Genomic DNA, 144,179 nt, shown 5'->3' on the forward strand with positions numbered 1-144,179 from the left:
CACCCGTCAACCTGTTACTGAGGCTGTTATTCACCACCACCGCTCCCCGGCGGGTACCACACTTCCTCTCCAGCAGCCTTATCCACCTTGTGTCCAAACTCCTGGACCTTGCTGGAACCTCACTCTCAGAGGAAGAAGAGCCGGACTCAGAGCTCATGCCCGACATCCCATTGGCATGCTCACCGACTGGCTCGTGGCCACCACCGTTCACTCCTGGTGATGTTCCTGCCGTGGCCGTAGAGGCGGCTTCCGCATAAGAAGCGCACCTGGACCCACGGCCCGATGACGTATGTCTGGTCCAACCTGCAGAGGAGGAACCAGAAAGAGAGCTCCCTGGACCAGGAACTGAGGCCCCTGCATGCAATGACTGTTCTGATTTATGCTCTAATAATCTGGGCTCAAGAGCCATAACCGCACCAGCTTGCTGGGTGGGATTAACTACCTTTTTAAGGTGACCGTGCAGGGGGGGGGTGCCTTGAGAACCCGTCAGGGAGGACGTGTGACTCTGCCCTGAACCGGGTCCTCTGGCCACTATCTGCACGTTCCAAGAACCTAATGCCCATGAAGGGGCTAATGCGGATGTATGCGTGCCATCCAACCCTGAGAGAAGGGAAGCAACGGAAACTGTGGGAGCAAAGGCACTTATGGTTAAACTGTAAGTATTGGGACAGGTAGGAAAGGAAAAATTAAGAGCATAGGCAGAGGGGGGGAATAGCAAGAAAGAGGGATGAGTAAAAGATGGGCCGGACGTAGCTGGGTGCCCAGTAAGCAGAACAGGGGGGAAGGTGTAGGGAGCCACGTGGGGTGCTTGGGGGATTAGCAGCCACGGGGGGATTGGGGTGGTAGGGGACGATAAGGAGGAGGGAAGGGGGATGGGGTAGTGGGGGGGGGAGGTGGGAAGGGGAGGTAAAAACAGCTACTGACGGGCGTGGAGGGTTGGGGGCGAACTGCCGCTGCAGTGAAGGGTGGGGGGGAAGTACCCCCATGCTGCCTATGAATGGGGGCTGTCCTGTTTGAGGGGACCCTGGATGATGGGGGGGTAAGTATCCATGCCCTGCCCTGTGTCCCCCAGGCTATGGGTAGGGTCTGGGACACAAGGGGTAAACGTATGTTAGGCAGGGAGGAGGGGGTTTACACTGAGCCCCCGCTGGTGCTGTTTCCCCCCCCCTGCTATGCTGGGAAACTGATGTATGGGGGGGGTTGCATGAAAGGTTGCCAGCGGTTGTGGGTGGGAATGTAACAGCAGACTCTGCAGCTTCCCCCCTCCCCCCCAGCCCCAGCGATAGATTGACTCTGGGAAGAGGGGAGATATTTGTAGATCTAAAAACATTGGTGGCAGTGGAGTGGAGGACGGGCGCTCCTGGCACGCCAGGTTCTAAGATGGCCACCGCTATGCTAGCCAGCGACCGCGCATGCGCGGCCGGGCGTGCCCGCGCAGACGCTTTTTCGGCCGCCGGAGATGCGGCCCGATTGCCCGCTACTCGGAACTCTGTGCAGTTATATGTTATGCTGCAACCGGGGACGCCGGTGAGGAAGGCATTCTAGGTGAGGAGTGGGAGCGCTTGCTGGGGCCAAAAGGATAAGGCAGGGGACACTAGATAGCGGAGGGGGAACCGGAATATAGTTGTGGGGGAATGAGGTAATTAACAATGGAGAAGGGAGATATAGCGCGAGCAATGGGACAATAAAAAACACAGGGAACAGGAGACTGAAGGAATGGAACAACAAACGACACAGAGGACATGGGTCTAAATAGGGGACAAAAGAAGCGGAAAGGTAGTACCAATTAAAAGGTAGAAAATCAGGGAATAGCAGAGGGAAAAGATGCAGGAATAGAGGGGCAATGCAGCAAAAGGAGAAGAAAATGCAGATAGTAATGGGCAGAAAGCAGGGGGACACAGGAGAAGAACACAAATGCAATTAAATACAATATACTACAAAACAACAGCATTACAAAATTCAACAAGTTTGCACAGTAATACTCACCAGGACTGCAGAGCAGGGTAGACGCAGACTCACTCCAAAACAATCCAGACAATGAAAGGGGGAAGCTGACTGCTGGTCCTGGACCTTATCCTGCTTCCCCCACTACATTCCTGTAATCCTGCCCCCTACATCCCTACTGATTGGCTGACCCCTGCCCTCCAGTGGAGTTAACTCTTGCTATACTGGTACTTTCTTTTTACCTGCCCCCTCAGCGTTTATGTTACCTCGGGCTAATCCCCGCCCTCTGTTATCTTTCCGGCTTTTCCACAAGCCTTTAATCTTGCAGCAGCTCGTAGCTACTACAAACAAATTCTCCTGGGGTTTTAAAAGCAGTATGTTACAAATCTAGGCCAAACATACCTGTTACAATACACTTCACCCTTGATTCTGTCACAGGTGATAGGCCTTTTTGTTGCACTTTAATAAATACACTCCTTAAATCTTACAAGTATTGTTTGCATGAAAGACTTAACAAACAAAATATATATAAACAGTATCAATAATAAACAGTCTGAGGGCACAAACTTTACATAGTGATTCTCGAATATAAGCAGAATGAGCAATGATTCCCCAATTGCATATAGTTTTAATGTGTTAACAAGATACAATTGCTCCTCTGTGAAATAAGAATAATACAGAGCACAAGAAAAAAATGTAAACCAAAATCAGGAAACTTTTAGCAGAAGTTAAACTGAAATGAAGCACTGAAACTTTTTCTGATGAAGCATTTAGTTGTAAAAACCATTATAAGAGAATATGGTGCTCAAAGTAAAGGGTTACTCAGTATCTAAAAAGTGGAGGGATGGCAGAGTTTTTCGCAGGGTGCTACATCTAGACCTGTAAATTTACAATATTAGTTTCTTGCAGAAAGTAATACAGTTTGGCAGCTGTCTCTTCCTGCTTGGTAGTTACCGTTATAAAAAATTCCCCTTATGAAGTCTGCTGATTGTTCATATGGGCTTATGACATCCTGTAAACACCCACACCCTGATGTTCTATGCACTCATCATGCACTGCTGAGCAAGGTGGAGCAATCCAGGAAACTGTCAGCCTTACTTTGTAAATAAAAGAATGGCCTAGAGGTAAATGTCCTGCTACCTAACTCACCAGTCCTATAGACATTTCACAGTGTCTTTAAACAAGTGCATATTAGATATACAAGGACTCAAGAAATACATCACCAAAACAATCTGTTTCTGTCTTTTTACGACAAGTTTCTTTTTTTTCCCTTTGTTTCAAACTCTAACATTTGGAAGAAAAACCTAGCAATCTTGTGTTTGCCCCTTGGCAGCAGTGGAGCCTGGACAGCATTCTGTATCAGAAATCAGTGCACCTGTCAGCAAGTGTGAGGGGCTTTCCAGGCAAGTATGTGTGGTGCTGGAAAGTGGGTATTGAGGGCAGGGCCGGATTAAGGGAATGGAGGCCCCTGGGCTAAGGGGGCCTCCATTCCCCCGTGAGGCCCCCCCGCCCCTCCCCCGGCACTTACCTCCTTCTCCGGCGCACTGTACACTCTTTACTGAGGAGATCTCGTGAGAGTGAGACTCACGAGATCTCCTCGGTAAGGAGACTACAGCGCGGCGGGGAAGTACTGCAGTGAAAGTGCTCAGCAGCACTGATCGGGCTGGGGGCGCCCCCGCCCTCGACCGATCAATACTGCTGCTGAGCACTTTCAAGGGCCCCCTGGATGCCCGAGGCCCCTGGGCTGTAGCCCAGTTAGCCCTATGGTTAATCCGGCCCTGATTGAGGGGAGGAGGCACTGTAGGCTGAAGCATTGCCTAGGGCACCAAGAAACCTTGCACCAGTCCTGGAAGTGATCACTTTCTCATGAAAATTGCTGCATGATAATGTGACTCTGACAATGATAACAAGTACTAACCAGGTAGTAGAAACTTGGCTGACTGTTTTCCAGTTCTATAACTATTACCAGAATGTGCTGTAGGGTGAAAACGTGTGGGACACACACTAGCAGTTATTTGCTAAAAGTTGTAAAACTGAAAATATGCAGTAATTAAACACAACCAAGTTTCAATTTTCTTTACTTGCCCTAGTGCAAATTAAGGCCAACACATGAACTAGCCCTGCTGCAATAATCACATTCTGAATTAGCATTATACCCCATAGATACTCCCATAAGAGGTTGGTCCTCTCTTCTCCCTTCCACAGATTCCTTCAAAATTATCTACATGTGCCTTCCACTTACCTTGTTTTGCCTTCCCTCCCACCAAAAATATGTACTGCGTGTTTCAAAAAATGCATTAAAAATAATACTCACAATAAATGGCCACAAAGGGAAAATGCTTCAAGCATTTGCAAGAAAACACTTATTTTGTAACAATTGTGTATGAGTCCTAAATGTGCCCAGTGATTGGTGGTGGTTTGATTTAATAACAGTGTAGGGAGGGTTGGCAGACAATGGCATAAGTGAAGAGGAGAGCTATTCCCAGGGTTTGCTGGTGATAAAGTGAGAGCAAAGGAGGAAGGATTAATGATATTGTCAGTGCAATGGGGGCTGGCCATATGTTCTACAAAGTGATCTGAGAATGTGACCAATGCAAGGTAGAAGGCAGGCAATGGAATCAATGCAAGAACCACTAAAGTATTGCTAGAGCTGGAAAAGGCCAGGGGCACTTAAGGCAGGGGGGTTATCATTTTTGACAAATACACAGGCAAAACTGTGTGCACTACTGTTAGGTGCACGCAGCTCTGCCTTCACGAGTAGTAGAGTGTGAAGTGGGACATACCTCCCAACTGTCCTTTCAGTCAGACCAAATCCTGACTAAGCAAGACAGCCACCCAAATTCGGGACTGCCCCACCAGATTCAGGACAGTTGGCAGACTGTCCTGCTCTCTCCTACTTGTTCTTGTCACTTTCACTACCTGCGGCCACTGGTGTCTTTAGTTCAGTTGATACTTGTCTGGATCCTGGAATGCTGGAGGCCCTATTTGGAAAAAGAAAATGGATACATGAAATTAAGAAAACTCCAGCCATTCCCGGCATTTAATCAATAGCACCCACAATTAATAATTAAGCCTCCCTCCAGCCCTAACAATTCATAGTAACAATTTAATAAATAAATTTATTTCCCTTAAAGTAATAGTATTCCCATTTAATAAATAAGCCTATTTCCCTCCCTCCAAACAGCCCCAGCAATAAAATAATAGCATTTACGTTTAATATATTTCCACAAACATCCCCGGCATTAAATAATTAATATTTACATTTAATAAATAGCTCTCTTCCCCAAACTCAACCCCACATTCAATTAATAGCCCCAAACCACCCCAGCATTAAATTAAAGGTCCCTTCACCCCATATTAATTTAATAGGCCCCAGTATCAAATTAAATTGTCCCACCAATAAATTGAATTGCCCCACCATCACCCCACACATAATAGAACCCATTAAATAATTAGCCCCAACCTAAACTCCACCATTAAATTAATAGCCTACCCCCCACCCATGTACTATTAAGACAGCTCCCCTCCCTTCCCTCATAACACACAATATATTAAGACCCTCCCATTCCAAATATTAGAAGCCCCCCTCCTATCCTACACACACTTTAGCAGCCCCCCTTCTATCCTACACACACTTTAGTAGCCCCTCCTTACACACACACTTTAGCAGCCCCCTCTCACACACACATGCACACACTTTACCAGTCCCCCTCACACACACACACTTTAGCAGCCCCCCTCACACACACTTTAGCAGCCCCCCTCACACACACACTTTAGTAGCCCCCCTCACACACACACACACACACACACACACACACACACTTTAGTAGCCCCCCTCACACACACACACACACACACACACACACAATTTAGCAGCCAAGCACCCACCTTGTTTTCTGCTGCAGACTCCCCTCACTGCACACATGGGATGCACCTATCATGTGACATGTCCCTTGAGACCTTTGTGCGGAGACTGCAGCCACAGAGATAGGAGAAGGAGGGAGGGACAGATCAGCAAACAGATCTGCGGTCACATTAAGGTAGGAGGCTGGTCCAGGCCAGCCACCTAGTACCACACTGCCCCCCCTTCCCGGATGGTACCCGGTCCAGGGGTGGGGGGCGCTACACATTAAAAAAAATAAATAAACTTCGCCCCTGCCTCCCACCATTTCCTAATCTCTCCATCACCTCTATTCCCTCACCCCTGGCATGCCATAGGGCTATTTTCTTCCTCCCAGCACTGTTAACTCACTTCTGGTACTCCTGCCACTGTCTGTCCCACACCATCCCACCTTATCCCATCCAATGTCCTCTTTTCTTCCCCCGTACTTCACTATGGCCTTCACCATTCCCTTTGACACTTTCTGACATTCACCCTTCCAATCACTGCCTCCATATCTCTGGGCCTCCCCCCTTCAACACTCCTCCAACCCATCTAATCATATCCTCATCCTTCCTCTTAGGTTTGTACCATTTATCTGTGTACTCTGGAGTGCCAGATCTATCTAGTTTGCTCCCATTCATGACCTTTTATTCTCTCACTCCTTCAACGTTCTTGCCCTCACTGAAACCTGGATCCCATCTTTTGACACAGTCTCTCCTGCTGCCCTTTCCTTTGGCGGTCTTTCCTTTATATACACTCCTCACCCTGATGGTTACCAACATGGTGGCATAGACATCCTTTTATCTACTAATTGCACCTTCAGCATTGTTTCATCTGAACCTTCACTCTGCTTCCCTTCCTCACACCATACGTCTCTTCTCCCCTTTCTACCTCTGTGTTGCAGTCATCTATACTAACCCCATGGCCCCACCTCCCACTTCCTTGACAACTTTACCAGCTGGATCGCCCACATCCATTTATCCAACTACCCACCCTTGTCTTTGGGGACTTCAACATCCTGTTGATAACCACAATGGTACTTCTGCCTCAAATTGCTCTCCATCACCTCTGCCCATGATATCACCCAGTGGACCTGTTCTCCGATACACCATGATGGGTGTACCATTGACCTTGTGTTCTATCACCTCTATTTCATATCTGATATTTCTAACTCATTCTTCCCAATTTCTGACCACAACCTCCGTTCCTTAAACCGCTCTACCTCCCTCTCTCCTTCCTGCAAACAAAATATTGTATGTCATCAAGACCATTATCCACACTCCCACATTACTTATTGCAATTTTCTCCCCTCTGACGGGACTGTCTCACGTTTGTCCCCCCCCCGCAATCTGTCCAGAATGCAGCATCATGATTAATCTTCCTCTGCTGGCATTTCTCTTCTGTCGTGCCTCTCTCTAAATCCCTCCGTTGGCCCTCCATTCCCTCAGGATACAATTCAAGCTGCTTACCCTCACGTATAAAGCCCTCTTTAATGTATTCCCCTCCTACATCTCCTACATTATCAAGAAATACTCTCTGCACCTTTGGAATTCCCTGCCCCACTCACTGCCCTCCACCACTATCATCTCTGTTTGCTTCTCTGCCCCATGCTTTAGAGAATACTAACTCTCTCTAGAGCATGGCCCTCCTTATCTCTTTGTCCTCTTTGAAAGTGTTTTGTTTTAGTTGTGTCTTCTAATGTAGTTGCTTTATCTATTGTCTCTTCATGTATTGAGTTTTACTGATTCTATGTTTCTCTTGCCTCTTATTTATTTGTATTTGTTCAGTTTACATTTTGTTGATTGTATGGCACTATATATATAAATGATGATAATTATACACTCATCATGCTGGAGTTTAAATGACTCACAGATATTTTGAATGTAATAAGATTATCATATTAATTAGCTTGTTTTTATTTTTCTTTATGGTTTGTATTTCAACAGTTGCCTGTTATCACAACACATTACTTACTTTTCTCATATTTCTGCTATATCTAAACTAAGATTACGCCCATTTGTAAGATGCTTTTGTTATGCCATTTCATTTCTATTTTGGTTCTGGTGTTTTTGCTAACTCTCACATCAAGTTTCCTTATGAATATAGACCTTTCTAGTCATAAGAATCCTCTTTTATATCAATAACTTGTTATTAATGCAACCTCATGATGTGTTTGTTCCTTAATTTGTTATGGTTGAGTAATGAGGTGTGAAAGGCTAATTTAAGTTAACTTTCTGATCTGAAGCTTCTTAATATTACTATCAAGTAGAAAAGCTTAAAATGACTTCATAGCTAGTAGCTGTCACTGACCGGACTCTACAAACTATACTTTAACTCTAAACCAGACCCATGCTTCCACACCATGGGCCTGCAGTGGGTACAAATGATACTGCTGAAAACAAGCAAACTCAGGAGATACCCAGAACTTGAGTCGGACGCATCTGCGTTGGAACGGCCTTACAATACATAGTGTAAGAGACTTACCTGGTCTCTCATTCCTGTTCCCGATCTCAGCCGCCGCTATGAATTCCCTTCTCCTATATCAAGAACGCTCTGATACACTGACTGTGTCAGAGAAACAAGTTACCACTTGGCATCTGGCTTCACCTGTGTATCCTTGTTCTGCTTTCTGCTCTGGACTTCTACTTTGCTGCCTGTGCTCCTGTGTATCTGACCCGGCTATTTATACTGACTACTCTGCTGACTGTGCTCCTGTGTATCCGATCCGGCTATCCATACTGACCACTCCACTGTCTCAGCTACAGTGTATCCAACCTGACAACTCTTCTGTGTGCAGTGTTGCTTCAGTGTATCCGACCTGGTGTTCCACTGATTACAACCTAGGATTCTTCCTTGTGTGCTGTACCACTTCAGCTATTAAATACTGCTTTTCTGTGCTGTACTACGACCTCTACAGAGTCTGCTCTCCCTGGTTCCGCTTGTTCTCTTACCTACCATCTATCGCCTATCACATCAGTGGGCTAACCCAAGGGCTGCGTCCTCCGGCAGCAAAATCCATCCTGCCTTGCGGCGGTTCTTGGTGAACACCGGGGGGCTCTTTAGACTCCGCGACTTGGGCAGGCCTGAGCTGACACTGACTGATCGAAACCCCTGGTGAGATGGAACACATAGTCTACGTTAGTCCAACCCTCCCCATCCCCATTCTGCCTCTCAAGTCATAGGTAATATTAAGCGTCATTTGCATTTAGACATCAATTGCATGGAAATGTGCTCATTGGCATAATTTTAGTTTATGAGCATGCGCAGAGCTATTTCATGCAAGATACTCTATGCAAATGCACGTACATCCGATCATGAATCAAGCCCCATATGTTCCACTGTAAGTGAGGTTACCTTCTGCTACAAATAGCTTAGGATTTTTGCAGTGCTCTACAAACTACAGTGCAGAAAGGCATGATTTGCTCTGTTTTGATGTCATGTGCCTCACCTAACTAAACATCAGAATAAATGCCATAGTTTTCTCCCGGAAAACTCAAATACTGATTACCATAGTGTGTTACATATTCTTTAACGCTAACATTTCTCTTCTGTTATGGGGCAGCCTTGGACATTAAAGGTGAGTTCGACTTTGTTTACTAGAACTGTAAAACTTTAGATCTAGTGGGAATAGGTGAGATACTATAATTTCATTTTGTGCTTTTGTAAGCATAATCTCTCACACCACTCCTCGGCATCCCCCGATTTTTCATCATACTTTGCCTCTCTCCCCCCCTTTTTCATCATACTGTGCCTCTCTCCCCTCCTTTTCATCATACTGTGTCTCTCTCCCATCCTTTTCATCATACTGTGCCTCTCTCCCCTCCTTTTCATCATACTGTGTCTCTCTCCCATCCTTTTCATCATACTGTGCCTCTCTCCCCCCCTTTTTCATCATACTGTGCCTCTCTCCCCTCCTTTTCATCATACTGTGTCTCTCTCCCATCCTTTTCATCATACTGTGCCTCTCTCCCCTCTTTTTCATCATACCCCCGCAAAAAAAAAAAAAAGTGGAAAAGAAATGTGAGTTTAAAAAATACAAAAAAAGCCCTCAAAAAAACGTTGGAAATGAGGGCCCGTGCTGGGCCCCCTGGCATGCCCGGGCCCGTGTTATTAGTACCCGCCCCACCCTCTCGGCGGCCCTGATGGGAGGTATCTACATTTACGCTCCTTAATGAATCAGGCCCAAAGTAAGCACAGTGCACATCTTAGCCTTGCAATGCAAAGAATTGCATGTATCTACTCCCCTGATTGAGTTGATTCACTTCAGCCAATCAGATGCCCTTATTTTTAATTATATTCTATTACTTATTACAGTTTATGTAATTACATCTGCTTTTATTTTTGTATTTATTTACACAATCTGTATTTTTATAATTGAGATGTGTTCACATCTAATGCTCCATTCTATCGCCGTGGTAAGCATGCGCTTATTTTTGTCAGCAGCGCAATTTTATTCATATAGTATTCCTGCACTGATTTTCTGTTATAATATTTCTACACTGATGCTCTGTTATAGTAGATGTTCCAACATTGTTTTGCTTTTCTTTGAAGCACACAAATATTGTTTCAAATATATTCAAAGATTATTATCCTTAAAGTGATTTTTTTGTGGTTTCCTGTACAATCATAAGTTTAGGGAAGGCCTGTGAAATCGACCTGCCTTAGTGAACAGGTGTCAACCATAAGCTCATCACCAAAGTCAAAATATTTTCGGTCTCAAAAACAGAAGTTGCTAGTACATTGTTTTTACTTCCTTTGTAAGGCTTTGCACCAGTGGTAGAAATACTTGACAGAGAAGGACCATAATTATTGCTACAAAGCTTCTGAGCGCCTAGTACAGATTTTCCATACATTATGCAACGTTATCTGGTCTGGTGTGCAATTCTGCTGTTCCTTATGACAATGGTCCTTGGCAGTGAAGATATGGCGGTGAGTGCTTTTTTACGGAGAATGTTGATTAATTGTTGAGAATGTACAGAAAATAGAGAGCTGTATATTTATTTTATCCCATGTCTCTCTTATCTGATCTAGAATACGTTCTTCCCCATTTACTAAAAAAAATATTATTTGCTGATATAGAGAAAATGAAAGAACATATCAAAATATATATAATATACTTTACTCCATCCATTAAATTTGCAACACTGTTATGCTTGTTTATTTATTCTGATTATCAAAGTTTTAATGAAACAATCTCCACAGGAAAAATTGGATCAAACCTTGTTTTTTCTTTTCTTAGAGCAGAAACTGAATAGTGTTAGCTGATATCTCAATTAATGAAAGCGTAAAGTACTCTTTTCATCCTAATTAGATATATATACAGTGGTTGAAGTAGAAATTCAGAAATGGCGGTATGGAAAATATGAGTGAATGGAATTTATTAGTTTAACAACTAAAGCAGCAAGAGAAGCATTGGTACGGCACACCAATGCCACCAGCCTACTTTGACCATAAATATATATATATATATATATATATATATATATATATATATATATATATATATATGTATATACGTGCATATATATATATATATATATATACAAGGTTAAGGTGGAAAATTAGAAGTGGCAGCATGGTAATTGTACCTATGTACCTTAATGGAATGTGATACTTATATATATATATATATATATATATATATATATGTATTTTTATATATATATATATATATATATATATGTATATATATATATATATATAAATATATGTATGTTTAAATATAATTATATAATGCAGCTGCTATAACATAAACTTAGACCACCGACTAAATGTACCTATCAATAAGCAGTGTGTATTACAATGAATAGGGTGGGGCACCATGCCACAGAATATTTTTTTGTGACTGTGACTTCAATATCCAAAACTGTTCACAACTAAACCTTTCAAAGGACTCTTCTGAAAAATAATTCTCCACTTAACTGTTGTTTACGGTACAGCTCTCACTGCAATAAACTCTCCTCCATCTGTACGATAATTGATTCATCTACCCTAACTAGATACTCAAAGTCCTAATCTGTGACCTATAAAGGCATGTCATGATTGACATAAGGAGCTTATCATAAATTTCCTTAACATACTACTGCATCTCTGGTTAAGATAGATTTTATTGATTTGAGTGGGAAGACGGTGTCACAAATTATAACATACTCTTTAGAATTTTAGGGTATGTCCAGATGTTTGGATATTTTTTTTGCATATCTACAGTGCTTTGATGCTTCATACATGCTCTTCATACACCTGTACATTCACGTGGAATGGAAATCTCTAAAAACAAAAGTCTATATGCATGTTTTTAGGGTATGCCAGGAAAATCACAACTGCCTAAAACAACTTTTTTTTTCAAATGAGAAGTGCATTCCTATGGGAAAATTCTTAAGGAGTAGAGATTGTATTCTAATGCCCCCCTCATCTTCCCTTGACAATCAAGACAAACAAATATTACTTTTTATAAGCAGTTAAACAAAAAGAAGTATGTTGAAGAATTTAGCCATAGTATGATTTGAGCTTTCCTTAATGTACTTCACAAAACAGCACATTAAAAATGATCTCTCGTTGTGCCTGTTCAGAATAGCATAATGTTTGTGTTTATATTAGTAATATAGTTGTTGAGGTTGAAAAAAGACCATCAAGTTTAACCTATTTTAGATCTCCTCCTCACAGTGGCGCACGCAGGGGGGGTTTCTGAGTCTCCAGAACCCCCCCCCCTGCGCTAACTAAGTGCCCACCATAGCGGCACTGTCCTATACAGCAGCCGCGGCGCTGTCAAAGAAGCGTCCACGGCGGTGCTGTATTGTATACAGCACCGCCGCGGACGCTTCTTTGACAGTGCTGGGGCTGCTGTATAGGACAGCGCTGCCGAAACGGAGCTGCTGCGCATGCGTGGACGCATGTGCAGCAGCTCTCTCTCGTGTTTTGTTTTTTACTTTTTTTTGGGGTCAGGGGGGGAAACCCCCCCCTGACAAACCTGCGTGCACCCCTGCCTCACTTATATTTGAAATTGATCCAGATGAAGCAACCGCCAATCTGTTTCAGTCTGTAAAAATCTCTCCTGACCCAATATTTCAGTCCTATTTCTCCCTGGATTCACTACTGTCCTTCATTTAAATTAACAGTCGTATCCCTGGATATACTTTTCTGCTAAAATTTTATCTAACCCTTTCTTCAACATATCAATTGAATCTGCCATCACAATCTTCCCTGGCAGTGAATTTCATATAATGACTGCCCTTACTATAAAGAAACCCTTCCTTTGCTGGTTGTGAAACTTCCTCTCCTCTAACCTTAGGGTGTGACCGCGTGTCCTGTGTATGGTCCTTGGGGTAAAAAGTTCCCATGAAAGTTCTCTGTATTGACCCTTAATGTATTTGTACATAGTAATCATATCCCCTCATAAATTTCTCTTTCTAAAGTAAACATGGCTAAACTGGCTAACCTTTCCTCATAACTTAATGACTCCATACCCTTTATCAATTTTGTCACCCTTCTCTGAACCATTCCTAGTTTCAAAATGTCTTTTTTATAGAGTGGTGCCCAGAGCTGTACTTCGCATTCAAGATAAGGTCTTACCAACGATTTATATAGGGGGAAAATTACACTGTCTTCCCTTGCATTTATGCCCCTTTTTATGCACGACAATACTTTATTGACCTTTGCAGCTGCTGCTTGACATTGAGCACAATTGCGAAGTTTACTGTCTACGAGCACTCCCAAATCCTTTTCCATTTTAAATTCCCCTAAATTTATCCCATTAAATTTAGAGATTGCGTGCTAGTTTTTGATCCCTAAATGCATAACCTTACATTTATCTATCTTAGACTTCATCTTCAATTTAGCCGCCCAAGCATCCAGTTTATTCAAGTCCCTCTGCAGAAACTATGTCTTACTCTGATTTTATTATCATCTCTGATTTATTTTGTCATCTGCAAAAATGGAAACTTTGCTCTCTAAACCAACACCACGGCCATTAATAAATATATTAAAACGTAGTGGCCCCAGCACACAACCTTGACGTACACCATTTAAAACTTTTAACCAATTAGAAAATGTTCCATTTATCACAACTCTCTCTGGCAGTGCATGTCGGGCATGACGTCATCACGCCCGCCCGACATCCATTGCGGAGCGCGTCGGAGGAGGAGACCAGGGAGGGAGCCGGATCGCCAGCTGACAGCACGGTAAGTATTTTCTTCTTTTTTTTCAGGGTTTTCTTTTTTTTTTCTGCCTCCGGAGGGCCCCCCTGGGCTGCAGGGCCCATATATATAATCATTATTTTTTTATTTTTGTATATATAGGGGCCCTGGTGCACTGCTGTGCCCGGGGGCCCAAGAGGTTCTTAAGAGGGCCTTGCTTATATTTGCAGCATACATTTCCCCACCAGTGTGATACAATCAGGCTTCGTTACATAGGGAGCAACTGTGTGTTCAATTGTAAAGCACTACGGAATTTGCTGGCGCTATATAAATAAATGTTGATGATGATGATGTGTGTTCCAGCAGGTCTGCTCTCCTGTTTCATATAGCAGCAGTAAACATAAAATACTGGTACTTTGTATAAGGTCTAAATGCATAACTATGAATTAACTCCAGCTGCAGTAGAACAGTGATCCACTCTAGAATAAGCATGTGGTTTAGTCCCCATTTCCCTCCCTACATATACTTAGAAAAACTGTTGAACTATATTGTAATAGGAAAGTTTACAACAGAAAAGGCATTTAAAAGTATAAAAAATGCTCATCTGGTGGTTCAGGTGAGTCTAGACGGGCCCAGTGGTTTCATACTGCTATTGTCGGTAAACTTCAGAGTAGAAACACAGTATAGTCCTTCCCAACAGCTTCAGAAGGTATCCAATGAAACTGGAAGGAGTGTGGCTGCTGGGAGTCAACCTCAATGAGGTCTTTGTGACAGTCACTCCAGGCTGTACCCCTGGGATCTGGCTCAACAACTCCTGGAGCCAAATTTGTCTCAGACCACAGAGACAAAGCTCTGGGAATAAGTTGTAGTGGGAGATATAGATACTAGACTTCCAAGCAAGGACTATTAGTCAGAGAGCAGGCTAAGTCCACCTGTCAATTGAATTTAAATGTATCAAGCACAGTTATGGAACCTAACCTAGTATATTGTAAGTTATTCCAGATAACAGTGAAGGTGCCTGCAGGAGTAGAAGTAGCCAGTGGCAACTAGTTGCTGACAGGAAGCAAAACCCATAAAGCTCAATGCACAGTAGGCTTATCCCATCATAACACTGTTGTCTGAAGTGTATATGTAGGATCCTTTCATGTCATATACAATAACCTTTACTTAAAAATAACTTATAATTCTTTCATTATTATTATTATTACTTTGTGACAGACCCGGGCCTTATATTGAGAATATCGTGCCAACCCGGTCTGTCCTCAGTGGGCCAACTGAACAACCATGGCCCACTCTGTTATTAAATGCTGCCCGGTGGCCAGATCTGTTATTGCTGTGGTGTCCGGAGAGGGAGGGGAGAGGCAGCTCACAGGAAGTGTGAATCAGCTGTGGATCCTGTGACATTAAAAAGTAGTGGAACGGGTTAAAAAGAGGAGGGTCAGGACCTTATCTAAAATCAGGAGGGGGTCTCTCCCTGTTTGCTAACTATTGTTTTCGCAAGTCTGCAACACAGTCCGAATGGCACCATCACCGCAGGGGGGAGACCACTGATGTCATGCACTATTTCCACCCCTGTTACCACCCAAACTCTTCATACCACCAATCACAAGAGGACAATGAGTGGGGGTTGTGGAAGGGACAAAAGGGAGCTGTCTGGGGGAGGGGGGTTGTTGTTGGAGAATCTTGAGACAGCGAGGACTTGGACTGTTGGAGAGTAACCGTATTCTCGCATGGCCTTAAAGAAATGCTTGAGGCAGGAGCTTCTTGACAGAGACCACTTCATCGGGAGACACTCGCAGATTCTGGGGAATTGGTGAGCCTACATCGGTAGGGAGACTATACCCAGGGTCCCACCAAGCTGGTGGAGAGTTGGCCGAGCGGCTGGGATCAGCAAGATACACAGACCCACCTTAAGGATCAGAAACCGTGGCCCACTTGGATTGTCAGCTGTGGATTTTATTACCAGGAGTTTGGGCCTGCTAGGACTCTGTGCTTGGAGGTAACCTGCTGGGGACTTTGTTGGGGAGCTTTTACTTGCACTGGTGATTTTCTGACACTTGATATATTTGGTGGGGGAACAAGTTTCTCCTTGGGGAGCACTGTTGTATTTTACTAAGTGTGTACACTTTGTTTAATAAAAGGGATTATTATTTCTTTCCTGTCTCCTTACCTGTGTGACCTGTGTACCTAGAGGACAGGGTATCTAGTGAGCTTTGGTTCTAACCCCGGTGTCCTCACATACTTTGATAGGCATCCCTAGCCTAACTTGATGGATTGAAAATGAAGCAAACTACTGTAAATACAGGAAAAGTGGTAGTAAATGCACTATATTCTCTATCAAGTGTTCTAAAAATATATATATTTTTTAAATTATAATTAAATTCTAATTGAAAAATAATCAGACCATGAAGTAAATTTACTTTATTTACAATGCCAGTTTTGACATTTATAGTTAATTGATCAGTTTACTTATATGGGCATTTTCTTTAACCCATAATACAGGGATTCTTACAGATTTGTCTGAAAATATGATAGTTCAAATATTGTTGATTTTCTGTCTCCTTTACAACACTGCTTTCATGAAACCATTTTGGTGCAGACCCATAGTAGAAAAGTTAATTTATTTGTGTTGCCTGCTTTGAGGTTTTTCTTGTATTTTTTTTTACTTGGATGCTATGGGTTTTTTTTTCTTTCACCAGTACAATTAGTTGTTTTGGTTTTTTTCTCCCACTAAAAGAGAATTTCACTGACCAATAAATCCCAGGGGATATATTTACAATACTGCGAGTTTGAAAATGTGGAGATGTTGCCTATAGCAACCAATCAGGTGTTAGTTATCATTTGTTTAGTACATTCTACAAAACTACAGCTAGAATCTGATTGGTTGCTATAGGCAACATCTCCACATTCTGAAACCCGCAGTTTAGTAAATATACCCCCAGGACTTATTTTTAGGATTTATTTTCCTTTAGTTCTTAATCTCAAACTTTGACAGTTTTTTATTTGACAATATGCTTTTTCAGTGTTGTTAGTTTGTTAATACACTTTCGAGTATGTCTAATGCAATGATTCTAGATGTTCTCTAACTACAAATTTGTGGAACAATAAATACTTTATTTGTTAAGCTTAATGTACCCACACAGATTTTTTTTTCTCACCATATTTGTGATCTTAGAATTGTAACCAATGCTTTTACTTGAAAACATCTTTGAAGTTATGTTCAGCCAGCTTTGACTGTCGAATCTTCAAAACAATTATTATTAATATTTACTTTGCATCATTATACAACTGAGAACAAATATTAACACATAAAAATGTTAAGGAAACCTGGCTGGCAAGCTTTCGATATACAGGAAAATATCAATTTGGTACGTGAGGTAAAGTACCACAGATTGCATATTGGTCCAGTCATATTGCATTGGAAAAAGTAGGTTAAATGATCCTGTCAAACAGCAATGTTGTTTTGGGGCCAGTAGGTTGAGTATAAAAACAGAATAAATATAACGTTTGTGTGAACTGTGTTGATGGCTGATAATAAGGTAGAATATTTTCAGCACGTTATGAGGTATGGGAATTTTATAATCTTGCTGAAGAGGTGAGTTTTTAGGGAAATATTATAGGTATTTTATATTATATATATGGTAAAGAAGAGGCAACCTATTTAGTGACTGACAGAGCAGTAGAAGAATGTTTTGTGAGGACAACCTGTCTAGCCCATGCATTCAAAATAAACTGTAGGGGGCAAAAGTCTGGTTAGAGGAAGATATGTAACGACGGAATTGCAACAGTCAATACAGGTGATTATGAGTCCGTGAATTAAGGTTTTTGCAGTATTTTGTTTGTGATTTATGCATATTTTAAAGATGTTCTTCAGATTTATGTAACATGATATGGATACAAACTGGATGTTGAGAATGATACCTAGGCAGTGAGCTTTGTAGGATTTATTGTGTTTTCAACAGAAATAGAGATGTCAGTTTCTGTTGGGAATATTATGAGCTCCACTTTTAATAGCTAGAGATTGAGGTGAGAAGAGGACAAAGAATGTATGAAATGGCAAAACAAACAAAGAAAACATTTGGTAATGTGAGCCAACACACATGGTGAAAAATACAAAAGGTATAGATAAATTTGGTTGTCATCTGCATAGAGGTGATACTAAAATCCAAATGAGTTTTTTTTGTTTTCCATGAGGAGTTGTATAATTAGAGAAGAGCAGAGGGCTTACAACTGAGCCTTGTGGTCTCCAACTGACAGAGGAATTGGAGAAGAGGTAGATCCATAGAAATAAACAGGTGTATTGATATGTGTATCGGCAGATTTAGTAATTGTCAGTAATCTTTTGTGTGCATGCTTACTATATAAAGGTTATCTGTTGTTTCAAACCATTCAATGTCATGATCCTTTAAATAAAAATATCTTTTGATAGAAATAATGGAATGTCAGCCTTGCATTATAGTAAATGCATTGTAACTTGGCTGTACACGTAAGTGTCATTTAATGCCAACTATGATTTTGAAAGCATCTACTTATAGAGAACTTTGAAGACTGGGAAAGAGTTCAGCTCCATTGTTGGTGGCATCTAATTTGCCTCAACAGCACTGAACTCTCTCCCTACCTTCAAAGCTCTCTCGACTAATTGCTGTCAAAACTAAAGGGCAGCTTTTAAAATGTGTACAACCCATGTAAAGCAATTGTTTACTAACCTGTATTTAGTACCGATAACAATCTGTTTTAAGGCTTTGTAAAACAGCTTCTGCTAAAAAATAAAGCACTGCTCACAATGACAATTTGGCTTTAGTGTTGCATACATGTATTAATCTGGGCGTCTATTTCTTTTACAACAGACAAATAAGACTTCAAAGGAAACTGAAGGTATAAAGTCTTCGAGTGAAGTTCCAGAGGCTTCAGCCATGATGTTTGCCATGTTAACATTTTCAATCGTTCAATATATCCTGAACAACTAGCTTTTGCTTTCCATGAAAAATGAGGAATGATGTCCAGACCAGTCAAGAAGATGCAAGAATGCTTAGATGATCATCACAAATGTGCCCTGGAAACATAAAGGCTATACAAGTGATGACAATGTACGCGCTTTCAATAAAACTCTCCATTGCCTCTTGCAGTTAAACTGTTTTTCCTTAATAAATTGTATTCCACCATGCAGTGTATGTTGTAGTTACAAACTAGTTTGGCCAACAATTATATCTCCCTTTACTTTACTAAAAGGTGAAAAACAGATTATTATTAAGTATTATTAATATTAAGTGTACTGGCCTGACATTAAGGTTGCATTATCAATAAGTGATCCAGTAAGCACTAAAAAAGAAACACCACAGAGTCAGCTGCGTGTTCAGTCATTTTAATAAGGCCCAAAAATAATATAGTATATACAAAATCACCACGAACTTGTGAATTAGAAAAGATGAAGATAGGTAAATGCTGTATAAAAATATATTTACATACAATATAAATATTCTAATATCTGAAACATGAAACACAAAGATGCTTGTTAATACTATATAAAGAAAATCTATTTTGCCTCTGTCATGTTGGTCTGGGGTTTCACATTTCAAAGATTTTGGGGAAAGGTTAATAGGTTGGTATGTACAAAGATACAAATATGCAGCAGACAAGACTGGCAATAATGGGAAAGAACAGAAAATTGTCTTTAATGAAATCCCCGATTATCATGGCAGAGTATCCTAAGTGAGAGGTGCACAAGGTCCAGAAGGCACCTCAATTTAGGCAATATTACAACAAACCTTAGAGGGGCGTTGGGATTATTTAATACATTTTGGGCTCCTAAGCATAGACCTGATGAGAGTGACTGTTAACACCTGAAGTATGAGATCAATTTGTAGACAGTTATTATGTGCATTGTATTAGTGTTAATAATAGCACTGTGAATATTCAAATATATATATATGAGAACAGTAGCTTTATAGGCAGCATGTGAAGAACACAGATTATCCTGGAGCTGGAAACGTAATATGTAGTAATAAGGTTGAACTCAAAACACCTGCAGGTCCCAGAGTTGAGTCAGTCTGTCCTCTGCATTCTCCCATACTACAACATGGTCTGAGTCATAGCTATGCCCACCTGTGACACCAGATGAAAGGAGTTAGTGGCAGCATTAGTTGATTTCAGTAGGGCTGGGTAGGTATGTTGGAAAACAGTATGACTTTTTTTTTTTTTTTTTAAAAAAACAAACCTCCAGAAACAATCGAACTGCAAACTTTCAGTTATGAATATAGTGAAACTTGAAGACAGAACAGTATTTCAAATTATGACACTTACTTTCTTGAGAGGCACTTGAACTTAATGATGTATGAATGCTTACCAAATTGGAAATGGCATTCAACAAAAGCAAATTAGATTTTATCTGTTCATAAATAAATGCCTAAAAAAAGCTGAGTGAAATAGTCCTTTGGACATTTTTGTAAACTAGTGCTGATGTGCTACTTCCATCTGGAAAATTGCTGCTGAAAAATAGGAGTTTTTTGTTGTTGTTAAAATGACAACAAAACTGGCTGCAAAATAAATTATTTTATGTTTTATATTGTCACTCTAAGAAAATACATGTATGTTTAGTAGGGCTAATCTGGCATTAAAAAGCAGCCCTGGTATAAGGGGCACACCATACTACATCCAACATGTGCTCAAAGCCAAACGAGTACAGCAGTCTGTGTCAAGCGTTTTCTTTTATTTGTTGGAAAAGACTGACTTAGGTTAAATAACTAATTTTGTCAAAAGTTTTGGAGCCCAGTTCAAGGCACTAATAAGCTCAGGAACTATCCCCTCTGGCAAATGACTGCCAGACTGGGCCTGGTCTCCAGTATTGCCCTTAAAGTTGTAAACCTAAACTCCACCTCTCTAATGAATAGCTTTTATTATATTTACTTTGTTCATCAGCAAAATGTCCTATATGTTTCCTTACTGTAAAAAAGATCTAGGGGTAAATGTATGAACATGCGGGTTCTTCAACAACCGCGTGTTCAGCGTGTTCGGCGATTAAATTTCAAGCGGCGCTGCCTTGTAAAGGGAAGTTTCCCTTTATAAGGCAGCGCCGCTTGAAATTTAATCGCTGAACATGCTGAACACGCGGGTGTTGAAGAACCCGCATGTTCATACATTTACCCCCTAATGTTAGTTTTCTTTTTGAAGGTGATTCTGATGTTATAAGTAACAAAGATAACAGTAAAAAAATGAAAGGTAACTTAATATTATAGTAGTCATTTCTCACCTTTTATGTCAAGACACAAGCCCTTAAATAAGCAACTCAGTATAAGCCCAGAATCCTCCAGGGTCCACGTTTGGATAGGCTTGCGCCCCTCAGACCACATGACCACTTTTGTCCCTGGGCTAGACTTGCCAACTATCTGCAGACTCATTTGAGGAGCCAGCTGTCAGGAAACACAAAATGGGTATGGTTAGATACAGTAACCAGTTTTACACATAAACACACTTGGATATGTTAAATTTACCTAAGGACTGTAAGGACCAATGCACAGAGTTAAAGCTGTTTGTAATAATTATGTAATTTAAGTAATTCCCTTTAATTAGAAACATTTAACGAGTAGCTACAAAGGGCCTGATTCACTATTCAAGAAAATATTGAGATTTCTTATTCAAGTTTTTCTGGACAAAACCATGTTGCAATGCAAGGGGTGCAAATGAGTTATTATTTTGCACATAAGGAAAATACTGGCTGTTTTTACATGTAACACACAAATACTTGATATCTTATTTGTACACTGAAATGTAAAGTTTATCTAGGACATGCCCTTCCCAAACTATAAATCTGCCATCACATTTTAAATTTACCTCCCCCTCCAATGCAACATGGTTTTGTCTTACTTTTGCTTAACTTTCCTTAATAAATCAGGCCCAAAATGTTTATGTAATTTTCTTTTATATAGAAGATTCCATACAGTGGACAAGTGATAAGCATTTTTATTTTTTAAATCAGAAAAGACCTTGAATATGTAGGTCTACCCTTTTGACAACACTTAAAATTTGCCTTGATCTAATAGTGTAGACTGGTAGAGGAATCCTGATTCAGGATCTCTTTGCTTTTCTGTAGCCTGACTGAGCCAGGAACTAAATTAAACTAAGTTCCTAAACTACATTCCTGCCAACATTCCTGATTGGATAAACAGAACAATTTAGGCTTATGTCCTTGATATGTCCAAGCCAGAACCATTTCATATTAGACCACATTCTTTCTACAGTAGGCCTTGCCCCTTTTTCTCAATTCGTTTTTCTAAAAATCAGGACTATTTAGCAAGTAGGTCATTAGGCCTCTTGGCTTTGTCTTCTCAGTGGTATCTCTAGAACATTGTTTCTTAACTCCAGTCCTCACGCACCCCCAACAGCTCATGTTTTGAGGATTTCTGTCTGTGGAAGTAGGTGGGATAATTACTGACCCTAGCCAAGTAGACTAAGTCACCTGTACATGATTAAAGAAATCCTGAAAATATGAGCTGTTGGGGGTGTGTGAGGACTGGAGTTAGGAAACTCTGCTCTATAGTGATCATTTATAAATGATCAAAATGACAAAAGGGGCTAAACATTACTAGCAATACCATTTATGAGAGAACAGCTCTTGTGAGTCCATTACAATTACATACATATATGTGCAGTTTTCCCCTTAAAGAAACGGAAATTCACTCAATAATGTTGAGCCAGTAAGGGATGGCTTGCAGAACATTAAAAAGGATCCTTCACAAGAACATGTTTTCTACTGACCTGATTCTTGATGCGTCCTTCCTCATAGTACCAAAGATCACAGCTTCCCTCCTTTAGCTCAGTGACTTGGACACGTCCAGCTTTCATATCCTCAGTTGGCTCTGGAACACATAAGAACAGACCCAGGGCACGATTCCGAAGGCGGAAATACACCCTCCTCTGAAACAGGGAAAAAATATAATTAATACAGAATGATAATTATATACCTTTTATTACAGCTCATTGTACTTGCTGTGATCTCACCTGTCTAATAGGACAGAGTGATCCAATTCTCTGAAGGCCACTGTATAGCAACCAGTTAGGGATCTGTGTGTGTTCTAGTAACCACTGCCTGCCGCGAAAATCATTGTGCTCATACAACACCCATCTGTATAAAGGAAGAAAACACAGACAAAGAAAACCATGTAGGATACAAATACTAAAAGGGAACTGCAGATATTATATAAGGCTGTTTACCCAAGGGTGCTGACTTAAATGCCAGTGGTACTGAATGTCAAAAGCAAATGAATTTGACATGCAGTGGTAATGAGAATTTAGACTTGTGGGTTAGGTAAATGAAGCATGCAACATACATAAAATGGCATGGCAATTCCAATGCTCCCAACCACAAGTGCAAATAGTTGTGTGTCAAAAAATTACAACTAAAAGCATGTTTTTGGCCACCTGTGTGTAAAGGCCCTAACATGTTTAGATCAAACATCAAAAATTAATCATGGAGAAACATGGTGGAAATAATGAGATGTGGAATATGAATAAGGACATTTCCCCCCACTATCCCATCACTTACATTCCACTTGCCACTCTTACAGACAGCACATGGTTATTGTATCCTTCACCCTGTAGACTCCGAACTTCCCCTGTGAATTCCAGCTCCTTCCCCTCAAAGCTCTCCAGGCCATGAAGTGATATAGAGGGAATAGAGAAATACTGCAAAGGAGAAAGCGGGACTCTGTACCATTGTTTATCAAACTGTGCACTATTCATTTGTTTTTTTTAAACAAATCTCAAAGAAGAACTTGGCCTTTGGCAACCTAATATTTAGTGGAGTAAGTATACAATAATATACATTTTTGCAAATGCATCTCTAGCTAAGCATTCCCCAGATGCAGACACCACATGTGGCCTGGCTTTAACAAGACTTCCCTTAATTGTAAAAGAAAACCATTAGTTTGAATATGTAAAAAAGAAATAGGCGCTAAGGACCAAAAAACAATAGTGTTATTCTGGACCGCAGCTCGCCAAATATTTGGGATCTGTACCCAATATCAATAGCATAAAAGAAAAAAAGTAGTAGAGCGCTGGAACCAGATAATAACATTTAATACAAATTTAGTGCTATTAGCATACATAATACCACAAATCATCAATATGAAATATGCTAAAAATGTATTAAAATCTGTAAATTCAGTTGCATAGTCTCATATTGGAATATAAATACACTGGGATCTAGACATATGTCAGTGGAGCATATGTTCCATGATGTCTAGAACAGTAGAATCATGCAACATAATATGTATAAAAATAATTAGAAAATTGTAAACAACACTGTGTATAACAATATAAAACACTGATCATAAATTCAGTACTCCCCCAATAGATGTGTCCATATTAGAGATGGGCGGGTCCGGTTCCCCGAGAACCGAACCCACCCAAACTTTGGGTATCCGAGTACCGAGCTGAGCAGCCCGTCCGTTCCGAATCCAAATCGAGGCCGAGCGTCATCGTGACGTCGTCGGATCTCGGGGCTCGGTTCTCGCGATACTTCAACATTATAAATACACGCCTCCACAGCAATCCATCGCCATTTGACAGAGGGAGAGAGCAGGGTGTAGTCACAGGCTGATTAGAGCAGGGACAGAGAATCCAATATTCTTCTTGCAATTGCTCTAACAAAAATCGCTAGAGAAGAGAGGAGGATAGAGGTTTATTATTATTTGTTAATATTTGGCACACCCCAGTGCTTTTGGGGTGTCCCCCATAATTGTGCATAAATATTTCTGGCTGTCAAAAGTCATATCTGTCAGCAGTATCTACCAACTAATTGTTAGCACTCCTCAGTGCTTTTGGGGTGTCCCCCATAATTGTGCATAAATATTTCTGGCTGTCAAAAGTCATATCTGTCAGCAGTATCTACCAAATAATTTTTAGCACTCCCCAGTGCTTTGCGCTCAGAATGGATTCAAAGCAGTCCACATATGATCAGAATGAGCAACCAGGTTCTGTCACCAGTCCTGATGTTAGTGTTCCCAGTACGTCATCTGGCCAAGGCGATGTCAAACAACAGAGTGTTTCCAAATTAGTGCAAAAAACAAAAACCAAAAATTTACTGTATTGAAGCGAAAAAGAAGTGTAACTGAGCAAAAGTTAAGTGACGATAAAAAAAAAATTGCAAGCATGCCATTCTACACATGCAGTGGCAAAGAGAGAATGAGGCCTTCACCTTTGGCTATTAGTGGCAGATCCCAAAAAGTTACCCAGCCTACAATTGGTGCACAACTACTGTTACGCGTCAAAGCCGAGCTGCACGATAACAGTAAGGCATTAGAGGAGAATGTTAAGATCTTGAACTCGGATCAGAACGTTTTGGCCACTGTGCTTGATCCAAGGTTTAAAACCTACATTGAGTCTTTACTTGTAAATGAGCGAGATGTGAACTTTTGCAAGGAGCTATTGCTCAGCAAGTTGGCCGCTAAACTGGGCCTCGGCTTGACGACGTGTCCTCCTTCACTTTCTCAAGCTGCTGCTGCTCGTAAATAATAAAATTTCCCAAAAAGAAGCAGGGAAGACGCAGGGGGCAGACCAGAACAATTTAACATCTGGGCTGGTTTGAAGGATTTTTCAAAAAAATGTGTCACTTTGCCCATAACTCCATCCAATACGAGTATAAACATGCAAAGGATGGTGGAGGATTACTTTCAAGAGGTAGTTGATATGGAAATGTCAGACAGTCCCTTTCCTTACTGGGAAGAAAAGCAGGCCATTTGGAAACCCATGTACAAACTTGCTTTGCAATACCTAAGCTGCCCACCCTCCAGTGTGTACTCTGAACGAGTGTTCAGCACAGCAGGGAACTTAGTCAGTGATCACCGTAGAAGGTTACTTCCCAAAAATGTGGAGAAAATGATGTTTATAAAAATGAACTACATGTTCCACGAGGAAGGCCTTCACCATCCAAGACATCCAAGCACTGACTGTTCTCTAATGGCGGATTCAAGCGGCGATTAATTGATAGTCTGTGATGATGACGTACACACTGATGAGGGTGAGGATGAAGCTGAAGATGATGACGATAACATCTTTTTAAAACTTTCTATGTAAGTGTAGGGTGCAATCTACCCCCAAAGAGGAAAGGGACTTGTGGCATTTCCATATCACGTACCATCTTGAAAGGCTGCTGTTAGGGCAATTTATCCTTAAGGGTAGGGTGTCATAGACAGAGTGACCCCAAACTGGCTTTGTCCATTTCTCATAATATTGTACAGTCTATAACGGCTGAATTTTTTTGTATTTTATACAAGTGGATGGGGGCCTATAGAGACAGAAACCAAACTGGCTTTCTCCATGTCAATTAATATTGTACAGTCTATAACGGCTGAATTTTTTGTTTTTTTAAATAAGTGGAGGGGGCCTAGAGAGACAGAAAGCAAACTGCCTTTTTCCATTTCTTTACATATTTAACTATAAGTGTAGGGTGTAATATACATCCAAAGACGATGGCTGCATTGCCAATATGCATAGATGGAGAGGAAGACAATCTGTTTTGTGTGTAGAATAAATGAAGGCCTACAAACGAAGAATTAAACAGTTTTTTTGATGATTTATTACCTCAACAATTAGATTACTTATCTCTAAAACAGTTGGAGCACTAAATTGGGTTATTTTAGGCCCAAAAACATTGATTTTCCAACAAAATAGCAAAACAAAACCAAACAAAACCAAAACCAAAACCAAAACACGCAATGGCGGTTTTGCAAAACCAAAACCAAAACCAAAACACGACGGTAATCCAGATCCAAAACCGAATCCAAAACCAAAACACGGGGGTCAGTGGCCATCTCTAGTCCATATATTCATTGAAGTTGTAGAATAAATGAATCCTTATTTGTAACAAAGTTATTATTTCAACCGGATGCTATAATAAGCTGTTAAAAAACAGAACTCTCAACAATGGGGGAACAATCCACAGCACCAGATATGGCAAATACTGTCAATCAGCTTGTGATACTTATCCAATGGAGTTTTGTTGTCCTTCTCAATGGGAAACTGGAGTGCACAGTGAATAATGAGTATATCGATTTTCAGGTACAAAGAATAGTCTCTAAATCCTGGGGTTATAAATTGCAAGGAACGGTCTCAGTAATTTCAGCAAGATGCAACTGTTACTGGTGCATTTCTCAGCTGTTAATGCTGTTTCATCAGATGCATAGAAAGACTTTGTTTACTACCAAGAAGGAGTCATTTATTCTACAACAACTATCTAATTAGTTTTCTACATATCATCTTGCATGATTCTACTTTTCTAGACATCATGGACCATATGCTCCTCTGACATATGTTTAGATTCCAGATTATTTATATTCCAATATGAGCCTATGTAACTGAATTTACCAATTTGAATTAATTTTTAGCATATTTTATATTGATGAATTGTGGTATTATGTATGCTTATAGCATTAAATTGTATCAAATTGTATTATCTGGTTCCAGCGCTCTCCTAGATTTTTTTTTTTCTTTTTTGCCTTATTTTGAATCAAGCAGACAAGAGACTCCTTCCCACCTACTTACATACTATAAGAGAATGAAGAGAGAGGTAATTATACTTACACAAAAATGACAGACCACTCTGACAATGGTATTGTATTTGCATGCATAAATTAAAAACCCTTTTAAGGATATTTGTCAAAGCAAACATCAGAACAATATATGCCATAGGTAACAAAGAAAAAATAGAAAAATAGAAACTGTTTTTAATGTAAGAAAATAAGGATCATTTAGACCCATAATTGACCGAGACTCACACTGGTGTATTTATGCCACTGCCACGTAGGAAAGAAGCAGTAATGCAGTTTAGGAGGCACAAATTACGCTAATTGAGTACACATGGGACAAAATTCCTGGCTAAAGTACATCCTGTTTAGGGATTGCTGCAAACTGACTGCTAAGTATGAAATGCTCTGCAAAATATCAGTATTTGTCTTTGTGGTGGAATATGGAACAGCGTAATATTTTGTAGATAAGTAAATTAACAATCTCCTAAAAATGTATATAGTGTACACTAAAATGGGACTTTCTGCAGTAAAGGGTCTCTGGGAATCTGAATGTTACAAATGTACACTTTGATACATTGATAATATCTATTTGCTGTATATCTGTGAGGTACATACAGAAAGTGAAAGTTGATGAGTGTGAATTAGGATACCTGAAGAAGTCTTATATTTCTTAAAAATATGCAAACATTTTTACAGAATTTATTTCCAGGTGGGTAGCTGAAACAAGACAATAGTCTGAAAATATCTAAAGAGGTTTACTGATCTACAATATGTAAACGCAGTATTGCTGTTCTGCATGGTAAAAAATAAATGGATTGTTTGCCGTAGGCATTTAGCAGCCTTTTACAATACTTCTTAGAGAAAACGCAAAGATCAACACACTGTTAGAATACTTGCATATTCACAGCCAAACACATGCAGCACCTGCAGGAGATATCCTCCAGCACCCAAGAAACATGTATAAGGCAGGCAGAGGCACTAAAGTGCATTCAAGACTCAAAGCAACAGATTCATTCAAAAACAAATAATCAATTAGCTATCTTCATCTGAGTAAGTTAGTGAAATGGATCAATTATTTGGAGTATTTCTGCTTATCATTTCTGCTAACAAAAAGGGTTCAAGCATTTTGCTAAAAATTTTATATGAAACAAATGCATGGCACTTGGGATTTAGAAACAGCGCAGGAGAGAAGTTTTCTAAAACTGTACAAAGAATTAATTGTAAACAGTATCTACCTGGGCTCATTGCCAGGACTGAGCCACATTCTGCTGCGATGTGCTCCAAACAGAACACAAACAAACATCAAGTCAATAACATTCTGGCATTGAATAGAAGAAGGCTCACGGTCCCTGTCTGTTAGCATTGGTCTTGAATTTTGGCTGATTACAGAGAGCGTACTTATTTATTTCAGATATACTTCTCGGTGTATACAAATAATAAACCATTCTTTCAGAATGAGCCACTTCTGAAAAATTTACATGGCAACCCTTTAAATTCATATCATGAAACTTGTCTGTATTGAGATTGAATGCTACCTACAAAACACTTTTTGAAGGGCTCATTATTTTAGGGTATGGGCTTCTGCTCAGTTTGTGATGTGCTATCAAGTAAGTTTATATTAAACAATTAACGGGGCTAACAAACACCTTAACAATTTCATTGTTTCAGTGATGCTGTATCCATTAAACAGTGTTGTAGCCAACACCTAGAACCTGAAATATATATGCTCTTTGAAGGAAGTTTTTATCCTGGTAAATTACTATAATGATCAATATTGATTTAAAATAATGTTTTTGCATAATTGATTTTTACAATAACAGAGGTAATCATCATAATTTATTTGTTAGTCACCTAGTCATCACAAATCTCTGCAGTGCTGGACAGTCAGAGTTTCAAATCATCATTATCATCACCACCATTTATTTAAGTAGCGCCACTAATTCTGCAGTGCTGTACAGAGAACTCGAACACATCAGTTCCTGCCCCATAAGAGAGAGAGAGAGAGTGAGAGAGAGAGAGAGAGAGAGAGAGAGAGACTAGGGTCAATTTGATAGCAGTCAATTAACCTACCAGTATGTTTTTGGAGTGTGGGTGAAAATTGGAGTACCCAAAGGAAAAACACGCAAACACCAGGAGAACATACAAACTCCACACAGATAAGGCCATGGTCGGGAATTGAACTCAGGACCCCAGTGCTATGAGGCAGAAATGCTAACCACTCATACAAAATACAATCACACATAAAGAGAACAGACAAGGTTAATGATGAGGTACAGATGTGAGACTAAGGGTAGAGAGGACCCTCCTGGTAAGAGCTTACAATCTACAGAGGGAGGACATTGCTTAGACAATAGGAGCTAGTGGTAAGGTGTGGCCATGGTGTTGAAGCCGATAGAACGTGCAAAGGGAATAGTAGCAGGTGTGGGTAGAATAGGTTATAGTGAAGAGGTGGGATTTGGGAGGGCACTTGAAAGATTGAACATTGGGAGAAAGTCTAGTCAGGCAGGGTGGGGAGCAGCAAAGGACAAATCTTAGAGGCGGAAGTGAAAGGTGGTTACTAGAGAGGAGGAGAGGCATAGTTCAGTAGCAGAGTGTCTCTTGTGATGAGGTCAGAGATGTATGAATGGGATCAGTTGGAGAGGGCTTTGAAGGTGAGGGTGAGAAGCTTGAATTGGGAGGTTATAGGGAGCCAGTTCAAGTATTTGCAGTGTGGCGCAACAGATGTGGAACAGAGGAAGATCAGTCTCACTGCAACATTTAGGATAGATTATAGAGGCAAATATGTGTGAGAAGAAGGCCAGGTAATAGGAGGTTGCAATAGTCAAGGTGGAATATAATGAGAGAATGTAGAACAGTTTTTGTAATGTCTGAGTAAGAAATGGGTATATTCTGGCAATGTTTTGAAGGAAGAGATGACAAGACAGCAAAAGGGGACTGGATGTGTGGCGAGAAGCGGAGGACAGAGTCAATAATTACACCAAGGCAGTGGATTTGGGAAGGGGAGATAGTGATTCAATGAGGGAGAATGGGTTGTAACACTAGGGGGGGGGGGGGGGTGGATTATGAGCACATGGGATAAGTGAGAAGGACAGAGGTCAAATGAGGAGAGATAGATTTTTGCATCATCAGTATAGAGGTGGTGGTGAAGGCCGAAGAGATCTATAAATTCACAAAGAGAAGAGGTATAAAGAGAGAAAAGCAGAGGGCCAAGAACAGACTGGGGAAGGGGATAGGTCAGTAGTAGAGACACTGAAGAAATATTCAAAAATGTAGGAGGTGAACCAGGAGAGACCAGTGTGAAGGCCAAGGAATTGAAGTTTGTCAACAACAAGAAGGTGGTCAACTGTATCTAAAACAGCAGAAGGGTCAAGGAATCTGAGTAGGGAGAAGTGACCCTTCAACTTAGCCATTAGTAGAACATTGGCTACTTTAGTGAGTGGAGAGAAAGTGAGTCAGGCTGTTATATACAAGCCACTCAAGTAGTTTAGAGGAAAGTGGAGGAGAGAAACGGAGGGGTTGCTGTAAAGAGAGGTGTGGTCAAGAGATGGTTTTTTGACGATTGAAGAGATAAGCACATTTATGAAGATGGAAAGGAAGGTGCAAGTAAAGTGGGACAGATTAAAGTGATAAAGTGATATAGGTGCTAACAGGCATTGGGGATGAAGGCATGGAGGAGCTGGGATAGAGTGGAATTGATGGAAACTGAGAGGAAAAGGAGAGTGTTAAAACCTTGTCTTCAGTAACAGTGGAGAAAAAACAGGGTGGATATTTGAGTGGAGAAGAATGTGGGGTGATAGATCTGGTGAGATTACTTGATGGATGGTGTCGATTTTGCCTTTAAAGTAGGTACCAAAGTCATGAGCAGTGAAGGTAGGGAGGGGTAGGGGTGGACACTAATACAAATGAGTGAATATTAGATATCTAAAATAGGCTTGCTTGGCAATAGAGAGGGTGGTATAGTAAGAAGGCATAATAGATTTGTAATGGAGGAAGTCTGAATTGGAGGTCATTCATAGGTTGACTGGATTGGTGGAATAATAATTTTAGGGTAAATAAAGTTAAGTACTAGGTAAAAACGTAAGTAAAAAATATAATTACACTTTAAAAGAATTAGTATAGGGTAAGTATGTGAGTATAAAACATAATACATATACATTTAATATATATGTAAATGTCAGATTCAAGTTGCTCCCAAACTGTTATTTGATTTACCTAGAAAAGCCTTATAATACTATTCTACGAACTAGAGGTTGTAGTGGGAGCAGAAAGTATTACCAGCCAATGCTTTCCCACATTCTACATAAACCCAGTAGGACCTGCCAAAAAACTGACTAAAGTATCAACTTAAGGAGGGAATGAGCATTAGTGTCCCAGTAAAAGTTAAAGTTGAATTTATAGCAGAACTGTGTAACTTTTCATTCACATACGTACAAGGGGAACCTTCTTGAGAGAGCGTATCATGCTGATTTCCTGGCAAGCCATTGCAGTACGTGTGGGAAAATCTCCCTCAGCCAGTATATACTGCTCCCCACAGTAATCTGCACCTTCATACAAAATCCAACTGTGGAGAGAATGAACAGTAAAGGAATTGCAAGTTCATTACTTATGTAATCCTCAAAAACTTCTGCAGGGCGTTAAAAATACGCTTTTATGATTTATTTATTTTTACATGTTTTATACTTTTAAAAATAGTTATTAGTGTTAGTAGACTTTTGTTTTGCATGTCCACTGGGTTTCTGTCCTACATGTCACTTTATGATGTCTCTTGCTGCTTTCAATGAGGTAGCCCAGATCACAGTAACTAGGATGTAGACAATGATACTATTAAACCTAAGATATAAACTGCCTTATATAAAAGAGCTAATAGTAATTTTTACAAATAAAAAAAGTAAAGGTTCCTGTACCTTGACAGAACTTGAGATATTTCATTGTCTTTACAATTGTGGTGGAGTTTAGTACAGTGTGACCTCTGTTATCCATTGTCAGAAAAGGTGACTAAAAGAGGCTGACCGCATTGTCTTTCAACAGACTAGTTTACAGGAAGTCTGCTATATGTGGGAAGTATCTCCCTTTACAATTACAAAATTGATGTCAAATTATCTTCTGATCTGATCTGAACTTTTAAATATGCATTTGCAAATGTTATTTGTAGCTCTTTTAACCCAACTTGCATTTTAGGATTATTTGTCCTTTAAAAGATCAGCATTGTTCAAAGTTAGCCTGGCATTTTACTACAACTCTGTTAAAAAGTATAACAATGTTTTACACCTACACTCCACAAATAGATGGAGCCTCACATCACATCCTTATGTGCATACCTCAATAAGACTTGATGCAGGTGAAAAATCTGAGACTATAGTCAGTAGAGCTGCTGTAACATCAATTACCCTCTCATTGTATATTAACACACATTGATTTCTGTGGGACAACTCTACAAAGCTGTCAACCACTCTCTGTCTGCTCCAGTAGAGAAACACCTCCTGCCTAGCATTGCAACCTGTCTGCATCATAGCAAGCAATGACAGGCCAGTGAAACTGAGGGAAAGGAGCAACAGTAAAAAAAAATTGCAGATGATATAAAAACAGTTAGATTTTGCAAAATGCTATGCACAGAAAAAGCTATGTATTACTGCAGTGACAGGCAACTTGAAACACTTGAGGGACGACATGGGCGGCACTACAAAAGTGACACACATTACCCTTAATCTCAGTAATGGTTTAAAAAAATATATTCACTCAAAGAAAGAGATACATCCATCTGTAATAATTTTTATCTGCAGGCATTTTAAAAGTGTTACAAGCTAAACAAATCTGAGAATAAAGCAGGAAGGAGTTGAGGGCCACATGCAAAGGTTCGAGGGGGTGCATGCATCCCTAGGGTCATCTGTTCTCTATCACTGTATTATAGGATATAAAGGTTACATTTAAATTGTACAGTATAATTTCGTTGTTAGTGGTCTATGTACTAGTGGTGAAGCAATGCATATGCATTTCTGGACACTCTGAGCCTGAGGCAAAGTTAAACGCAACTTGGGCATAATTTACAGCACAAAAAATGTGCAGGCCAAAATAGCGTATTTCTGCCAACATGCTGAGTCGGACGATTCTCATCATCAGTGTGTATTGGCACTAGCCCCTAGGTTGATGTAAATAATACAGCTGTAAAAGGTCTAGGTTCACATAGACTCACAATTCTACAAACACACCCTTACAGTACCGGGCGTAAATGTGGATGCATGCAACTCTTCAATACGGGGGAGCTTAGTCACGCAAATTTTGTTACGTAAACGGGTGTATGTTCAATTCTGCATCAGGCCTATGTGCGCCCAAACCTTATATCAATATGAACATGATGTAGTAAGAACTTTGTGCATCAATGTTGAACACAGCAGTGTACAGGTGTAGAACAGTTTGCAGATTCATTAAAGTGTTCCATATACCAAGCCAACAACAGTTCCAACAGTTACAGCAAGTTCCCACATAGATATTAATGTGAGTAGAGAAAAAGTTTTCACAATGAGGTTACATGACAAAATACATTGCTTCCAAGACTTAATCATTTGTGAAACAAACTCTGCCATAGCAATCTTAAAATATGCAAAGCATGCACAATCCTACACACATACACTGAAATGCACACATATTGTGTCTGTAATAATTTGATAAATCATAAAATTGGTAGTTAACATTAACACCAAACATATAGACTAATTCATGTTAACAGAGACAGCCTCACCTGCCTCCTTCTACCCGACAGGACTGTGGTGGGAAGTTCTCTGGGATCAATACTTGGTCTTTTACATAGATCATACAGTCACCGTGGAAGTTAGGTTCAGAAAATAGTTGGATCTGAGAAAACAGTCTAAATGTTAGGACAAACTAGCCACTAAAACAAAAATTATGCATGTATAAAATTAATCATAATTGTAGCATGGTTAATTATGGAGGTTTCATGTATATGATGATAAACAGAAAATATGCTGAGAAATTCTTGCGATATTGTACACTTATATCTGTCAAAGTAAATAAATGAGATGAATCATGAGTGGATCTAGCCATTCACAAAACTGCATCTACTATCCAAATTATATTCTGTTTATATAAAATGTACAGTGCTAACTAAGTGTCAGGAACTCCTCCAGCCAGTACAACAACACCCGGAATCTGCTCTGACAGTCTGGTGTTCACTGGAGCCCCTAGTGGTGGGGACAGACTTGACTGCAGACTACAGAGGGTCGTGTGATGTGTACCAGCTGTGGAGAACCCAGGAGCAGAGGGTTATGGCAGACAGCGAATCCAGAGAACAGGCTGAGGTCAGGGGTCACTTGCTAGATAGAGTCGTCAGAAAACACGCCAGGGGTCGGGGTCACAAGCAAATCAGCAGAAACTAAGGTACAAGCCAAAAGGTCACGGGCACAGGCAAAGAGACAAATCCAGAGTACAGGCAGGGGTCATACACGGCAAACAGAGGTCCAAAGGTTAACACCAATAGTACAGCAGCAGGCAGCAACACAGGGGTCTGGAAGCTGTAACCTGCAGGGAGGCTAAGCCCTCCCTACCTTAAATACTGAAATAGACCAATGAGAGCTCAGCTCTCTAATTGCACACAGGCTGTCCCATAATTGTATTAATTAGCCCGCAGGCTTGCCACACTGTTGCGCACGTGCCCGGCTGCTCCGTAATGCCGGCACGCCCTAACTGTACATTAACTACGGCCAAACGCCACTTCCCTGCCCCGAAATCATAGGCTTTAGTAAGTATCCATTGCGCTGGAAGATGAATCAAACATTGTTGCGCTCACTGGTATATGGGCCACTTCTGGGCATGCGGAGAGTAATTTTGCAGATAATATGTACAAAACCGGAAGATATGTTCCTTGATGAATCAGGCTCATTGTTTAAAAAGTGCTCTGCTAGACAAGTAATTTTCTTTGCTTTGCTCCTGTAGGGCTCATTGACACATAAAAACCCATCTCTTTTTTTTAAAGCTTACCTTATCCCCGTTAACACTATTCACACTAATACATTCTCACAGCTGTCCCAATCTCCACTCCATAGTCGCTCCTCTTGTTTCAGCTCTTCCACTTAGAATGTAAGCTCTCTAATGAGCAGGGTCCTCCATACCCTTTGTTTTCATGTCTGCATTTATTTTGTCTGACTTTTATATCTTTGTTTTATGTATGTCCAGTTTTCCCCACTGTACTGCACTGTGGAACTTTAGAATGAGACAAGGGAGTAAATATATCAAGCTGCGAGTTTGTGGCGGGTTTGAAAAGGAGAGATGTTGCCTATAGCAACCAATCAGATTCTAGTTATCACTTATTTAATACAATATACAAAATGATAGCTAGAATCTGATTGGTTACTATAGGCAACATCTCCACTTTTCAAACCCACCAGAAACTTGTATCTTGATATATTTATGGAATTCAGAATTCTAATGATTTATCTCCTCCATGGAGTTTAATGGCATAAGAAACTAAAATCAGACAATGATCCCAAGCTTTTGAGCAATAAAATTCAGTGTACTGTTACACCACTTTTTACATTTCTTTACAAAGCATGTTGTAACTGTAAGCTGACAGTTGTGCTCTAATTTACAAGCAGAGTGGTCAATACCATCTACTCTATAAAAGATCTTGAAACTTGACCACTCTACAATTGATATGTATATGATACACCTCACAGGTACATACAATCTGTCACTCACCTTAGGAAAATAATGAAGGTTCTGACCCCCAACCTGGAAAAAGAAAGAATAAATGATTACACTAATACAGGAAAGAAAGCAATAAAACCTAAACAAACGAAGATAACATATGGATCCTATTACAGCGGATATAAACAGTCTACACACCTTTATTGAAATTGCAGGTGTTTGTGTGGTAAAGCATGAAAATCAAGATAAAGCATGTCAGATCTTTTTCCATCTGTAATGTGATCTTGCAAGCAACAAAATTCAAGTGAAAAACAAATAGACAATTTTTAGGAAAAAGAAGTGGTTACATAAGTGTGCACAATCCATAAGCTAATATAGTAGAAACTCATTTTGCTTTTATTATAGCAAAGATTATAATAAGTCTCTATTGACTTTGCACACCTGCAATTCTATCCATTTGTCCCTGCGAAGATTTTTTAGAGTTCATCAAATTGTTAGGGGATCTGCTGTGCATAACCCTTGTTAATTTATTTCACAGGTTTTCAATGGGATTGAGGTCTGTGCTCTGTCTGGGTAATTCCAAGATTTTCTGGAGCCATTCCTTGTTTGACTTAGATGTGCTTTGGATCATTATCATATTGGATGATAAAATTACTCTTCATCTTCAGTTTTCTGACATCTTGATATTTGGAGCTATTTATTATGCCAGATATCCTGAGTAGAGCCCCAATCCCAGATGAAGATAAGGAGTCCCAAAGCATGGTACTGCCACCACCATTCTTCACAGTAGGCATGGTGTTCTTTGGATGATGACCTGTGTTGTCATTGTGCTAAACTTATTTTTTAAAATTAAAGTAAATAAGTTCAACATTAAGACCATAAGACAAGAAATGGCTTCTATCTTGCCACCTGTAGTATATGTGGACTACTACTATTATGTGTCATCTTTTACATAATGTGCATGAGCTCAGAAGTAGATGGACTCAACAGCTGCTGTTCTTAATCTATTCAAGAGGTCAGTGTGTTTATTGAAAGCTGTATATACACCACACCACCCTACCCCACAGCCTAGACGTGTGCAGAATATGGGTGATTGTTGTCACATGCAGGGAGTGACTAGTTCCTGCCAGAACTTCTGATCTTTGCAATATCCCTGTAGTGCCACAGTTTCTCCACAGTGTTCCATGGTACATGTAATGCCTTTGAAATTCTTTTATACTTGTCTCCTGATTGGTACCTTTCAAAAAAGGTCCTGTAGGTTTTGACAGCTCATTGGCTATCTCAGTAGGATGTAACCAATAAAAATGCAAGGAAATGCAACAGGAACAGCTGATCTTTATTTGGGGTTAATCACAATCACTTTCATGGCAGGGTATGCTAATTACTATAGCATATTATTTTGATTGTGATTGTTTCATTCTGAACACAGCTACAGCACCAGAATGAAGGTGTGTGTACACTTATGCAGCCATGGTGTTTTAAGGAAGAAAAGGAAAATAAAAAAGCTACAGTCTATTTGCTTTTCATTTGAATTGTGTTAGTTGAATGAACACATTCTAGGTGGAAAGAGGTCTGACATGATTTATCTTGATTTCAGGTTTTACATTACAAACAACTGCAATTTCAAAATGGGCGTGTGCACTTTTTGTATATTCACTGTGTCTTTAAATCAAATTTCTCAGTTAAGCACAAAGCTCTAATCTGCATATGAAATGGTTGTTGTGACATAGCTTCCAATAATTATGTAAAGGATTACACATCACTAGCTTACTTTAAATTATATTCATCTCCCATAACTACATAACAAGCTGAGGATTTCTCCAAGCAAATAAGCAATAAAAAAATTGTAGATAGAAAATACACTACAAGAGGCCTGATTCATTAAGTAAAGTACTAATTTTTTTTACTTAAGTTTCCTCCTGGACAAACCATGTTACAATGCAAGGGGTGCACATTAGTTTTTTATTTTGCACATAGGTTAAATGCTGGCTTTTTTCCCCTAGATTAACTTTAAATTTCAGTGTACAAATAAGCTATAAACTATTTGTGTGCTACATGAAAAAACAGCCAGTATTTAACTTTTGTGCTAAATAAAAAACTAATTTGCATCCCTTGCATTGCAACATGGTTTTGTCCTGAAAACTTAAGAAAAAAACTTACTCAATTTCTTGCTTAACTTTCCTTAATGAACCAGGCCCCCTGTGTTTTTTCTTTGATTGTGTGTACGGTTGTATGCCATACCGCCACCTCTCCTACTTCCTTCATTGTAAAACTATCAAATTCCATTCACCTACATTCTTATTACATTTTCCATACCACCACTTCAATACTGGCACTACATTTTTGTCTACATTAGAAAACAGACAGCATATTTAACTTATGTGCAAAATAGAAAACTAATTTGCACCCCTTGCATTGTAACATGGTTATGTCCAGGAGACAACTTACTCAATTTTTTACTTAACTTTCCTACTTTCCTTAATGAATCAGGTCCAAGGTGCTCATCCAGGAAAACAAGTTGTGCAATCCATAATAAATATGTCAACAAAGTACTATTATTTGTGACGTAACTCCCTTTACAGAATGGTCTGCACTACTGTAGTAGATTTAAAAGTTTATGAGCTGTAATATCTGCTATACACATTATATACAGCCGTAAGCTATGTACTCTAGTACTCCAGTTATATCATAATTTATTGGTTTAGGGCACATGGAGTTTTAGATATGTTTTAATATGCAAATTTTAACTTTACTACTATAAAAGTTTGGTAAGCCTTTGCATTGACTAAGCTACATATGTTAATACCATACTTGCCTATTCTCTCGGGAATGTCCAGGAGACTCTTGAATTCTGGGTAGGCATGCAATTCTCCCACATCCTGCTCAATGATGAGATTCACCACAAATCATGTCATTTTGGCCCCGATTGTGTTGCAGGATCAGGACCGAAATGACGCGATTCGCCCTCCCCTGCCCCGTCACCAGGGCCGGTGCTAGGGTCCATGGCGCCCCAGGCACTTTCTCAAAATCGGCGCTGGCCCCCCACCCAGGGGGGTATGCCAGACCCAGCTTAGACAGGGTCTCTGTGATGAGAGATTGTAAACAATCCAGTTGGGTGATATATGTAATATTGTTAATATTTATGATATGATACTTTGGGAGAGCTAGTGTACTGTCTTGGGCCAGACTAATAGTAATTATCTTCATAATCTTTTTGGTGAAAATAAACAAACAATCAAATAACATATTTGTTCTTAATCACACATGTTTGAAGCATTTCAGGCTAGGGGTGTGGCTCATACTTTAAATGGAAGGCTGCACAGGATATATGATTTGGTTTGAGAATATTGAATGAAGACGCCACTCATTGATATAAAAAAAAAAATACACACACACAATATGTATATATATATATATATATATTGTGGCAACTGGGACACTTTGCCACTTTCTCATAGAGGAAAGAATGGTGATTTCCCTGGGAAACCACAGCCTAAATGTGCAGAGAGGGTTAAATCTGCACACACAGGGCAGGAGACCAGGTGGAGCACCTGGTCTAAACAATTAAGGAGTCAGCCACAGCAAGGCCTGACAGGAAGCTTAAAAAGCTGGGGTTGATCTGTGTGTGTGAGACTGGTGCCAAGAAGTGGCTAGTGACCAGTTAGGGACCTAACTGGTATAGCCAGAGTTGAGAGCTATTGGATTATGTTTATTGCTGTGAAATTTTCATTTTGTTTGCTGAAGACACTGCCAAGACTGATTATCCATCCTGACAAGTAAAATAAACGTCAAAGTTCTTCAGAAAACCTGTGTGAGGAGCCATCTGTTTGCACACTTTTCACAACATATAAATATATATGTATATATATATATGTATATATATATATATATATATATGTGTACTCTGCCTTGTCGCTGTCCCCTCCACCACATATCACACCGTCCCCCCGAACATCCAATCCTGCCAACCTTATTATCATCCTTCATCTTACTCTACCATCCCATCCTGTGCACTCTGAAATGCAAGGTCTGTCTGCAAAAAACTCACTCCCATTCATGACCTCTTTCTCTCCCATTTTCCTTGGTCTCTTCTCCCTTACAGGAACATGGATCTCCCCCTCTGATACTGCTTCCCCTGCTGCACTCTCCCATGGGGGTTTCTCCTTTTCCAACACTCTCTGTCCTGGGGACAACCAAGGCATTGGTGTAGGTGTCCTATGGTCTCCTGGCTAGACCTTCAATGTTTTCCCCCTGAACCCTCCCTCTCCTTCTCATCCTTTGAAGTTCACTCCTTCAGCCTCTTCTCCCAACTCCACCTTCATGTTTCTGTCGTTTATCATTATCATCCCCCTAGCCCTGAATTACTTAATAACTTTTCCTCTCTTCTGATCTTCCAACTATTATCAATGGGGATTTTAACATCCCTACTGATTCTCCTATTACTAATGCTGCCTCTAAATTCCTCACTCTCACTTCCTCCCATGGCTTCTCCCAAAGGACAACTTTCGCCACCAACCATGATGGTCACTCCCTGGACCTAGTGTTCTCCCATTTCTGTGACATCTCCAACTTCTATAATTCTGTCTTTCCCCTCTCTGACCTCAATCTCCTTTCCTTTACCCTCTCTTTTCCCCTTACCCCACCTCTTCCACCCAAAGTTGCTCTGAATCCAGTCAACAGCATTGACCCCATCATCTTTGCGTCCTCTCTCGAACCCCAACCGTGGCACTCCCCCTTACTCGTCTCCTCCAAATGTGCACCTGCTCCACTGAACGACAATGGAGGAAATCTCAGTCCACTGTTGAATTCTTCCACTTTAAATTCATGATTTCTTCCCACTTGTTCTGCCCTCTCTCTTGCCAAACCTATCTCACATCCCTCATCTCCTCCCTGTTTAATAAACCTTGGTGCCTCTTTCCTTCAATTTATTCCTACTTTATCCTCCCCTACCTCCTTCCCCCCTCAACCATCAGTGCTCTTGACTTTGCCACCTACTTCAACAATAAAATTGACCATATCCACAAAGATATCTGTTCTCGTCAGATCTGCCTCCCCCCACCTGTCCTCTCTATCATTCACCCTGTAACTGTCCCCAAGATACTCTCTTTTCTCTCCTCCTTGTCTTCTACAACCTGTCCTCTCGATTCTGTCCCCTCTAAGTTCCTATGCTCCCTCTTTTCCAATGCCTGTTGTCACCTTGCTCACCTCTTTAGCCTCTCTCTCTCCACTGTTATCTTCCCCTCAGCCTTCAAGCATGCTCTTATCTCTCCTATTCTCAAGAAACCTTCCCTTGACCCTTCCTCTGTCTCCAACTATTGCCCCATATCTCTGCTTCCCTTTGTTTTGAAAATTCTCAAATGACTTGTCTTCAATTGTCTGGCCTACTTTCTCTCTTCCCACTCTCTTTTTGACCCTCTCCAGTCTGGCTTCCGGCCACTTAACTCAACTGAAACTGCCCTCACAAAAATAACAAACTACTTACCCTCAGCTAAGTCCAATGGTTACTTCTCCCTTCTTGTAATCCACGACCTCTCTGCTGCTTTTGATACAGTTGATCATTACCTTCTCCTCACCACCCTTTATTCCCTAGGTCTTCATGAAACAGCTCTCTCCTGGTTTGCCTCCTATCTTTCTGGCCGCTTTTTTAGCGTGTCTGCTTCTGACTCCCTTCCCCCTCTTCCCTTTCTATTGGAGTCCCACAATTTTCTGTCCTTGGCCCTCTGCTTTTCTCTCTCTCTACACCACGTCTCTCAGTGATCTCATTCAATCATTTGGCCTCCAATACCACCTCTATGCTCATGACACGCAAATCTTTCTTTTCTTCCCTGACCTCTCTCCCGCCATCCTAACACAGGTAGCACTTCCTGAAACTCGACATCTCCAAACCCAAGCTAATTATCTTTTCTCCTGCCAATGTTGTTATGCCTCCCAATATCTCTGTGTTGGTTGACAACATCACTTTCTCCTGTCATCCAAGCCTGCTGCCTTGGAGTCACCCTTGGCTCAGCCCTCAGCTTTACCCCTCATATCCAGTCCCTCACCAAATCCTGTCACTTCCTCCTCCATAACATTTCGAAAATCTATCCCTTTCTCTGAAAGGAAGCAACCAAAATCCTGGTTCATTCTCTCATCATTTCTTGTCTCGACAATTGAAACCTCCTGCTCACTGGCCTTCCTTGCTCTCACGTTTCTGACCTTCAATCCATACAGAATGCTGCAGCCAGGCTCATCTTTCTCTCACACCGCACCTCTTCCGCTTCTCCTCTGTGTAAATCCCTTCATTGTCTTCCTATCTGTTTCAGATTTCAGTTCAAGCTACTTACCCTCACTTACAAAGCCCTTACCAACACTTCTCCGCTTTACATTTCTAACATTGTCTCGAGCTACATACTTACCTGGCCACTCTGCTCCGCCTCTGACCTCCACCTCAATTCACCTCTCATTACCTCCTCCCATGCTCACCTTCAAAACTTGCCAGGCTGCCCCATATCTTTGAAACTCCCTACCCAGTCTCACTAGACTCTCCCCCAACCTTCAGTCCTTCAAATGCTCACTCAAAACTCATCTTTTCAAGCTGGTCTATCATACCACATCCTATCCATTCTATCCTTTACCTCTTCCTTGCCTGCCATCTTCTTTTTCTCCCAGATGGTCCTACTGTCTCTCACCACCCCTCCCTTTAGAATGTAAGCCCTCGCTGGCAGGGTCCTCTCTACCTATTTTCCCACGTCAGTCTACTGTCTCTCGTACATTCTGTCACGTCTTTTACTGCACTCTGTGTTAGTCCCCATAGCATTACTCACACTCATCTGTGCTATTTACATGTATTACCTCATCTATTTGTTACTTGCTTCTGTATCCAGCGCTACGGAAGCTGTGGCGCCTTATAAATAAATAAATAAATAAATAATAATATATACTAATCAACCACAACATTAAAACCATTGACAAGTGAAGTGAATAACATTGATTATCCTGTTACAATGACACCTGTCAAGGGGTGGGTTTTATTTGGCAGCAAGTGAACAGTTCTTGAAGTTGATGTGTCTGATTGATTTTGACAAGGGCGAAATTGTGATGAGTAGACCACTGGGTCAGAGCATCTCCAAAACAGCAGGTCTTGTGGGGTGTTCCCGGTGTGCAGTGGTTAGTACCTACCAAAAGTGGTCTAAGGAACGAGAGCTGGTGAATTGGCGACAGGATCATGGGTGCCTGTCACGAGCCGCGGCGGTACTCACAGCCGCCGCGGCTCGCTTCTGGCTCCCCCTGGCGTCCTGGCCGTCACCTTGATGACCGGGACCTCATTTTCACTTCCTGGAACGCCTCCTGTGTAGCGCTGCATCCCGGCAGTGCTGCCACCCGGGCGCATGCGCGCAAATGACAGCCTGTGGGCTAATTAACTAAGGGGGCTTGGCCCTTTGATTGGTGCCTCCTGTGGGCATTTGTAGAGCTAGGCTCTGATTGGTGGCTACCAGTATTTAAGGCAGTGAGGTCTGCAGCCTCACTGCCGGTTATAGCTTCTGTTACCAGTCTGCTGACCTGCTCTGCTCCTAGCTCCTGTCCTTTGGATATTCTGTTGGATTGCCCGTGTATGACCCCTTGCCTGGATTTGGACCCTGCCTGTGTTTCTTGTGACCCCGACCTCTGGCGTGTTTACCGACCTTCCTGTTTGCTCGTTACCCTTGGCTTTGGCCTGTTTATTGGATTTGCTGTCTGCTGCCGGCCCTTGACCCTTGCCTGGACTTCACTTCACTTACCTGGGTTCTCCCCAGCCGGTACACACTTCACGACCCTCTATCAGTCTGCGGCCAAGTCTGTCCCCACCACTAGGGGCTCCAGTGAACACCTGACTGGCGGAGCAGACTCCGGGTTGGGCTGTACTGGCTGGAGGGGTTCCTAACAGTGCCCAAGGTTCATTAATGCGAGAGAGGAGTGATGGCTAGCCCGCCTGGTCCAATCACACAGAAGAGCTACTGTAGCATAAATTGATGAAAAAGTGAATGCTGGCTATGATAGAAAGGTGCATTGCAGCTTACTGCATATGGGGCTGCATAGCTGCAGAACAGTCAGAGTGCTCCTGCTGACCCCTATCCACCGCCGAAAACACCTACAATGGGCATGTGAGCACCAGAACTGGACCATGGAGCAATGGAAGAAGGTGGTCTGGTCTGATGAATCATGTTTTCTTTTACATTATGTCGATGGCTGTGTGCGTGCGTACGCATCATTTACCTGGAAAAGAGATGGCACTAGGATGCACTATGAGAAGAAGGAGGCAGTGTGATGCTTTGGGCAATATTCTCTGGGAAACCTTGGGTTCTTGTCATGTGGATATTACTTTTACACGTATCACCTTTTTCCGAGATCTCAATCCGATCAAGTATCTGTGGGATGTGCTGGAAAAACAAGTCAGAGCAATGGAGGACCGATATCGCAACTTACAGGACTTAAAGGATCTACTGCTAATATCTTGGTGCCAGATACCACAGGATACCTTCAGAGGTCTTGTCAAGTCCTTGCTTCAAATGGTCAGAGCTGTTTTGGCGGGACGAGGGGGACCTACACAATATTAGGCAGGTGGTTTTAATGTTGTGGCTCATCGGTGTATGTATCCTTGGCACCTTTTCTTTGATTAATGTGTGTGCTGTGCTATACATTATCTTTATATCCCTAAAGTACTACCTTTCTACATTTGAAGTGATCATTTTATGTTATGGAAATTGTTTTCTTATCATCTCACCTGTACTCCAAATAAGAAACAGGGGATTCAACACTGACTCTTGTACAAATAATAGATAGTTCACTATAGTACAAATAACATACAAGGCTAATCTATAGAAAATTAACTTCAATATAGATTAAACAAAACATAATCAATCTCATTGTGTGGCTTTAGCATACGCAACTAATATACAGGGCCGGATTAACCCGAGGTCTAACTGGGCTATAGCCCAGGGGCCTCGGGCATCCAGGGTGCCCTTCAAAGTCCTCAGCAGCATTATTGATCGGTCCGGGGGCGGGGGCGCCCCCAGCCCGATCAATGCTGCTGAGCACTGTCACTGTAGTCCTCCGTCCCCGGCGCTCAGTAATCTGCTTACTGAGGAGATGAACTCTCGCGAGATCTCCTCAGTAAGGAGCTTACAGCGCGCCGGGGACGGAGGACTACAGTGACAGGTAAGCACTTGGGGTGGGGCCTCACGGGGTACGGGGGGGGGGGGGGGTGGTGGGTGGCTCACATTGGGGGCCTCACGGGGGAATGGAGGCGCCCTTAGCCCAGGGGCCTCCATTCCCTTAATCCGACCCTGCTAATATATGAAAAGTTGTTCTGCGAATGGTAACACAGTTATTTAGTAAAGGTAAATAATAGTGATATAAAACATGCTAGAGGTTAGTATACTGGTATATTTACCAAAATCTAAAAAAAAAAACATTAGGTATGCTCACTCTTTAATTGTTATCTATTGCTTTGTTTATGCTTGTAAAATAATTTTTTACATAAACCTACTCCCACTAACTCTGCCAGCCTGGGATCACAATGAGTCGGCAGTAGGAAAATAAACATTCTGAAAGAAATAGATGCAGTGCCAAAAACTGAGACTGTTTAGGGAAAATCAGGATACATGGGTACTCTATGTCCAGGATGTACATAGCTCTCACACATCGCTAACAGTGAGACCTCACCTGTAGTACTGGCTGCACAGAACACACTCGACTGTCCTTGGCTCCCCAGTCATGGTAGGTGTGATAGATCCCTTTCTCCAGAATATACTGCTCTCCTGAGAAATCAACATTCTCATAAGCCACCCACCTATGGTAAAAAAAAGATATTCACACATTTAAATCTCAGCAACCAAATATGAGGTAAAAAGAAAAATCATTACAATGTAATAATGCTCAGCACCCTCCCTCATGGAGACACTCACACTCCATTCAAGACATGGATCGACCCAGTGCTAGTCCCATATTTAGCCACTTCAATATCTGCTAGCGCTTCATTCAGCCGCAAACATGGGCCCTCCAAGCATCCAGGATTCTCGTACAGCACTATCTCAGGCTCCCAGAAATCCTTAGGAGGAAAGAGATACAGAATCGGTTTACTGACAAGATAAAAAGAGCTAATTCTCTTTCATAAAACATAGTGAACCACATGAATGATTGCAAAGGCACCCAACACTCCTCCTTCTCACCGTATTGATATGTCGAAGTGATCCCAATTCTTCAGTGCATCCACCCCATTGAGAGGATTCCTTATATTCCCCTTCCTCCAAGAGGTACTGGTGACCATGGAAACCTTCCTTCTCATACCCTACCCAACTGCAGCCATGGAAAGTAAAAGAAGTGGTAAAGTGAAGAAAATAGGATAATGAAAAATACACACATTGCTGTTTGATCTTTAGTAAAGTGTCATTATTTGCATGACTATGGATCTACATTGAATACTTACCACCCTCCCAACACTTTCAAAGATCCCACAGTAATGAGACGTTCTCCCTGGATATTTGGCTCTCCTTGTAGGGAGTGAAGGTCTTTGTCCACTTCCCAGCTATGACCTTCAAATCCATGAAATTGGAATAGGAGAATCTGGAGGAAGTGGATTATATAAGTTAGAATTTTAAATGAAGGCAATATTGTGTGTCCATAAACCACAGTGTAATGTAAAACCCAGCTCCTTCCAAATTATGTGAAGGTACAAATGCCTAGTAGCATGCAGAGTGTAGAGTACCTCCACAAAAATTGGTCAAATGGCACACATCACTCACACTAAAGACCAGCCATGCTGAATAACTTAGTTGCACAGAGCATCCAATGTATATAACACAGCTAAATTTTTTGGTCTTTTAGCTTAGTTTGTTGATGTAAATAGTCCCAGAACATTTTAAGATAGATGTCAAACTCCCCCTAATGCCTGTAGTCTGGCAATCATTGTAAGTCAGTGATGGGCAACTTGGTACACATCAGAGGCTGGATGGGCAGCCCTCTTATCTTGAAAAGGTCCACACATTATTATTATTTATTTATTTGTAAAGCGCCACAGATTCCGTAGTGCCGGACACAGAAGCAAGTAACAAATACATGTCAGAAGCACAGATTAGTGTGAGTAATACTATGAAGACTCACACAGAGTGCAGCAAAAGACGTGACAGGACGTACGAGGGACAGTAGACAGACGTGGGACAATATGTAGAGAGGACCCTTCCAGCGTGGGCTTACATTCTAAAGGGAGGGGTGGTGAGAGACAGTAGGACCAACTGGGAAAAAATTTAGATGGCAGACAAGGAAGAGAAGGTGATGTATAGAATGAGCGTTTGTAGATCTGAAGGTTGGGGAGAGTCGATTGAGATGGGGTAGGGAATTTCAAAGATTAGGGGCAACAGTCTTGGAGGTGAGCATGGAAGGAGGTATTGAGAGGTGAATTGAGAGGAGGTCAGAGGCAGAGGGAAGTGGCTGGGTAGGTATGTACATTGAGACAAGGTCAGAGATGTAAGTAGGAGAAGTGTTGGTAAGGGCTTTGTAAGTGAGGGTAAGGAGCTTAAACTGAATTCTGAAATGGATAGGGAGCCAATGAAAGGATTTACGCAGAGGAGAAGCGGAAGAGGTGTGGTGGGACAGGAAGACGAGCCTAGCCGCAGCATTCTGTATGGATTGAAGGGCAGATGTGCGAGAGCGAGGAAAGCCAGTGAGAAGGAGATTGCAATAGTCGAGATGAGAAATAATGAGTGAATGGACCAGGATTTTGGTTGCTTCCTGAGAGAGGAAGGGACGTATTTTCGTAATGTTACGGAGGCAAAAGTGGCAGGATTTGGTGAGGGACTGGATATAAGGGGTAAAGCTGAGGGCTGATCAAGGGTGACTCCTATTCAGTGGGCTTTGGTGATGGGAGAAAGAGTGATGTTGTTAACCAAGAGGGAGATATTGGGAGGGATAACAACATTGGCAGGAGGAAAGATGATGAGCTCGGATTTGGAGATGTTGAGTTTCAGGAAGCGCTGTGACATTCATGTAGTTACAGCAGAGAAACAGCTAGATACCTGGGTGAGGACAGCAGAAGAGAGGTCAGGGGATGAAAGATAGATTTGCATTTCAACAGCATAGAGGTGGTATTGGAGGCAAAATGATTGAATGAGTTCACCAAGAGAGGTGGTGTAGAGAGGGAAGAGTAGAGGGCCAAGGACGAAGGGCAGTGGCAGGAGCTGCAGTATCAAGGTCAACAGAGAGTGTGGTGTTGTAATGAGAGACAGCAGCATTGGGACATGATAGGGAAGAAATGGGAGCAAGTAAGGGTTCAAGAGAGGATGCAAAGATGATGGGGTCATGCTGTTGATGGGACGAAACGTGCAAGTGACTTTGGGTGGGAGAGTAGGGGCAAGGGATATAGAGAGGGCAGAGGAAAGGAGATTGTGGTCAAACAGGGGAAAGACAGAATTGGAGAAGGTGGAGATGTCACAGCGATGGGAACACATTAGGTCCAGGGAGTGACAATCATGGTGGGTGGGGGAAGTTTTCCATTGGAAGAAGTCACGGGAGGAAGTGAGAGTGAGGAATTTATAGGCAGCAGTAGTAATAAGAGAATCGGTAGGGATGTTTAAATCCCCATTAATAATTGTGGGAAGATCAGAAGAGAAGAAATAGGAAAGCCAGGAGGCAAAGTTATCAAAAAATTCAGAGGATGGGCCAGGGGAATTATAGTTAACAGCAACACGAAGATGGAGAGGGAAGAAGACGTGGATGGAGTGAACTTCAAAGGAGGACAAGGAGAGGGAGGGTTCAGGGGGAATAACGCTGAAGGGGTAGCCAGGAGAAAGTAGGACACCTACAACACCATCTTGGCGGTCCCCAGGACGGGGACTGTGGAAGAAGGAGAGTCGTGCATTCCAGAGTGTACAGGACAGTGGAAGATGAGTAAGAGGAATGATGAGAATAAGGGATTGGATGTTCGGAGAGGGAGAGGGTGATATGTGGTGGAAAAGGGAGCGACAGTGGATAGCGGAGATAGGCTTGGGTCTGTAATATGGAGTAATGATGTGGGGAGACATGAGGGGGAGTGGGTGGAAGTGTTGAATGGAGAGTAGTAAGGTAAAGGAGATGTAGTAATTGAGACTTTGCAGAGATATGAAATGGGAGAAGAAAAAGAAAATTTTGCGTGGAAAAGAGAGATGAGAGTATAGCAGAAGGAAAGGACTGTGACATTATCCTTAATCAAAGAATGAAACACCTATCTTTAATAACATGTCAGCAGGCATTTTAATGTAAGATAAACAAGTGTCATAAGTTATAACAAACAAATCTGACAATAAAGCAGGAAGGAGCTGGGAAGGGTCGGCTGGCTGCCTGTGCTCCATCACTGTTTTAGGGGGTTGGGTACGCTTTAACGATGATGATAAATCCGACAAAGAGGAAGGCTACAAAAAAAATCCGATGTGCCAAAAAACTGATTGCAATATACACAGACTTTCCTGAAAACCGCAGATTTGCGATCGCATCAGGATGCTGACAGTAACTTAGTCTGAATAGACAACTCTCCGGCAGTACACTCTGACGTCAGTGCAACCTCCATCAATGTTAATTTAAAGCGGCAATGTCGGGACCCCGCAGGTTAAGTGTTTAACCTGCGATTACCATCGATTTTAGGTGCAAGCCAAACACAAATGGCGGAAAAACCAGAAGTGACGCCCCGGTCGTCATGGAGACGGCTAGGACGTCGGGGAGAAGCAGACAGTCTCCTAACACCTATCTGTTATTATTCAAGTGGGGTTTGAACTATATCTGTCCACATTTGAGCTTATATCACAAGGTGATCCCTCTAGTGTTAAAATAAAGTTGTGGAACTACAAGTCCCATGATACAAATAAGAAAGGATACAAGCTGAGGATTTTACAGTTGTTGCTACAGGAGGGTTTGCATACTGTGACTGCTGTACCTCAATGCAAGTGATTCAAAGACTTCCAAAAGCTGCAAACTGGACACATGCTGTTTCCATGCCATGTTGGCATCCATACAGAAAAGCCCCAACGTGCAGTGTACTGCTCCATCTGTGTGGTGTGTTTGAGTGCTGCCAGTGTGTTTGTTTGACAGTATATGGTAAAATATAATTAAATATATATACGTATACATTCACCCTTTGAGATAATTCCAGTATCAGGAGCCAGTAAGGTTAACATATGATATATTGGTCCAGTGTATAAGGTTGTGACAATTAATGTTTATGTCTTATACTGTTGATATTATTGATTTATTGAGAGTATTTGTGTTAACCTGCTGTTCATAGTAAGATTCAGAGCTCTACTTTCATCCATACTGTATTGTATTGTATTGTTCACATTTGTATTTAAAATTATACCAAAGTCTATTTTTCTATAAAATCACAAAAGTTGCAATCATTGGTTCAAGTTCAAAAAATATGGCAGATTGGCTTCTGCAGCACACAGTGTGTCACAGTGTGTCAGGGGCGGGCTGGCCCGGGGGGCAGGGGGGCACATGGCACCCGGGCGGGACTAAAAAAAACTATTTCGGGCCGGTCCGATATTTAATTTCACTTACTTGGTGGCTGGCCCCTCCTGCGGGACCAGCCACCTTCTCGTTATGCCGCAGCTCCGACGATCGCCCTCCCTCTCTCCCTTCCACTAATGGTTTGGCTGTTTGTTGTGTCATGGGACGCGCACCACGTGATAGGTGCGGAGCGCAGGCGAATTGAATAAGGTAAGTGCGGGGGGTGGTATATTGTGTGTGTGTCAGTCAGTGTCAGTATATTGTGTGTATACACTGTTTACACCCTTCTGCTGGGGACCTCTATCCTAGCTCCCAGGTCCTGAAACTCTAATATGGCCACTCTCCTATTTGCAGGGAACCCAGAGTCTTTTTAAAGATCCTGTTCCCCATGTGATGGCCCTCCAGCGCTGGTGCTCTAGCGTCACGCCGTGGTCATGTCCCCAATGATAACACGGATGTCTGCATCATTACATAGGCACATCTCTCCGGGAACATGACTGTACGCATCACCAGAACCTTGCTACCTGGCCGAGGCACTGCCTCATTATACTACATATCCCATTGGTGACCTCGGCTGCCATCACTAGGGGGCCGGGCCACAAAACTGTAACATGTAAATCATCATTGATTATCTCTTTTAAATTTCATTATCAAATGCCATTGTTCCCTCGATGTTTTCTCACAACAACAGTGTATCATTGTTCTTGTATACCATTCCATTTCAGGATCACATTGATATCAACCACTTCATCCTTATTACAAATTAAACTTGCTATACGTTGCTCACTAATTATCAGATGACAGGTCTTTAAGTTACATGGCCTTCTGTTCTTCCAAGTGGCTTATCTCCTTTTTCTGGTGTGTGTATGTGTGGGTTGGTTATCATAAATCATTTGTAGAGAGTCAGGCAGCACCTTCTCAAAGTCTGCAACCCAGAAGACAGAGCACGACTTGGGTAGGCGCACTATGTTTGAGAAAAATACTCTATGAGATATACCACCCCTTTCCTCAACAGGTACACTAAGCTACCAAGCAGGGCAGGGGTAACATCAACTTTTACTGTTTTACTTCTAAAATACTGCTTAGATTAACTTCATTTATGTCTTAAATGAATCTAGAGAGTGAGAGGATATCATGACTGTTTATATTACATGTGACATTTTTGTCTGTTTGAAGCTTTTTTATTAGATTAGGTAGAAGTATGCTTTTTTCGTCTGAATTATAACTGGAAGGTGCACATAGCTACCTATTATAATACAGAATGAGACCCATTTTCCACCAGTTCTGAAACTGTGCAACATTTAAGTCCTTTAACATGTGTCTCTTTTGTTTGTGTTTGCGTGTGTGTGTCAGCCAGCATATTGTGTGTGTGTCAGTCAGCATATTATGTGTGTGTATATATAGGTATGGGGCCAATATATTGTGTGTGTGAGGGGCCAATATATTGTGTGAGTGAGGGGCCAATATATTGTGTGTGTGAGTGAGGGGACAAAATATTGAGTGTGTGAGTGAGGGGACAAAATATTGAGTGAGTGAGGGGCCAAAATATTGAGTAAGTGAGGGGCCAATATATTGTGTGTGTGAGTGAGGGGCCAATATATTGTGTGTGTGAGCGAGGGGCCAATATATTGTGTGTGAGTGAGGGGTCAGTAAATGAATATAGTGTGTGTGTGTGGGGGGGGGGGCAGTAAATGAATGTAGTGGTGGGTCAGTGAATGAATGTACTCTGTGTGGGGGGTCAGTAAATGAATGTAGTTAGTGTGTGTGGGGAGGTTCTTAATATAATGTGGGAGGTGGGCTAATAATTTAATTGTGGAGTGCAGGTGGGGACTAATTGTTGGGTGCTATTTAATTTGTGGGGTGATGGTGGGGCAATTTAATTTAATAGTGGGGTCTATGAATTTATAATGGGGTAATTAGACTTTTAATTTAATGCTGGGGTGGTTTGGGAGCTATTTATTGATTGTGGGACTGTTTGTGGAAATGAGGTATATATATTAAATGTGATTATGTATTTTTAATGCCTGTGATTGTTTTGGGAAATGGTAATATTTGTTAAATGTAATTGCTATTTAAATTATTGCTGGGTCTGTTTGGAGGGAGGGAAATAGGTTTATATTAGAGATGGGCGGGTCCGGTTCCCCGAGAACCGAACCCACCCGAACTTTGGGTATCCGAGTACCGAGCTGAATAGCTCGGTACTCTCCCGCCCGCTCCGAATCCAAATCTAGGCTGAACGTCGGATCTCGTGGCTCAGTTCTCGCGATACTTCAAGATTATAAATACCTGCCTCCACAGCAATCCATCGCCATTTGACAGAGGGAGAGAGCAGGGTGTAGTCACAGGCTGATTAGAGCAGGGACAGAGAATACAATATTCTTATTCCAATTGCTGTAACAAAAATCGCTAGAGAAGAGAGGAGGATAGATGTTTATTTTATTTTTGTAATATTTGGCACTCCCCAGTGCTTTTGGGGTGTCCCCCATAATTGTGCATAAATATTTCTGGCTGTCAAAAGTCATATCTGTCAGCAGTATCTACCAAATAATTTTTAGCACTCCTCAGTGCTTTTGGGGTGTCCCCCATAATTGTGCATAAATATTTCTGGCTGTCGAAAGTCATATCTGTCAGCAGTATCTACCAAATAGTTTTTAGCACTCCTCAGTGCTTTTGGGGTGTCCCCCATAATTGTGCATAAATATTTCTGGCTGTCAAAAGTCATATCTGTCAGCAGTGTCTACCAAATAATTTTTAGCACTCCTCAGTGCGTTTGGGGTGTCCCCCATAATTGTGCATAAATATTTCTGGCTGTCAAAAGTCATATCTGTCAGCAGTATCTACCAAATAATTTTTAGCACTCCTCAGTGCTTTTGGGATGTCCCCCATAATTGTGCATAAATATTTCTGGCTGTCAAAAGTCATATCTGTCAGCAGTATCTACCAAATATTTTTTAGCACTCCCCAGTGCTTTTGGGGTGTCCCCCATAATTGTGCATAAATATTTCTGGCTGTCAAAAGTTATATCTGTCAGCAGTATCTACCAAATAATTTTTAGCACTCCTCAGTGCTTTTGGGGTGTCCCCCATAATTATGCATAAATATTTCTGGCTGTCAAAAGTCATATCTGTCAGCAGTGTCTACCAAATAATTTTGAATGGATTCAAAGCAGTTCACATTTGATCAGAATGAGCAACCAGTTTCTGTCACCAGTCCTGATGTTAGTGTTCCCAGTACCTCATCTGGGCAAGACGATGTCAAACTGCAGAGTGTTTCGAAATCAGTCCAAAAAAACAAAATTAAAAAATAAATTTACTGTGTTGAAGCGAAAAAGAAGTGTTACTGAGCAAAAGTTAAGTGCCGATAAAAAAAAATTGCCAACATGCCATTCTTCACACGCAGTGGCAAAGAGAGAATGAGGCCTTCACCTTTGGCTATTAGTGGCAGATCCCAAAAAGTTACAGAGCCTAGAGTTGGTGCACAACTACTGTTACGCGTCAAAGCCGAACTGCAAGATAACAGTAAGGCATTAGAGGATAATGTTTGCTCTGATTCACAAATGACAACAATCACTGTGGAAAGTCCATCCAACAGTGGGATGTCTAATCGTGAGCATTCTGCTGATGTGTGCCTTAATAGCCCGAGTGTAGCCGGTGATACCCAAATTGAGGATGCCACTTTGGAATTAGAAGAGGATGAGGGGGAGATTTGTGTAGGTGACGAGGGCGCTAATGAGGATGTTGATGAAGATGAGGTTGTTTGTGTAAGTCCTGCACCAGTGGCAGCAGTTCTGGCACGTGACAAGAAAAAGGCCATTGTCATGCCTGGGCATAAAACAAAAAAATCCACTTCTTATGTGTGTAATTATTTCTACCAAAATCCAGACAACAATTGTATAGCCATTTGTAGTGTATGTCAAGCCACAGTCAGTCGAGGGAGGGACCTTAACCATCTTGGAACCTCGTCTATGTTACGCCATTTAACGAGAGTTCATGGCAAAGTGTTGGGAAAAGCTGAAAATTCTTCCCAAAAAATTACAAGCACTCCATCATCAGCTAAGACCCTCCGCTCACCGACATCCCGACGACTACAAAATACACCCACCACACCATCCTCATCAATATCCTCAGTAGCGCTCAGAGTTAGCCCAGCATCCCACTTAAGGCTGAATGACTCCTGCACTATTATTGATTCCTCTGAAGAAAGCGTTAGTCCCACTGCTGCTGCTGTTGCTGCTGCTGGGGGTGAATCGTCATCCCAGAGGCAGGTCAAGAAAAATGAGCAGTCCTACATTTCAGCAATTAACTGTGAAACAATCATTTGCGAGGGGAAGCAAATATGACAGCAGTCACCCAGTCGCCAAGCGAATCACAGACACCATGGTTGCAATGTTAGTGTTAGATCTGCGTCCAATCTCCACAATAAACGCAGCTGGTTTTTCACAGTTAATTGAGGTTTTGTGTCCGCGTTACAGAATTCCATCGCAACACCATTTCTCCCGTAAAGCTATTCCACAACTATACCAAAAAGTGTGTAGAGATTGCGCTGAAAAATGCAATTCTGCCCACTCTTCCCTTAACCACAGATATGTGGACAAGTGGAAGTGGCCAAACCAAAGACTATATGACTGTGACAGCCCACTGGGTTGGTCATTCATCTTCACCAGCAGGAACAGCAGCAGCATGTACACCACTACGTAACATTTGTCACAGGCAGGCCACTCTTTGTATCACCGGCTTCACTAACATGCATATGGCTGACAATTTGTTACGCAAACTGAGAGATGTGATTGATGCATGGCTTATACCACTCGGACTCTCCCCAGGGTATGTCATTTCTGATAACGCCAACAATATAGTGCGAGCATTACAGCTGGGTGATTTCCAACATATTCCCTGTTTTGCTCACACCATCAACTTGGTGGTGCAGAGCTTCCTACAAAATAACCGTGAGGTGCAGGAGATGCTTTCGGTGGCCCGTAAAATTTCAGGCCATTTCAGGCATTCAGCCACAGCATGTAGTAGATTACAGCAGCTCCAAGAGCAGTTTTAACTTGCCCTGCCACCAACTTAAGCAAGAGGTGGTAACTAGGTGGAATTCCACCCTGTACATGCTTCAGAGGATGGAGGAACAGCACAAAGCCATCCAAGCATATTGCACAAGCCATGACATTGGGAAAGGAGGGGGGATGTATTTCACTCTTGCACAGTGGGGAATCCTTTCAGTCCTGTGCAAGGTGCTGAAACCATTTGAAGTTGTGACGTGTGAGGTTGTATGTAGACTCTGCTACTTTGAGCCAAGTCATTTCTTTAATTAGACTATTGGAAAAGCAGCTTGAGAAAATGAAGGAGGAGCTGAAAGCAAGCAATTCAGCAAAGTATGTTGGCCTTGTCGATCAAGTACCGTATTTTTCGCTCCATAAGATGCACCTGACCATAAGACGCACCTAGTTTTTTGAGGAGGAAAACAGGGGAAAAAATGTTCTGAACCAAATAGTGTAATAAAATATTTAATAAATATATATTGACAGTGGGTATGCAATACAGAGAAATTCATAAAATGCAATACAATGATATGCGTTATGTATAACCAAGCAGGTGTTAGTCACTGTTATGGTGGTATAACAAAGTGTCAGTTTAGCAGACAAAACGGTAGTGCTAGAATCTGTAGCTCTGTGGATTTACAGCAAAAATGTTCAGAGTGATGGCAGCTCAGGTGAACGAGGTGCAGCGATATATTGCAATTACCTTGAGATGGTAGTCAATGTGCTTTTGACTAACAGCATGCTTGATGTCTTGGATCCTATGTGGAGTCATGACTTTGGTTGTTTATGCTGTGCGCAGTAAGTCCGGTCTGCCCGTAGATGTAGGAGTCAGGCAGGCGCTGGTGGGCTGGTTCGGCTATATAGTATGTCGCCGGGTGCCAATGTTATATTATATATTTTGTAAGCGAGCAAAAAAGGCAGGAACAACGTGCATCACACATAACAGCGCCGTTCTATATCCAGCAAGAACTAGTGACTGGTTCAGTATAATATCATGTGATCTCGGATGAGGTCAGAAGTCACAGAGCAGTATGACATCCGCGTTACATGGGATCCACGGGGGAACGGGAGGAACAAAACCACCTCTTGGAAGTCTAGCAAACAAATGTAAGGATTAATTTACCTCCTCCTAAGTGGTGGAACCAGGTGATAATTTGTCCAGGACTCCCGGAGCTGCGCGAGCGCGGTATATGAGGCTCGAGGAAATAAATGAGGGCTACATGTGACTCCTTTTTTTAACTATTCGCTCCATAAGACGCATACACTTTTTCCCCCACTTTTTTTGGGGGAAAAAGTGCGTCTTATGGAGCGAAAAATACGGTACTTAATTCGCTTCACAATGATCCTCGAGTTATTAAGATCTTGAACTCGGATCAGTATGTTTTGGCCACTGTGCTTGATCCAAGGTTTAAAACCTACATTGAGTCTTTACTTGTAAATGAGCGAGATGTGAACTTTTGCAAAGAGCTATTGCTCAGCAAGTTGACAACGTGTCCTCCTTCACTTTCTCAAGCTGCTGCTGCTCGTAAAAAATTAAATTTCCCAAAAAGAAGCAGAGAAGACGCAGGGGGCAGACCAGAACAATTTAACATCTGGGCTGGTTTGAAGGATTTTTCAAAAAAATGTGTCACTTTGCCCATAACTCCATCCAATACGAGTATAAACATGCAAAGGATGGTGGAGGATTATTTTCAAGAGGTAGTTGATATGGAAATGTCAGACAGTCCCTTTCCTTACTGGGAAGAAAAGCAGGCCATTTGGAAACCCATGTACAAACTTGCTTTGCAATACCTAAGCTGCCCACCCTCCAGTGTGTACTCTGAACGAGTGTTCAGCACAGCAGGGAACTTAGTCAGTGATCGCCGTAGAAGGTTACTTCCCAAACATGTGGAGAAAATGATGTTTATAAAAATGAACTACATCTTCCACGAGGAAGGCCTTCACCATCCAAGACATCCAAGCACTGACTGTTCTCTAATGGCGGATTCAAGGGGCGATGAATTGATAGTCTGTGATGATGATGTACACACTGATGAGGGTGAGGATGAAGCTGAAGATGATAACGATAACATCTTTTTAAAACTTTCTATGTAAGTGTAGGGTGCAATCTACCCCCAAAGAGGAAAGGGACTTGTGGCATTTCCATATCACATACCGTCTTGAAAGTCTGCTGTTTGGGCAATTTCTCCTTAAGGGTAGGGTGTCATAGACAGAGTGACCCCAAACTGCCTTTGTCCATTTCTCTTAATATTGTACAGTCTATAATGGCTGAATTGTTTGGTATTTTATACAAGTGGAGGGGGGCCTAGAGAGACAGAAAGCAAACTGCCTTTTTCCATTTCTTTACATATTTAACTATAAGTGTAGGGTGTAATATACATCCAAAGACAATGGCTGCATTGCCAATATGCATAGATGGAGAGGAAGACAATCTGTTTTGTGTGTAGAATAAATGAAGGACTACCAGCAAAAAATTAAACTGTTTTTTGAATGATTTATTATCTCTACAATTAGATTACTTATCTCTAAAACAGTTGGAGCACTAAATTGGGTTATTTTAGGCCCAAAAACATTGATTTTCCAACAAATTAGCAAAACAAAACCAAACAAAACCAAACAAAACCAAAACCAAAACACGCAATGGCGGTTTTGCAAAACCAAAACACGACGATAATCCAGATCCAAAACCGAATCCAAAACCAAAACAGGGGGGTCAGTGACCATCTCTAGTTTATGTATTAAATGTGTGTGCTATCTAATGTCAGGGTTGGTTGGAGGGAAAGAAATCTATTTAGCAAATGTGAATATTATTTTAATGTTGTGGCTGGAGGGAGGCTTAATTATAAAATGTGGGTTCTATTGATTTAACACTGGGACTATTTAGAGTTTTCTAAATTTTATGTACCCATTTTTTTCCAAATAGGGCCTCCAGTATTCCAGGATCCAGACAACCAGCAAATGAGCTAAAGTAACCAGCAGTCACAAGTGGTGACAGTGACAAGAACAGGTAGGAGAGAGCCGGAAAGTCTGCCAGCTGTCCTGAATCTGGTGGGACAGTCCAGAATTTGGGTGACTGTTTCACTTAGGAGAGTTGGGAGGTATGTCCCGCTTCACCGTGTACTGCTCGTGAAGGCAGAACTGTGTGCACCTAACAGTAGTGCACACAGTATTGCCTGTGTATGTGTCTAAAATGATAACCATGCTACATCATAGGGGGTTACCCAGTCTAAAGTGCCCAGGCCACCCAGAGCCTTAATCCAGCTCTGGGCTTGGGCATAAAAATATATATATGGATTAAGCAACACTAAAATAGCCTCTTTTTATATAGATAAATATATATTGTACCAAAAACCACTCTTTAAGGATGGGCCGTTGCTGTGTGCTTGTCCCCCGGGCTGAAATCTGCCAGCCCTCCCCTGCAGTGTGTTAGTACTGGGCAAGGGGTTTCCCGAATCTCTCCTTGGTGTATTTCAAGAACATTCCCTAGAAGAAGAAATCAGTGATTCGGGTGAAGGCACTGAAAACCAAGTACAGAGGTGAGAAGCACCTGCACCACTCAATGTATATACACCCTCACAACACATAATACCGAAGGGGGTGTTACACTCATACTGTACAGGAGTATCATAGTTCACCTGCTTTGCATTGATATTCATGTATGTTTGAGAGAAAGAGCTTCCATACTAACATATTAGACAAAAGTCACCATAGAAATTCATTAGTATAGGTTCACAATAAGCAGAGTGCAAACTTTGAGACACACACTCCAACCCACATACTTCCCCACTGGCCCTACTCACTTTGGGTTCATTAGGTTTCTCCACTGTGGGTCCTCCCTATAAGGCAAAACATATACCGATAAATGAAATGACAAGAAGAGGGGGTGACCAGATAAAGAAAAACTGCAATAACAAAAAATCTTACAATGCGTGCAGGTTGCAAGGAGCACAAATGTGAGTCCAACCCATTCCAAGCTTTCCTGTTGGGATATCCCCCAGACTCTAAAATGTAAGGGTCACCTTCAAAGAATGGTTTACTGTATAACAGCCAACTGTGAACAAGAAAGATAAAAATCCCACGATAATCACAATCACCCTTGTTTGTTGTACAGCTCACATCTAATTTATTAACTTTCTATTACACCCCAATCACTTACAGTCCACTGTGCACTATAATGGATTCTGTTTTGGTAGGCTGGCCATATACACGTGAATCCGGTGTAGCCCCCACAATTGTCACCTTATTTCCCTCTCCATTTTCATTCATGAACAGACTAACCCGAGGGACCTGGAAATCCTAAACATGGGAGAAAAGCATAAAACAAAATTATTGTAAATATTCCTGAGATGCTCATGTTTTATCTGTTATATTTTATTGTTTAAATTTAAAAACAAGTATTTTTCTTTGCAATTGTGAACACTCTTTGTATTCCTGTTGGCGTCTGTTTTTCTCACTAATATCTGTCCATATAAATCACCACCATTGACCATCTCCTTTTACCCTCATATTTTTCAACCAGTTTCATTGAACATCTCCTCATTTTCTTATTAATTTCAAGTGTCGTATTCCACCTTCATACCACTGAACTATTTCTTAACAACTTATTTATCTCCTTTTGCTCACCCGAACCACATGACGCAATGATCCAATCCAAAACGTAGGTTTCTTGGTATCATCGTTTAGGTTGTTTGATGATTGGTCTTGTTCCTCCCATGGACATGACAGATCGGTTTCCCCTTCTGACAGCATGACTCGTCTGCCACGGAAATGTGGCTTCTCATACAGAAGCCATCTGTATAGTTAAATATATACAATTTGCATAGTCAGTACTGCATGCAGGGTTACAATATTTCACAGAACACTCTCAGGTTTTGAGCGTGGAGAGTTCTTATTTATTGAAATTAATAGGAATTGTAAAGTCTCCTACTTTATTTTATTTGCTACCAAAAAGAAAAAGTGATGAATTTTATGGAGACTACATGGTATGATCATATGCCACATATGTGCATATATGATCCAGATACATTTTAACCCTGATAAAAATAAGATAATACATTTAAGTTACTTTTATGCCACACACACGTCTTTCTGTAAAATGTTTAAAAGCATTACAATATGGTGTCAACACTATTGTATTCATTTTCCATATGTTTCCAGTTTTACACTATTTCATTCTAAACCAGGCCTGTCCAACCTGCGGCCCTCCAGATGTTGTGAAACTACAAGTCCCAGCATGCCCTTCCTGCTATCAACTGGTTGTCTACCAGCAAAGTATGCTGGGGCTTGTAGTTTCACAACACCTGGAGGGCCGCAGGTTAGACAGGCCTGTTCTAGACGAATGAAAAAATCATATGCTTTTTTGACGATCCTTTGCAGGGAATCGATTGAGCCACCATTCTGCAAATACTGGCTCAAAATAAAAAACGTCTATGGGAATATTTAGCTTGGAATGTTACATTATTGATTTCATGTACATGTCAAATTTCATAAGGGCATATGTCCATAATTTTTACAGCATGTGTTGCAAAGTAATACTTAAACATAATGCTGAGTGGTCTACGTTCTTCTGAGGTTGACCCTAAAAATGTTTAAATACATGTCCATAGGAATGAAGCTTCTTAGGAAAACATCAATGAAATAAAAAAAATCTGGTCAGATTTTACTGTAAATGCACAAAATATTCTTATATGTTTACTAGAGATGAGCGGTCCGGATTATGTGAAATCCGATGGTTTCTCCCACCCAACTCATATATCAAACGAGGCAAAACTTAATTTCCATTACTTTTTTTTTTGCAATACTCTCGCTAGTTTTGGATCGCCATCTTTGGTATATATAATTCGCCCTCATTCTCACAAGTGCCAATTTAGAACAGACAGCGTGTAGGGCGGAGGTTAGCTGCGGAGCTCTGCGCATAAAATAGCGTTTAGGGAGAACCAGGGACATAGTAAAGCAATAGGAAAGCAATAGAATCCTGTCAGCAGTTCTGTAGAGGATAGTCAGCAACGTTAGTTTGCTGATCAATTGCTTTTAATTTCAATCTTAATACACTTTACACACACTAGTGGCTACTGGTTGTTATTGCATTGCATATATCTAATAGTAATAGACAGTATCTACAGACTTAGATTGATATCATTCTGAACTAACTAGTATATTCTTTGAGAAAAACAGTGCTTTTGCTGTCAGACTATTAGCAGCAGAATCCAAAAAACTAACTGATTTCTTTCTTTTAAACATGAAAGTTTTATTTGTGAAAGAAATCTTATGTGGGGCAGTGACAAGCAAAATAATTTAGAAAAAAAAATGGATGTTTACGTGTGAGATTCAGCAGCAGTTTCACCCCCCAAAAAAGGCTATATATTATTATATTCTAATATTTTCTATTTTTCAATACATTTATATTTTGGAACGGTCATTCAGTGGAATCTCTATTTACAGAATGCTGTTTGTGAGAGTCAGTATGCAGAGGATCCCCCCAAAAATATATATTCTAATCTTTTTTATTTTTCAATCTATTCAATTCTATCTAATTTGCTCTCTCTATATAAATAAATGAGCATGCTGAGAGATGAATGTGGCCTGCACCCCTACTACAAAAATTAGGCACATAATACAACCTTGCCACTATATAAATAAATGATGATGCTGAAAGATGATTGTGGCCTGCAACCCTACTACAATAATTTTAAGATTAGGCACACAATATATTGCCAGAGTATTCATCAGTTGCCAAAAGCCTGGCTTCCAACACCTTGTTTTACTTATGTGTTCTGTGCCATAATGCTGCCCTTCTGAATCAAACCAGGGGATTTGTATATATTTATTGGGAGGAAGGGAGGAAAAAAATTCCCCCGGTGTAAGCTTTGCTCAACCCAGGGTAAAGGAGACTGGCCAAGACCTGCAGCGGAGGTGGTCCCCAAGACCCATATATTTAAATATGGAATGTATATAAATTATATTTATACGTTCTATTGGTGACGTGTAAGATATATGTAAAAGAAACAGTTCAGAAAGTCGCCCCTCCCACACATGCAAGTATGTATAATACTTACAGTGACGCAGATTTGGTTACCCAAAACATGTCTTGAGCATGCAATTGAAAGTCCATATTCTGAGAATTAACAGGACAGATTTTGGATCTGGCAAAGAATACATGTATAGACGGAGATATGATGGATGATGATTTATACTAGGTGATGGAGTTAGAGAACCGCAATGTATGGTTAATTAAAAACTGAATTGCCGAAAACAAATTCACTGATGACAGATTTACAAAATCTTTCATTAAGACAAAAATGGACAACTAAGGACAGCGGTATTATTAGACATTTAAAAGATGATGAGAAGGCACAATGTTAAATGGTGCAAGTAAAGATGGCAGTGTCCTTGAAGTAAGGTATATATGTGCCATAATGCTGCCCTTCTGAATCAAACCAGGGGACTCGTAAACATTTATGTGGGAGGGTGGGTGGAAAAATCATTGCCCAGCGTTAAGCATCGTCCAATCCTGGGGTAACGGGGACTGCCCGAGACTTGCAGCACAAGCAAACCCCAAGAAGGGGTGTACTCACTGTGATGCCTGGGCAACAGAAACGTCTCATACTGACACTGCGTCCCGGCTAGCAGCCGGGGAAAACGGCTGACATTAACCAAACTGGCAGTTAGACATTTTGGACAAAGACGAAGGTGGCCTACAGTCATAATAAATAAATTCAAAGATTAGACATACGATGCATTGCCAGAGCCCTTCATTGGTAGCGAAGAGCAGGGCTTTCCTATCTTGTTTTCCTTATATCATCAACAGCAGCAGTTTATATAGCGCCACTAATTCCGCAGTGCTGTATACAAAACGCACATCAGTCCCTTCCCCATTGGAGCTTACGGTCTAAATTTCCTAATGTAGATACACACACAGATCAAGAGAGACTAAGGTCAATTTAATAGCAGCCTTATATGCTCTGTGCCGTAATGCTGTGCTTTTGAATTAAACTAGGGGACTCGTAAACATTTATGTTGGAGGGAGGGTGGAAAAATCATTGCCCCGTGGTAAGCTCCCAACTCCAGGGTAACGGGGATTGCCCGAGACTTGCAGCAGAGGCAGTCTCCAAGAAGGGGAGTACTCACTCTGACACAGGGGGGGCATCTGAGGCCCCAAGTTGGTGCTTGGGCTGGGTCACTGGCCCGCTTGCATTTTTTTCCCTTTAAAATGTTCCTAATGCGCTGTTGAGTTGAGTCTTGACCCCTGGGCTAACATTTGCCAGCCGTCCCCTGCTCTGACGCCATGGCAACCGGAATGCCTCACACTGCTTCTGCGTCCTGGCTAGTGACAGGCAGCTGGGGAGCGCAGCTGTAATTAAATTATTGTTGCCTCTTGAGTGGACATGGGTGCCGTACTCTTGGCCCCATTTCTCCTATATCCATGCTACAGATTCCTGCTCATAAGCTTTTACTACATTGAGTTAAGTCCTGGGGGCATCCGAGTACCTGTGAATGCGTCTAAATCTAGAAGAAAGGCGGCTGCTATAGGTGAAGACCTCTCCTGCTATTTCTAAAAGCTTATGACAGTTACTAGGAAGCCGCAATATCATAAAGTATTATATCCTGGGACCAGTGGTGTAATAGCATTGTTAACTTCCACTGTCTGGTTTTGCTATTAGTTGTTAGCTGACTCACATTGTTCTCTCCACCACCGGTTTTGTTTAAATAAAAACTGTGGGCCAAATTTACATTGGTGTCCCTGTGGTTATTTATTTATTCAATTACAGTAATAGTAAGTCTGAACATGTGAAGAGGGTTTGGGTGCAATGGAAGGGAGATATAAACACTATTCAGTGTATTATTTTTTCAATTGAATCAGAGAAAGCAAATGCAATGATGGCAAAGTTTAAAGTTACAAAATCCTTCATTAAGACAGCTCGCTGCAGATTTGGCCAACATTGGTGAAAATTGGGACTGTTCTGAAAGGATCATTAGAAAATAGATTAGAAATGACTGGAAATGAATGTTAATGCTATAAATCGTAATATAGGAGCAAAAACAGCTCAAAATGACATTATTTTACCATTTTTTTCACAATTTTCAATTAAATTCAGATCCAAAACCAAAACCTTTAATGTTTGTCTGACAAAATCAGTAGCAAAGCCAAAACACGAAGTTGGGTTAGAACCAACACTGGTTTCGAAACCTAAAAACAAGGGTCAGCGCACAACTCTAATTTTTGCTAAACATTTGTCTGCTGTCTTCTTTGTGTATATGTATATAATTATATACTAACAGTAAATGTTAGAGCATGCTGCAATGTAACTGAAAAGGAGTGACAAAGAGCAAACAGTAACATTTCAATCAGTATGTCTGGCCTACAAGGAGGATTTTAGCTATCTGTGCTTACCAATGAGCAAGGGAGGAACTACATGGATGCAGGGGGTGTGGCAGCTATGGGGCCTGGGGTGGAGGTCATAAATAGTGTTAAACTCCCTTACATTATCCACCTTCAATGCCTTTCTGCTTACACTTACCCTCCTCGAATAATGCGGACAGAAATCGATCCCTGCAACTCCCAGTGACTTTTGTAACCCACATCGCTGTAGATCTCATGACTCTGACCTCTGAAACCAGGCTCCGAAAATAGAATGATCTGTTAGTGGAGAAAAGCAAGTTAATGCTATGTAATATGCGTCTTTACTAAACTAGGTTTGCTAACCATATATACCTGAGCTGGGCTCAAGCCATAGGTTCCTACTTTTGTCCTGCTTGATCACTGAAATATAATTCTCCAATATCCACTCCAGACAAGTTGAGTTTTAAAGTTCAATTAAAATAACAATAATTGGGAGGGGGAAGGGCTAAGGTCAAGCTTAGCTCGCTGTACAGATCCAGATCTTCTGGTGGACTTGCACTTCCTAACTTGAAACTATACTATGTTGCATCTCAGTTGGTCCACCTTAAGGCATTGGTTTCGGACCCTGATTACCATGATCTACATTGGGTGTTGGTACACCAATTTAATTCTAATCACACTCCCTTACAGTCACTGCTGGCAGGGCGGCTTGGCATGCGGGCTCCTCCGCTCCTGATCCAGGCAGTCAAGATTTGGACAATCAGTAATAAAATAATGAAACAGACTGACATTGATCCATGTACTCCTATCTGGGGGGGCAAAGAAATTTGAGGAGTTGAATACAGTGGAGGGGGCCAGGCAGTGGTCTCGGTTGGGTTTGGTGGCGGTAGGTCAACTTTATGACACAAATGTACTTAAATCCTTTGAACAGTTGGTTGGGGTATTCTCTGTACCCAGAACAATGTTTTATTCTTACCTTCAATTACGACACGCCCTAAACACACAATTTAAGGGGAAGACACTGGGGATTGGTGTGGTTCCACTGAGGAAACAACTACAGGCCCTGGGTCATAGGGGTCTAATCTCTCAGATGTACTCATGTCTTTTGTATGAATCCACTGCAGATGATTTGGATGGTTTGAGGAATCAGTGGGAAATAGATATTGGCTCTTTATCAGACAAGGAGTGGGGAATGGTTACAGACAGTACTAAAGGTTATACTTCGTCATTAAAATTTCAACAAATACAGGTGTTTATCCTACACAGGGCTTACTTTACGCCTATTAGACTGGCAAAATTTAGTCCGGATGTTACCCCTAACTGCCCGAAATGCAATTCGGTAAATGCTAACTTTTGGCACCTTCTATGGGAGTGTCCATGTATACGAATCTTCTGGCGCAGGGTTAGGCGATGTATCCGGGTTACTGGAATTGAAGTGCCTCTTCGTTCACCGGCCACTTGTCTCTTTGGGCTCCGTTTGAAGGGTAAAGTTAATAAACTGACAAAAATGTACATTTCACAGTTATTGATGGTGGCTAAGGTCTGTATAGCGAGGCTGTGGTTGGCCCCGACGAGTCCCACGGTTAAAAATTGGAAGGCACTGGTTAATACCACCATAAGGCACGAGAGATTTGTCTATACTAGCAGACAGGCTCTGAAGAAATTTGAGAGTATATGGTACAGATGGTTAGAGTCTCCATTCTATCCTGTGTCATCTAGTTCAGATGCTCCGAGTACTTGTAAGTGTATGGCTCCCGCAGTTCTTATAATAAATATCTGAGTCCATATGGTGAACCCTGCATGTGTAACATACCTATGTATGAGCATTTACGATGTATGATCCTAATGAGTATAGCACATATACTGTTATTATGCTTTACTGAAGTCTTGTAAATTGCGTCATTTAATTCTGATTTGTATGCGATTGTTTTTGTTTTGTTTTTTCTTTTTTGTTGTTTGGTATGTTTGTACCTTGAAAAATTCCAATAAAAATAATGGATTTAAAAAAAAAAATAACAATAATTATAAAAAATGTATTACAATACTCAAACTGTACTTTGCAATAAACAAGGAGAACATCACCTTAAGTTCCATGGAATATACAGCAAATGCCTTACATTATTTATTGTCAACTTATAATCATTTTACCACTGAGAAATGATGAGCAAAATTGTGGTGAAAGAATGAGCAAAATTAGTTATAAGATGCAGCGGTGCAAAGTTTCGATAACAAAATCTTTGAGTTCCGCTTTTGCTTCACATTGCCCAGAATTCTATACTGCACTGTATTCGTAAATTAGTATTTCAGGGAATTAATAGTCTATAACTAGAGCTGGAATGATGACAGTCATTTCATTCAGTGTGGTGTGATTGAGGTTGGGTTGCCACCAAAATATGCAAAATGTGACAGCCATATGCGACATCAGTTGAATAGTTTTTAAGATATTGCTCATCTCTTTCACTGAGTCTGAATTGGGCTAGGATTTGGCAAATCCTTAGAGCCAGGTTCCCAGTGTTAAAGCTCCAGAGCAGCCATATAGTAATCTGTCAATATATCATTGTATAATCATTGGTAAGTCTGCTATTCATATTTTACCTTTCCTGGTCTTGGGTTTAACTTCCCATGACTCTTTCCTGGGTGATGCTGAAAAAACAATGATTTTCCATTACCATTCACTTCTTGGTAAATAAATATATTAGATACTGCTAAAATTATAAATATATATACATACTAAAATGAAGATACTAGTAAAATATCTGATAAATTAGTAAATCATAGATGCAATATATTTTAACTGACAACTGCTCAATTATCAGTAAATATCAATAATAAACAAGTCACAGAATTTGGAGTACATCTCACCCAAACATCCGGGAAGACCTTTAAAGGAGAGGCCACTGGTGTGTCTAGCTTAGATAGAAGCTCAGTAGAATCTGAGTTTGTTACATGACCATCTTGTGGTTGGGAAAAATCACTGTTGTTCTCTGGTTGAAAATCTTCTAATGTATTGCTTAAAGTGCTGTTTGCTGAGTTTGCACTAGTGTCATCTGTAGATGACACTTTCTGTGAAGGTGTTTCTGTTTCTTCTGGCATCTCTTGTATTTTATCTTTTTTGGGTTTCATGTAACTGCTGAGAAGTAAGCTGCTTTCAAGTCTGGAGTAGGATTTTCCTTCAGATGCCTCTGTCTTTTTATCTAATCTGTCAGAAAGCAGTAGGGAACCAATGATAGAACTTTGTCGCTGACTAAGATTTTGTGTGATTAAGGCCTTGTAGCTATCACTCCTGGAAGCCTCATCGCCAGAGTGCTTCCTCATTAGTTCCAGTGGGGATGACCTATTTAAAGTCCTTTCGGTGCTTCTTTCCCATGAGTATTTTTTTTCTGTCTGTGCTGTTGTTTCAGTCTGTTCTATCACTTTAGCTTCTAATTCTGAGTCACTTTGACTGGGAAGGGCATCCATATCTAGTTCCTCCTTTTGTTCTTGCATATGCCACTTCAAATCAGAGTGACTAGCTTTTGGAGAACCTTGATCCTCTTTTATGGGGGGCAATGTGGCATACATGTGTAATGGAGAGGAGCGAGGCTGACGGGGTTCTCTTTGATACTTCATAAATTCAGGGGTGTCCAACTGTCGCAATTTGTTCACCCAGATCTCCATGTTTTCTGAAGACTCTGTTTCTTCCTCTTCTGCATCATGTGTAACATTTTCTTTCATATCAAATTCATTGTTGCCTTCTTCCATATTAGAAAACTTGTAATATAAAAAGTCTATAGGTTCTTCTAGTAATCTTTGTTTATCTTGAAGTAGGTGAGCTGAAATTGAGCTTGATTCATGTCTTTCATCAGCAGTGTGAGTTCTGGTATCTTCCTTTGAAAATGTGTTTCCTAAAATATCTCCTCTTAATTTTTCTAAAGGCGCCACAGGCATTATATAATCTGATATTTTAATATTTTTTTCACCTTCACATTCCTGGGTGTAAATTGTTTTTTTGAGTGGCAAATTAAATGTGTTCTGCGTCTCAATACTGTGCACAGTTACAACATGTGACTTATCATTTTCATTTTCTGCCTGATCTTCTTTTGAGTAAACAACATCTATCATATTTTCAGATTGGTTCACCATATCTACAACATGATTTACTGTGTCTTCCGATAACTTAGATTTGCTAATTTCATCTGGCTGGTCATTTGCAGACACCATAATATCAATAGTATGAAATACTTCTTTTATGTCATGCGTCACTTCTTCAGTTTGTTCTGTGATCACATTGTTGTTTTTCATTAAGTCCACTTTTCCAGCTTGGTTTATGATTATATCTCCTACTAGTTCTTTAAACATATTTGTGGTGGAAATAATTTTATTTATATTACCATTACGCTCATTCTCATAAATAGCATGGTCTTCCTGATCTTCATTTGTCTGATCACTACCATTATCTGTTAACATATCCTTCATTATCACAAAGCTGGCTGGTTCTACAGCTTTATCCACAATCACATAACCAGCTCCTTCCATAATGTGTTCCAACTTATGCTCAGATGTAAATTTAAAATAATCTACTGCCAACTTTTCTATTGCTGGAGGTGTGATGCTTGTCCCATCTCCAGCTTTCTCAAGGACCTTTTCACCAGCTTGATCCACAAACTCATTTTCAGGTAGTTTTATTATAACACCTTTATCTTGGTCACTAATGACAGCACCTTCATCAAATAAACTTTTTGTTGAAGCCATAGGTATCATATCATCAGACTGTTGAAATGTATGTCCACAATGATTTATTGTATCTAAAATGTAGTCCTCTGCAATCACATCTCGCTTATCCATGATAATATTATTTACAATCTGATTAATAACATTTATTGACATGTCTACACCATTGTCAACAACCTTTGCATTTTCTGTTGAGTTTTCTTTTATGGTTCCAAAATCTTTTATATCTACAGTTTCATCCACAATGGCATCACCATATTGTACTGTGGATGTATCTTCTGTTTGGTAAATTGCACATGTATCTAGCAGATGATGGGAATACATGCTTGGTTGGTCCAAATCTTCAACTTTGTCCAACATGTAAGTGTCATTTTCTTTTACATTGCTAAGTGATTGGTCACTGTAATCTATAAACAAATCAACAGGTATCTCTTGCCAAGACTTCATATTTACAGTTTTTTGCTCTTCTTCTTTTGTTCGGTCTTCAATAATGCTTTCTGTCTTAATGTTTACTGTTAAATTTTCATCAGGCAAATCCACTGGCTCTCCTTTTGCTTCCAAATTCACTACATATACCTGATCTTGATCCATCAGAGCTTCCACAACTATCTCTTGTCCAGGCTGGTGCTTAATAACTGCAGGTTTTTTATTCAATTCTTCAGTTATGTTTACTTTCTTTAATTTTACTGCTGAATTTTCATAAGGCAGATCACTGGAATTTTTCACTGTCTCATCTTTTGTTTCCAAATTGACTACAATTTTTTGATCTTGATCAATCAGAGCTTCAACTTTGTCAATCAAATTAGGATCCATATGCATTTTTTGGTGCATGGACTTTCTGAAGAGCAAATCATTGGAATTTATAGTTTGTTCATAGATATGTTCAACTTCAGCCAATAAGTGAGCAGGAGCTTCTTTCAGACTATTAAACAGTTGGTTGCTGGTCTCTATAAAAGAGTCTTGCAACACATCTATCTCTTGTCCAGGCTGGTCCTTAATAACTGCAGGTTTTTTATTCAACTCTTCAGTTATGTTTACTTTCTTTAATTTTACTGCTGAATTTTCATCAGGCAGATCACTGGAATTTTTCACTGTCTCATCTTTTGCTTCCAAATTGACTACAATTTTTTTATCTTGATTAATCAGAGCTTCAACTTTGCCAATCAAATTAGGATCCACATGCATTTTTTGGTGCATGGACTTTCTGAAGAACAAGTCATCGAAATGTATATTTTGCTCATACATATGTTCAACTTCAGTCAACAAGGGAGCATGTGCTTCTTTCAAACTATTAACTGGTTGGTTACTGGACTCTATAAAAGAGTCTACCAACACAACTATCTCTTCATTATGGTCCTTCATAGCCACAGGTTTTTTATTCAGTTCTGCAGTCTGATCTTCAGTTATGTTTACTATCTTTAATTTTACTGCTGATTTTTCACCAGACAGATCATTGGAATCTTCCACTGGTTCATACTTTGCTTCTTCCTTTTCTAGAAATGTTTGATCTTGGTCCATCAGATGTTCAACTTTAACAATCAAATTAGGATCCAAACACATTCTTTGGCACGAAGCCTCTTTCAAGAACAAATCCTTAATATTTTTGTTTTGTTCATATATATATTCACCTTCAGACAACAAACTAGCAGACTCCTCTTTCAGATTATTTACTGGTTGGTCACTGGACTCTATAAAAGAGTCTAATAATACAATGATCTCTTGTCCAGTCTGGTCCTTCATAACTACTGTTTTTTTATCTACTTCTTCAGTCTGATCTTTGAATATGTTTACTCTCTTTATGTTTACTATTGAATTTTCATCAGGTAGATCACTGGAATTTTCCACATTGACTATAATTGTCTGATCTTGGTCCATCTGATCTTCAAATTTGACAATTAAATTGGGATCCATATGCATTTTTTGGTACATGGTCTTTCTTAAGAACAAATCATTGGAATTTGTATTTTGTTCATACATATATTCACCTTTAGCAAACAGGTTAGTAGACTCTTCTTTCAGATTATCTACAGTTGTTCTCTTGAAATCTCCAATCTGATTTTTAATAATATCTATTGTAGGTTCATCTTTTGAAATTTCAACTACCAGATCACTTGAATTTTCCATTAGTCTATCCTTTGTTGTCACAGAGACTATGGCATTTTGATCTTGGTCCATTAAGTCTTTGACTTTGTTATCTGGCAGGATATTGCAATCTTTAGTTGAGGCTGCCGATAGAGCTATCTCTTGTCCAATCTTGTCTAGGTTTTTTGAATATACACTTTTGTACATATGTCCAGATTGTTTTTTGATCACTTCTATTTCTGGCTGATCTATCACATGTTCAACTACCTCTTTGTTTATGGGCACAACATTGATGTCATTCACAGCTATACCTGCCACATTTGTGTTCTTCTCCACCTTATTATCCAATTGAACCATTATGTCTCTTTCCTGATCTTTTGCATTTACAATTTTATCTGACACATCAGCAATTTGCTCTACTATAGCTTGATTAATTATGGCTTTCGCTTGCTTTTTCCTTTTAGTAGATTGATTTTCCTGAGATATAGATAAAACAATATTTGGTTTTGATTTACTTTTAATGCCAAGCTCAGTATGTGTGAGAATCTCTTGTGTAGGCTTTCGTTCTTCAGCTTTGTGTTTTGGAAATAATTCTTTCTTTGATATAGTCTCTTTCACATCTTGTTGTTCGATGGTTGATGTATCATAATGTCCAGTTTTATCTTTATCTGTTCCTTTACTTAATTGCACAGAATCATGATTAACTACTCTATGAAAGTTTATGGTAGAGTTGTTTTTCCTTTTTATTACACCATCTGTGCTCAGTTCTGCATCTGCATCATTTCTACTCTTGTTTAATGTGCCAACATCCCAAGTGTTTTCTGCTGTATCTTTTTTAAGTATGCCACCAACATTTTGATTATTGCTGTCTTTTGTTTCTTTTAGTTCCTCTCTCCGTGGGGTGTGCATTTTGAGGGTAACGTTGACATCACGTGAATAATTGGATGATCTTTTCCTTTGGGTTATTGTAGGAGGTATGCCATGACTTTTATTTGAGTTTATGGTTTCTTCTGCATAATCCTCTTGGTCTCCTGGTTTAAAGTTGACTGACTCTTTATTGCACGTATTGTATGGGGCTTCTTTTAGCTTTCTTTCTGCAGTTCCTAAAGCACTAAATTTGTTTTTCAATTCATTTGTTTGTCCTGAATCCTCATGTGTTTCATATTCTCCTTGAATTTCGTTTTTTATGATAGCTGCCCCCCTCTCAGAGCCGCTTCTGTGTAATGTCTCTTTTGCACTGACAGCATGGCCTACATCATGATGCACATTCAGATGGAATGATGTTTTAAATTGGGCTTTGTTCTCCTCCGGTGAGTTCATTATACTATTTATTTTGTTTATCTCTCCTGGTGAAATTATATAGCTCTTTCTTTCAGTGTTCCTTAGTTTTTGCCGAATTTCTAAATATGGCATAGTATTAGAGACACTGCCACCTGTAAAGGAAAAATTGTTTAATGTTGGAGATCGCATTGGTGAAATAGTGTCACTTTGATTCTTAAACCGCTGTCCAAAAAAGACTTTTGGTGAGTGATCTATAACCCGCTCATGTTTCCATCCTTTTGGTGATCCCAGACAAAATGAAAAATTATTCTTAGTTCTTTGAGGGGGTGGTGTGGGTGTCCTAGGAGGTAGCTTCAAATCTTGAAGAGGGGGTATTGCATGTCGGTGGTTGGTTTTATTCTCTGCAATTTCGTTACTAGAACTATCCTTTGTTTTTGCACTCTTCATATTAGTATCTGAATGGCTCTGTAATATTAGAGAAGGGTACAATTTTGTAGAGCTGTCAATGACTGACACTGTTGCATGTTCACTTTTCTTCTTTAGGTGATCTTTTTTTAAGGGATTATAGACTTGAGAGTAAACTGGGCTATGAACTCCCGGAACGACTGACACGTCTTGAGGTACTGGGCAATTTTTGTCACTGAGAGATCCATACTGCTTGGATTTGGCTGTCGTCCCATGTTGGCTGACCTCTTCTCTTGAGCTAATATTTTCAAACACTTTTTGTAGACCTTTTACATGACCATCATTGGGAGATTCATGACTTTGTGACAGTTTCTTGATTCGTGCAGAATCTTTATCCTTCTTGTTAGACAATTTTGATGCCTCATAAGAGCTTTGTAATTCATCTATCCTAGTCTGAGCTCTTTTTGGCAAGTTGTTATAATATTTTTGCAGGCTATCATGTTTTTCCATCTTAGAGGAATCAAGTCTGTAATATTCAGCCACCTGTTCGGAGCCAAATTTGGGGAAGGGGAGCTCCTCATCCACTGCTGAGCTTTGGAATCTGGGGGAAAAATATGAAATTGGTGAAAAAGAAAAAAGAAAAAACTACCATGCAGGTAAATATTAACTCATTTGTATTTTGTAGCAATAAAATAGAAATATAGAACAGAATATGACAGCAGAGAACCATCTACTTTGCCCATTTTTCTGTGTGTTTGCAATTTGAGATCGGTGAGCTTGTTTTTTGAGGGGTGGTTGGTTTAGTTCAAGTTTTAACAACAGTAATATGTTTGTCCCATATGTCCCACAATTATTTTACTGTATGAGTCCATATAGCAACTGCTGGAACCCAATTCCATGGATCTATCACCCTTTCTATAGTAGGAAATTTTCTCAGAATTCTCTTTATTTTATTAATGTCTTTGGAGAAAAAGCCTCCAGAACTGGGTACAGAATACGTAGGTAGAGGTTTTACCAGTGACAGTGGATTTTAGCTGCTGCTAAAAGCTCTGTATGTCTTCTGGAAAAAACACACTAGGCATAACTAAAGCAAAACAATACCTCTTCCTATACAACCACTACTACTTACTTTTCCCACTATTTGATTATTCTGCTTGCTTACCTTCATAGCATCTGAAATTACTACTAACCTCAAGGGCCCTTTGCTCTGTGGATATTGACATTACATCACAATTCTTTCTTCAGTTTTCTGCTTTGGGATTTTGTGCTCCATATACATTATTTTAAATTTTGATTAATTCATGATTCTGCACTTCCCTCTATTTTGTCTAAATGACTGTTTTCCCCTCTGAGAACAACATAGTATTAGCATTAAATAGATTGAAAAAAAAAAACATTCCAACCAAGTACAACTAAATCTCAATGTGTTCTGGAAATAACATTTTTATCTTATTTTGTAATTAAACGTTATAGTAATAAACGTACTTTAGCGGTAGTAGGGGTAGTAAGAGGTACTATATTTTCTAATAAAATATACAGAGAGCTTTTCTGACAAGTGCTCACAATTGAAGGAGAGATTCTTGCTTATCAGAATTTACAGGTCTGGGCAGGTCAATAAATAGGAACCTGTTTGGGTTTGTCACAAATGAAAGTACGTTTATGTTTTGCATACACATCAGGAATGTGACTAGGGCAGAGGTGTGAGTAATCTGAAGAGAAAAAAAAGGGGGAGTCAAAGGGGAAAAAATAAGGAGATCCCCGCCGTCTCTGCAGAGGCCCCTGTAATGACAGTAATTCAGCACTGAATACACAACAGCTGAATGGTTCTCATCCACTAAAATAAATCATTTATTATTTAAGGTTGTGTGCAACTGTAACTGGTCAATTTCTGTTTTTTTAGCTTTTGTTAAAACTTTGTACTTTCTTTTAATATAGTTTTTTTTAATTAATTTCCTATTTTTCCCTAGATGGAAATTATGTAAAAACATGTAAACTGAGACATTGTGAAATGAAAGTTTCAAAAGTAAACATAAAAATATGCAAAATCCTCCTTGGTGCTGGTGTGTGCTTTAAATTGTGCAGGCGCACCTTAATTTCCGCCACACCGCATGGGTTTGCTTTGCCTGATTGCATAGTTGTGGGGAAGCAGCAGTTTTCACCAGCTGATGGAAGAGTTGTGCGGAATGAAGGTGCTCCTTGCTAAGTACATTGCTAAGTGAATTGGTGCACCTATTTTTACAGAGAACAGTGCAAAAACGCCACTTGAATTTTGCACCAACTCTGAGCTGGCAGGACTGAGTCTCATCTTATATTTTAATGGTATGCATTTTACGCCTTTTATTTGCGCAACTACAAAGCAGCAAATTTCTAGTGCTCAATGTATAAAAAAAAAATACAAAATGACATAATGAAAGTGGAAAGAGGCTGAACTTTGATGCACACCGGACCAATGCTAACTCTGGGGGCATCACCTCTCCTGCATCAGTAATAGTGTCCTCACCACCCGCTGCTTCTTTCCTTAGCAGGAAGGAGGTGGGGCACCTGGATGTCACATTTACACTTTTGCACAGTGCGATGCTTGAGTTTTTCCCTGCAAACCTGCTTTGTGAAGGCATCTCCTGAGAGGTGAGAGTAGGTGTGTCCCTTGATATGTGGTGGGTGTAACTACTGGAAAACCAAGGTGTTTTGCGTTGAACATCCAGTGTACTTCATAAATTGGATCATTTGTCCGATGTGTTTAGCTTTCAGTCTTTACAGATCTGAGTTGTTTCCTGTCTGTCTGTGACCATGCCTCTGGCTTTTTTGACAATTTTTACCAGTGTTGCCTGTCCTGACCTCTGGCGAGAGGTGGAACTAGCAAGCTGTGGACCCCAGTGCATGAAGGCAGTGAGGAGGGAACCAGGGTCCCCGACCTCTACATCTGCCATGCAGTGGACCCCATAATCTCCATGGGTCCCGGAGCACAGCACCTGCCGCACTAATGGTAGTTTCACCACTGCTTCTGGACTATTTCTGACTATGTATGTATTAGTCTTCAGTCTACACAACTAACCAGCATTAGAAGACACCCATTAGACTCTCGTCTCCTGTGAACCAGCAATAATTCGTAGCAGCAGAAGGTCTGTGACTTAACTCATAGTGACAGACGGTGTTTGAAAGAGGGTTCTATTGTAAGGCTCATTTACATTACTCTGTTATTCTAATAACAGTGAATAGTGAGTACGAGGTCTAACTTACAACTTTCCAGCCCAATCCTTAAATATCAACAATGCCTGTGAATTCAAGACATATTGCTGTATGTGTAGTACAAAGAAACCAAAAGTCCAGGGTGCCAGTAACTAGGATGATTTCTGAAGATAAAACTAAAAACAAATTGTTTGTATGCAATGTGTGGGGGATCTGTTCATAACAGTGTAAGTGAACAATTAGTTTATTATACTAACCTAATATAGTTTTTAAACCTCAGCTTGATCCGGCTGAAAGCTGTAATAGAGAACTGTCTCTGAGTGGTGTGAATTGACGGGAACATGGTTGAACAGGCTCGAACATAATGGAACCAGCTCAAATATGGTTAAACTTGTTCAACTTGCTCAAATTTAGTTTGATATTATTCTCCCAATCTATATTTCAAAAAAATTCAGGAAAATTTTCTAATTTTTGACCAAAAAAACCCTAACCACGAGAGAGAGCTCCGTTTCGGCAGCGCTGTCCTATACAGCAGCCGCGGCGCTGCCAAAGAAGCGTCCGATGCTTCTCTGACAGCGCCGCGGCTGCTGTATAGGACAGTGCCGCTATGGTGGGCACTGAGTTAGCGCAGGGAGGGGGGTTCTGGAGACTCAGAAACCCCCCCTGCTTGCGCCACTGGGTTGCAGCCAGTTCATGAAACAGTCAACCATGATGAGCAAAACTGTTCCACTAAATAATTGACTCATGCCACATTTAGGTTTGGAATTTCACGTTTCTCTGGCAAAATTTGGAATTAAGTGTTGTATGCAGAATCCCCCCAATCACTTTTGTTCCACCTGGAATTTACTCTACTATTTTTTTTTCTGCATGGACTTTATTTACTCTATTAAACCCATACTTACATGGAATATGAAATTTTCAATTTATGTGGAATTTCGCTAAATGTTTCATGAGAAAATTAAGTATTGTGTAAATAAAAATGACATGAATAAATACTAAGCCCTCATTCTAACCACCCCTAACCCTCTAGTTGAAGAAAATATTAGCAAAAATCCAACCCTTAACCCCAAAGCCTAAGTAAAAAAAATAGATTTTATTTGAAAATGAGCACTCACTATTCAGAGGACACAGTGATATCTACTAAACAGGGATGCTGGCGCCTTGTTAGTCATGGAAGAAGCATGGAGGAAATGGAGCCGACATGGAAAATACATGAATGGCAAAGGGACACCCAAGAAACTATAGGGAGATATACAATAGGGACAAACGTCACGAAGGTCAGTCATGAGGGGGCTGTGAGACGTGAGACAAAAGACACATATAAGGGATAAGTCAGAAAAGATTAAAGAGAGCCCCCAGTCCCAGAAATTCAGGCAGAAGAAGCAAGACATCTCTGAACAAGTTAGGTATGACATTTGGTTGTTTCTCTTTGGTAGGTGAAATTAATGGTGGGAAGATGTCAGGGAGGCACAGTTCTTATTTTTTAGCGGGGTCTATGGGCCTTTAGCTAAGCTATTGACCATATACTTTATAAGGACTCATTCAGGTTAGAACTTTCAGAGATTTGTCTCTGTAAAGGCACTGATTCATCTCTGCAGGCACTGGGATCTATAGTTGTTTAATGACAGAGACAGGCTGTTCCTATTATATTAAATGGAAAAAAATCCAATAAAGGAGGTGGGAAGAGATGAAAAAACTTTTAATTTTACTGTTCCATGAAATATTCGCCTCATTCTGTATTTGGTTGAACAATAATGCACTTTCACCGGCTGAATTTTGGGCTTATATGTTTCCATTTCTACCCCAACCCCACAACACATCAGAATGAACTGATCATCATTGTTCCAGTCTTTTCATACACTTGAAATTCTGCAAAATGCTAATTTACAAATATAGCGCAGAACTGCATTTTGTGGAACAGCAAAGCAAAAGTGAAACTGACTATTGTACTGATGAAACTTGGTACCTATGCAAAATGTCCTTTTTTGCCTTAACCTCACTCATCTCTATAAGTATGTAAACAATTGTTGAGCAATGTTTTAAAAAGAGAACTAAAAAAAATAATTACAACCTTCTACTCAGTACTTCCTCCTAATACAGAGAGCAGAGGGCATATTTACTAAACCGCAGTTTTGATAATGTGGACTGTTGCCTATAGCAACCAATCTAGCTGTCATTTATTTAGTACATTCTACAAAATTATAGTTAGAATCTGATTGGTTGCTATAGGCAACATCTCCACTTTTTCAAACCTGCCGTTTAGTAAATTTAGCCCTAGGCATGATCATCTAGATTGTATCTATTTATATTTTAATAGGTATTAATACACACATTCTGCAGTTTTATGTTCTGCAGCTTTTTCCTTTAGTATATATAATTTGTGTGAGGTTTTCAAACACATGTCGCTTTGCCATTGCCTATAAATAATACAATTTTTTAATGTTTTCAATTTAGTTTGAGAGTGTGTGGTGTGAGAAAATAAATGAAACTTTTTCTCACAGTGGAATTTTGTGTTTCTAAGCACTATTATAGTTGTCATATCTACTGGTGATTTGTGGGAGCTAGACAGATGATTGTCCTGGCCTTGTAGTGTGAAAATGTTGCATGCATATGGCACTCAAATAAATAAATATATATATATATATATATATATATATATATATATATATATATATATAAAAATATATATATATATATATATACACAAAAAGTGGCCAAAGTGGGGGTGTCTATGGTGGCATGCCATACAGCCACTCCTACTACTGCCTTCAATGAGATACTATAAAATGCCATTCACTAACATTCCCACTACATTTTCCATACCGCCACTATATATTTATATATATATATATATATATATATATATATATATATATATATGTATATATACATACATATAAATAAATAAATATATATATATATATATATATATATATATATATATACACAATATATATATATATATATATACATATATATATATATATATATAAATACATATATATATATATATGTACATATATACATATATATATATATATATATATATATATATACACACATATATAGATATATATGTACATATATATATATATGTACATATATATCTATATATGTATATATATATGTGTGTATATATAATATATATACATATATGTACATATATATATATATATATATATATATAAATATATATATATATATATGTATTTATATATATATATGTATATATATATATATATATATATATATATATATATATATATATATATTTATTTATATGTATGTATATAACTTCCATAAAATGCTCAATTTTCCATATATTCTGTCTAGAGAGATTACCATATTGCGTATCCAGACATGTATATTGATAGTGATTGTCAGATTAAGCCAGTGTTAAGCAGCGTACTCCCCACACAATGCTTCCTCTATCAACATGTGACACATTATTGTGGCACAGTATTCTCGGTGCACATTTTTGGTGTATACAGTCATAGCCTTCATCTTTTGCTTAATAACGATCTGTCATCTGATACCATTTCAAATATTATTCACATAGAAAATATTTCAACAAACACACATACAGTACATGGCTTCTAACTACAGTCTCACTTACCTTCTTATGTCTCTGGTTTTGTACAATAAATAACAAATCACTGGGAATGCAACAAAGGGAAACACGGGGCCACTCCTGTAATACAGCTAACCTACAGTGCTTTCCTCTACCCCTCCCCATCATGAACTTTGTATTTCTGATATATGACAGACAGAATACAGAGTCCAGTCACAGCAGCCAAGCCCTGCGTGTATAGGGAGAAGGGAGAAGGAAAAATCACAAGCTATCACACTATACAATATGTAAGTATGTGTACACACAACTGCTTTGAACACATTAAACTGTAAAAACATATATACACCAGATGCCACTATCATATATGCAGATAGCTCACTCTCCAATTAAGATATATAATTTATTTGACATATACAAATCTATTGACATATGAAAGGATTTAAGTGTAAGATTTCTTTTACTCTCTCCTGTTCAGAATGAGTCTCTCAGTTCTCTCACACTTCTACATTTGTATGTCATTGGTCTCTACTCCTTCTATCTATTTCTTGGACTTGAGTAATCAAATATTCTTTACATTTTCAGCTCATTCTGATAACCTGCCCTTCAGATTACACATTTTTTGCTTTCAATGTTAATAACATATATTTCTTATGCTACGATCTTGCTAATTTTTTACTCCCTCTATTTTCCAGCTGTGCCCCCACCTACTCCTCACCTGTTCAATTGTTCCCCCTCACAGGTCTGGCTTCCCCTCCTCTTCGTTAGGATCTCCTCCTCTTGTGCTGTATTCTTTTCAATCTGCTCCACTGTTTCTGAGAGTGCCTGAGCTGTCACCTCTGCTGGACCCGCCCCATTGTAGCCACATGCCTGAGATTCCAATGAAGGTGACAGCGTCAGATCTAGTCCTACAAGTTCCTCCCCTTTCACCAACTCTTGTACCAGTCCTGGCAACTGATTTTTTTCCTCTTTAGACATGGTAATAATAACTTGGTATTTGATTTTGGTTGTACTTGGAGATGTCTGTGGGTTAGAGAAATCTTTGTCTGCATGGTTTTCAGACACAATCTGTGTTGCCTCCTGCCCAAGAATTCTGGAGCAAGCGTTCACATCTTGTGTTTTATTTTGAAAGGGGTCCTGGAGGACCAAAGACGCCTGCAATTGTGTAGCCTTCTTTTTAAGCTCATCTTGTGTAGCGTTTCTGTGGTGTAGGGAGGTTTCATATTGGGAAGTCTCTTTCTCTACAGAATATTTTGTGGAAAAGCATAAGGGCTCTGGACATTTAAATATGGATGTATTAATTTCTGCTCCTTCCTGAGGAAGCTTCTGAACAAGGAGAGGATTCAAGTTTTCAATGATTCTTTTTTGTGCCACATCTGTTGAAGTGATGGTGGAAGAGAGAGGTATGTGGTATCTAGTTGCTTCCTTATCTTCTGTTTCCTTATATATTTGACACAGATTCTGCTGAACTTCATTATCATTGTTTTGTTTTTGTATTTCAGGACAGGAGTTTGTATTAAGGGAAATATCTTCTCTAGAAAATGCACTGATGTTTCCTTGAGACCCTTTTTCAAATGTCTCTTCTTGTATTGTATCCTTTGCTAATATGCTATGATAAAGGGGGCTTAGATACTGATGGTGTTTATCTCCTTTTTTAAAAATCTCTAAATTGTGTGAGTCTCCAGATGAAGAATGAAGTAGTGAACCTGGATTACAGTGGTCTGGCGACAGGTAATCCTTTAGTATACTCTCCGCCCAACATGGGAGAGACTCCTCCTCTTCATCTTCCAGCTTCTCTGGAAAGGCAAATGGCAACTGCAGCTGGACATTTTTCCCTTTAGAGACCTCATAACTGGAATAGTGATCTTCATCATTAACTGCCAAACAATCAAAAGATGTTGATATCTGTAAAGCCTTTTGAAATTTCTGCTCCCTATTGGAACCGTGATCAGAGTTTTCAGTGGTGAGCTCTGAGAAAGAAGATTCAACATTGCCAGATTTGGAACACCTATTATCCAAATTCAGGTCACTTCCCACAGCTGGTGTGTCCAGCCTTCCCACAGACCACTGGGATTCTGTTGGAGATGACACATTATGAACAGCCTCACTATATTCCAGTGCACTGAACCTTTTTTTGCGCCAGGTCAGACTCCCAAACCGATGAAGAAGACTAGAAGCTGGTAACTCCAATTCAGAGTAACTAAGGGATCGAGCCTGAAGACAGAAAAATAAATATGAGATGTTGTGAGAAGAATGCGTTTCAGTTCATACTGTAAATCAGGAACCCATGAATAATGTGAACATATAAGGAGACTTACTCATTAAAACAATCATGCCATTCAATAAATTATCTATGGAGGTTTTCGGTAAACCATAGGGCCTTGGAATGTATACTTAATCTTACAGAAGTTGGATGTTAGTATGTCCTATGAATTTCTCTGTTAGGTATATAGAATTATGCTCTGAGATGATCATAGGGAAAATAAAAATCCAGTGGCCACATTCACAATGATTTTTTTAATTAATTACTAACAATATGATCTCGCACCTTTTTATTTAAAAGTAATCCTACATAGGTATAGATTTTATATATAGTATATATCTATTTTGTATTATTTACTTATTCGTTTTTATTGATTTTAAAGTAAAGGGAGGGGAACAGAATAAAAAAGGGAAGGGTGGGATAAGGGAAAGGTACAAGGGTGTGCGTACTGCATATTCAAATCAGACATTCAAAGTGGAAAGACAGACATTCAGCAACAAATGTCTAACGCATCAATAACATCAATGGAAACGTCAGTGCAACAAACATATACATACAGTAGCAATATACATATTATAAGGGACACTGGTTACAATGTAAAGTATAAAACTTAGTATAAAGTTTAGTATAAATCATGATGTTTTACTCTTACTTCAGTCACCTCTGCTTCCCTTTTACTTCTGTGCTTTTAGGTTTTCTATTAATATTTATAGTAAAAGTTTTTCATACTTGCCGTTAAATCATTTTTTCCTCTGTTTGTGGAGGGTTGGAGACAGATGGAGGTCAGAGACAATGGGCCTGTCTCCACCCTATAGGATGCAAGCCATCAGCTGAAAAATTATGTAAACTTCTCCTTACCCCTATTAGTACCCTGACTACCAGGCCCCCTTCGTCAATTTATCAGCAGTCAAGCAAGGATAGAAGGTAAAAGAAGCAGCTTCAGATTGCAGAAGATAAAGCGTTCCTGGGTGGGTTAGTCTGTGTTTACAAGTATTAGAAAAGTATCTCCTTCTGTAGTAGTGGGACACAGATGATGGTTGTCCCATCAAACCTGCTCAGTATAATAACCGTATTAAGATTCAGGAGGGAATCTATGAGGACAAACTTCTGAGTCTTAAAGAGATGTACTCCCGCAGGTAAAGGACCAATCATAGGGCATGCCTCCTTAGCATAATATGGAACCCAGGTACCACTTAGGTTTTCTTGGAAGAACTGTCTAAACTAATATATTGTCCTTTTGAAACACTGTGAACTTCATTTACAAGGCATACTGGATGCAAACTGAAAAATACCTTGGTCTTGAACCAAAGCAAATTAAAATTACTCACCCTTACCTACCAAGCCCTCAATAACACTACCCCTGCATACATCTCAAATGCATTTTCAAAATATTCTCCCTCCCGCCCTCTTAAATCTATCTCTGACCTTCGCCTTGTCTCGACAAGGTAACGACCTCTCACTCCCGCCTACAAGACTTCTCCCATGCTGCTCCCCACCTAAGGAATTCCCTACCACGCTAAATCAGACTTTCCCACAGCCTTCAAATCTTTAGACGCTCTTTGAGAACCCATCTCTTTTTTGAGGTGACCTTATCCTTGATAACACTATTTACACTAATACATCCTCACAACTGTCCAAATTTCCACTCTGAGCCACAATTGCTTCTCTTGTTTCAGTTGTGCCCTCTTCCACTTAGAATGTAGGTTCTCTAATGAGCAGGGTCCTTCATACCCTTTGTTTTCAATTCTGCATTTATTTTGTCTACCTTGTAAGTCCCTGTTTTATGTTTGTAATGTTTTCCCTACTGTACGGCGCTGCGGAGCACTGTGGCGCCTTACAAATCTATGATAATAATAAAGTACTGATAGTTCTCGTAGAGCACTTGAAGTTACACAATTCCCACTCTACTCAGAAGAAGCCTCTACAATCTAGAGCTATGCCTATGCTTGCAGAGAGATGGAAAAATTTTAAGAAGAGGACTGTGAAAAGCATAAACATCACTAATTTCCTACAAGTTTAGAACCACCCTTCCATGAAATAAAAGTGGTTCATTTATTCTATGAAAATACTGTTTAGTTTACTCTCATTGATGGCATATATTAATAATTATAGAGAGTCAACATTGGCATTGATTACAACTGACACTTTTGTGTGTTCAAAATATAGCTTGAAATATGGTTATCTGTCTAACTGCAACTGGAAGTTTCAAATCGAAAGGTCTACTAAGAGACCCAATCTATGAGCTGCTGCAGAATTTAAATCCTTTTGCAGCATGGACATGGCTGTGCACCCACCTGCACAGAAAGGAATGCCACTAAATCATGCAACCTTCTCCGTATTTAGCACAAAATGCCCTTGCGTCACCCAACTCCTCCCAACAACAGATGCTAACCTCTTTTACTCAAACTATATCATCTTGCACCGCAAATACATGGGTTTAGGCTGAAATTTAGGAGCATCTGTGCAAGTAGAGCCACCAAATGGCATCTGCCATTTTTCTTTTCATAAATGACCTCTAAGGTAAAACAGCTGCCAGATCTCAGACACATCATGTACATACAACATGAAAAAGAAAGATAATTTTCTAGGTAATGAAGAGCAAGTGAACTGAACTAAAAACTCAAAGAGAGCATCACAATGGCTTAGAGGTTAGAACTGAGGTCATGAGTTTGTGGCCTTATATGTGTGGAGTTTTTATGTTCTCCCCGTGTTCGAGTGGGGGCCCGGCGGCACACTCTAACCAGGGGGCCCGCTATCTTCAGCCTGGCTGTCACTGTGACAGCCAGACTAAAGACAGCAGCAAAGATGCTTCAGAGCAGTGGAACGCATCCACCAACAGGAAGTTCCAAATGCCGAATTTCCAGTTGGTGGAACGCATATGCATTCCACTCCCGGAGTTAAGGTCAGAAGTACCTCTCTCTCTCCCTCTCCCCTAATATATATATATATATATATATATATATATATATATATATACACTCACACATACATATAATCACTTTTTTTTTTACATAAAATATATATTATATATATTGTATATAATATATATTTTATGTAAAAAAAAAGTGATTATATGTGTGTATATATATATATATATATATATATATATATATATATATATTAGGGTCCCCCTTAACTTACCTTTCAATCGCCTAACTCTAACCCCCATCATTTTTTTTTTTCTACAGGATTTTGTTTTCATTGCCTTTGGCCCACTTTCCCCCTGGGCCCCCAGGCACCTGCCCATCATGCCCAGTTGGAAAGATGGCCCTGGTTCATGGGGGGGGTTATCGGGCGGGGTCATGGGGGGTGTGGGTCATGGGGGGGCAACCCTGCCTGCTTCATTGTACTGGGCCCCACCATTTCTGATGGTGGCCCTGGTCAGTAGCAGAAACAAGCAGTAAGTAGCAGAGGAAATGACCAAAAACAGAGAGAGGTAAAAAGAATAGAAATTCAAGAGCACATTAATCCACATCCTGGCAGACTGTGTATTTAGTAAGTGAACTCTAAGGGCTAGGTTTCCAGTCGGTTTAGTGGTCCAAACCGCCGCATTTACTATAGAGCGATTTGAGGCTGCGATTTGAAATGAATGGCGATGTGTGGCGGTTTGGAAACAGCAAAACTGCCTGCGGTTTGGTTAAAACCACCATCAAAACCCCATCCAAAAGACAGTTTTTTAAATACCTGCCTCTGATTGACAAACTACATGCTGTTTGAGCTATTTTGCCATTCAGAACATAAGAGGAAGGATCAATCATATATGAATTATTGAGGCAATTATTATTTATTGATTAAGGTGCAAAATAAATTAATAATCTACTTATGAGGAAAAAATTTTACACTTTTTTTAAGAGGAAAAATTATTGAATTATTATATTATTCTGGCACTGTGTAATGCCAAATTGTGCAATCAAAACAATACGTATTAATAATATTATATTTGTTGCACAATTTGGCATTACATAGTGCCACAATAATATAATAATTCAATAATATTGCACCCTTAAAATTTAATAAAGAAAATTATAAATTAATTTTGCACCTTAATAAATAATGATTGCTTCAATAATTTATATATGATTGATGCTTCCTCTTATGTTCTGAATGCCAAAAATAGCTCAAACAGCATGCAGTTTGAGCAATCTCGCCACTTACAACCACCTCTTTCATTTTGGCCGTTTGGATGGCTCTTTTGCGGTGGTTTTGAAAACCCCAGCTTAGTAAATCTGGTGGTTTATATGTTCATCATTGTTAAAATCAGGATGGCGATTTGTAAAGTGGTGGTTTTGAAAAATGTCAATTCTGGCGTTTTAATGGCGCTTTGGGCTTTTGTAAATCCAGCGGTTTCAAAACTGCCAGAAAAACAGCCAAAAACCAGTGGTTTGACCAAACCACCCTTTAGTAAATCTAGCCCTAAGTGTAGTTTTTACATGGAACTTTTCTTTCTGGTCCAGGCATTCAATGCAGGTATTAATATCAAAGTAAATTAACAGCACCCATAGTTGGGGCAGGACATACCATGAGAGGTATTGAATCATTCAAGATTTGCTTCCTACTTAGTTCTTAATAACAATTTTAATCTTTGCTTTCAAATAGCCAGTGTAACCCACAGCTGACATCTTTGGATGAAGAGTTTCCACCTACGGTGCTTTCGTATAAGCTGCTCTCTGACCAAACTTCCTAGTAACATCCGTGTTAGTAAGCGTATTAGTAAACTATAAGCAAAGAATAAGACTCTGTATCCACTTACTTAATTTATGACATGTGTTATGCACTGTGTTATTGTACTAAATTGGAAAAAATGGTGCTGTATCATCTAGTTTTGTAACTTTTTAATATATGCAAAAACAGGGACCAAGTTATAGCGGTACATGCCTTCCCATGGGGTCTTTTATATAAAGTGAGTAAAACAAAAACCTCTTTTTAGCTCTAAGGATAATTTCACAAACACATGGTGCTGCAATAGGGGATGCCCTGCCATGTCCCCCAATGAGTCCTAATAGTACAGAAATAAGCATATATCAGTGCTTGAATCTGTATTCAGCTACCAGTGATGATAAATAAATAATTATTCAATCATTGCATTGTAGATAAAATACATATAATTCATCAAAATATTCAAAAAGGTCAAATTTCACTCTATATAATTTATCAAATGAATAAATATATTGATCTCCCGAATTGTGAATATCATTACATTCCTTTCTCATTAATAATATAATCATAAAACTTTTTCACATGGTATATTTCTAAAATATATTATTCTGATTAAGTAGAATGTAGGGTGATCGCGCTAATTGGTTTGTTGCGTTTAGCGCACCCTTCAGAAATGTATGGACCCAGTACAAATTAAACTGGCAGGCCCCCAGACCTTCACTCCTGGATCTGGTGGACGCAGAGGTTTAGCATGGAGCCATGACCTTCAGAGCAATAATATGCCCTTTACATGCTCATCACACCTCCCCACATGCCCTTCACCACAGACAGAGAGAGGCTGGTCCTTTGATGAACACAGCACAGACACTGAAGGAGAGAGGTTTTCTCCATGTTACACTGATCTTGGGAAGGGTTTTACTAGTTTTAGCATCAGCACAGAGACTGCGTTTGTACAGGGGAAGCATCCTGGCGAACCCTCCTACAGTGCAGAAATTCACAGGGTTACCAGATCCCACATAACTTTAATATTTACCCTACATATTAAAAATTGCATCCTACCCAGACAGGTTTTATTTATTTATTTTTTAGTGGAAATAAAAACTATGCACACACTTATTGAAATTGTAGATATTTGTGAAATTTGTCCTGAGAGCAAGATAAATTATGTCAGACCTTTTTCCACCTTTAACGTGACCTTGTGACCTTTTTACAATTTTTAGGAAAAAGAAGTGAATATAAAAACCTACAATATACTGGTTGCAAAAATATGCATGTCCCTAAAGTAATACTCAGGGCTGCCAAGAGGAATTCAGCGCCCCGGTACAACAACTTCATGGGGCCCCCCTAATAGTTGAGCATGCAAAAAAAATTTGCGCCACTGAGTGTGGTCATACAATTGGGGGAGTGGCTAGCAGGTGAAAAGTGCTAGGCCACCCTCCTACAGGAAAAAACCTGCATTGTCGTGTACAAAGCCGGATTTACACCTCATGGGGGCCTAGGCAAGATATCGGTTTGGGCTACACCCTTCACACACACAGTGGCCCCTCACACACACAAAATACACACAAAGTGGCCCCTCACACACACATAATACACGCACGCAGTGGCCCCTCACACACACACACACACATAATATACGCACGCAGTGGCCCCTCACACACACACATAATACACACACACATTGGCCCCTCACACACACATAATACACGCACGCAGTGGCCCCTCACACATAGTACACGCACGCAGTGGCCCCTCACACACACACACATAATACATGCACGCAGTGCCCCTCACACACACACACACACACACACATAATACACGTGTGGTGGTCGAGTACGCGATGGGAAGTTTTTCCTTTACCTTGTCTTCCAGATACGAGTCAGGTTCTTTTCTGTTTCGGATATCCGGTGGCCAGGAGATAAATACTTCAATGAAAGGGACAAGGATTGGTCAAACAACTTGGATTTATTGAGAATGTGGTACGGATAGATTTGGTAGGCCACCGCAGCACTAACCCCTTAAGCCCAATAATAATGACAAAATAATGCGTCTTGTCAGTATAGAGCACAATAGCATTTAACATATAACATACACCTGGTGAGTATAAGGCACAATAGCGATAACATCTTCAATGCACTTTGTCTAATAAGGCACACTGGTAATCACAGGTACTACTCTCAAGTTAACGATATCTGACTGGTGATGATGCAAGTAACCATCGATAATAACCAATCAAGACTCTTACGGTCACTACCTCGCCCACTAGAGGGCTCCTTCAAATTCAAACGTTTGGGGTACCGTGCTATTCCCTCTGGGTCAGGCGCCCCACTCTTAGCATCTACTACTGGGTTAACTTGAACCGCAGCGGTATCACTAACGCTGAATGTCACACCCTCAATATCAATAAATCAACTCTTAGGTAAATCACATAACATTAACATCCCTCTAAAACATTTGGTGCACCAATATTATCCCCGGTAATATTACCATATTTTCCACTCAGTCCTGGGCTGACCTGTGCACAGGAATTTTGTAGTGTTCAAATGTCCTGCAGAGGTTTCCAGAAGGGTTAACAGTCCCGGTTAAGTCTCTGTACTTCCTCTGAAAAGGGGAGCTGTTAAAAACTGTAGGCTGGGTTGAGTATTATAGTAGAACACAGGGCTGTTGCTCAGTTCAGCCACAAGATGGCGCTGTTCGTTCACCAGTCAATGAATCTCTACTAGCACATGTGCTCTGAAACAGGGGATAGGGTCCAGATATCAGCAACACACAGGATATAGCTGAAACGACAGTCTTAATTGTTCCCTGCAGCCTGTGTAAAGGTATGGTCTGGGGGAAGAGCTCCCACAAAGGGAACAGTATCCTTCCTTGTACAAGAATGCAATGGCAGTTTTGGGTAGATTCTCTCAACACTCTTCCCTCTGACACTGGGGTATGTGCAGTACACTGCAGGCTAGGGTTTTACCTTGAGAGGGTTCTGCAGTTAGTGGAGACTGTCTTTGGCGCCCCACTGCGTGTCCCCAGCCGTTCTCCATCCGCATGTGCTGGCAATGTCACCGGTTCCGGCAGCAGCTCAGTCTCCTCTCTGGTCGGCTGCACATCAGCCCCCTTTTTTCTTCTACCATGCGGCTCTCTCTTCCTCCTTCCAGCACATTCTCTTCCTGTTACTCCCCCAGCCAATCAGGGCCTTCATCCTCCTCCTGTCAATCACTCCTGGGCACAAGTCTCCAGGAGCACAATTAACCCCTTGTAGCCCTGCATTTTAAAAGCACTTATGCACTCCTCTGTGCTGTGAAACGGGGCTTTGGGGCACCACACACGCACGCAGTGCCCCTCACACACACACACATAATACACGCATGCAGTGGCCCCTCACACACACACATAATACATGCACGCAGTGGCCCCTCTCACACACACACATAATACATGCACACAGTGGCCCCTCACACACATACATAATACACGCACGCAGTGGCCCCTCACACACACACATAATACACGGACACAGTGGCCCCTCACACACACATAATACACACAGACAGTGGCCCCTCACACACACATAATACACCCAGACAGTGGCCCCTCACACACACATAATACACACAGACAATGGCCCCTCACACACACACAATACACACAGACAGTGGCCCCTCACACACAATACACACACACAGTGGCCCCTCACACACACAATACACACACAGTGGCCTCTCGCACACACAATACACACAGACAGTGGCCCCTCACACACACATAATACACAGACACAGTGGCCCCTCACACACACAATACACACACAGTGGCCCCTCACACACACATAAAACATACAGACAGTGGCCCCTCACACACACACACAATACACACACTATTAATATACTACCATACCCCTCCCCCAACTTACCTTTTTCCATCAAGGAGCTGTGGACTGGAGTCTTCATCCCCTTCACACATGGGACGGCACCTGTCATGTGGTGCACGTCCCATGTGACACCAGCCACCACACTAGACCCGTGTGGCCCATCCCCTGACATGTGACACAGAGCAGGAGACCAGCCACCACACTAGCACCGTGTGGACCCTCCCCCGACTCGCGGCACCCGACCCTCCCCCGACTCGCGGCACTTTTTTTTTCAAATTGCTCCTGTCCCCCCCAGCTGGGCCCCCCGAGAGCCGCTAGGCCCTAGGCAGGTGCCTAGGTTGCCTAGCGGTAAATCCGGCCCTGGTTGTGTACACCATTGTCACAAGGGTGCAGTGCCCGCTCGCCAGAGCATGACATATGTCCCAGCACTCCTGACTTTCAGGACAGCTAGCACAATAGTGTAGTATATAAAGAATGCAGTGTGTACAGAAAGAGTTCACAGTCTTGGCCTGCCCCTTACATTGGGCAGAACACTCACCAAAAATTGGGATTGTCCCACTAGAATCACAACATTTCACAGACTTTCCTGGTCTCTCCTACCTGTTCTTGTCACTTTCACCACATGTGGCTGCAGGTTTGGATCCTGGAATGTTGGAGGCTGTAATTCGGGAAAAAAATGTGTACATTTAGAAACTTCCAATCAGCCCTGGTGTTAAATCAATAGCACCCACAAGTAATAATTAGGTCTTCCTCCAGCCCCAACATTAAAATAATAGTATTCCCATTTAATGAATAAACCTATTTCCCTCCCTGCAAACAGCCCCAGCAATAAATTAATAGTATTTACATTTCATAAATATACCTATTTCCCACAACAAACACTGCCATTAAATAATTCATAGTCACATTTAATAGAGACCTCATTCTCCCCAAACTCACCCCCACATTCAATAGCCCCCAAACCACCCCATCTTAAATTAATAGTACCCACTATTAAATTGCCCCACCATCACCCCACAAACAAAATTGCACCCATTAATTATCTACCACCTACCTCACACTACATTGCCCTAAGTCCGCTGTGCCATCACACACACACATTACCACAAGCCTCTTATTCCATCACACACACACACACACACACACACACACACACACACACACACACACACACACACACACACACATTACCACAAGCCCCCTGTGCCATCACACACACACTTTACCACAAGCCCCCTGTGCCCTCACACACACACATTACCACAAGCCCCCTATGCCATCACACACAAACATTACCACGAGCCCCCTGTGTCATCACACACACACACACACACATTACCACAAGCCCCCTGTGCCATCACACACACACATTACCACAAGCCCCCTTTGCCATCACACACACACATACACACATTACCACAAGCCCCCTGTGCCATCACACACACACATTACCACAAGCGCCCTGTGCCATCACACACACACATTACCACAAGCCCCCTTTGCCATCACACACACACACACACATTACCACAAGCCCCCTGTGCCATCACAGAAACACATTACCATAAGCCCCCTGTGTCATCACATACATTACCACAAGCCCCCTGTGCCATCACACACACATTACTTTGCCCCTTTATCATCACCACGCTGTGCCCCCTTATGATCACACTGCGCCCTCCATACTGCTTTTCTCCACTTCACCTGGTCCCCCTTCATCACACTGTGCCATGCTGCCCCCCTCCCCTTCATCACACTTTGCCATGCTGCTCCCCCCCTTCATCACACTATGCCATCCTGCACCCCTCTCGTTTATCACTGTGCCATGCTGCCCCTCCTTCATCACTGTGCCATCCTGCTCCCCTTCTCCTTCATCACTGTGCCATTCTGCCCCCCTTCTCCTTCATCGCTGTGCAATCCTGCCCCCCCTCTCTTTCATCACTGTGCCATCATGCCCTCCCCTGACCTTCATCACTATGCCATCCTGTCCCCCCCGTCTCCTTCATCAGTGACTTTGTTTTCTTCCCCTTTCCTCCTTTCCTTTACTTACCTTTGTATTGGCTTCTTTCATACGTTCTCTTCTATCTTCTGCCTTCTGTCTTCTCTCTTCTCTCTTCTGGGTCCTCTCTGCGCCACTCCTCACTGAATGTCATGTCACGCCCGACATTCAGTGCAAACAGAGCAGACAGGAAGAAGGAGGGACGTCGGCGCCGCAATTATGTGATGAGATTTTTTTTTTTTTAGTTTACAGCTCCCTCACCAACGAACATGGCAGAGCCTCAACTCCCCCCCCCCTTAAGAAAAAAAAAATGAAGTTAAATCCCCCCCCTCCCAAAAAAAACAGTCGGCAGTAAGGGCCCGGGTCGGGCCCCCTGGTAAAACTTTGTGCAAACACCTTTTGCTTTTAGTATAGCAGTGAGTCTATTTGAAAAAGTGTCTATCAACTTCATATACCTGGACTTTGCAATTCTGTCGCTATATTCCCCTGTAAGGTCTATCAAATTGTGATGGGATTCCTGTGTACAGCCCTCTTTAGGTAATTCCACAAGTTTTCAATGGAATTGAAGTGGGGGCTCTGATTGGGCCACTCCAAACCTTTGATCACCCTTTTCTGTCCTTGATTGATTTGGATGTGTGCTTTGGATTGTTATCATGTAGGAAGGTGAAATTCCTCTTCATCTCTTCAACTCTCTGACATTTACACCATTTTTTTCTTTTATTTGTATTGCTGTTTTGATTGATTACATCTGTCTATTTATGTCAACATTTTGAATGTCGACTTCACAACCCTGTCCATTTTACATGTGGACATTTAGAATATGTAGACATAATTATTTATTCTGACATTTTAACTGTGTCGACATTATGAATAAGTAGACATTATTAATGTCGACATTATAACTGTATCAAACATTTGACTGTTCACATGTTGAATGTTGACATTTCATGTCCAACCCAATGAGACTAAGTGTAGTGCAGCCCTTGAAGCACTGGTCAATGTGGGGGTGCATACAGTGGTATGCCATAAGGCCACTTCCTCTACTGTTTTAATTGTAAAGCTATCAAATTCCATTCCCATTATGTTTTCCATACCACCACTTCTAAATTTCCATTTCGATCACTGCCTTGAAGTGTATATGATGAGATCAACAACTTTAAAAAAGTAATGTGTACTCTCTGGAGAATTTCTCACAGATATAAGCCATTGTTAGCTGATTCACTGGCAGGAAGCCATAATTAATAAGGCTCTTCAAATGAATCTCTCCTACACACCATTGAAAAACGAAACATAACTTTTTATCGATCCAGGTATTTAATTAACTCAGGATAAAAATATAGAGCCTATATAAATTATATATATAAATGACTATAATTATACTGTTATTATTGTAAAGTAACCCTGAAGTGTAGTGAGATGTATCATACAGCCATATGCATATGTAATCCTGTAGTATATGACTATTGACCCAAATATCATTGAACAGTGAGAAACCAGGGCAGATAGGACTCATCTGTTCAGCTATGTCAGGTTTCTGCTAAGTCAGGACATTAGGAATTATGTGAGTTGGGAAGTGTGTGGTTGCTCAGAAGGCAGGAATCTCCAATGACTCACTGGCAAGGTATGATAATTACTTTTTATTAGGATGTGTCAGGAATAAAATAATCTCTTCACAGGAATGTTTAGTAATACACTGTTTACATCGGATAGCACAGCACTGACCTTTGTTTCTCTTGAGGTTCTCCTCAGAACAGTATCTTCCGATTTGAGATGTCTGAGTCGAGGCAGACTCTGTGCTCCATCTTGTGCTTCATTTCTGTACAGCAGAATAGAATAGATGAAACTTATAACATTGACTTAACATTCATATCTTTAACATCGCATTTAATATCCTGGGCTGATCTATCTTTGTGTTTACTTTGTAAGAACTTCCCTTCAGCTGGTAATAACAGTATGAGACACTGACAATTTCAGATTGTTTATAGCACATAATGATATCATATTTACAAGTTAGGTGTGCATGATCAGTTTGGAATGAACACATCCTAGGAATTCACCTATTGCTAACATTACAGAAGTAACATTAATAACTATATAATTAATCATTATATCTGTATATCCAACCACTTGTCATAACTACACCTACAGCTACTACAAATCAGGTTTATGAATAGAGTGGGCCCTGGGTGGGGTCTAACAAATATAATATTATGATAATGATATGGTCTTACTTCCAACCTCCCTCCATTTGATCTTCATTTATTTATAATGGAATTGGTTTGTATACTGATCATCGAGAACTTTAATATTAAATTGATCCACATTCTTGACAAACGTAGAGTAATTAAATATTACACTCGCTATTACAGTGCTTGCCAAGTGGACGTCTTTAAAAACTAGAAGTGTAAGAGAAGGGGCAGAAGAATCAGAAAATGAACAAAAGTGTCACATCAAATGCCAACTTTATCACTTTAGGACTATTCCTTACAATGAAATAAACCTGTCAGGCCTGAGGATCTGTCTGTACCCAGACTGGGTTGTGTCTCTGGAGCTCTGGAGGTTCAGACCTGTGTAGTTTGTATTTTGAGTAATACCAGGGAGACCATATAATTTCATATTTGTGTCTTGCATGTCTTTCCGTATACATATACCTTTCATGATTCATGGTGTCATTCACAAGAGTTTTCCATTTCTGTAAATCAGGGGCATCTGTTGCTATCCACGTGCGGGCTATAATAACCTTGGCTAGGGTTGTGAGGATAAAGATATACTGACAATGAGTTTTAGAGAAACTATCACCCAAGGAAATACCAAATAAACATATCTTTGGTGTAAGAGGAGGAACCCCATGCACCGTATTATAAACACATGCCCATACCTTGGTCCAGAAATCGTTTACTTTAGGGCATTGCCATGGAAAGTGCCAGAAGTTGCAATCCGCTGACCTACACTTTGGGCATTCAGAGTCATGTTTTCTCCCTATTTCAACCAGTGAACATGGAGTATGTTAGACCTTATGTAATATGTATAAATTAATTTGCTGATAGCGAATACATGACGTGGCTTTTTTTCAAACTTTATAGAATATGGGACCATTCTTCCTCTGACATTAAATTATTTTGCTTTAAAGGATAATAGACTATAAGATGCGTAATGATAATTTAGGGCCTGATTCATTAAGGATCTTAAATGAAGAGGTATCTTATTTCAGTCTCCTGGACAAAACCATGTTACAATGCAAGGGGTGCAAATTAGTTTTCTGTTTTGCACTAAAGTTAAATACTGACTGTTTTTCATGTAGCACACAAATATCAACTTTAAATGTCAGTGTACACATAAGCTATCAAGTATTTGTGTGCATCAGCAGGGCCATCTTAACATCATTATGGGCCCCCGGGCAAAGAAGTGCACCGGGGCCCATATATATATATATATATATATATATATATATATATATATATATATATGTATAGCGATACAGATATAGATATATAGAGATAGAGATAGATAGATAGATGTACTTGCTCAGTGACCCTTGAAGGTTTTTTTATTCAGGTTTTTATTTTTCAGGATTATTTATTCTAATTAAGAGCCCTGCCTATGGGGCCCCTTTGTCTGTGGGGCCCCCGGGCACCTGCCCATCGTGCCCAATGGAAAAGATGGCCCTGTGCATCAGTATTTAACTTATGTGCAAAACAGAAAACTAGTTTGCACCCCTTGCATTGTAACATGGTTTTGTCCAGGAGACTGAAATAAGATACCTCTTCATTTAAGATCCTTAATGAATCAGGCCCTTAGTTCTGTGAGACACAATGGGAGGGTCAGACCTAATGGATTTACCTAACAAAAGCACCTGGAGTGGGGAAAGTAAAGGCCCCGCTCGCTCACCAAGAAAACCAACTAAAGTGCTATCCTCTGTGGCATATAACCAGTCTTCTAAATGTGATAATGCAGCTACCATATATTAAAATTTAAGATTTTGGTAACGCCGGGCCATCCTCCCCTTTACATTTACAAAGAGTATTCAATTTAATTCTGTGCCGCTTATCACTCCACATGAATGAGGAGAGTAAATAATTAATGAATTGAAATATATGATTTGGGATATATATTGGTGAGTGTTGTAAAGCATAAATATATTTTGGTTGCATAATCATTTTAAATAGATTGATTCTTCCTGTTACAGTCAACGGGAGTCGCTTCCAAGTGTGAGAACTGTGCTTAAAGTGATTTGTGATGGCATCAATATTTAATTTAATATAATCTTTTGAGTTAGGGGTAATCCAGATACCGAGGTACTTGAAATGCAGCGTCCATTCATGAGAGATCCCAGGTGGAAGTACAGATGGGAGGACACCATAAACTGGGTACATACAGGCCTTATCCCAATTTACTTTTAAACCAGAATAATGGCCAAAGTTATCTACAACTGTTAATAAATGATCATTTGTGTCTGACAAAAATAATAATGTCATCTAGATATAAAGCAATGGTATCTGTTGCTTGACCAGTTGGAGGGCCATGTATACCAGGATGAGCTCGAACCAAGAAGGCCAGCGGTTCAATTGCTATTGCCAATAATGCAAGAAAGAGTGGGCCCCCTTCACAGGTACCCCTTCCAACACTAAACGGGTCCGAAGTATATCCACCTATGCACACTTGCGCCATTGAATTGAGATACAGCATTCTGATCCATTGAATAAATGTAAGTCCAAAACCAAACCTCCTCAGCACCTCCCAGAGATAAATCCATTCTACTCATTTGAAAGCCTTGACGGCATCCAGAGATACCACCGCAGCCCACAGCTCGGAGACATGAGCCACCTGCAAATGCATATACAAGCGACGCAGGTTAGTGGCAACGGATCTGCCCAGCATGAAACCCATCTGGTCTGGATGAATGATCTGACTTATGACAGTATTAAGACGGATGTACAGAATTGTAGCGAATATCTTAACATCCGACCCCAACAATGAGATAGGGCGTTATGAATCAGGATATAGGAGGTCCCTGCCAGGTTGCAGTAAAACTACAATTAATGCTTCAGACTTTGAAGAGGAAATGGTATTAGATTTCAGTAATCTATAATAGAGAGTTAGCAGGTGCGGGCTGGCAGGTTTCAGCCCGGGGGGGCGCACAGGCGGCCGCATCACATGACCCGCAATACGGCCTCGTCATAATGACACGCAATGCGCCCACCGTTAATATTAAGCAATTATTGCATCCACGGGGGGGGGGGGGGGGTTTGGGGGGAGATGGCCGGCCCGAACAGCCGTTAGACTGAGCGGCCCGGGGGCCCACTGCCTCCCTGCCCCCCAGTCCAGCCCGCCCCTGAGAGTTAGAAGTTGAGGGACAAAAAAGCTTTTACATTTTTTATACAGTTTAATTGGAATGCCATCCATTCCCAGGGCCTTGTGATTGGGAAAGGAGGTGAGTGCCAACTCCACCTCCTCTGCTGTGAGGGGTCATCCAGGAGGGCAACAGCCTCTTTAGACAGCTTAGGAAGGTGGATGGAGTCCAGATATGTATTAAGTTGCACCTCTGTATAAGATATATAATTATATATTATAATTTAGAAAGGTGTTAGCAATACCCGTTCCCGTAAAATGTTTTACATGGTTGTGATCAAAGATAGTCACGACTGCCTTATTTACTCCCTCCTCCCAAGCCAGGCAAGGCATATAACAATTACCCATGTGTGCTTCAGTGTATTGGGAATGTCTAGTAAATAATAGTCGCCTTTTAGCATTGTTGAATAAAAAATCACTCACTTTGTGTACTCAAGGATCCAACCCTATCCTCAATTATACAGGAAAGCAAGTATTTAGATTCAGGATTCTTGCACTGTTGTTCCAATTCTAACTCCCTATGTCTATTAGAATTTTTAGTGTTCGCTATTTTTCTTATGAGCGTACCCCACATGAATGCCTTGAAGGCATTCCATATAAGTGTTGGATTGCCAATATTATTGTCCCCAAAATATCCCTCCCACAAGGATATAAGATCTGAACCAGTCGCCATTGGCTCCAACCAAGCAGGATGTAGCTTCCTGGCAATTTCAATTTGTGCTATTACAGGAGAATGGTTAGAAATGCCTCTTGACAAGTATTCTACTGAGGACACAGAGGACAACAATCTAGAGGAAAAAAGGATGAAATCTATATGAGAGAGAATTATAAGTAGTTGATTGACAGGAAAAATGCTGTTTATCTGGGTAACGCAATATCCAAGCATCTAAAGCCGTAGGTTTTGATGGTAATCACTCAGAATCCTCCTTACACCTGTCGAGGGTAGGATCGAGGACATTATTAAAATCGCCCATACATATAACTGGTGTGTCAGGAGATTGACCCATGATGGACGCTGCTTTTCCAAGCACCTCGGCATTATATGGAGGTGGGAGGACTCGATCACAGCGCGCAAAAATACAAATCTACCATAAGGGTCTAACTGTAAGTAATATATTGTGAAGCGTAAGTGTTTTTTAATGAGAAGAGAAACTCCTCTTGAATTAGGAGAGTGTACGGAGTGAAACGCCCATCCCACCCATGGTCTCTTCAGTGCCATCATTCTGCTACCATGTAGATGAGTTTCCACCAAACAAATAATATCTGGAGAATATTTCCGAAGATGGGACAGTACCAGGGAGCATTTGACCTTATCATTCAGACCCCTGACATTCCAGGTGAGTAAGCGGAGCCCACCCATAACGATTCAGGAGGAAATTGTTTACATTAGGATGAGACAGTGTTTGAGAAATACTTATTTGAGGATAGTACTCCTTAAAAACATTCCATTGTTGACTAAAATAAAAATACAACATTAGTATTATGAGAACAGAAATAACCCATATGTAATTTGGTGTCTGGAGAATTAACGTTGTACTGGCCTCAGGTAAGGGCTCCAGGAAGTCCTTTCATATTAACTGATGTCACCTGATTGGAGGATGCAGTCAGCTAGTATGAAGCAGCACTCTAACTAACTTGAAGAGATCAGGTGACTAGATCTAAGATGGCAGCACCCAGGTACTGGCTTTGGAGGGAACCCTGGAGTGGAGACTGCTATCCCCTGATTAAAAGCTACAGTCAGCTGAGCTGAAGTAGTACTCTGAATGGCTAAGGGAGAGCTAGTGACTGAAGATGTTAACTCCCATGTACTGGTTTTGGAAGGATCTCCGGAGTGGAGACAGACTGGGCAGCATCCTGGAGAGAGATCTGAGACCAGCAGAACCTGTGGACCACAGGGACAGCTTAGAAAGACAGTGATGGGGTAAGAAACAAGAGCTGAGATCCTGGTGCGTGAAGATTTTTTTTGCCTCCTAAAATAATGCTTATGTCTTAAATTAATCATGAGAGTGAGCGGACATTGGGACTGTCTTTGTTATGTGTCATCATCTTTGATTTTTGATTTTTGCTATATTGCTTGGAATACAACTATGTAGAAATATGTGGTACTCTAATGATGTGAAACATAAATGCACATAACGTGGACCATTAATAGTATAGGATGAAACTCAAAACACCACCAGCTCTGACCTGTCCTTTAAAGCAGTGAAAATGTGTCCTCTTGACCCCCATATCTTGTAACAATGATATTGCTAGCAAAACTAGGTATCATTTTTGTACTGCTCTGCCAAATGGGGTTACTGGTATAAATGCTCCATACTAAGCAAGGAACACTCTCCTCTCAACTCCTCTCCTTGGCCTGTGCAAACTTATGTTCCTCTGCAAATACCTCCATCTTGCCCTGTAAATTCATGTGCTTTGGCACCAAATCTGATTACGTGCTGCATTGCAGCCCTTGTGTGCTTTGTAAATGACTTTCAGTATTGTATTTCTAACATTGATTGACATATAGGTTACTTTCTTACAGCAGGCACTGGTCACTGTTTTATAAAGTACAGTAATCACCTGTATGAGTGACTGGTTTCCATTGTGTGTTGGTGATGGTGATCTCTATAAGGGTTATTTGCTATCCGTAAAAAAAGACTTAAAGGTTGTGAGTGAAGCACAGGCATACTCGTTGAGGGTATTTATGATTGTTCTAGATTTCAGTCATATGTGCCTTAAAACTCCAGCCTTTTAGTATGATATTGAAATGCTGTCTTTCCTCTTTATTCATCAAGTACAACTTAGTTTACAAAGTCCCTTGAGTGAATGGAGGAGACTGAACAGGTGTTTATTCTTTTAGGGCAGTTTTCTGGCCATCCGTTTAGTTAACAGTCACTATTAGTTTACTATTTTACTATTTTGGGAGGTGGTTGAGGCCTTTCCCCCCCGGCTATCCCAGGCCAACCGTGGCTCGACGGCGCTGCAGGATCGTCACGCTTAGGGGGGATTCTGACTTAGAGGCGTTCAGTCATAATCCCACAGATGGTAGCTTCGCCCCATTGGCTCCTCAGCCAAGCACATACACCAAATGTCTGAACCTGCGGTTCCTCTCGTACTGAGCAGGATTACTATGGCGACAACACATCATCAGTAGGGTAAAACTAACCTGTCTCACGACGGTTAACAGTCTGCAGCAGTGGCGCAAAAGATAAAGGGTGGGATAGCCTTTTTAATATCTGTCCAGACAATATTTCCTCTCGCATATATGACACTTGGTTACTTTATTATATTGCATATAAATAGATTAATACGACTTTAATATTTACTGCTAATACTGTCAAGCCCATCTCTGCCCAATAGGCCTGAGTCATTAAGGAGAGCAAGTCAAAAAAAGAAGTAAATTTGATCCTGGACAAACCATGTTACAACGCAAGGGGTGCAAATTAGTTTACTATTTTGTATGTAAAGAAAACACTGGCTGCTTTTTCATGTACCAAACAAATACTTGATAGCTTTATTTTTACATTGAAATGTAAAGTTTATCTAGGACATGCCTTATTCCAACTATAAATCTGTCCTCACATTTAAATTTACCTCCTCCTCCAATGCAACATGGTTTTGCCAAGGTGCAAATTTACTCCTTTTTTTACTTTACTTTACTAATGACTCAGGTCCTATGTCTCTACTATATGCCAGAGGAAAGTTATGGCCAAACTATGATTAAATTTCATCCCCCACATTGGCATATACATTGCCCCTATAAGTACCCACTGAGTGACACATGTCTATATACCCTATGTCTGATATGGCAAGTCATCAGTCTTTCAGGGGACAAATTTAATTGAGAAGCTGCCCTAATTCTGCCAGCATATAGATTATATGATTCGTAAGTGTTCATTTTCTGTAAATTGTATCCTTTTTTTATGACTGTAATGCATTTGTTTTTTGTATGTCATATATTATTTCTTTTATTACATCCAACTGCCCTCTACATTTTTTATATGTAAATTAAAATGTAATAAGCTTTGTCCTTGATACAAATCCATAAGCCTTTTTATGAAGAGAAATATTGCTTGTTCATGTTAACCCTGTGAATGCTGGTGTAAATTGTTAACCATTTTGACTAACAAGGATCCTACTGTATGCCAGCATGTACATTTGTGTAACAGAGTTTTGATGTGTTAACCCTTTTATTGCAGGCATGCAACCCTTAGCTAGCAAGGAGCATAGAGTATGCCAGTATGTACTTTGAGTCCTGGGGGTAAATGTATCAAGGGCTGATTTTTTCAGCGGTTTAAAATCACGGAAAATCGTGAGGGCTTTAACCCGCAAGTTTTAATCCCCAAGTCGCCAGATGTATTAAACTGCGATTTTTACTCTGATCTTAAAAATCGCTGGTTATCTCTGGCAATTTGCTGCAATGTCAAATACTCCTGTGTTTAGCTAACTCTCCTGTGTTGTCCTCATCTAGCTGCGTGATTAGTAAACACATCACTGTTGCACTGCCCCTGTCCATACAGCCGCAGGTCCAACGGCTGTTAAAAGTGTAAAAATGAATTCATAAGCATGCCCACACTGTTTATGGCAGCCCAGGCTGGCTGGGACTTGTAGTTTCACAAAGCAAAATGAAGTCCATTTGTTTTTTTTACTTAATTTTCACCGTTATTACCCTACACTCACTGCCCAGTGGTGTAGGAAGAGCGCTAGTGCTTTCAGCACTGGGCTGGTTATTCCTAGAGGTAGGTGCCTGCTCTTTATTATCGACGGCGGAATCCAGTCCAGCAGTGAACAGCCTGGGGTTGGTTGTCATTATGTGCCACCCCGGCTGGTTTGCCTAGTGCTGGTTACGTGAAATCAGGGGGACCCCATGCAAATTTTTCCCTGATTTTCACATAACCAGCAGCAGGCTGGCAGCACTAGGGTTAATAGTGCTCGGGCAGGGGGACACCATGCTTTTTTTTTTTCAACTTTTATCTATTTTTAAACTTTTGTCAGCTGCCGGGACCTCCGGCTGTATAGACAGGGGCAGTGTAACAGTAATGTGTTTAGTAATGATGCTGCTAGGAGGCAGTGTGTTGTATTTGGTGATTTTTAAAGCAAACTCATTTGAGACTTATTCAGGTAGAGTTGTAAACAGTCAGAACTTTGATCTCTATCAATTTTGGAAATAGTGATTTTGACAGAAACACATCTCTGGTGATTTTACATGAAATTTCAGGTTCATACATCAACGAGTTTCAACTCTCCTGAAAAAATCGCTGGATTTTCAAAATCGGAGTTTGATACATTTATTCCCTGGAGTCCTATTGCCCTGATTCAAAAGGAGGTGGGAGATAATAGGTGTGTATGGATGTGAGAGAAATGTACTGGGAGAAATATGTAACCTGTGTGATAGGTGACTGCATGATTGAGTGCTTAAATCCTTTGAAAGCCCTTACAGTAAACATCTATATCATTGATCCTGAGAGCATTTTCATGACAAGAAATATCAGACTGAACATAGACACATACATTTTTTTTTCTTAAGTTTATCTTTCCCTACGTATGTTTGAGGTACAAATGTGTCTGCCTCTAAATGATTCCCTACATATTTAGTTTGAGGTGAACCGGCCAATGATTTAATTTTGTTACTATTTAATTTTCCTTATTTACAATCTGCACAATATAGCTGCAGGCTTGTGGCACATTACTTGTTGGACTTTGTCTTGATTGCAACCTGCTTTGCTGAAATGTGGCACTGTCTACCCCAGGAAAGAGCATTTATTGCCCAAGCTTGTAACAGGGCCTATTTATGAAATTAATAATTATCATGGTGTTAAGTGTAATTTATTTGATAAATCATCTACTTAGACATTTTCCTATGGCCTGTCAATGCCAATAGTTGCAGAATGAGTTTGTAAAAAAAACAAACACATATTGCAAAAGAGTAATACAACCAAAGTGCAGATTTTATTGCTGTTCTATCTGAGGTTTAAAATGCTAATTTTACAGGTTGCTATAATTTATGTTCTGTTTAAATTATTATGGTATGTTGAACTCTGCGGCCGCATGACATTGATATTAAATCCGGGGAGCGGGCGGCCCTAACAGCCGTGATTCTGAGCGGCCCGGGGGGGCGATGACCCCTTGCCCCCCGGTCCAGCCCGCCCCTGAGCTCAAGTATAATAAAGTGGATATGAAGTCCTTTGCAGAGGGTGCTAACCAAAACGTTAAGGTTAACATAGCTTCCAACAAAAAGAGAAAAACATTTTAAAAATGTAGAAAAAAAGAGTTAAAAATTACAATATAAGTGTTTTATTCTTTCAAATTAGAAAAAGAAACATTCTTCTTTCTTGATGTGAATCCTTATGCCATTTGGTTAATTTATATGATATTCTAACATATAGCCTTTATATTGCTTTCACCAGAAATAGTAAATCAGATTTAGTAGCAGCTCACTATGTGGTTAATAAGAGTGGGGTTTCGCTAATATTCCATTATTCATATATTTCTCTAAATTACATATCAACCTACTGTATATTCTCATCAAAAATGTACAATATTGGGTGTGTCGCATTGAATTCAAGTGATTATACAGTTGCAACCTCAACCTTATCAATGTTAAATCTCTAATCCTATTGTATATTTTCTCCAGTCAGTACTTCTTTCTCAAATACTATAGTAGCAAAGCTGTCTTCTGCTGTGAAGCCAGGACATCATGTTGCCATGGATACTCAGGGTGAAGCAAAGGTCAGCCCCTTTAGTGTGTCAGAGATGGGAGGAGAGACAGGAAGAAAAGAGAGCGGGGCTAGAAGCCAGAAACTTGTGTGGCAGCAACAGGGGAAGGAGAGATGTTTGAGAGGAGAGTTTGCTCGAAAGACAGAAAGTACAAGCAAACAGGGAGATATCAGAGCTATCAATAGAGATGCTGGGTGTAGTGTTGCAAAGGAAAGTCTTGTAGCTGGGTCCCTGCAGAACAATCATGCAGCCTGAGGGTGATTACACAGCAAAGGAAGCCTGTGTGTAGAGAGGGAGACTGACGCTATTAGTGAATTGGGTGTTAGCAGAGAGGGACAGCTAGCAAGATCAGACTTGCAGGTAGACAAAAGGTAGTCAAAAGTGACTAAGACCTTCATCACCATTCAGAGGGAGAGAGATAAGTAATAACACACCAAGCACTGTGACACCATTATTGCTGCATAAGAAAATAACACTATGCCTCTAATTTCACAAGTTAGAAGACATACTAACATTAATCTGTACATATATCAGACACTGTGTTACCTGTCAGAGATATAGAGACATTCCAGGTATCAGAGATCTAATGCAAGTTACACCTAAAGAATACCGAAGTTAACTAGCCCGGGTTACCAATGTTTTTACAAGTGCACCAACATTAACTAGTCAATCTTTCAAATTATGTTATATTATTAGGACTGTGATTATTGCGTTATTGTCACTGCAATAGGGTTTCTGGGATCCGTCTCGGGACCCCAGTGACTAGCTGTGGCAGGAGTGTAGTGGAGGGGGGGGGGGGGGGGGCAGATGAATGTCTTGCTCATAGAGCTTGCTTGAGTACAGGATGTCAGGAGAAGGAGCCATACAGAAGACAACTGCTGGAATCAGTACACAAGCAGCTGCAAAGAAGGTGAATCCACACGAGGAATAACTAACCAAGATATTTATTTCAGCAGGTAGAATGAAGCTGAATTCACACAAATGGTTAATGGTTTGTAAATCATATAACAGCAACAGATGAAGTAGAATTCACACGAATGGTTAAAGTTTTGCAGTTCATGTAGCAGCAGCAGATGAAGTTGAATTTTACACTAATCGTTAATATTTTTCAGTTCATATAACAGCAACAGATGAAGTTGAATTCACTGAGAAAAGCCCATAGCACAGCAGCAGGTTGAGGCTGAATTCACTCAGAGGTAATGGTGGAGATCTGTACCCAGAGGATAAAAAAAGCAATCCGGATGAAGCTGTGTACACATGAAGGGTAGAGCTCTGTAACCAACAGGCAGGTTGGAGCAGCAAAACAACAGCAACTGTAGATCTGGAACCAGGAAGTAGGAAAGTGTTGCACTGGCAATTTGCTGAGTGTAGGAGGAGATTCTTATAGTCTGCAGAGGAAGCCAGTTGGTGGATGTAATCAGGTGTTTAGACTCTGCAGGATGTTTAACAAATGTCTCACCCAAGATGGCTGCCTCCAGAACTGCAGACAGAAGTCACGCTTGTCCCAGGACAGAATGCTGCATAAAACCAGGAGGGAGATGCACGGTGATATGGTACCGCCAAGCTAAGACCCCGATTCGTGACAGTTATATAATTGTTGCTTTATATTTTCACACTGTGTGTGAGTTGTGAGAGAGTTTAGGCGCCAGTGAATGCATGTGTGGTGGTCATCTTTTTTGTCATTACTGTTCACCATACTGTTGTCTTTTACTATTATCTTCCTCTTTGTCCCACTTACACAGGCAGTCCAGAATTTCCCCCCCATTTTAAATTCTTCCTTACCCATTTTCTTCCCTCAAAATAAATACTCAGTTGATTGTTCATAACCAAAGTGTGTCGCTCATTATCATTCAGAGGGTTAGTGTGGTCGGATACAAGGGGCTTCCCGACTCAACCCCTGGTGGATTCAGTTATAGTTCGCAGCCAAACATACTGTGTAGAAGACTTGGGTGGAGGCACTGAAGAGAGAGAGAGAGAGACAACATTTCACCCCTTTCAGAGTGCCAGGGAAAGGAGTCTTACACTATTGTTTATTTTTACCAGTCAATAGGTTTTTCAGATGTATAGGGTAGTGTGTCACATATTATTTGAGTGATTACAACATGTCTACTTTATTGATATTAAAGCTCAGAGTATTTCACCACTCCTACTCACTTTCAAGTTCATTTAACACTATACACTTCACAATGATTTGCATGCATTTACTTTATTTGCATCACTTTTAATCAAATCACCAATTATACCTTAATTATTAGAATGAGCTTATTCCTCAGTGGTTATAATTGTTACAATACAAGAAACTAAACTTGCTATTCCATTCCACTTTTAGCACTAAAATTAGATACATTGTGATATTTCTTTACTATCATACTCCAAATATTTGCTGCCTAGTTGTTACTTTTATGCCCCTCAGTCCATACTGATTAATTCACTGTCTGCTCTTTGTTCACTACTAGCTTATCATTTGGATTCATTCACTATACTCTATCTAAGATCTATATTGAATGTTTCTCTTGCACCCATCAATCCATGCTGATTAGTCCACTTTGCTATTTATTCACTAGCAATATTTAATTTCATTGAATTTACTCTGTTTATATTATTTTATCTGACTCACCATTTATTACTATTATCTTGAATTTAAATAATTAATACAATGGATACACTGGTGCATCCCTGACTCAAACAAATCTTGTAGGCCTCTCACTATTGGTGTTGAATTAGAATCTGAGTGTCTGCAATGCAAACACTATTCTTTTCTTCTTTTGTGATTGATTAGATTATTAGAAGCTATGCTGTATTAGATGCTGGGTACACACAACAGTGTATTCAGCCGATTATCGGGTCAATCAAATGATAAACGACAGTTCACGCCGATATTGCATTAGTGTGCATTGTACCATTTTATTTGATTTTTAAACCAGACTAAAAATCTTGTTCAATGATGGAACAATGTCATTCCAATCCTGCAGGGTGAATGCACTCATGACCGGCAGTGTCCAAAGATCTCTATGGAGTGTGCAGTGTCACGCTCATTTCAGCCCATGGTTATGACAGTTGAAGAGCACAGATCTGAAGGTAAATCGTGTAAAATGTGTTTAATCTGTACACAAGAATCGGCATACTGCTCAGGACTTTAATTTTTCATTGGTAAAATCGTTAAGGATCGCATCAGGAGAAATTTTGCAGGGTGTATACCCAGCCTAAGTCAGAACACTGTCTTGATCTTATTTTCTCTAGACTATGCTCATTTTCTAATTTCCTTAACACCCCTATTCCCCTCTTGGATCATCACCTTATTAGTTACTCACTCACTCACTCACTCCCAGTTCTTTAACCTGCTGCCAAACTCTTGCAAGCCTCCTCATACCTGCAGGGATATTTACTCTATTGATTTTCAACGGTTTTCCACCTCTCTCCAACGCCTTCTCTCTCCAATTTCTACATTCTTCTCCCCTGATATGGCAGTTCTTCATTTTCCCCATTCCCTAGCAACTGCCCTTGATCAAGTGGCTACAGCGACTCTTCATACTCTCCGCGTAGACTTCGTTGTCAACTGTGGCACACTAAAGTAACACAAAAGCGACAAAAACTTTCTCGTAAAGCTGAACGTCACTGGCGTAAATCTTGTGCCTCTAATGATTTCAGCGCATATACTGCTATCTACCAGTCCAATGTTCTGGACACTGCTAAACATGCATACTTCCAAACTTTCATCTATGCTCAGTCTTCTAACCCCAAACGCTTTTTTTTAACACATTTAAATCTCTTCTCAAGTCTTCAACCCCGAACCCTCTAACTACCATCAGTGCCCAGGATCTTGTTTCCTATTTCAAGAACAAGATTGATAAGATCAGAATTGAAATGGTATCATCTCCCTCGATTAGCAATCAGCTCAATTCCTTCCCAGCATCCTCTGACACCCTCTCTTCATTTGATCCCACAAATGAAGAAGATTTTACTCTCTTCTTATGTTCCTACTCTATCTCCTGTCCTGTTGATCTCAAACCCTCACAAATTATTAGGTCCTTGTTTCGAGTGCTCATTCCACCTCTAACTAAAATCTGTAATCTATCTCTCTCTACTGGTATCTTTTCATCACTATTCAAACACGCAATTATTACTCCTATTCTAAAAAAACTAAATTCTGACCCAAACTCTCTCTTAAATTACCGCCCCATCTCTCAGCTCCCATGCCCCTCCAAACATCTTAAGAGAATTGCCTACACTCGCCTCGCACGTTTCCTTTCCGCAAACAACCTATTGGATCCTCTTCAAGCCAGGGGCGGATCTAGAATATAAATTTACCGGCGGCGATTTGGGCGGGGGGGGGCATTTAATCCCCACCCCCTTTTTGACAGCTAAAGCTGCCTGTGGCTGCACGCTATGTGCAAGTCCGTTCGGCAGAGACAGGCAGGGAGAGTGTGTTGCCAGGCTGCTCTGATTCTGTTTAAAACACAATCAGAGCAGCCAGCAACACTCTCTGTCTGTCTTTCTCTGCCGAACGGACCTGCACATAGTGTGCAGCCACAGGCAGCAAGTCCCTGTTAGGGGAGGGCGATTTCCCCGATCGCCCCCTCTGGATCCGCCACGGCTTCAAGCAGGCTTTCGCTCTCAACACTGCACAGATACTGCGTTGACCAAGCTTGTCAATGATCTAATCACAGCTAAAACTAAAGGTGATTACTGTCTTCTAATACTCTCTGCTGCATTCAACACTGTTGTCCACTCTCTCCTCATACAGACGCTACAATCCCTAGGTCTTCAAGACACTGTCCTATCCTGGTTCTCATCCTACCTATCTAATCGCTCTTTCAGTGTTAATTTCTCTGGAACAATCTCCACTCCGCTTCCTTTATCAGTTGGAGTACCACAAGACTCAGTCCTAGGTCCACTGCTATTCTCTATCTACACCACTTCTCTTGGAAAACTAATAAGCTCCTTTGGATTTCAGTATCATCTCATGCGGATGATACACAAATTTACCTATCCTCTCCTGATCTCTCACAATCTGTGTTGTCTCGTGTTACTGACTGTCTTTCTGCCATTTCATCTTGGATGTCCTCTTGCCAACTCCAACTCAATCTTTCAAAAACAGAATTAAATATATTCCCATCCAACAATAGGAGCTTCCTGTTTGACATTTCAATTTCTTTTGACAACATGACCAAAAATCGCACCCCGCAAGCTAGCTGCCTAGGTGTAATCCTAGACTTGCAACTATCCTGTGTTCCCCACATCAACTCTATATTTACATCATGCTGCATACATCGCAAAAACATTTCCAGAATACGTACATATCTCACACAAGACACCTTTAATTTATGCACTGTAATTTGCTCCTTGCTGGTCTTCTCAAAATCAGACTCGAGCCCCTACAATCTATTTTGCACGCAGTGGCTAGATTGGTTTTCCTTCCAAATCGTTTTTCGTCTGCTGAGTCACTCTGTCAGTCTATATATTGGTTGCCTGTTTTTCAAGGAATGCGATATAAAATTATTCTACTAACATACAATGCCATCAACAAAGTTGCACCGACATACACCTCCTCACTTATCTCAATATATCTCCCAACTTGACAGCTCCATTCTGCACAAGATCTGTGTCTCTCTTCCACTCTCATCACTTCTTCCCATTCTCGGTTTACAGGACTTTTTTCGGGTTGCATTCACTTTATGGAATTCACTCCCTCAAACCACAAGACTCCTTTGGTCTTCAAACCTTCAAGCGGTCTCTGAAAACCCACCTCTTCAGACAAGCTTATAGTATTCCTCAACCACCCTGTTAATCTCTCTAGGTTAAGCTATTACCACCCTCTACACAGCTAACACAAGACAACAACCCTCTGACCAACATAGTTGTGTGACTAAGCATATAACCCACTCAATACTTTGTAACCTTTGCATTCTAGCTGGACAAATATTCAATATGATGTAGCACTTACCCTTGTGTATCAAACCGTTATCCCATAGATTGTAAGCCTATGAGCAGGGCCCTCTTACCTCTCTGTATGTATTACCCAGTATTGTTTTATTGCTGTTTGTTCCCAGTTGTAAAGCGCTACAGAATCTGCTGGCGCTATATAAATAAATGTTAATGATGATGATATACAAGGTAAAATAACAGGTTTCATTTTAGGCTCCAATAAAGAGCACAATTTGAAAGTTTGGAGACTATTGTGTGTGTTGGATTGCAGAGTTCCATAAAAGGGGTGCAGTACAGAATAAGTAGTATAAATATGAGTGAGAATAAGTTGTTTCAGGGCTGTTAAATGAAGCTATGAGAAGTAGGTATGAAGAATGCTTGTAGGCATCGATGATCCAAGGCAGAACTGTATTTGTAGAGATTAGCCAGAAGAAGATTTTGAGGACACGTGTAAAGGATATAATTCTTGCAGCAGCTTCTTAGATTGAAATGGGGAGAGTGTAGTGTGGATCTCCAACATATGGCTGTAATTATTTTGTAGGTCTATCTAGCCATGACACTTGGGCAGCACTATTACAGCAGATGGTGAAGTTTGCACTGGTTGATGAGGGCATTTGAGCTGATTAAGGGCATTCCTTACTAAGTGAGGTTTAGGTGCATGAGCAAGCCTATATTTACACCAGGGCTGCCATTAGAAATTGTGGGGCCCAGTACAAACAAAAGAGGCAGGGCCCCTCCACTTCTGCAGGAAAACACATTTGTTGTCTGACTTCAACCCAAGTAATTATAAACTTTAAGTACAGAGAAATATCACAGGTAATAAAGACCGTTCCAAAGTCCTCTCACTCTCATGATTAATTTAAATAATTAAAAAGGCAAAACCAAGCGGCATTTTAGGATAAAAAGTGAAAAGTTTAAATAAATAAAGGGGCTGGCCATAAAATGGTATAGTAGGCTGGACCATTGAAACTATTCTATTGTTCCCACCTTGTGCCTTTTCAGGTTTGTCCATCAATCCACAAAGCTAGGGGCAGATAACTTTAAGGGTGTGTTTCCAAAGAACTTCAAGTCGGTGTGCATCTTGAAACGCATTTACCAGGCAAGTAGAAACTCTTGCGCACATCGCAGATCTGTAGATTTTGTGGCTCATAAATGATTATTATGGTTCTTTCCAGCCTCTTAGTTTTACCACTGAAGAAAAAGGGAAGGGGGTGTAAGACATAGGGACATGTGGATGCAAGGCGCATAAATACTAATTTAGGGCATATTCACTCAGATGACTTCAGGCAGCCTTAATTATAAATACAGCCATGATACTTCTGGTAGAAAATTGCAGTAATCAAGTTGATTGGAATAATGGGATATGGGAATATACACTATATGGAGAAAAATATTTGGCCACACATGTTAATTATTGAATTGAGGTGTTTCAATCAGACCCGTTGTCAGAGGTGTATCAAATCAAGCAAATAGCCATGCAGTCTCCATTTGCAAACATTTGTGATAAAAAATGGGTCGTTCTGAAGAGCTCTGTGAGTTCAAGTATGGTACTGTGATAGGATACCACCTTTACAATGAGATGGTTCGTGGAATTTCATTCCTGCTGGATATTCCACGGTCAACTGTAAGTGATATTGTAAGAAAGTGGAAGCATTTAGAAACAGCAGCAACTCAGCCACGAAGCAGAAGACAATGTAAAATGTGGAGCAGTGGAAACGTGTGGAGTAACGAAACATGCTTCTCTGTTTGGCAGTCAGATGGGTGAGTCTGGGTTTGGCAGATGCCGGGAGAATGTTACCTGCCTGACTGCATTATGCCAACTGTGAAGTTTGGTGGAGGAGGGATAATGGTATAGGGCTGTTTTCAGAGTTTGGGCTAGGCCCCTTATCTCCAGTGAAAGGCACTTTTAATGCTTCAACATACCAAGTCAGTTGGACAATGCTATGCTGCCAACTTTATGGCAACAGTTTGGGGAAGGCCCTTTTATTTTCGACCATGCCTGTGCTCCAGTGCACAAAGTAAGGACTATAAAAACATGGTTTGATGAGTTTGGTGTGGAAGAACTTAACTGACCTGTACAGAGCCCTGACCTCAACCCCATCGGACACCGTTGGAATGAAGTGGAACGGAGATTGTGAGCCAGGAATTGTGGAAAGCCTTTCAAGAGTGGAAGCTGTTATCGCTGCAAAAGGGGAACCAGGTGCATATTAAAGTATATGTATTGGAATACAATCTCATTACAGTCCCTTCTGGTGTAATGGTCAAGCATCCAAAAACTTTTGTCCATATAAAGTATATATATATATATATATATATATATATATATATATATATATATATATATATTTATATTCAGTGGCACCTTTCTTAGATAAACCTTTCCACCTTTCTAGTACTGGGTAGGACCTCTCTTTGCCCCAGAGCAGCCTGAATTCTTTGTGGCATGGATTTGAAAAGGTGCTGGAAACAATCCTTAGAGAGTCTGTTCTGGGTTGACTTGCATCTCACAGTTGCTGTAGATTTGTTGGCTGCAAATTTATGCTGCAAATATCCCCTTCCACCAAATCATAAAGGTACTCTATTGGATTGAGATCTGTTGACTGTGGATGTTATATGAGTGCACCAAACTCAATGTCATGTTCATGGAACCAGCTTGAGAGGATGTTTACTTGTGTCATAGCGCTTTATCCTTATGCAAGTTGCAAAGATAGGAGTGCAATAACGGGAGATGTGATATGGGTTTAGCAGCTAGAATTATCAGGAGAGTCCAACCTGTACAAGCTTACGATATATAAAAATAAATTCAGTGCTTAAACCTATATCATACTTACCAACTCCCGGAAACAAGTTTCTGGGAGAGGGGGCGTGACTGGAGGGCGGTAGGGGGCGGGGCGAGACCAATCGCATAATTTTGGTCCTGCCCCCCATGAACCCGTAATTCACGTCGCGGGGGGTGGGACCAAAATGACGCGATTGGCCTCACCCCGCCCCCTCCCGCCCTCCAAAATGGCGTGATTCACAGAGAATCGCGGCAAATTACGCGATTCTCGGTGAGATTGGAATGCGGGAGAAATGCCAGCTCGCCTGGATTTTGGGAGTCTCCCGGACTTTCCGGGAGAGTTGGCAAGTATGACCTATATATGTGATAAAATGGGTGGTACATAGGTAATATAAAACATCAAGTTTAACACGGCAAAAATATTAGAATATAAAACAATTCACAATTAAACACACAATTGTTACTGGAATGGAATTGGCCAGACCAGAAATGAAAAATAAATGTCCAATGGATATGTCACATATAGTGACAACAATGAGTGGAGGTAAAGTTCTATTGGATATTGCAGATCAAAGTCTATACTTGCGGTTGTAAAGTCCAAGGCAGGATCACATCTACAGGGAAAGAGTGATACGTGTCCAGATGTATCAGGTCGCCGAGAGTGTCCAAGATTGAAGGGGGTAGAATGTCCGTTGGTGTAGCGCAGACAATCTGGATGTTCACGAAAAGAAAGTGGCAATCTGAGGCAGTGTAGACGGCGTGCGTTCCAGCCTGGAAGGCACGTGTGTAGACCGTGGTTCTGATTTCCCAACGCGTTTCATCACCTAGGTGACTTTTTCAAGGCTTGTGTATGTCTTTGGTCTGCAATATCCAATAGAACTTTACTCCACTCATGGTTGTCGCTATCTGTGACATATCCATTGGACATTTATTTTTAATTTCTGGTCTGGCCAATCCCACTCCAGTAACAATTGTGTGTTTAATTGTGAATTGTTTTATATTCTAATATTTTTGCCGTGTTAAACTTGATGTTTTATATTACCTATGCACCACCCATTTTTTTCACATATATAGGTTTAAGCGCTGAATTTATTTCTATATCGTATCCTTATGAAAGTAGCTATTAGAAGACGGGTAGTAGACTGTAGCCATAAAGGGATGTACATGGTCAGCAACAATACTCAGTTAGGATGTGGCATTTGAAAGAAGCTCAAATAGTATAAAGGGGCCTACTGCATGAAAAGAAAACATTTCCTACATCATTACACTACCACCACCAGCCTGCATTGTTGATACAAGGCAGGATGGATCTATGCAAACATATTGTTTATGCTAAATTCTACCATCTGTAGACATCGATATTCGTAAGACTATGCAGCATTTTTTCCCATTCTGGTGTTTGGTCTGAACAACAGCTGAACCTCTTGACTGTGTCTGCATGCTTTTATGCATTGAGTTATCAAATACCTGATAAAGCGTCCACTAAATGTATGTATATTAATGCTGACCATAAGCACATACTGGATAAATGCAGTCTACTGGTCTACAGAGGTGGGTATGAAGCTCAGCAATCAGCACTGAAAAGTTGACAGTTTTCTACTAAAATAATTAGAATACAAAGAAATAAGAAAATGTACTAAGCTTATCTGTAAAAAATGTCAAGCAAGTGAATGTCCTGAAACCTCTTGCGTGAGTAGTAGTCACTTAGATGTCAAAGACACGTAGTAATGTCATATATGTGCTAATCCATAATGATCCTTCAGGCATGGAATGAATATTTAAGAGTTTTAACCTTTTACAAAAATTCAGGTTTATAGGTGATATACTCAGATATAGTTATAAGGTTTTCTTCTTTCCTTAGTAGACGTAATGTCAGTTACTCGACTACACAATTACATAATACAGTTGGTGGGTCCCAAATAATAATAAGGAACAATTAATAAGTTTAAGACAGAGTGACGAACTATATAGCAGGAAGCAAAGATTCATAACAGGCTGAGGAACAGGGAGCATGGTAGGTGCACAGGATACCAAACAAGATCAGTGGCCAATCAATTAGCAGAATCCAAAAAGCACCAGTCCAACTAGCAGGATCCAGTGCAGTCATTAATATCATCATCAGCTATTTATATAACGCCATTAAGTCCACATTGCTGTACAGAGAGCTCACTCACATCAGTCCCTGCCCCATTGGAGCTTACAGTCTAAATTTCCTAACATACACACATACAGATAGACAGAGAGAGACTAAGGTCAATTTAATAGCAGCCAATTAACCTACTAATGTTATTGGAGTGTGATCTAAGATAATTAAATTGAGCCTACCTCCACCTACTGGCCAGGTCTCAGACTGCATTATCTTTATACCAAAATGCTGCTGCCTAGAAGCAGAAACAAAAACAAAGCATCCTGAGATTACCATTGATTCCAAGACCCAGCTACAGATGCACTATAACTTATTTTGAGGCGAAATAGCAGGGTTTACTCAATTTCACCAGGTTTGAGCATACATAGTAGTCTCACCCAGGCAGTAAACTAGTGACACAATAGCATACTTACCGACTTTCTTCAGCTGTCTTCCAGGAGCCTGCCAGTGGAAGTGGGCGTGAGGGGGGTGGGGCGCCAAAATCGTGGGAATCGCGGCGTTTGGGATCTAATTCTGCCCACTTCACTAGAAAGCAGGGCACTTCCTAGTGAAGTGGGCAGAATTCGGGAGATAGCCACACTCCCCCGGGTGTCCGGGAGACTCTCGCAAAATGCGGGAGTCTCCCGGACATTCCAGGAGAGTTGGCAAGTATGCACAGGAGTGAATGAAAGTAAGAGGCATAACACAGAACGAACATTAAATGAATACAAATAATAATAATACATAAAAATGAGCAAGTGTGACACAGAGCAAAGAACTAATACTGACAGACACAAGTACTACAGAGAGTAGGGATGCTGTTACAAACTTACCTTCCCTCGCTCCAGCGCCATCTCCGCTCTCTGTGTCTCGGACAGCGCTTCCGGGTATCGGCGGTCATTTATATGAACTCTATGAAGTATATGAACTCTGCTCTGACACGTGTCAGAGCAACGTGTATCCTAACTCCAGTATCCAGTGCCTGTGCCTCCCTGTATTCCTGCCTGATCCTTATGTACAAGACCCTGCTTGTCTGACTACTCCCTGCTCTCCTGTCCCAGTGTACCGATCCCTGGTTTGCCTGACTTCTCTCTGCTTTAGTGCTTTCTGCCATTCTGTCTACCAGACCAGGTTCGTTCAGTCTCTGATTCCATTTCACTTATTCAGTACTTTGCAATCAGTAAGTGTACCAGACCCAGCCTGCCTTGACACTGATTCCGCCTAATGAGTCTGTACGTGGCTGCCTGCTAGTGTACCCGGACCCGGCTTGCCTGACTACGCTCTTCACATACCTGCATCAGTCTCTAGCTCCATCTTCAGTGCTACTGTGGACACTCCGGATCCACAGCTTGGCCACGGGCCAATCACGGCGCCCGGCAACGGACCAATCACGGCTCCCAGCCGTGATGAGTTCATAGGGGAGCGACAAGCCGGGAGGTATATACGGCGCCCACGTGGAGGCCCAGGAGTGCGGTGGGCAGGACTGCTGAAGGCAAGGGGACCTGAGCGAGTAGCAGGAGGGACGCAGTCTGACCCAGCAGCAGCAGCAGCCACAGCCACCGCAGCAGACAGCACCAGCACAAGTCTAGACAGAGAGCCCTTGTCAGGGCTACGAGCTAACCTGTCTGGTGAAGGTAGAGAAAAGCGGATTACAGCGGAGCAAGAGCACAGCAGGGAGTCCGGGCGGCCAGCACCAGCAGGACCGAAGAGGAGCTAAGCTGGCGGAGGACCTAGACCAGGTAAGACCCCAGTGGGGACCACCTCTCCCGGGCCCACGCGCGCAGTCTATCGGTCACTATTCACCCGGGCCCAAGGCCTTCTTCCTTCGGTCATTAGGTCCGCCCTCCAGTTTGGTAGCTCTCGTTAGGTCATATAGCCAGGCCTAGTTCCCCCATAGGGCACCAGGCCCTGAGTAGACCTCCTAGGGCACCTGGCCCTGAGTAGACCCCCTAGGGCACCAGGCCCTGAGTTGACCCCCTAGGGCACCAGGCCCTTAGTTCACCCCCAGGCTGTAGGCCCCGGCGGTAGAAGCTTGCCTTTCGTTTCCCTTTCCCCCCCCCGTAGGGGACAGAGTAGGGCAGTAACTCACATACGGCTGCATTGATATTGCATATTGTATTGGGGGATTGTACTGTGCCATTAGTAGTGTCTTGGGGATTGTACTGTGCCATTAGTAGTGTCCTGGGTATTGTACTGTGCAATTGAGTATTGTATTGGGGTATTGTACTGTTGTGGTTGGGCTTGTACGGTGTAGTAGGTGGTAGGGGGGTGTTGTGTTCTATCCGTAGGGGTCGGAAGGTGGTGTGTCGGGACAGATCGCTGGGTGGACTTAACTCGTCCCCTGGCTGTGCGTACAGCCTGGGAGGGGCAATTGGGGCGAGCTACGTACCACCCCAGGGAGATGGACTGCGTAGGGTCTCCCAAGCCGGTAAGTGCTGTCTATCCCCTTTCCCTTCCCCTTCCGTGTAGACTCGAGGTAGGGCAGGCCTTTGGGCGGCGGTGTGGCACGACTTCTTTGCGGGCTGGGGGAGATCAGGGTTTCCCTCGGTGCCTTGGGAGTAGTGTAGCACAGCCCTTCTGAGTTCCAGGGGGCGGTCCGGGCGTTCCGCGGTTCCACTGGGGCAGTGCAGCCCTGCCCTTGTGAGTGCCAGGGTTTGTCCCGGTCATCCACGGTTCCATTGGGGTGTCTGGTCTGGGCTCCGGCAAGGTTGCCTGACGGTCCCAGGGCAGACGGTGTCTCGAGGTTTAAGACGGAGTCCGCCCGCACGCCGGCAGGATACAGGCGGTTCCGGGTGGGGACTGTGATACCCCGCGGCGCACGGCCGGCCGAGTGAGTCTTGCCCCCACATTCGGGTGGCCCTCCCCAGTGGGGAGTAGGGAATACGGGCGAGAACGTTCTCTACCCCGAACTCTTGAAGCCGCTTGGCTCGGCCAGAATAAAACGGGGAGTCGCCAAGCGGGGCTGAGTACCCCTCGGTTCCGGGGCGACATTCCGGACAGCCCCTTCCTTCCCCCATTGTATTCGTGCCTCTGTTCCTCTCACACTACAGGGGACCATGATCGTCGCCGAAGTCTCCACCTAGTGACGGGCCCCGCCCATAGCGACCCTCGGGATCAGGTGAGAACCTTTCCTCTCGGTTTTAGGGGACTCTCCGAGGTGTTCCGCGGGAGTGCCGCTCTCACACTACATCTTGAGACAGACTAGAGGACTGCAACCTGCGAGCTCTCGACAGCTAAGCCCGTCCTGCCTTGTGGCGGTTCTTGGTGCACAGTGGGGGAGCTCATTAGACTCTGCACCTCTAGTCGGCCAGCGTCAATCTTGACTAGCACTAGAATCCAGTACCTCAACCGTTACAGATGTATAGGCTGAGGCTGGGGAATAGGGCGCAGGATAAGGGCACAAGATAAGGGGCCAGTATAGACTAAGAAAAGAAGACACAATTCAGAAACTCCAATTTAGGTTAAGAGAAATTAGCAGCATCCATAGCAGTCACACAATAAGGAGATATAACCGCATGCTAAGATTCAGGGTAGAAGATACTAGGAATATATGAGACTATCTGCAACTCAGGATATGGTCAGATGACACAAGGCCACGAGATTCCAGTAAGGATGGAATATATACACCAAGTAACAAGTGCAAAGAATAGGATTGATCAGCTCAATATAGAACATATAGGAGATGCTTACATTTATACAGTCTGTCTCCACATACTGACCAGGGGCCTGATTCATTAAGGATCTTAAATGAAGAGGTATCTTATTTCAGTCTCCTGGACAAAACCATGTTACAATGCAAGGGGTGAAAACTAGTTTTCTGTTTTGCACATAAGTTAAATACTGACTGTTTTTTCATGTAGCACACAAATACTTGATAGCTTATTTGTACACTGAAATTTAAAGTTGATATTTGTGTGCTACATGAAAAAACAGTCAGTATTTAACTTATGTGCAACTTATGTGCAAAAGACAAAACTAATGTTGTGACCCAGCAAGCCGGGTCACAACAGTAAGGCAGAGACTGGAGAATGGTCGAGGAAGCTGGGTCAAAACACGGAGCGCAAACACAGTGGGAGCTAGAGGCAGGAACCTGTTACTCTGGCACCCTAATAGCGCCAGAGCTAGGTTTAAATAGATGCAGGAGGGAGATGATAGGTTCCGTGAAACAGGCACAGGAAGTGCCGAAGAAAGCGTCCCGTTGCCTAGCAACGGGATGGGCCACTGCGCATGCGCCCGACAGGGCTGGGGGGCGCGGCTATCCTGTTGCCCGGCAACCGTCCGGGCAGAGCAGCGGTGACAGGCGTCCGTCTCCACCGAGTGGAAGTACGGCAGAGACGGTGCCTACAGTACCCCCTCCCTCTCTCTCCTCAAAAGAAGGATTGGTCCTCTTCCAAAATTTTGCAAGGAGATGGGGGGCATGCAGATCTGCTTCAGGGACCCAGGATCTCTCCTCGGGACCATAACCCTTCCAATGAACAAGGTACTGAAGATTTCCACGAATGGAACGAGACCTCAAAATTCGTTCTACTTCATACTCCTCCCCTAGGGAGGTCTTGATGGGTGGAGGAGCAACTGGTTCTTTGAAGAATTCATTGAGGACCAGGGGTTTCAGTAGGAAGATGTAGAAAGTATTGTGGATCCTGAGAGAAGGAGGTAAAGCGAGTTTGTAGGAGACCTGATTAATTATTTGGGAAATGGCAATTGGTCCAATAAAGCGAGGAGCTAATTTCATGGAGGGGACACGGAGTCTGAGATTCCGGGTGGCTAGCCACACCCGATCCCCTACCTTTAGTACAGGAAGGTTTCTTCAGTGACGGTCAGCAGCCGACTTGTACCGTTGCTTAGACATAGTGAGTCTTGCTTGAGTCTTGGACCAAATTTGCGACATGTCGTGGACGAGGGATTCAACTGCAGGCACAGTGGATGCCAGAACTTCAGATAAGAGAGGAGGTGTAGGGTGTTTCCAATAAACAATGAAAAAGGGAGAGCATCCCGAGGAGGAATGTGAAAGGTTGTTATGAGCAAACTCAGCCCAGTAGAGAAGGTCACTCCAAGAAGCTTGATGTTCCGAAGAGAAGCAACGCGGGAAACACTCCAGGTCCTGATTTACTCGTTCCGTCTGTCCGTTCGTCTGAGGGTGATAACATATGCAGCAGGCAGACACAAATTTGCGTACATCCGGACCCAGGGAAAGCCACCAGTAGTATCTAGAAAGGAATTCTTTGGTCTTTTTGTAGCAGGCATGGCCTGCAAATTTAGATTCATGTGCCCAGCACAGCAATTTGGGGCGGAGATGTGGAACCACAAAGGGACGTCCAAGAGGAGGAGTAACCATGGTGGAACTCGTCAATGCTACTACTTGAATAGGATTGAGAATAGTCTTGTTGTCTGGAAAAACCGGAGAATCCGCCTCAATAAAAGATCTTGATTATGCATCGGCTTTGCAATTCTTAGAACCAGGACGAAAAGTAAGAATAAGTTGAAACCGAGAAAAGAAAAAGGGACCAGCGGGCCTGGCGAGGATTAAGACACTGTGCCACCTGAAGGTAAGTAAGGTTTTTATGGTCGGTCATTACGGTCACGGGATGTAATGCCCCTTCAAGGAGATAACGCCATTGTTCTAAGGACATCTTCACTGCTAATAGCTCCTTATCTCCAATACCGTAGTTCAACTCGCAGCCGGAATTTTTTTTGGAGAGAAATCTGCATGTGTCCAAAGAACCGGATGAAGCTGTCTTCCAGGAGCCTGCCAGTGGAGGTGGGCGTGAGGGGGGCGGGGCGCCAAAATCGTGGGAATCGCGGCGTTTGGGATCTAATTCTGCCCACTTCACTAGGAAGTGGGGCACTTCCTAGTGAAGTGGGCAGAATTCGGGAGATAGCCACACTCCCCCGGGTGTCCGGGAGACTCTCGCAAAATGCGTGAGTCTCCCGGACATTCCAGGAGAGTTGGCAAGTATGCACAGGAGTGAATGAAAGTAAGAGGCATAACATAGAACAAACATTAAATGAATACAAATAATAATAATACATAAAAATGAGCAAGTGTGACACAGAGCAAGGAACTAATACTGACAGACACAAGTACTACAGAGAGTAGGGATGCTGTTACAAACTTACCTTCCCTCGCTCCAGCGCCATCTCCGCTCTCTGTGTCTCGGACAGTGCTTCCGGGTATCGGCGGTCATTTATATGAACTCTATGAAGTATATGAACTCTGCTCTGACACGTGTCAGAGCAATGTGTATCCTAACTCCAGTATCCAGTGCCTGTGCCTCCCTGTATTCCTGCCTGATCCTTATGTACAAGACCCTGCTTGTCTGACTACTCCCTGCTCTCCTGTCCCAGTGTACCGATCCCTGGTTTGCCTGACTTCTCTCTGCTTTAGTGCTTTCTGCCATTCTGTCTACCAGACCAGGTTCGTTCAGTCTCTGATTCCATTTCACTTATTCAGTACTTTGCAATCAGTAAGTGTACCAGACCCAGCCTGCCTTGACACTGATTCCGCCTAATGAGTCTGTACGTGGCTGCCTGCTAGTGTACCCGGACCCGGCTTGCCTGACTACGCTCTTCACATACCTGCATCAGTCTCTAGCTCCATCTTCAGTGCTACTGTGGACACTCCGGATCCACAGCTTGGCCACGGGCCAATCACGGCGCCCGGCCACGGACCAATCACGGCTCCCAGCCGTGATGAGTTCATAGGGGAGCGACAAGCCAGGAGGTATACATGGCGCCCACGTGGAGGCCCAGGAGTGCGGTGGGCAGGACTGCTGAAGGCAAGGGGACCTGAGCGAGTAGCAGGAGGGACGCAGTCTGACCCAGCAGCAGCAGCAGCCACAGCCACCGCAGCAGACAGCACCAGCACAAGTCTAGACAGAGAGCCCTTGTCAGGGCTACGAGCTAACCTGTCTGGTGAAGGTAGAGAAGAGCGGATTACAGCGGAGCAAGAGCACAGCAGGGAGTCCGGGCGGCCAGCACCAGCAGGACCGAAGAGGAGTTACGCTGGCGGAGGACCTAGACCAGGTAAGACCCCAGTGGGGACCACCTCTCCCGGGCCCACGCGCGCAGTCTATCAGTCACTATTCACCCGGGCCCAAGGCCTTCTTCCTTCGGGCATTAGGTCCGCCCTCCAGTTTGGTAGCTCTCGTTAGGTCATATAGCCAGGCCTAGTTCCCCCATAGGGCACCAGGTCCTGAGTAGACCTCCTAGGGCACCTGGCCCTGAGTAGACCCCCTAGGGCACCAGGCCCTGAGTTGACCCCCTAGGGCACCAGGCCCTTAGTTCACCCCCAGGCTGTAGGCCCCGGCGGTAGAAGCTTGCCTTTCGTTTCCCTTCTCCCCCCCCCCCCGTAGGGGACAGAGTAGGGCAGTAACTCACATACGGCTGCATTGATATTGCATATTGTATTGGGGGATTGTACTGTGCCATTAGTAGTGTCTTGGGGATTGTACTGTGCCATTAGTAGTGTCCTGGGTATTGTACTGTGCAATTGAGTATTGTATTGGGGTATTGTACTGTTGTGGTTGGGCTTGTACGGTGTAGTAGGTGGTAGGGGGGTGTTGTGTTCTATCCGTAGGGGTCGGAAGGTGGTGTGTCGGGACAGATCGCTGGGTGGACTTAACTCGTCCCCTGGCTGTGCGTACAGCCTGGGAAGGGCAATTGGGGCGAGCTACGTACCACCCCAGGGAGATGGACTGCGTAGGGTCTCCCAAGCCGGTAAGTGCTGTCTATCCCCTTTCCCTTCCCTTTCCGTGTAGACTCGAGGTAGGGCAGGCCTTTGGGCGGCGGTGTTGCACGACTTCTTTGCGGGCTGGGGGAGATCAGGGTTTCCCTCGGTGCCTTGGGAGTAGTGTAGCACAGCCCTTCTGAGTTCCAGGGGGCGGTCCGGGCGTTCCGCGGTTCCACTGGGGCAGTGCAGCCCTGCCCTTGTGAGTGCCAGGGTTTGTCCCGGTCATCCACGGTTCCATTGGGGTGTCTGGTCTGGGCTCCGGCAAGGTTGCCTGACGGTCCCAGGGCAGACGGTGTCTCGAGATTTAAGACGGAGTCCGCCCGCACGCCGGCAGGATACAGGCGGTTCCGGGTGGGGACTGTGATACCCCGCGGCGCACGGCCGGCCAAGTGAGTCTTGCCCACACATTCGGGTGGCCCTCCCCAGTGGGGAGTAGGGAGTTCGGGCGAGAACGTTCTCTACCCCGAACTCTTGAAGCCGCTTGGCTCGGCCAGAATAAAACGGGGAGTCGCCAAGCGGGGCTGAGTACCCCTCGGTTCCGGGGCGACATTCCGGACAGCCCCTTCCTTCCCCCGTTGTATTCGTGCCTCTGTTCCTCTCACACTACAGGGGACCGTGATCGTCGCCGAAGTCTCCACCTAGTGACGGGCCCCGCCCATAGCGACCCTCGGGATCAGGTGAGAACCTTTCCTCTCGGTTTTAGGGGACTCTCCGAGGTGTTCCGCGGGAGTGCCGCTCTCACACTACATCTTGAGACAGACTAGAGGACTGCAACCTGCGAGCTCTCGACAGCTAAGCCCGTCCTGCCTTGTGGCGGTTCTTGGTGCACACCGGGGGAGCTCATTAGACTCTGCACCTCTAGTCGGCCAGCGTCAATCTTGACTAGCACTAGAATCCAGTACCTCAACCGTTACAGATGTATAGGCTGAGGCTGGGGAATAGGGCGCAGGATAAGGGCACAAGATAAGGGGCCAGTATAGACTAAGAAAAGAAGACACAATTCAGAAACTCCAATTTAGGTTAAGAGAAATTAGCAGCATCCATAGCAGTCACACAATAAGGAGATATAACCGCATGCTAAGATTCAGGGTAGAAGATACTAGGAATATATGAGACTATCTGCAACTCAGGATATGGTCAGATGACACAAGGCCACGCGATTCCAGTAAGGATGGAATATATACACCAAGTAACAAGTGCAAAGAATAGGATTGATCAGCTCAATATAGAACATATAGGAGATGCTTACATTTATACAGTCTGTCTCCACATACTGACCAGGGGCCTGATTCATTAAGGATCTTAAATGAAGAGGTATCTTATTTCAGTCTCCTGGACAAAACCATGTTACAATGCAAGGGGTGCAAACTAGTTTTCTGTTTTGCACATAAGTTAAATACTGACTGTTTTTTCATGTAGCACACAAATACTTGATAGCTTATTTGTACACTGAAATTTAAAGTTGATATTTGTGTGCTACATGAAAAAACAGTCAGTATTTAACTTATGTGCAAAAGACAAAACTAATTTGCACCCCTTGCATTGTAACATGGTTTTGTCCAGGAGACTGAAATAAGATACCTCTTCATTTAAGATCCTTAATGAATCAGGCCCCAGATTACAGACTGCAGGATGTCTTGTTTTCTGGCTGCCACTTAGATGCACCCAGAGATGCCCAGAGAGATACTGGATTAAAAGATCCACATTCTGGACAGCATAGCGCCTCCCACCACTTCGAACGCTACTGACCTCCAGCTTGTAGTTGTAAGGCCCCATTTGGGGACTGAGAAAAGAAAAAACAACAAAATAAAGAATAAAAGCTACCATACTAGCAACTAGAACCACACAGAGTAGTAAAGACTCCTATCCTTCAAGGCGCCCTAAAGCAATGAGTAATATAGTTGAGATTGGGAATAATTCAGAAGCAGCTTCCAGACCTACTACCAGATCGCTCCTATATTGCATGGAATCTCTTGGACAAACATAAATATAGCTGCTCCTCATATCAAAGAAGGCACAAAGTCAGTGTATGGAGGCAGGCAAGGATTGGGAACTTAAAGTGGCCCTGGAAAAAAGTCTGAAAATGGCCTCATGTAGGCAGGGCCAAATAAATGGTAGGCGGGGCCCAGTATGTGTGTGCACCCAGTGTGTCTGCCTGTGTGTGTGCCCAGTGTGTGTACCTGTATACGTATGTCCTGTTCTTGTCATTTTCACCTCCTGTGGCTGCTGGTGTCTTTAGCTCAGTTGCTGCTTGTCTGGATCCTGGAATGTTGGAGGCCCTATTTGGGAAAAAAATGGGTATATAAAATTTAGAAAACTCCAACCATGACCGGCATTAAATCAATAGCATATATATTTACTAAATAGCCATCCTCTCCCCAAACTCAGCACCACATTCAATTAATAGAACCCTAGCTACCCCATCTTAAATTAATAGGCCCCACCAATAAATTAAATTGCCCCACCATCACCCCACAAATAAAATGTTACCTATTAAATAATTAGTCCCCACTTAAACACCACCATTAATTTAATAGTCTACCCCCACAAACATTATATTAAGAACCCCCCTCACACTCTATTTTAAGACCCCTTCCTTCCACTTAATATTAAGAAACCCGTCTCCCTTCCACCCTCGCACTTAATATTAAGAACCCCCCCTCTCTTCCATCCCTTACACTTAATATTAAGAACCCCCTCACGCATTATATATATATTTATATATTTTTTTTTTTAAAAGCCCCCCATCACACTCACACACTATATTAACATACCCCTCCTTCCCTCACACACTATCTATATATTAAAAGCCCCACCAATCACACACTGTATTAACATACCTCCACCCTCCCCCCTCACACTTACCTTGTAACATCCGCTGTCTGAGAGATGCAGACAGCCTCTCCTGCCGCTCTGCATGTCTGGCTGCTTCCTCCTATTGGTGCTATAGATAGGAGTCACATGGGACGCACATCACGTGACAGGTGCAGTCCTATGTGACCCGTCTATAGCTCTGATAGGAGAAAGCAGCCAGACACAAGGATCCCCGTTGCGGCCACATTAAGGAAGGTGGCTGGTCACGAAGTAGGAGCCAGCCACCCACTACCACACTGACCCCCTCTGCTAGCACCCATTCCAGGGTGGGGGGGGGGACTCACAATTTTTTTAAAAAAAATAAAAATAAAAAATACATTCGGCGGCCTCCTGAGGCCAGCGGCCTACTGGGAAAAGTCCCGGTAGGTTGTATTACCAATCCGCCCCTGTATGGAGGCCTGACCCTGGCCTGTCAAGCTGTTTGGTTTAAATAAATAGACAGGTGTTCTTTATGAGTTATGCATCTACATGAAAAATTGCTTCCAGAATGGTGAGTGCACCTATTGGAGTCCTAGGCTTCTGGCCTATCAGTGATCACAGAAATTGCCAATTAATGATCTTACCTGTCCTCTCATCATGGCAATTTTTCTTGGCCACACAGAGGTATCCTCCAGGTACCTACTTGACTGCTTAAAAGATTCTAAGGAAGATGCAGCCGCCAGAACGATAATATACAGTGGAGTTGTTATGCTCTGCTTTGTGTCTCTGTGTTTTCATTACACTGCAGTACCTGTGATCCTCCAGAGGTGCTGCTGTTCTGCCTTTCCCACTACCATGTGTTAACTAGCTAGTTAATCATCCACACCTGACTGTGTCTTATATATGCCCGCCTATTCCAGTATCCTTTGCTGGTCATTGATGTTCCTAAGCCTGCTTATGTTTGTTCTCTGGATCACTGCCTGCGTTCTCTGTGTCTGTGGATATCCTTGCTTAGTCAGTTCCTGTTTCCTTGTAAAGCATATTCCAATCACCTGTATCTCTCCTGGAGGTAACCTGACAATTCCATTTCTCCTGCTATCTGCTATTCCTAAAAATCTGATTATATTCCGACCCAGTCTGTGTTCATTGCATTTCTCTGTAATAAACTACAATGTTTTTCATCACATGCCTGCTCCATGGCTATAATTGCAAGACATAGTTTCTGGAACAGTTTCGTAACAGGAGTTTTCCATTTTCTAGGTGCTGCCCCCTATTCAGCATGCCATACTTACAGTCATTACAAGACAAACATGCCAAGTGTTGCCAGAGTGGTCATCAACAGAGAGAAAAACTCTCAGGCAGCCCTCCTGGCAGTGTACCATTTAGATGTACAAAGTACCATTATTTTGTATAGTATAGGCCATTTGAGCCTGTTCTGCTCTCCTGATTTCTACCGACGGTTGAGTGTCAGTTGGCAGGGTACAGTTTGTCAGAATATGTGCACCAGAACTTCAGTTATCATACTTCCTCCATAGACTACCGGTCACAAAGAGCTATGATGCTGTGTCAGAGTATCAAAATGGTTTAACTGATGACTTATTCTCTGAACACCCTAATGGGGGACAGTGGCTATTGACATCTCGTTGAATGCCGCTAACTACACATTTACTACTGCACTACCAATGAATTATACACAGACTTAATTCCATCAATGGGCAAAGTCAAAAACCAAGGAAACACAATATCCAGGCACTGAAAAAGATCCTCGAGGAGGTAAGGAAGTCGCAAGTTGCTACTCTTCATTGAGATCTTGCACAGATAGGAGGTAGGGTTTTCTGCTCTAGAGGAAACCAAGGAAGAATTTTTGGACCTTCTTGCTAAACTGCAGGAAATGGTTGATCTCCAAGCAAGAGAGCTGATATAGTGTCAGGCCCGAATAGAGAGGAACACTAACCGGTATTGGCGCTACTGAGCAAATAGGTGCGGAGTCTAACGTACCCCTGGTTTTCACCAGGGACCCCCGCAAGGAGGTATGGACTTTGCTGCACAGGGTAAGCAGGTCGTGGTCCTATTAGTCAGTTACCGGTGTAGTGAAGAGGAGTCAGACGGTCCAGGTCAAACCAATCGGTATGCGAGTTACAGAGGGAGAATCCAGAAGAAATGTCAAACAAGCCAAGGTCGCAGGAACACGGTGGGTCACACAGAATAGAGAATGGTCAGCAAGCCGGGTCACAACAGTAAGGCAGAGACTGGAGAATGGTCTAGGAAGCTGGGTCAAAACACGGAGCGCAAACACAGTGGGAGCTAGAGGCAGGAACCTGTTACTCTGGCACCCTAATAGCGCCAGAGCTAGGTTTAAATAGATGCAGGAGGGAGATGATAGGTTCCGTGAAACAGGCACAGGAAGTGCCGAAGAAAGCGTCCCGTTGCCTAGCAACGGGATGGGCCACTGCGCATGCGCCCGACAGGGCTGGGGGGCGCGGCTATCCTGTTGCCCGGCAACCGTCCAGGCAGAGCAGCGGTGACAGGCGTCCGTCTCCGCCGAGTGGAAGTACGGCGGAGACGGTGCCTACAGTACCCCCTCCCTCTCTCTCCTCAAAAGAAGGATTGGTCCTCTTCCGAAATTTTGCAAGGAGATGGGGGGCATGCAGATCTGCTTCAGGGACCCAGGATCTCTCCTCGGGACCATAACCCTTCCAATGAACAAGGTACTGAAGATTGCCACGAATGGAACGGGACCTCAAAATTCATTCTACTTCATACTCCTCCCCTAGGGAGGTCTTGATGGGTGGAGGAGCAACTGGTTCTTTGAAGAATTCATTGAGGACCAGGGGTTTCAGTAGGGAGATGTAGAAAGTATTGTGGATCCTGAGAGAAGGAGGTAAAGCGAGTTTGTAGGAGACCTGATTAATTATTTGGGAAATGGCAATTGGTCCAATAAAGCGAGGAGCTAATTTCATGGAGGGGACACGGAGTCTGAGATTCCGGGTGGCTAGCCGCACCCGATCCCCTACCTTTAGTACAGGAAGGTTTCTTCGGTGACGGTCAGCAGCCGACTTGTACCGTTGCATAGACATAGTGAGTCTTGCTTGAGTCTTGGACCAAATTTGCGACATGTCGTGGACGAGGGATTCAACTGCAGGCACAGTGGATGCCAGAACTTCAGATAAGAGAGGAGGTGTAGGGTGTTTCCAATAAACAATGAAAAAGGGAGAGCATACCGAGGAGGAATGTGAAAGGTTGTTATGAGCAAACTCAGCCCAGTAGAGAAGGTCACTCCAAGAAGCTTGATGTTCCGAAGAGAAGCAACGCGGGAAACACTCCAGGTCCTGATTTACTCGTTCCGTCTGTCCGTTCGTCTGAGGGTGATAACCCGAAGAAAACTTGAGTTTGACCCCGAGTTTGGCACAGAAAGCCCTCCAGGAGTTAGCCACAAATTGTACACCAAGATCTGACATCCATGAAGACGGAAGACATTCTTCAGAAATAGATTAGCAAGTTCAGATGCTGAGGGAATGCCTTTACAGGGAATGAAGTGGGACATTTTGGAGAAGCGATCTACCATGACCCAGATGGTATTATAGTCATGGCTTAGAGGAAGATCGGTGATAAAATCCATTGTGATGCTGATCCAGGGGGAATCAGGGATGGGAAGCGGGAGAAGAAGGCCGGGAGGACTCTGCCTGGGAGTCTTGCTGCTAGCACATATGCAGCAGGCAGACACAAATTTGCGTACATCCGGACCCAGGGAAAGCCACCAGTAGTATCTAGAAAGGAATTCTTTGGTCTTTTTGTAGCAGGCATGGCCTGCAAATTTAGATTCATGTGCCCAGCACAGCAATTTGGGGCGGAGATGTGGAACCACAAAGGGACGTCCAAGAGGAGGAGTAACCATGGTGGAACTCGTCAATGCTACTACTTGAATAGGATTGAGAATAGTCTTGTTGTCTGGAAAAACCGGAGAATCCGCCTCAATAAAAGATCTTGATTATGCATCGGCTTTGCAATTCTTAGAACCAGGACGAAAAGTAAGAATAAGTTGAAACCGAGAAAAGAAAAAGGGACCAGCGGGCCTGGCGAGGATTAAGACACTGTGCCACCTGAAGGTAAGTAAGGTTTTTATGGTCGGTCATTACGGTCACGGGATGTAATGCCCCTTCAAGGAGATAACGCCATTGTTCTAAGGACATCTTCACTGCTAATAGCTCCTTATCTCCAATACCGTAGTTCAACTCGCAGCCGGAATTTTTTTTGGAGAGAAATCTGCATGTGTCCAAAGAACCGGATGAAGATCTTTGGGACAGGACGGCCCCTATTCCTACTGAGGATGCATCCACCTCGAGAAAGAATGGTCTTTCTTGATCTGGTTGTTTAAGAATGGGAGCGGAGATGAAGGCCTTCTTGAGAGTTTTGAAGGCTGTAACTGCCTCTAGGGGCCATGATTTACAGCAGGCTCCCTTGCAAGTTAAGGCCGTAATAGGGCTGATGATGGACGAGAAGTCTCTAATGAACTGGCGATAATAGTTTGAGAACCCAATAAAGCGTTGAGTAGCTTTCAGACCAGAGGAAAGTGGCCAGTTGAGAATTGCTTCGACTTTCTTTGGATCCATCTGGAGGCCAGTACCAGATACTAGATAACCAAGGAATGGAACCTGGAAACATTCAAAGAGGCATTTCTCCAGTTTGCAGTACAAGGAGTGCTGACGGAGACGAGAGAGAACAGTCTTGACATGGAGACGATGGGAATGTAGGTCAGAAGAAAATATTACGATATCGTCCAAGTAAACAATAACAGATTGGTATAAAAGATCCCTGAAGATCTTGTTGACGAAATCTTGAAAGACGGCTGGGGCATTACAGAGCCCGAACGGCATCACCAGGTACTCGTAGTGCCCATCGCGAGTGTTGAATGCCGTCTTCCACTCATCACCCTTACGAATACGTATCAAGTTATATGCTCCCCTGAGATCGAGCTTGGTGAAGATCTTAGCACCCCGGATACGGTCGAACAATTCTGTAATAAGGGGAAGCGGGTAGCGTTTCTTGATAGTGATTGCATTCAAGCGACGGTAATCGATGCATGGTCTTAATGAACTGTCCTTTTTTTTCACAAAAAAGAATCCAGCCCCTGCAGGAGAGTGAGATTTCCTGATAAAGTCTCGCTGGAGTTTGTCAGAGACATATTGTGACATGACCTCAGTCTCTGGTAGGGACAATGGATACACCCTACCTTTAGGAATGGTCTTGTCAGGCATAAGTTCGATGGGACAATCCCACGCTCGATGAGGGAGTAAGGTCTCTGCAGCAGATTTGCTAAACACATCGAAAAATTCTAGATATGATTCCGGGAGCCCACTTCAGGAAACCAGAGAAAGACAAGGCACGTGGATGGGTGGGTGCACCATAGAGAGGCAATTGTTGAAGCAAGAAGCACCGCACGAAGATACCTGGGCGTGGAGCCAGTCGAACTGTGGAGAATGAGTCCTGAGCCAGGGTAAACCCAAAATTATGGAGTTGACGGATTGAGGAATGACCAAGAACTTGATCCACTCTTGATGAAGGACCCCTACCAGCAACCGGACTGGACTAGTGATGCAGGTGATGGAACCGTTGCCAACTCGGTTACCATCTACTGCGGTAAGAACCAAAGGCTGCAGCAATGGATGAAGGGGTATCCCAAGCTTCGATACTAGAGTGGCAGAAATGAAGTTCCCTGCGGATCCAGAATCCACAAAGGCGGAGCATTCCAGAGAAGTATCCGAGGTCTTGAGGGTCACTGGCATCAGGAAGTTGGTATCTTTGAGGGAATAGGGAGAATGGAAACTGGATCCTAGGACAACCTCCCTACTATTGCCTAGGAGGTAGAGTTTCCCAGCCTCTTAGGACAAGTTGATAACAGATGACCAGCCTCTCCACAATAAAGACAGAGGCGATTCCTAATCCGGCGTTCTCTCTCATCCCGAGATAACCGAGAGCAGCCAATCTGCATGGGTTCCTCAACCGGGGGAGACTGGAAACGAGGAGCCAACTGAGTGAAGCGGCGACTTTGGTCTCTCTCCTGGGAACGTTCTTGTTGGCGAATGTCCACCTTGACGCTTAGTGAGACTAGCTTGTCCAGTTTAGTTGGAAGATCCTGGGAAGCGAGAGCATCCTTGATTGGATCGGACAACCCCTGCCAAAAAGTAGCTGACAAGGCTTCATCGTTCCATCCCAGCTCGGAGGCGAAGGTGCGGAATTGTACAGCATACTGACCAACCGAGAGGGACCCTTGATGGAGAGCAAGGAGGCTGGAGGCGGCAGAGGACACTTGGCTGGGCTCATCTAACACCTTCCGGAAATTTTCAATGAATACAGTGGTGTTATACAGAGATGCATCATTCCGCTCCCATAACGGGGAAGCCCAGGCCAGGGCCTGTCCGGTGAGAAGGGATATAATATAAGCTACCTTGGCCCTTTCAGAAGAGAAATTCTCCGGTGCAAGCTCCAATTGAATAGAGCATTGATTGAGAAAGCCGCGACACCCCTTAGGGTTACCATCAAACTTCTCCGGAGTAGGTATACATAGATTCCTGGACGTAGTGGTACTTGCACTCGAAGGAGGTGCGACCGGAGGAGATGGCTGGGGTGGATTCAAGGCATCCAGGCAGGAGATCACCCCTTGAATACACTGCAGGAGTTGAGCTTGGTGGGATTCTTGTTGCTTCACGCGCTGACCCAAATGGAGGAGAAGATTGCGAGCAGAGGGTTCCGTCATGGCGAGAGTAAACTGTCAGGCCCGAATAGAGAGGAACACTAACCAGTATTGGCGCTACTGAGCAAATAGGTGCGGAGTCTAATGTACCCCTGGTTTTCACCAGGGACCCCCGCAAGGAGGTATGGACTTTGCTGCACAGGGTACGCAGGTCGTGGTCCTATTAGTCAGTTACCGGTGTAGTGAAGAGGAGTCAGACGGTCCGGGTCAAGCCAATCGCTATGCGAGGTACTGTCAAAGTCGTATAATTGGATGAACGAAAGTATATTGGTTTAATATTGGTTTTCCGTGCGTATTGCGAAGCTTACGCCACGTGTTACGTAAAATACGCACGCACACACTCGCATTACAACAGTTAGTTATTTATATAATTTCATATTGGTTCTGTTACACTGTAATTCAGGAGCAGATAGTATTCGGTTTATTATTAGTCTATATATATATATATATATATATATATATATATATATATATATATATATAGTGATTATATGTACATTGTAGTGTTATTAAAGGTTTAGGTAATTGGAAAGGTGTCATGCCTGATATCATATTGAAGCCCTAATCATCAGCAGCTGTCCGATGCAGTCGGCGAAGAGATCGCACATTGCATACTTTAGTTATTGATATTAGAGAGTAAACCTTTGTATAATACTGGCTATGAAAAGCAGCAGACCCCCTGGAGAGAAGACCCCCCACCTTTGGATTCCTTAGATTGAATCAACCTATTACCTGTCTGGCCTGGACCCACCCAACGTCTGGACCTATAGAAACAATCTACGTCATCTCTATTGTTCACAATGAAACACTGACTGTATATATATTAGCTGCATCTCACTGGGGCCTCAGTCAACTCTGACACAATATTCTATAGAGAATATTGTCCATCGGGTCCCGTGGGTGCGCAGCGTGCGCAAGTGATTGCATTGGTATGTACTTATCTTTTGGTATTGGCTGTGCTGTACTGTACTTTATCATAATATAATAATGTATTGAAATTGTTGACTATTTACATCTGCTAAAATAAATCACTTTGTGCTTTGGACACACATTCAATTGATTGGGCAATGCTTATTTTAAAACGATAGAATTACTATAATAATTTGGGGGCTCGTGAGTTAGGAGTTATGTTACCGGCACGTATGCAACGCTTACGATATTCGGTTCCTCAACAAAGGGTGGATTGACGGACGCGTCGCATAAAGCAGGAAAGAATGTAATGTGTTCAAGACCTGTGGTTCACTGTGTGTTGCGAAACCGAATGTCCGTTGTTGCATAGACTGAAGGAACGCTAATTAGAATCTAGGGACAAGAAAGAAAAATGTTTCTTTTTATTGTCGTTTTATGGTTTAAAGTGTATTGCATTGCTGTGCGTATGTGTACTTCCTGCTGTGCGTACGCGAACTTCCAGTAGATTTGCCACGTGGTTGAACAATCGTTTTGATAGTTATTATATGCATAGTATAATTACTTGTGAAAGCCTCTGAGACATTATTACGGTTTTTGGGAACTTTCAATTTTCTGTGCAGAAAAGGTGTATAGTGTGCGATTTTGTAACGTAGATACACTGTTATTATTCATGGTACTCAGTTGCTGTCTGACGAGGCGGATTGCCCAACTGAAGGACGGTATACAGGGCAGGTATACCGAATGCGAAAACGAATTTTTCGCAAAAGCGCTACCAATAGATCGCAAGGTTTGCTAATAATTAGTATTGGTAGGCAGTGCGATCCAATCGCACCGTTAGTGCGAATTGGTGAAGCAGCTAGGAGGAATTATACTAGAAAGGTAGGTTGATTGTATCAACTTGCGCTCCCAGCGATAATAAACTCAGCAGATTTTTGTGGTTGAGCCAGGGTATCGAGGAGCTGATAGCCCTTGGGGCCCACAGTGATATTTCTGTATTAGGGATCCTCGCCTGGTGCGAGAAAAGCGAGTGAACGTGGCTAAAGGAAATACGTTCACCGAGCATTATAGATCTCTAGCGGTGAGTATAGCAACAGAGTTGAAATTATTTGGTGGAAAGAACAGAGCATTGCGGTGTGTCTGTATTTCACATTTGGCCGGAAGGAACAGAGCATTGCGGTGTGTCTGTGTTCCGGGTTGAAAGTATATTGTTCAACATGGGTGCTAGGCATACGCTAGAGATTGCCAATTTACTGCCTAAGGAAGGTCTTATTGAGTCAGCGAGATTTCTCATGTGTGCAAAATATGGTGCATACGCAACTGTGTATTGTGACACGTGGGTCGAAATGACCAAAGATTGTGATAGGCCTTTCCCAACAACAGGGAGTTTTAATGCAGAGGTACTAAATACCGTAAAAGATAAAGTACGGTTGATTAAGTCAACGAAAGTGAGAAATGCACATAATCATTGTTTAAAATCGTGGCAAATGGAAGGTAACACGTGGCAGAGCAGCGAACGCACAGCGGAAGTGAGTGTAAGGAAAAACACGTGTTCAGCGGAAGTAAGCGTACCGGAAACAAGCATTCCGGAAGTGTGCGTTGCAAAGCGTGGCGAACTGAGCGCAAACACGCCCCCGATAAATTCGGTTGGGGCGGGAAGTACAGCCAATACCAAAAATGTAAAAACTGTAACTAGTAAGTTGTATGTTGTTTTAAGTAAGGTTAAAAGTAATGTTTCAGGACAAAGATTAACACAGGGGGAGACATCCATTGTACTGCAGCAGCAATTTCAGCAACTAGTTTTAGTGATTTGGTAGACTTACATCCTGTCTGCACAGCAGCAGTTCCCAATGGGAAAGCAGACAGGAATAGTGATGTTCCCTTAAAACATGTAGCAAAGCATGATCCATGCACTAGGTCTGAAACATTTTCAATTTTGTCTGATTTCCCTGATCCTAGGAAAGATTTGACCAAATGTCAGCAGTTTATTAGATATTATGGTAATGTGTATGAGCCAACTAATAACGATTGGCGAGTATTATCGAAGATCTGTCTTCCTCTCAATACTGATATACAAAAGTTCATTAATGATTGTATGTTGGAGGAGGATGAATCCTTAACCGAGGATGATAATCAGGACAATATTAGACATATAATCACACAGTTGGCTATATATTTCCCAGTGATAGTGGACTGGAGTAAAATTTTTAGTATCCGGCAAAAAGATAGTGAAAATGCAACAGACTATTTTTGCAGAGCTCTGATAGCAATGGGCAAATATACTGGGGTACCAGACATAAAAGATAATGTATATTACAGAGAGGTTGCTGTTAAAGTTCTAATGGATGGCCTCAGGGAAAACTTGAAAAGAAGGGTGCAAACTTCATTACCATACTGGAAAGGAACCACTGTAAGTGCTCTCAGGGAGTCAGCTATAGAACATGATAAAAGTATAAACAAACAGAAAGAGACACTAAGTGATAGGGTAATGATGGTAAGTATCCCAGCACTAGAGGGACTGCACACACGACCACCAGAATACAACCCACATAACAGGAAACCCAGAATAGTGAGATGTTACAATTGCAGAGAAGAAGGACACATTAGGAGAGATTATAAAAAGGAAGAGAAACAACACGAGTTGAGGAAGTGTTTTCAAGGCAATAAAATAGGACACCTAGCAAAACATTGTGCAGACATGACAGGGACGTGCATCTACTGCCATAAGAAGGGACACATGAGTAGGAACTGTGTAGAGAGAAGAATGGATACCTGGGTTGGAAATCACATAGACATCCACAAAGGAGGCGTACACTTCTCTCAGAGGTTCCCCTACAATTGATTGCACACTCTGTAACAACTAATATTCTGGGGGAGAAATATAGCCGACTCTAGAGTTAATCTGTGGTGAGCATTAAGGTGCAAAATGTAGAAAGAAACTTATTTTTTTAAAAGTAATCTTTGTTGATTTTGTTTGTTCATTTATGTTGTGAAATGTTTGTTTTCCTAAATTGCTAGCCGACGGCATAGAATAGAAATGTTTGTTGTGTTTGCTGTTTTAAGATAACTATCTTGTTTTTCTTCTCACAGGTAAAGGGGACACAAAAGGAGTATAGACTTAGTGATCAAAAGGGGAGATAGAGAAATAGAAGAATCACTCTTGAAAGACAAATTAACAATAGACAATTGGAACACTCTTTTGTTTTAGGCTGCAGTGTCTCATGATAATTTGTTTGGCTGAGAATCATTATCCAACAATGAAGTATGTACATACTTTGCTCCAAAATATTGTTTTATGTATTTCAGAGAAAATATGAGTCACTAAGAGTAAATTTTTAAATTTCTCTATCATAAGTTAGAAAAGTCCGTTGAAAAGGTATGTAGTCAATGAGATACCGAGTTCTTAATGAACAAATGACGGACGACACTGGATTGCATTGTTAAGACCCCCTAGTCAAGTATGGGGAGGGGTCATAGTTAGCAAATAGCTAAGGGGAGCAGTGGAATGAATACAGCCATTTCCCCATAGAGTCAGAGTCCAATCCAGCTGTCATTTTGTTGTAAAAAAAAATAAAAAAATCTCCCTTTCTACATGTATGTTTGTATTCAAATCTTTGTATTCCCATCATTCATTGCTTTCCTATTTCTCATTCTTTACACAAACGCTAGTCTCTCCCCCTACCTCTCTCTCTCTCTCTATCTCTCTCTCTCTCCCTCTCTCTACCTCTCTCTCTCTACCCCTCTCTCTCTCTCTCTCTCTCTACCCCTCTCTCTCTCTCTCTCTCTCTCTATCTCTCCCTCTCTCTCTCTCTCTCTCTCTCTCTACCTCTCTCTCTCTCTCTCTCTCTCTCTCTCTCTACCCCCCTCTCTCTCTCCCTCTCTCTCCCGCTCTCTCTCTCTCTCTCCCTCTCTCTCTCTCTCTCTCTCTCTCTCTCTCTCTGCTCTGGTAGAGATAAAATCAGACACAGTCTCAACAATGGGGCTAAAACATATTTTTTTTTTTTTACATAAGACAAATTCAGAGATACACACACTAGATTGACATGAGTTACAGAAACAGTCAGGGGTTTTGTTTTCATGTGTATAGAAACTGCTGATTTTAAGCAGAAAGGTTCTGTTGTGGAAATACGATTCATGTGTTATAGATTGCATATCTGTTTTGTTTTTTTGTTTTGGGACGTGCCTCCTGTACAAAAATGTGCCTTTATATGGATGCACAAAGGGTGGGCAGGACAGGAGGACAGAAGAATGCCAGAGGTTAGGCATACAGATATGCATCTCTGTATAGAACATTGGAGTAGGATTTTTACCACAAGATACGACATAATGTGAAACCCTAGAAAATGTAGAATTTTCATGTTTTATATTTTTCACTGTTAGACAGACATGTACTGGATACTGTTATATTTGAAGAAAGTGTTATAGAAATAGACCCCTTTGCCTTTCCCACCTAGTCAAGTAGCTGAATATGAGGTACTGAGAATGACATGTGAGTTGGCAGAGGGAAAATCGATTGATATACATTGGTCTTTAGCATTTTTCTAGTCTAGAGGGCGATGTTGAGGTGACTGAGAAATCGTTTTATAGCAATACCAGCACATGATTAGGACACTACATAGAGGACTTTATACAGTGACACAGTTACCAACTGAAGTAGCTGCTAGTAAGGTCCACACTTACACGCACAACCATACATGGCTGTCACACCAGGGAGAACATAGCTGTCAAATAGACAGCAGGGTTTTATGTGACAGCTAACAAATCTATGTTTTGTTTTGTTTTTCGTTGTATTGTTTTAGTTTTAAAATGTGAACACACACACACATGCACGCATACACATATTGGTTAATATAGGAAGATTTGTGTTACCTGAGGGATAAACTGTCTGGAATGTGAAGAGATGTGGTGAGGAGTCTGGCGGACTCTGGAAAGATGAACAAGGTAGACCAATTTATCCATCACATATCCCTCCTGCTGATGGGTTTTCCTCCAGGTAAAACAAATACACGTCATGCAATTACCACCATGCAGGATCCTCAAGTATACACTGGTGTACCAATGAAATATGTCTGGGTAGAGGTGTATTGAAATGTGTCTAATGTATTACTGTATTATACTCAAAGCTTTTGTTATTTAATGTGATAGTCCTAGAGTTATAATAGATGATAGGGGTATTCATGATATTAATAATAGATGTATAATGTATGAGTAGTGGTAACAAATCACATACTTTCAATTAGCCATAAACTAGTGTGAACATAAAGTAGTGGTACTCGGTAGAACAAATTGAATAGATTAAGAGTTGGAACTTGATTGATGTGACAGATAGCTTCGGCCACTAGTCCTTTCCCGCTACCAAAAGATCACTCCTGGGCAGACTCCTAACCTGTCAGTTTTTGAAATGTTCTTGACCCCTTGTGAGATGAGATTGTAACTGGGAGGCTAGGTTAGACCTTGAGAGAAGGTAAATAGTGAGACAGCAACCGAGAACGTCCAAAACACTGTTTCCTGAAAAGTCACACTAACTGTCAGGATGTTGGATCGGGAGAGTAAGTTGTGGAGCAGTAATTTCTTAAGCTTAGGTTATTTGCCAGACAGGTACCAGGTGTAGGCTACCAGCCTCACGGCTTCAAGGGTAGCAGAGACACACTGGTGCCCATACCAACCACTGCAGAGGGGCCAACACTCAGAGAAGGGTCCAAGGGCACTCATGAGTTTGTACTGGAAGGCCTCGAATGCAGTTAGTAGCACCTGAGCCAAAGGCTAAGACTGGTGTCCAGCATGAAGTTGTAGTTTTTCCTCTTTTGTGTTCTCTCATTTCATTCTCTTCTCAGGACGGTTAATTCTTTTGATTATTAGCTGGTGACAGAGACTGGTTCAGGTAATGGTAAGGAGGTATTGGGGAGGAAGAAGTTAGTAGCATAATCAGTCCAGCCAATTACTCTATTCAATTCAGGGGTAAAGGAAAATTTGGAAACCTTGGAGCTTGGAGAAAGTGCGAGGGGCTATTGTCTGAGTAGCATTACGTCCGTAAGTACGGCGACCCCATAGTTAAAAAGAGATACACCCAGCGATGCCAGTCCAGTAATATCCGGACTCGAGCAGGCATCCTTGAGAATGATTATCATTCTTGGGAGGGTAAGGTTTTAGACCAAACAAAGGGCTGGGTGTGCTCACACGTGCCTCAGTAATTATATCAAGTAGGATTAGTTCTCTTTCCACTAAATATTCTTGAGGTACCCGAACTATGGGTGGGAGGTCACTAGGGAAAAAAGTAGGACACCTAGGTCCCTTAGTCTGAAGTCTCCCAATGCTTTGCAAGCCGATCACTGTTAAATCTGAGTATTGAGAGACTGGGAAGAACGAAAAGACAATAGCCCGCCCACAAGTGTTGATGAAAAGAACTGGTGACATTATTAGATGTGTGTATATTAACGCAGGCTGAAGGAGATTTCATATGACATTACTGATAGACATAGGGTAATGCTATTGATGCACATGAAGTGTTTAAATGTATTCTGAGCTTAAAGACATGCGTTGGACAGAAGAACCTGTTAAACTTGAAGAACTGTAGTAGAGAATTCTGTATAGCTGATACATGTTCTACTGTACCTTATACCTTTCCAAATAATGTATTAAGTGTTTTATTGCACCCTTGAAGGGCATACAAAAGGTTATCTCCAAGCTCCAGAAGTGTACGGTTTATAGTAAAAGAAGAAGTCGTTTAGAGGATTAAGACTCTCTCTTATGATAACTTGTTTAGATCTACAAACAGCGTGGACATACACCAAGGGGGATTTGTATTACATAACAATGAAACGTGGTACTGAGATCCTGCATATAACATCTTTAAGGTGATAGTTTATTGTAGTATCAAAGGGTGGACTGTCAAAGTCGTATAATTGGATGAACGAAAGTATATTGGTTTAATATTGGTTTGCCGTGCGTATTGCGAAGCGTACGCCACGTGTTACGTGGTGTGATGCGATCGCACGGTAAAATACGCACGCACACACTCGCATTACAACAGTTAGTTATTTATATAATTTCATATTGGTTCTGTTACACTGTAATTCAGGAGCAGATAGTATTTGGTTTATTATTAGTCTATATATATATATATATGTATATATATATATATATATATATATATATATATATATATAGTGATTATATGTACATTGTAGTGTTATTAAAGGTTTAGGTAATAGGTGTCATGCCTGATATCATATTGAAGCCCTAATCATCAGCAGCTGTCTGATGCAGTCGGCGAAGAGATCGCACATTGCATACTTTAGTTATTGATATTAGAGAGTAAACCTTTGTATGATACTGGCTATGAAAAGGAGCAGACACTCTGGAGAGAAGACCTTTGGATTCCTTAGATTGAATCAACCTATTACCTGTCTGGCCTGGACTCACCCAACGTCTGGACCTATAGAAACAATCTACGTCATCTCTATTGTTCACAATGAAACACTGACTGTATATATATATATTAGCTGCATCTCACTGGGGCCTCATTCAACTCTGACACAATATTCTATACAGAATATTGTCCATCGGGTCCCGTGGGTGCGCAGCGTGCGCAAGCGATTGCATTGGTATGTACTTATCTTTTGGTATTGGCTGTGCTGTACTGTACTTTAACATAATATAATAATGTATTGAAATTGTTGACTATTTACATCTGCTAAAATAAATCACTTTGTGCTTTGGACACACATTCAATTGATTGGGCAATGCTTATTTTAAAATGATAGAATTACTTTAATAGTACAGAGGGAGTATCCAGAAGAAATGTCAAACAAGCCAAGGTCACAGGAACACGGTGGGTCACACAGAATAGAGAATGGTCAGCAAGTCGGGTCACAACAGGAAGGCAGAAACTGGAGAATGGTCGAGGAAGCCGGGTCAAAACACGGAGCGCAAACACAATGGGAGCTACAGGCAGGAACCTGTTACTCTGGCACCCTAATAGCGCCAGAGCCAGGTTTAAATAGATGCAGGAGGCAGATGATAGGTTCCGTGAAACAGGCACAGGAAGTGCCGAAGAAAGCGTCCCGTTGCCTAGCAACGGGACGGGCCACTGCGCATGCGCCTGACAGGGCTGGGGGCGTGGCTATCCTGTTGCCCGGCAACCGTCCGGGCAGAGCAGCGGTGACAGGCGTCCGTCTCCGCCGAGTGGAAGTACGGCAATTTAAAGATTCAGGTTATTCTGGACGATGTCTCTCATCAAGACACTAAAATCTTTATGAAAATAATGGAAAATGACCCAAACACTCAAATCTTGTTCAACAGAGCCCACAGGGGATTATGCCCACTGGGTCCCCAGACTTAAAAAACATAGTGATAGTATATGTAGGCTCCAGAACTACAAGATCAAAGAAAAGATCATACAGAAGTCAAGGCGTCTCATCAATGTTGAGTTCAATGGTCACAAAATCAAAATAATACAGCATCTATCCTGTTAAACACAACAGCAATGGAGACTAAGCTGCTGACTGATGACCTTAGAATAAAAATGTAATTCTGATGTGATTCCCCCTAAATATCCAAGTTTTTCATGATGGCAAAATGTTAAAACTTTGGGAGCCTTGAAGATTTTGACCCCTTCCATAAGAGCATTAGTTTTCAAAAGATGTTTACTGACAGGCAAAAAGCAAACACATCTCTGGATTCTCCACACTTATCTCAGCATGAGAAGTGGCTAGTTGCCAGGACTAAAAGGAAGAAACCTTCATTAGCCACCAGCCCGAATGGACTTAAATTCTACCTGATATTTCTGCCATGTACTGACATATATTGCATTATGAATTATTCCTTAGATACCCAATCTTCTCTAGAGGTCGATTAATTATTAGGCCTGTATGACTATTCCTTCATGTGGTCTCTAAGCTAACGACTTTAGTGTAATATGCCGTTAGATAATCAGACTGGGAATACTGTCTTCCGTGGTAGATGGCTGCACTTTATACACATCAGCCAAGGATGTTACACCAGGGGGTAAATGTATCAAAGTGCGAGTTTGCCAGCGTGTTTAAATCGCTGGTCATCTCTGGCGATTTTGAGCGATGTAAACACTCCCGAGCTAACTCTCCTGTGTTTAGCAAACTCTCCTGTGTTGTAACAGTGAGTTGTAAACACATCACTGTTACACTGACCTGTCATACAGCTGCCAGAGCTCCGGCAGCTGTTAAAATGTTAAAGAACAGATAAAAGTTGAAAAAAAAAAAAACGTGAGGTCCCCCCGCTATTTATGCTTAACCCTAGTGCTGCCTGACTAGTGCTGGTCCCGTGAAAATTGGGGAAAAATTTTGCGTGGGGTTCCCCCGATTTTCACTTTACCAGCACTAGGCAAACCAGCCAGGGTTGGCGGCACTATAGCAGGGAGACGCGCAGCAGGGGTCCCCCTGCCATAATGACTAACCAACCCTAGACTGTTCAGCGCTGGGCTGGATTCCCTAGGGAGAGGGGTCCGCTGAAAAAAACGAGCGGGCCCCCCCCTAGAAAGAACCAGCCCAGTGCTGATAGCACTAGGGCTCTTCCTACCACCCTTGGGCTGTGGGTAGTAGGGTAATACGGCGTAAAGTAGTAGAAAAAACAAACTGACACCAATTTTGTTTGTGGAACTACAAGTTCCAGCCAGCCAAGTTGCCAAAAACAGTGTGGCCATGCTGGTGCTTGTATAACTACAAGCACCAGCATACCCACGGCAGCCAGGGCATGTTGGCACTTGGAGAACCACAAGTGCCAACATGCCCTGACATCCCTGGCTTGCTGGGCCCTGTAGTTCCACAAAGAAAAAAGTTTACAAAGCCACAACACCCTCTTATAAACCACATACATTTATTAAAAATAATAAAACCCACAATAAAGACACTAACCACCCTCTTTTAAACCACAAGTATTTATTAAAATAATAAAACCCAAATACTTACCAATGATGCCTTCTTTCTTGCTTCAATGTCACTTATTATTTGTAAATCCATCTTGCCGGCTTGCCCCAGTCCCAGCCATTTGTACCTCCATAAGGGAATCTTTGCCAACAGGAACTCTTCGCCCAGAAGGGGCACATATTTGTACATCCCGACTCTTTA

At 41.7% G+C, this 144,179-nt stretch overlaps 1 protein-coding gene and 1 long non-coding RNA gene across 2 annotated transcripts; one reads left to right on the forward strand and one right to left on the reverse strand.

The window, feature by feature from the left end:
• Positions 1-10,462: 10,462 nt before the first annotated feature.
• On the forward strand, positions 10,463-19,126 carry LOC142138809 (uncharacterized). Its single transcript, XR_012688116.1, has 2 exons — positions 10,463-10,759; positions 18,810-19,126. It is a non-coding gene; the product is annotated as an uncharacterized LOC142138809 (long non-coding RNA).
• A 486-nt stretch (positions 19,127-19,612) lies between these two features.
• On the reverse strand, positions 19,613-81,218 carry CRYBG2 (crystallin beta-gamma domain containing 2). Its single transcript, XM_075197767.1, has 20 exons — positions 80,959-81,218; positions 67,871-74,087; positions 67,604-67,651; positions 65,187-65,305; positions 60,292-60,460; positions 59,825-59,964; positions 59,593-59,719; positions 59,469-59,504; positions 46,585-46,721; positions 46,328-46,454; positions 46,064-46,206; positions 45,822-45,948; positions 36,192-36,224; positions 34,219-34,331; positions 31,914-32,043; positions 23,501-23,640; positions 22,957-23,080; positions 22,714-22,872; positions 21,209-21,368; positions 19,613-20,064 (listed from the first exon to the last, which is right to left on the reverse strand). The coding sequence occupies exons 1-20, from the start codon at positions 81,216-81,218 to the stop codon at positions 19,976-19,978; spliced, it is 8,598 nt and encodes a 2,865-aa protein (XP_075053868.1). The 3' UTR covers positions 19,613-19,975.
• Positions 81,219-144,179: the final 62,961 nt, after the last annotated feature.

This window comes from Mixophyes fleayi, chromosome 2 (genome assembly GCF_038048845.1).
Source record: "Mixophyes fleayi isolate aMixFle1 chromosome 2, aMixFle1.hap1, whole genome shotgun sequence".
Classification (NCBI taxonomy): domain Eukaryota; kingdom Metazoa; phylum Chordata; class Amphibia; order Anura; family Limnodynastidae; genus Mixophyes; species Mixophyes fleayi.

Coding starts and splice junctions, on each gene's coding strand:
- CRYBG2 (XM_075197767.1), bottom strand. CDS start 81,218: ATGTCTAAAGAGGAAAAAAATCAGTTGCCAGGACTGGTACAAGAGTTG. Junction 23,641..31,913: donor CTCTCAAGAAGGTTCCCCTT/GTACGTATGTGA, acceptor TCTCCTTTGCAG/TATTTCTCTATTCCCTCTAT. Junction 23,081..23,500: donor GTAAGAGTGGCAAGTGGAAT/GTAAGTGATGGG, acceptor TCCTTTATACAG/ATGGGTGTTGTATGAGCACA.